Raw genomic sequence first — 144,179 nt, 5'->3', positions numbered from 1 at the left:
ACTACACACAGAATCTTGGAAGAGACTATCATTCAAGAAAGTGGTGAATTGGGGACCTTATTGTCTGGTAGAAAAGTAAAGGAGAACAGAGGAAATGAGAAGAATATGTGTACTATAAGTAAAAGACTCACCAATAAATGCAAAACTTATAGAAATGTAGATGCTTTAAATGCAATACTGTGCCTTGAGCATATCAGCTGGTGTGAAGTACAATTATTTTAAGAGAATAAGAATTAAGATCTCAAGTGACAAAAGAAATCATTAGATATTATATCTCTTTTAGCAGTCCATCCCAGGTTCATCACAGAAATGGGAGTTTATGGTTGTGTAAAAGAACTCTGGCCTCTTAAGATAGAATCTTTGAAGCAATTAATGCACATAAAATCATGTTTTATGCATATAAATGGCTATTAAAAATAGACTGAGTTTTAGTGGGCATAAATGTATACATGTAACCCAGTTTTGCATACACATTCATTTTTTAAAAGTCTTTATTTCTCATGTTCTCCAAATAGTTCAGGGCAGGGTACAATTTCAGATACATAATAATTAAAATCAGCAACACAACAAGGAGCAGATAATGAAACAATCATAGGGAGGGGTGTCATCAATAATAACAAACTGCTGCTAAACTGGAGAGAGAGCAGTGCGGGATATACATCTTTTAAAATGAATAAATTATATATCTATATATAAAGACTGAAGGATGGTACAAAAATGGTCCTGGATCAGAAAAGGTTGTAGATGATGCAACATACGTTGCTTTGCAAAGAAAGTTTTAAACTACATCTTAATGTGGGGCTACATTCAAAGGGATGAAACTAAGATGATTCCTAGGCTAAAAACTTGACAGGAGACCATCAAACAAGAGAATTTGAGGGAAAATATTAAAAGCTAAATGGAAAAGCACAATGATCTCATTTTTATCAATGTTAAGTGATAGTCTATTGTGTTGTAGCCAGAAGTGTATTATTGGAAAGCATAAAGAAGTAAATTGGGTACTTAGAGTCCATGTGAACTTTAATGGGAAGAAAAATGGAGCATCATCTGCAGAAAGTTTGTAATGGACCCTGAGGCTGGACAGAAGATTACAGAGAGGAGTGAGGTATATGTTGAAAAGTGTGGCTGAACATGCCAAACCTTGGGAACACCAGTCTGAATAGAGAACCAGTCTGAGATCTCATTGTTTATGCAGACTTGCTGAAAATGGTGAGTGAGATAGGACCTGTACCAGGTTAAGATGGAACTGGCAATTCCTAGGGATAAAAGGCGATATAATAGAATCACATGATTAATAGTATCAAAGGCAGAAGTAATATCAAGTGATATGAACATGTATTTGATTACCAAATCGAAACCTCTTTGAATGGTGTCAAAACTTGAAAGAAGGAACATTTCAGTATTGAGGACTTTCCTGAATCCAAACTGATATTGATCGAGTATGTCATGAAGGTCAAAGAATTCAGATAGTTGGTGCAAAACATGGGTTCAATGAATTTAGCAAGGAAGGGAAGTGATAAAATGGTACAATATTTTAAGGGTAAAGTAGGATCTGCAGAAAGATTTTTGCACAAACTGGAGAAAGATGTTCAGGAGCAGAGTTGGGGTGGAATTGGAATTATATATATACATGGATAAAGGTGAATTGGTAGATGTAGTGTGCTTGGATTTTCAGAAGGCGTTTGACAAAGTTCCTCATGAGAGGCTTCTAGGAAAAGTAAAAAGTCATGGATTACAAACTGGCTAAAAGACAGGAAACAGAGAGTACGATTAAATGGACAATTTTCTCAGTGGAAGGCAATGGGCAGTGGAGTGCCTCAGGGATCTATATTGGGACCCTTACTTTTCAATATATTTATAAATGATTTGGAAAGAAATATGATGAGTAAGGTAATCAGATTTGCAGATGATACAAAATTGTTCAGAGTAGTTAAATCACAAGCAGACTGTGATAAATTGCAGGAAGACCTTGTGAGACTCGTATTTCTTTCCAGATCATTTATAAATATATTGAAAAGTAAGGGTCCCAATACAGATCCCTGAGGCACTCCACTGCCCACTCCCTTCCACTGAGAAAATTGTCCACCTCAACAGTAACATCGAATAGACTTAGTTTTTGGGTACTTGCCAGGTTCTTATGACCTGGATTGGCCACTGTTGGATACAGGATGCTGGGCTTGATGGACCCTTGGACTGACCCAGTATGGCATGTTCTTATGTTTTTACTTTTTAATCTAAAAAAATGTGAGAAGTTCTACTGCCAGCCTGTGGGTAGATCAATTTCTAAGTGAAACTCATGAGAGAACAAATGCCCATTCTTCCATCAGCAGGAGTCAGTATGTTTTCTTTATCTGGTTTGGTACCTCCTATCTTCTCTATGGGACCCACTTCCTTTTGGAGGTCATCTTGTTTCCTGTCTTGGTATATATGTACATTTTATCTTATGTGTATTTGATTGTAACTCACTTAAGATATTAGATCGGCGAGTCCTAAACATTTAAAATAAATAAAAAAGTACATCTATTAAATTGCTCTCTCTATATAAATATATATATATATATTTTTTGTGTGTATCGTTGCTCTGTTACATAATCACGGCAATTTACACTAAATTAAAATACAAAATCATGGGAGAGAGAGAGAGAGAGGAGAGAGAGGTCTTTCCTGCTTTCTTTGTCAAATCTTGGTCCTATGTTATGTTAGCATGTGTCTATGTGCTTCCAATCTACGAGGCCGATGTAATAAGCAATGGTAATGCTGCCATGGGTTTCGTGCAAACCCTGATGGGTATGCAATAAGGGTTTGTGCACAGGAAAAAATGCACGTATAAACCCACTTACCAACCTGCAGCTTGTGCTGCGCAAGTGAAAGCTACTGGCATGCAAAGGAGATGATTATTATATAAAATATATTAATTATTTGATTTAATCTTTGTTCCCTGTAAAGCTATTTAACACTGCATTAATGTTATATGTAAACCGATAAGATGTTCCCAATGAATGTCGGTCTATAAAAAATGCTAAATAAATAAATTATCTAGTCATGGGCAATGCAGGGAGCTGTGCTAGCCGGGAGATTGGATTAGAGCAGCATTTTTTAAGGTGAGATTTTAGCAAGTGTGTCTGGGCAGCAGTTAAGTGAAAGTGCCAGGGTGGAGACCAGTTTTTGATGCTTTTGAGGTTCAGCCAAGTGATGTATGGAATTGTAGAAAAACAGCAGCTTGTCAATGAAGCCACGTTCACATTCAGAGTGAGACGTACGAACAGAACAGTGCACTCTTGTGAAGATTTGATATCCTTCAAAGTGAGGAAACTCAACCAAACATGACATTTGTACAATGTTCTCTCAACCTAGCTTGATGGACTCTTTACTGGGTAACATCAAGTTAGGTTGAGAGAACATTGTACAAATGTCATGTTTGGTTGAATTTCCTCACTCTGAAGGACATCAAATCTTCACAAGAGTGCACTGTTCTGTTATGTCTCACTCTGAATGTCAAAGTGGCCCCTAGCCTCTACACTACAACCTAAACCTCACCTTGAGTAACTAGGTGGGCCTCCTATAGAGCTTTAAATACCTAACTACTATGAGGGCCTTATAATTCCTCTCTCTCTCTCTCTCTCTCTCACATAAATGTTAAGAAAAATATCTAGGTTTTTTTGCTCTGGTTAGTGATCTAATGTGAATTGTGGAAAATTTTCCACCTCATTTGCTTTTTGTACTGGCAATTGGAGTGGCTCTGCGTCCACAACAGCCTAGTTAGAGCTCCCTCCCCACCTCCAGTAGGGTTGTCCCTGATTGGTCCTGAAAGGGGATTGGTCCTTTCACTGACAATTGTCAATGAAAAGGACCAATCAGGAACAGCCCTGTGGAGGGTGGGGTGGGAGCTCTGACCAGGCTGTTGTGGGCGCAGAGCCACGTCTCCAGCGCACCTGATGCAGAGCGCTAGAAAAACACAAATTTCCCATTGCATATCCCTTTCAGTGCTGCAGCTCATTTGCCTATTACCTCCATTATGCAGGAGAGATGGATATGCGCGCATTCCAAAATGTGTGCCCAGTTTGGATGCCCATTTTTTACGCAATGATATTGCATTAGCCTGAAAGTCTGGAAAGTCATCACTGCCAAGATCACCAGTTTGGATCTCCTGATACATTAAGCAGATTATGTAAACATCATTTCATGTATTCCAAAAGCAAACTTCACTTCATGCACTCTTGTGTTAGGGCACATTACAGTAAGAGAAGAGCTAAAAAAAAGTTTCATTCCAATTAACAGTACAAAAGCAAATGAGGTGGAAACATTTCCACAATTTGTTGCGTGTCCCAGCTGTGCTGGTGCCGCGACCGGGCCTGCTCATCTCGGGTTACCCTCCATGGCTCCCGGTCCATCCTCCCTTGCCACATCTGCCTCCTCCCAGTATCCCCAACATCTCCACCAGCCATGTTCAGCTTCCCCCTTGGTGCAGGCCTTGCAGCGGAGCTCCCACAGGGGCGCCGCATCCTCGGCCTTGTCCCTAGCCACGCGCGTGGACAACACCCCACCCTTTAAAGGGCCCAGGGTGGGACCCTCTGCCTGGATGCCTCCTGATGACGTTACTTAGACTGGTATTTAAGGCGAGGCTCATCCCCAAGTTTTTCGCTTTGGCAAACGGGTCATCACCTTGTATGAAGCTAGTTGCCGTCCTGTGTTCCTTGATCCTGTGCTTGTTCCAGTGTTCCTGCGTTCCTTGTTCCTTTGCTTGTTCCAGTGTTCCTGTGTTCCTTGTTTCAGTGCTTGTTCCAGTGTTCCTGCGTTCTTGTATTCCTGTGCCTTCCAGTGAGCCTGCGATCCTGTATTCCCATGGTCCTTCCTGTGTTCCAGAGTTTGTTCCTGTTTCCTGTTCCACGTTCCACTACCAGGTTGTACCTTCTTGGACCGATACACGGTACTGACCTCGGCTTGCCTCTGACCATGTGGATTTATGCCTGACCATGTGGATTTATGCGTATATATCTGCAGTGAAAATTCTGACTAAAGTCTGCAGGTAAAAGTTATCTGCAGACTTTAGCCTATTCGAGCTATTGATACTTATCTACTTTTATCTGTTTTATATTTGTTTTCAATAAAAGAATATCTAGACAAACATTTTGTGAGTCCAGAAAATCTTTTGCTTCATATAACTGACCATCATGCAGTACATCATCCTTATTGCTGGGTGAAGGTCAATACCCAATACCGGCTGCTGTTTTGGCAGAATCTATGCCTGTCTCAGGAGTTCCAAAATTCATTGTGCTCAAATGTCAATAATGCTTCATCTGTGAAAAGCAAAAGAAAGTGTTATATGGCCACCTCAGTGTCAAACTGCTTTAAAATCCAATACAAATGCTAAGCAGATTTGGAAAAGAATGTCACTGCGGCATACAAAGAAATATGTATTCTCATTGGCTCAAGTCTGTCAAGTAAGGTATCTTATTGATACGACCTAATACAGAGTTCACAATTAAAGTCCATTTTATCAATGATGGAAAGACATACTACCATTCATTCATACTAACTAATGAATATCAGTATCAAAAAGCAAAAACAGAATAGTGTTGCCTCTCAGAGACATATTCCTATAAACTTACTTGCATTATCCAAAGTCTACACAAAAGAAAAAAATAGGTCAAATTCATGTATCATTAATTGACATCCCTAATCAATATAGTTTAAACACAGTTTAATATATAAATATTTTACACACAACTTCATTGCTGATTATCTCTCCATTACAGGCTGTAACACAGGCTCAATCATTCCAAAAAACAATGTATCTCACAGCTGTAGAGCTACTGAAAATTCAGATGGTTTGGATGGTGTTTCTTGTTCTGATATAATGAGTCTGACACAAAGCAATCTTGATATCTGAAATTCATATATATCATTATTCTAAACATAATAAGGTCTACGTTCAGCTGCTGTATGGCTCGGAAAGTTAGCAGGTTAATCTTATCTGGCTAACTTAGCTTATGTTTGGCAGCATCAGTATGGCTGCACCACTGAATATATTCGGCTGTCCTAAAGTTAGCCAGATACGTTTATTCAACTAACTTTAGGGCAGATCTACAGGATGATCAGACATAGCCAGATAAGTTATCTGACTAACTGAATATTGGGGTTAATCAGACAACCTATTGGGCTAACTGACCCCCTCATTTATCAAAATGCGCTAAGGCATTTTTGCATGCGAAAAGTGCCGTTAATAGCACCATATCGTATGGTGTGATGCAAATCTGAAAATGCTGATTTTAGCTACAACATTTTCAGAAGCATTAAGCTCCTGCAGGAAAACATTTACTCTTGCAAAATTATGTGCTTATATTGTTTGCACTTAATGTACACTTACTAATCCTAAATTATTCACAGAAGCATGTATTTTATAAAGAATGCATATTCTCTGCTCATTAAAATACATGTGTGTGTATTTATTAGGAATGTTTTGGTTGTAAGTCAACTACTACTTTGTCACCAGGTGTCTAATAAATAAATAAATGCATTATCAGTGCGCTGACACTTCCACCTGTTCACCCAGACCCGCCAGCACTTCACCCTGATCCCCATCACTTAAATCAGACCTAATTGTGAGATGAAAGGCAAATGCAATTTCACTTCCATGACTTCAATAGCAGGCGTAAAAGCAGACAGACTGGTTTGGAAATATATGCACATAATGGTGAATTTTAAAAGCCGGGCGCGCGCCAAATTCAGGCGATGTGCACGCGTGTAGGACATATGCGTGCCCACCCACTTTTAAAAGCCTCCTACATGCACACATATCTATCTCTCACTCAGAATTATAAATGTACACTTAACAGTGGGATAAAATATGCATTTGCTATGTGTGTATATTCTTGAAACTTTAGGAAATGATGCTGTAATCACAGATAAGTTAGCTGGTAAATACATGTAAATGTTACACCAATTTTCAAAGAGGATTTGAATGCCTAAGTCTGCTTTGAAAATGATCACGGGAGAACTTCATGAACACAATTACATCTGCTATTTCGTGTGTACAGTATTGCAAAGAGAATTTGCATGCATTTTTTAAAATGAAAATGCATGCATGTGTAAGACCCATGCCCACCCAGGCCCCACCCTCTAGAACACTACCCCATGTGCATAAAAATGCATGCATAGAGTATGAATGCACATAACCTTACTTGCCTATGGTCACACTATTTTCTAACGGGCCAATTCTGTGGCTAAAGTACTTGGACTGCCCTAGCCAATTGAAGTGGGAAGAAGGAAAAACAAAAAGTAATTTTGCTTTTCTTTTCATTTTTGGAAGTTTGGCTTTCAAAGAAATTTTGTTTCATCTAATGTTAATTTTGTTTATTTCATTAAAAAAATTAAATAAATAAATACAAGTGGGACTTCCAGAGGCCTGCCATGCCCCCATCCATCCAGGACGCTCCCCAAACCCCACTTACCTGGTCCATAAGGGATCCAATATTGAGGCATAGGCCCAGGCCAAAGCATGGTCTGGATCTGGGTCCCGATGCTGAGACCTTGGCCTGGATCCAAGCCCAATGTAGGGCCCAACCCCGAGCCCTGGTCCCAATACCTGGGCCTGAAAAACCCCGCTAATGACATTTTGTTTTATGCTCTTTCATTTTCTGGTTTTAGTGACAGCAATTTGCAACTAGTTTACATTGAATTTATTTTTCCTATTTGTTTAGTTCTACTTAAATGCCTTTAGTGTTTTCCGTGTGCTAATAGCGCACTGAAAGTTGAAAGTGAAATGCAATCTTCCTCAACACAAAAAATAATGAACCACCTAAAACACAACTTTTGGCATTCACACCCTTATTTATTTATTTGTGGTATTTATAACCCGTCTATACCAAGGCCTCAGGTGGCATACAAAAATATACACATTTAAATAAAAACATGTATTTATTTATTTATTTAAGGGGTTTTTTTTATATACCGAGGCACGTTTGCAGACATCACCTCGGTTCACAATGTAACATAACTTAGCAACAAGCTTTACAGTAATATAACAGTAGCATAACAGCAAAAACAAAAACAGAGAAACTAATGACAACATTTCTCTATATAGTCAGCATGTCTCATATTCACAAGAGTGCCTGGTTGAAAGAAAAGGTTTTGAACAGGCCCTTGAATTGATTTACTATAGTCCGTCAGTCTTAACTCCCGAGGTAAGACTTTCCAAATGATTGGAGAAGCTACCAAGAATGCCTGCTCCTGGGCCTGTCATATAGTTGGAATGTCTAGAAACCCTCTTTGTGCAGATCGTAATGACCTTGTAGGATTATATATTCTAAGCATAGATTTGATCCACGGAAGAGATTCTAGCGAAAACAGTTTGGGCGCCAGCATTGCAACCTTAAATGTGATCCTCTATTGAATTGGAAGGCAGTAGAGGTCAAATAACATCGGCATGCTATGATCTCTAATGCTATGCCAGAAATTAACCAAGTCATAACATTTTGCAACAGTTGTAGTGCTTTCAATGTAGTCATCAGCAAACACACATTGTGGGCCGGATTTTCAAACGGTTACGCGTGCCGAGCCTATTTTAAAAAGGCCCGGCAGTGTGCGTAAAGCCCCGGGATGCATGTGAGTCCCGGGGCTTGAAAAAAGGGACGGGGAGGGGCTGTTGCGTGGGTGGTCCGGGGCAGGGTCAGCAACTCCTGGCACAGTGGCCATTTGCCACTGCGTCAGAGATCGCATGGTGGCATAATAAGCACATATTCCCCACTAAGCCTTTTAAAATTGTCCCCACTGGGAATCCATAAACATGACCTTCCTAACATATCCCTATATGCTATGTCAGATTTCAAAGAAGAAAAGATCTGTTACAATGTGTGGCTCACCCTGAGCTGTCTCACTTACCTCCAATGCCACTTCAATCCCCCAAGGCAGGAATGCTGCACAAGCTTACCGGTGCCGTGCTATGTGGCTTGCACGCTGATGCAGTCTCCAGGCCCTGTCATGCTCCTGCTCCTCCCAGACCTTGCTCTGGGCTCGAGGCTATGTTTAAAGGACCCAGCACAGGAAACCTGAACCCAGTACCTTCCAATGACATCACCTGCTGCTACTAATTAAGGAAGCCTTGGACTATCAGTGCATCCTCAAAAATGGGTCTTCTGTCTTGCATTGTGTGATACATAATATTCCTGGTTTCTGTGTCCCTGTTTCTTCATCCAGACACAGAAACATAGAAATGATGGCAGAAGAAGACCAAACGGCCCATCCAGTCTGCCCAGCAAGCTTTCAAACTTGTTGGGGTTTTTTTCTCATACTTAACTGTTACTCTTGGCCCTTAGTAACCTTTTGGTTCTATTTCCCTTCCACCCATGCCTTAATGCAGAGAGCAGTGCTGCAACTAAGTGAAGTTTCTAGCTTATTTGGTTAGGGGTAGTAACTGCCGCAATAAGCAATCTACACCCATGCTTATTTGTTTACCCAGACTATGTACTTCAGTCTTTGTTGGTTGCTGTCTGAATATAAATCATCTTTTCTTCTTTCCCCCTGCCGTTGAAGCAGAGAGCTACGCTGGATATGCATTGAAAGTGAAGTATCAGGCTTATTTGGTTTGGGGTAGTAACCGCAGTATCAAGCAAGCTACCCCCCGCTTTTTTGTGAATGCAAATCCTTTTTTCCACATTTCCTCTTGCCATTGAAGCATAGAGCAATGTTGGAGTTGCATTAGCCGTGTGTATGTTTATTGAATAAGGGTATTATCTCCAGGTAGTAGCCGTCATTTCTGCAAGCCACCCTCTCTTCATTCACATCCTCTAGACTTTATGGATCCACAGTGTTTATCCCACGCCCCTTTGAAGTCCTTCACAGTTTTGGTCTTCACCATGTGTTTTAGCCTTGCCTCATCTTCCAGCCATGTCTCTTCCAGCCTTGCCATTCCAGCCTGCCTTGTCTACCTATTAGGGATGTGAATCATTTTTGTGATGGATGAAAATATTTTTTAAGATGGCGCCGGCCGTCCATTGCTCCTACCATGTGACAGGGGCCAGCCAAAGGCACCGATAGCCTGTCACATGGTAAGGGCAAAGGGCCATCGGCGCCATTTTGTTTACTGGCAGCCGACGGCCCGAGAGCGGGAGATCACTCCCGGGACCCCCGCTGGACCACCAGGTACTTCAGAAAAGTTTTTGGGGGGTCGGGAGGGTGGGGGATTCTAAATAATTCGATTTAAAGGGTCAGGTGGGTTTTTTTTTTTGGCTCAGGACAGCCAAAAAAACAAGCATTCAGAACCGTGGGAAATGAAGATTTCCCGCGGTTCTACAAACTCGATACCGCAAACGAGTCCAGTATCGATTCACATCTATGCCTTGTCCAGCCTTGCCTCATCCAGCCTTGTCCCTCTAACCTTCTCTCGTTCAGCCTTCCTTGTCAAGCCATGCCTTGTCCTGCCCATCTCATCCAGTGTCTTCTGTGTATCTTCATCCATCCTTAGCCTGACTCTCTGGATCTTGACCTTTTGCTTAGACTTGACCATGATTGCCTGTCACCTGGACCTGACCTCTTCCCTGGATCTGACCATTCTTGTTAGCCCCAAATTTGACCTGCTCTGACTCCATTAGTCAGCTGCTTGCCCTGACCATGATGTGCCTTTGGACTCTAGGTCTCTTTGCCACCCTATGGACCTGCCTAAGACTTGCCGGCCACCAGAACCCAAGGGCTCAACCTGCGGCGCAGGCGGCTGATATAGGTAAAGTTTCATTCTGTCCCACTATAAAGAGTGTGAGCCAACTGTTGGCGTAGATTTGCCTATGAGGCTGCATCAACTGCGCCACAGCACAAAGGCTCACACCCATGCCACCCTTCACAACATAATATCATTTTTCATGTTTGTCTCTCTAATGAATGCAGCAAGTGACTGTCTAAATATTTATTATTTATTGAAATTAAGGGTATATGATTACAGAACATATGGCTTGGAATTATATTTGCTATTTGCATGTTACCCCAAGTATAAGGAAACTTTTGGGTCTTTGTGTGTATAAGAGCATATGGAAGAAAGACTAGCGGGAGCTAACCAGGTCCCATATATTTCATCAGACTCAAGCAGTTAACTGTGCCCAATCCTTTTACGCCCTCTGATATCAGCTGCTACATAAGAACATAAGAAATTGCCATGCTGGGTCAGACCAAGGGTCCATCAAGCCCAGCATTCTGTTTCCAACAGAGGCCAAACCAGGCCACAAGAACCTGGCACGTACCCAAACACTAAGAAGATCCTCTGCTACTGATGCAATTAATAACAGTGGCCTTTAGGGCCAGTAGACTGAAGGGCATACAAGGACTGCCCAAGGACCTCACTAGTACTGCAGACATGCATGAAAAAGCAGCAGGTATGATTTTTGTCACATTTCTGTGCCAATTCAATCCCAGAAACAGACACAGCTCTGATAAATTCCTATTTAATTGGCTTCACTTGACTGTTTTTTTTTCCTGGAAACAATTCACTCCCACTATTCACATAAGGATTCTTGCAGCTGGAACTTTCTTTGGAGGTCTGCCAATTCCCTTGGCTCTTTTAGGCCTTCATCTCTTCCCCAGTAACATATAGGTGGAAGTTAAGATTAAGGAGGAACATTGAAGGGCCTAAACAAATTATTTAGAACTCATGTAGTTTAAGGCACCATAGGTAAATTACTAATATTAATAAGACTGTTAAATATGCTAGATTTTTATCTCTGTTGTACATATTCTTTCTGAAGAAAATCTCCAACTCATTCACAGAGAGGATTATTTTCTTATTAGCATTGGCCTGGAGGGATGAGAGCAATATAGGGTCTGGAATGTGTGTGTGTGTGTGTGTGTGTGAGAGAGAGAGAGAGAGAGTGGGGGAGGGGAGGAAGGCGAGTGGAAGGGGCTGTTGTAGTGGTAGATGGTCAGGGTGAGGTGGGTGGGTTGATTGAAACCTCAACACATTGCTAGTGGGAAAGTCATTATACAGTATTTGCAGTATTGGTGATGCAGGGCAAGTGTTATAATTGCATACTTTTCAATTTTCTTGCTTTATGGTTCCAGATGGTATTGTGGAGGATGCAGAACCTGCTGAAATATCTGCTGTTGAATTTACTGTATCACTGGCTGGGTCTGCACAACAAGGAAAAACAAACATTGGCTACATCTACACTGCTGGAGGAATAGATATTTAGTGACCCAGAAGTGGAGAAGGTGACACCATCAGGCCAACAAGCAGTGGAGCAGAAGGAGCAAACTGAAACAGTGGAGGCCAGAATCATTCCAGTGGAACCCTTCAGCACAGTGCTTAGTATGCTGCCACTTATTTTCAGAAGGCCAGATAGGTAATTGTTAGGGATTTGCAGAGGAAAAAATGTCATTTTGGTTTATTCATTCATTTCATAGGGCACCTCCATTCATTTGCTTCATTCCAAATGGAAAAAAAAATATTCATATCTTCATTTTATTCATTCACTTTTTACCATTAAAGTCAAGGGGGAAGTAATGCTGTCTACTTTGGGCTCCAAAATTGAGGTTTTTCTCATCAATCCTAACGAAACTGGTGGAAGATATCATCAGAAAGTTGAAGGCACAAAGCATCAATGCTATAGCACAGTGGCACCAAAAGTGGCATGAATAGCCTAAGGCAATGTAAAGGGGCAAAGGGGTGCCAACAGTGACAGAAGTTCTCCAAATCACCGTGAGAAGAGCAAAGAAGCAGCAACAGTGAGAAGAACACCCCAAGGCTTCAAAAGAGGGCATCAAAAACAGTGGCTTGAACCCTTGAAGGCAGCACAAGAGGCAATGTGGCACCAAGAGTGGCAGAAACATCCTAAGGCACCATAAAGGGGGAACAAAGCAGAAAAGGTGGCAGGAAAAGTTAAATACAGAGGGACAAAGTAGCACAAAGAGTGGCATCCACATACCAAGACACCACTGAGGTGCAAAGCAGCACACCAAGGTATACAGTCTAGAGTATGACAGCAAAGCACTAGGGGTGTGCATTCATATTGACCGCATATGTAAAACGCTACGCATATTTTTTTTTTTAACTTAAAAAAGTGATGAGACATAAACGATCGGATTTCCCACATATCCCACATATCCTTTTGGCCAGCTTGGGGGGGCCTCCTGACCCCCCCAAGCTGGCCAAAAGTTCCTTTTGGGCCGAACGAGCGTTCCGGCGCGACCCTGCGGGGAATCACGTGACGCCGCGTCACTCGACGTGACGCCGACGTCACGTGCTCCTCGCAAAGGATTGCAGAAATGGCGTCCTCACTCCTCGCTGGATCACCAGGGAGTTGTTGTAAGTCTTGGGGGGGGGGGATTAAGGAGGGTGAGGGGTTTAAATTTTTATTTGCACATATGGACATATACTCAACTCATTGAATTCTGTTTATGTCCATATTGACCACAAATGGGACCCCCTTTGGACATATGGACATATGGACATAAACTTTTGCTCTGCACATCCCTACAAAGCACAGTGACAAGACCCTGAAGGTGCAAAGTCTGTGTAAGGTAGCAATGCTGAGTGGAAGAGAGACTCCTAAGGTGAAGGATACGGTGTACAGCAGCAAAGGAGAGTACCATGGGAGATGTTTGTCTTTCTGTTGAAGCACTTGCCAGTTGTCAGATCAAGCACAATTGAATGATCTGTCATCAGTATCATTTTTGTGACAAACTTTTATTACATCCCCTACTTGAAATTGAACTTACTGCAGGGGGGAATTTTGCGTTATTTGTGAAATTTACTTTCCAACTGAAATTTTTGTCAAAATCAGAACATGACAAAATCTCTCATCATGTGACTTTCCTGGTAATTTATGAGGTGTCCTTTATTAAAAGAAGCTTTGCACAAATTCTGTAGGTGAACAGTCTCTTCTCTGTGCTGATTTTCTGGAGTTGCATTCATTCTCTCTTCCTACTGAAACCTTTACCATATCAGAACATTTCGAAGGTCTCTCCTTGCATCTTTTCTTTTGAGCCCACATTTCCTCCCTCTGACCTATTGTGGGGACAAAATACCACAGAATAACCAAGAAAGAAGAACTAGGCTGGGATCCCATAGATGTACAACAATACAACAAGGCAGAGAACCAGAAACAACTTTTTTTTTTCATTTTTCAAATTTTTGTTTAACTGGGGACAAAACACCCCAGTATAACCAACAAACAAACAAAAAGGGTGGGAGAACAAGCTTGAGATCCAATCAGCAAACAATGGAAGCACCAAAACCCCTATATTGGTACATAATAGATATGGCAGGTAAGCTTATTAATAGCATGAGCCCTAAGTTGATATATCAGGGGCAAGGCAGGTAGGCAGATCAGTAGCAGCAGAACCCCCAAGGTGTTATATCTGGGGTATGACAGGTAGGCATGTGGCAGCAAGACCCCTAAGGTGGAATATCAGGGGCATGGCAGCTAGGCAGAATGGCAGCAAGGCCTGCAAGATTCTTTCAATCATCTTGCCACATGTATGGAAACTCTGTAAACCCAAGCAAAGGCATTTTGATTTTTAAAAAGACCATCTTTTTCATCAGTTATGGCACCAGCCTTAAGCAATGAGGGCTCACAATATCTCCTGTCAATGAGAAGACAAATTCAATTCACCGGGCACATTGTTTGGTGGGCAAGAAAGATACTAATTTGCCTTCTTGGCTCGGTCTGGTTAGACTGTTGCATTCTGTGCCCCATATGCCAGCACATATATGTCCATGCCCTCAAGGGAATCTGTGTGTAAAGGGATACCCAAATTAAATCTATAAATTAAATTATCTGAGTAATGAGGCCGCAGAAAGAGGGAGCCTATTGTTGGAGTTGCTGGTGCTGAGCTGGAATGGGCCCAATTTGGAGGAGCCTGCTAGTGGCAGGCTTCCCACAAGTGATTAATGCAGCATGAGGGACCCAATCATAGAGTTACAGGAGAATGGGGTAGTATAGAGAAGGGACCTGAGGCAGCAGTAAAAGTTGTAGGCTGCTGTAGGGAGGAGAGATCCAACAGGGAACAAAGAATCCAGGAAACAGCTGAGAGCGATGGTAGGCCACGAAGAACGTGAGTGTGGGGCTGGACCAAAATAGCCGATGAGGGAACGCAATAGCCTATTGTTGGAGTTGCTGGTGCTGAGCTGGAATGGGCCCAATTTGGAGGAGCCTGATAGTGGCAGGCTTCCCACAAGTGATTAATACAGCATGAGGGACCCAATCATAGAGTTACAGGAGAATGGGGTAGTATAGAGAAGGGACCTGAGGCAGCAGTAAAAGTTGTAGGGTGCTGTAGGGAGGAGAGATCCAACAGGGAACAAAGAATCCAGGAAACAGCTGAGAGCGATGGTAGGCCACGAAAAACATGAGTGTGGGGCTGGACCAAAATAGCCGATGAGGGAACGCAATAGCAGCTGTGAAGCAAAGGTGCCCAGAGTAGCAGAGAGGGCCGCGATGACAGGAAGGTGCTGGAGAATGGAAGGAGGTCAAAGTGATGTTGGGCCTTCTCACTGCCACCCTGAATGATGCAGTGAGGAATAGAAGGCTGCAATCTAGAAAGCAGCAAAAGTGAGCAATGGGGAAGACACAAGCAGAGTGACCAGAGTAGCAGCCGTACTTTGTAGAGAGGAGGAGCCCTGAAGCAAGTGTGGAAGCCAGCCCCTCTCCCTGCAGACCCAGCCACAGTATGGGAAAGGCAGGAATAGTGAATAGGTCCTAATACACCTGGGGACCAGAAAGGAAGAGGAGGAGAGAGCATCAGAAGGCGAGTGGGAAGAAGCAACTGACCAACAACAGCCAACTGTGATTGTAATCACTGCCAGGGTTTCCTCCTCATGTGATTGACCCATAGCCAACAGTGAGTGGGAGAGAAGGCTGTGTAGGAAAGAAGAGAGGGTTTGAGTAGAGTGAATGCCATATTGGAAGGAGAGCCACATTGCAGTCGTAACATTTACCTGGCCTATCCAGTGATGATTTCTCTAAGCTTGCACCACCACAGTTTTTGTTTAAAAAATGGAGGGAAGGCCCAAGGCCTAGGCAAGCACTGGAAGGCTGTGGCCCAATGATGTCAGCATTGATATCAGCAGACCAGCGGATCCTGAAGAATGGCATCCAAAGCCATAAAAAATAAGGCAAATTAAGCAAAATTAAAATAAAATAAAAGATTTTAAACTAATTCCAGACCCTGGCCACCTGACTGACCCCCAGGGTCTGGAATTAGTTTAAAATTTGATAATTGCCCCAATGTAACTCTGCCTATTTTGGTATTAAAATCCCTCTCAAAACATTTTGAAATGGGAATTTTGGTGGTGGCTACCAGTAAAGGACCTGACAACCCTAACCCAATTGTTCTAAAAATCTCTGGGAAAATACTTTTAAAAGAAAAATGTGATTGCCAATGAAAGACTTCTAGACTCTTTTAAGGTTCAGGGTGGCATAAGGGAAAACTGAGGGACCAGGGAAACATTTTCACTGCTAAGAAAAACGCTTTTTAAATCCACAATCAAGGAAAAAATAATGTTTTCAAAGAAGTTGGTAGCATCTGTGTACCCCTAAAGTTAGTAGACCTCTGACTGTGATAGCAACCAAGGCCATATCTGAGAGTCGCATTGGAATGACTTCACTAGCAACCAGTGAAGGGGCAGGTGTAGCTTTACTAAGCCAAAATTATTAAGCAATGTGAAGAAAAAAAAACAACATAGAAAATTTCCCCAAAACCTGAATAGTTGAACCAAGGCTTCAGGAGGGCTGGCTGTCATTTGTCTAACAAGGTAATGCCATTCCACAATAGAAAATCTGAGATCCATTGGCAACACAGAGCATGGATATGGAAAAACTAGGAAGGGCAGTAACAGTTTAGACTTTGAGAGACAGCTGAGCTGAAGTGTCACGGAGAGGGAGCGCTGCACTAGTACTCTTCTCCAAAAGTGTACAAGTTGCTCAAAACATTGTAAAACCTGGCAGGAACAATAGTAAACACTCTGGAATGAGTGAGGGTGTATATGAGAAGTGTGTAATTATATAAAAAAACACCAAAGGTAAGACTTAGGCTAGTAAAATTTAATTGTACAGACAGTAGACCCATGGTCAAGCATTGTCAGCTTTGATAACTAGAGTGAGTGACTGGAAAAGAAAAAAAATTCTTAATCAAATACTATTTCATTGAGTGAGTCAAAAACACAAAACTCTCTGAGGCTTCCAAGGAGGAGAAAGCACAAAGCTAATGTTAATATTCTGAGTTAAATGTATGTAAATGTGTAAATACTTCCCGCTGGAGAGAAAAAAAAATAGAAAGGGAAACTTTCCTGGAACGGGACTCAGAGAAATGAATTGCTAATTTTGCTTTCCATAAGGGAAAACTAAGTAGAAATTTCAAGTGAAAACAAAGAATCTCAAAACCAAGGGAGAATAATTGTAGTCTGGGAAAATAATGCAACCTTCACTTTCCTCAAAGCAGATTTGGAAAAAAAAAAGGAAACTCAGGAGATAACAATCAAAAAGAAAAGAAAAGAAAGAAATTTGTAAAGAGAGAGAAGAGCAAAATAATAAAAGTGAGATCCATTTGAAAATAAATGCATTTGTCACCCCCTATTTTTCCTGGCCAGCATAGCTAGAGAATATACAATTATCCTTTGCTTTCCTTAGTTAGCATGAAAGTTCAACAAGCACTGAAATCACAATATCCTAGGGAACATGTTTTGTGCAAGGGAATTGGTTTTCTTTATTCATTTGTTTAAAAATAAGTTAGTAGGTACAGATCAGTGAGAGTCAGCTCACCCCAGCTACGTACTCAAAAAATTCCAGACAAGTCCAAAAAGGAAAAAAAGATTAAATGTGTACACATCAGCCAAACATACAGGCCTGTTTATTAAAGACCATGGAAAACACACCGTAAAAGAAAGGACAGTGAAAGAAAAAAAAAAGAAAATAGAAAGAAATAAACCACACTCAGGGAGACAAATTAAGGAGACAAAAAGACTAAGGAAAGAAAAACATATGTGACCAACCTTTTGGTTTGTCACTAAATAGCCTTAGGTCCCAAACCATCAGGACTAGTAACAGCATGGGATTTCCATTTTTTTTCATTATCTCCACTGAGCTGACTATGATTGACTATCCCAGGGGCACAGGCAGAGCTAGTGGTAGAGAGTTTGAATTTTGAGTTAGATTTTGAGGAGTAAGGAGTGTTTTTTTCACTTCCTCCTGTGGAGTTGGGCCCACTAATCCAGCTTGGTGTTTTTCTTGCATTCAGAGGAGATCCCTTCTCAGTATACTCCAGGTCTGAGAGAGTCTGCCTCCTTTTTGGAGAGAGTTAAGGGTTTTGTAGAATTTGGTCCAGTTTTGATAAGTTGTTCTTTTTCTGGGGAACACCTTGTACCTTGGAAAATGAGCAGCACCTCCAAACCTGAGAATAGGGCCTGGAGATCTGTGAGCAACCTCTCTACTCCCTACAGCAGTGGTTCTCAACCTTTTTTCAGTCGTGACACAACTGACAGATGGTTCTCACATGCATGACACACTGCTCATTACAATCTATGGTGGAAATAAAAACAAAAAGGCCCAATATTACTTTTATTGTTAAAAATGACACAAGAGAAAAAGAAGAGTGTCCTCTCTGAACATAAATTATATAAATAGTAAACCTCCCATAGCTGAACAGCACCAACTTCCAATACTCAAACAGTAACCACATTACCTAAGAAAAGGCAACACTGACAATATTACACCAGGCCTTAAATCTTCAATACTTTATTAGGAGAATGGAATAAGCCAGGCTGCTATAGATCCCTACCCAGAAACTACATGCAGCAGAATACCTTACCTCAATCACATTTGCAGACCTTAACCTAACAAAGAATAAAGAGACCATAAAGCATAAATAGAAACATGCAATCAAAAACTGAACTGGATGGAAACCACAAAAAGCCAGAGTCTCTGTATGCAGTGCAACAAAGGAAGAAGAGAAACCACCAGTCCTCATAAAGCAAGAAATATAAAATCATTGAATCAATAGCAGTAAAATCATACTAATATAAAGAACAGATTATTTCAAAACAACTGATGAATAGAATATCCAATAATTAAAAACATATAAAAATTTTCTAGACACCAATAAAATATTTCAAAACAGCAGTCACAAAAACCCAATAATTAAAAATAATAAGGATTAAAAATGTTCTCTTCTCCATACTTGGAAACATTCAATTTCCAAGTGCCCTGAGAATGTTGTGAATTAGGAGGAGGAGGGGTTTAAGATCACGAGGTCTTTAAGATCATGAGATCATGAGAGGTCTTGAATGAGTAGATGTGAATCGGTTATTTATTTACACTTTTGGATAATAGAAGGACTAGGGGGCATTACATGAAGTTAGCAAGTAGCACATTTAAGACTAATCGGAGAAAATTCTTTTTCACTCAATACACAAATTAAGCTCTGGAATTTGTTACCAGAAGATGTGGTTAGTGCAGTTAGTGTAGCTGGGTTTAAAAAAGGTTTGGATAAGTTCTTGGAGGAGAAGTCCATTAACTGCTATTAATCAAGTTTACTTAGGGAATAGCCACTGCTTTTAATCGCATCAGTAGCATGGGATCTTCTTAGTGTTTGGGTACTTGCCGGGTTCTTGTGGCCTGGTTTGGCCTCTGTTGGAAACAGGATGCTGGGCTTGATGGACCCTTGGTTTGACCCAGCATGGCAATTTCTTATGTTCTTATGTTCTTATGTTCTCCTTGACGCTGAGACCCAGCACCAATGCCTCGAGCGATCTCCTCCCCCCACTAATGTCACTCTGACTTGAAGAAAATATTACACATACAAAAAATTAAGTGGATGAAGAAGGCCACAGCTTTATTATTATTAACAACAGATTAATCCACTGAGTGAGCCAAATACACTCCCAGTACCAAACTGATGCCTCCTGGGCTGCCAGCCATGTTTCCTAGCAAGGCAGCCCCTTATGCCCAGCCTCCCACCATGATTTCCAAGATGGGGGGCCCCACCCGGGCTGACAAGGTCACCCTACCGGCTCATTCACTCATCACTGGCATGAGGTAGGACACGCCTCATGCCCCGCCATAAGGCTGTGTCCTTCTTCATGATAAAAGTTTTTCAAGGGCCTCCTGAATGTTGTTATTAAAGAGGTTTTATCCGATATCCGAGAGGTGTACTCGGTCATGTGGTATAGGTTGTCACATGTCTCGTCAGCCCTTTTCTGCTTTATCTGCAAACCTCCGAGCTTAAGTGCCCATAGGCCAACTTGATCTTCCTGCGGCCCCGTTTCTATAGTCTGCTTTCATTCCATTTTGTATGGTGGATAATGTCGGACCACATGAGGCAATGCTAGCTGGCTCAAATCGGTCTTCATACAGCAAATTAACTGTATGCAAGTTGTGGACTCAATATCATTACTGCCCAAATGTATCACAATGACGCTGGGCTTGGCCAACATGTCCTTTTTGAGCTGTGCCAGCGGAATGAGCTTATCCCAAGACATGCCTCTTTCTTCTAACCATATAATGCGCACCTTCCTGATAGCCAACCCCAGGTGAGCTCCGTACGATCAAGTGAGAGCTCCCTTTTCAGCCCAGTGAACAAAGGAATGTCCGATGATCCAGACAGTCCTCTGCCATATTGACGATTCTGTATATGGGGGATTAAAGAAGTAAAAAGAGGATATTATCACTTCATGCATGCTCGGTCCTAATATACGGGCATTGAACCTCCATCAACCGATTCTCTGAATGGCTTCAATGTACATCCCTGCCTGCGCCACACTGGTGGCTGCGCCTATCCTAAAGGAATGGGTTCTGAATTCTTTGGCATTGTGCCCTGTGGGTTTTTCTTTTTATCGGGCCATCGGCGCCATTTTTATTAGTGGCAGCCAAAATGGCGCCGATGGCCCGAGAGTAGGAAATCGGTCCTGGGGCTTCCACTGGACCACCAGGTACTCGAAAAACGTTTTGGGGGGATTCGGGAGGGTGGGGGAAGGTAAGGGTTTAGTTTTAAAGGGTCAGGGTGGGTTTAGGGGTTGTTTTGGTGTGCCAGTTTTCCTGCTCTCCCCCCAAATAACTCCCGTTAGTGGACACTAACCCATTAACGATTTTTCACGATAAATCGTGGGAATTTCTGTTGTATCGCGCACTGTAACGATTTTTGACGATTTAAAAAATATCGGACGATTTTTTTAAATCGTCAAAAAACGATTCACATCCCTAGTAGGCAGTGGCAAGTAGGGATGTGCATTTGTCTAGGACGAATTAAGCAATTTCAACAATTCCCAAAAGAGTTGTTCCTGAAATTTCTGGAAAAACTTGTTTTCAGGTTTAATGCGCACCAACAGGATTAGTGAGCGCTAATGTAAAAATGTTAGTGCGCACTAAACCGAAATTTGGGTCCCCCCGAATTTAAAAGGCCCGAAATACAAATTTTCCTGCGGCGGGCTGAAAACGAATGCCAAACCAAAAGGTTCGGGCTTTGCATATCTCTAGTGGCAAGCTCCCCCCCAGGAGTTGAAGAGTGGACACCAGCACCCCAGCAGAGACACTGTGTAAATAGTTCAGTGGTACAGTTTCATTTGTTAAATATTTGTGGGACAGTGATTGACCTTTTTGAAATAATCAGTAAATATGATTCCAGCCTGTCTGTCCTTGAATAGTTCACTCCCTGGGAAGTGCCGGAAGAAGGAGAAGAATATAAAGAGCAGTCTCAACTAACATATGTTTTTATGGCCCTAGGGGAATCAACCCACCCCCCACCCCCGGCAAAGGGTTACACATACTTATCCAGTAAGACTTTTGCAGAAGGAACACAAACTCTTAGATGTGGCCTAGGGAGATATTAAAGAAAAAAAAGACACAAAGAATCAAGTCTTAAGGTTACTTTAAAGAAACAGAGGTAGAGTGAAACAAAAATTGCAAGAAATTAAAACTTATAATTATCTGACTGTGCTGCTTGACAGAATCTTGAAACTCCAGAGTTCTTTGCTCTGTGTTCTTGGAACACTAAGTTCTGAAAAAGATGAAAGAAAAGTTAAGTGTTAAAAATAGTTTACGCTGCTTAATAAAAATAGCTATTGTTTGACAGAATATCTGCTGTTAGAAATAAATGTGGTTTTACCATTGACACCCATAGTTCCCTTTCCCTTTCTTTAGCCCTGTACTTCTTCCCTTCCACCGGGAGGCTGTTTTGAGTGGGTTTTGGACCCCCATTTCAGACACACCTGATAGGAGAGAGGGCTTCTGGCAGTGACCCCTTTTAGGATAACACCAAGGATCCCCTAAATTTCATTCTCGGCCAAGGACACCATAGCGGTAGAAGGAGACTCCTAAGTGGGCAGCTTACATATGAGACAGCATGTCACAGATATTTCTGCTAGGGTTTCCTTTGCTGTTGTGGGTTGAGGTTCCCTCTTGACAGCAACTATTAGGGATGTGCAGAAGGGACAGATTCGGTATTCGTCGGGTGCCAAATACGTTGCATTCGTTCAATGGCGCCCCCGATCCGATGATACGTTTCATTCGTTTTCCGATTCCCATTAAAGACAATGGGGGAAGTATTTGCAGCCTATTTTTGGCTGCAGAATTGGGATTTTCTTATCAATTTTGATGAAAGTTTTGGGGAGCAATCATCAGAACAAGAAAAGAGCTCCAAGGTACTTAGACTGTGGCAAAGTGGCACCAAAGTGGCATGAATAGCCTAAGGTACTTTAAAGGGGCAAAGGGGTACCAGGAGTGGCAAGAGTGTTTTAATAGAGGTGCAAAGCAGCAGCGAAAGTGTCAAAAACACACCACAGCTTCAAAAGAGAGCACCAATAACAGATGCATGAACCCTCGAAGGCAGCACAACAGGCAAAGCAGCAAGACAAGTAGCATCAACATCCTACAGCACAATGAAGTGGGAACATAGCAAGTAGAAAGACTAGCACCAACACAATGAGGAACCATGATAGTGGCAAGAACACCACAAGGAGTTGAGTGAGTCATCTGGTGTATGGCAGCAAGGCAGAGTGGCAGAGGGTAGATACAGCCTGGCTACACCTGGGGAGAGTTCCCTTTCCTTTGAGCAGGAAAGAGCTCCCCGGAATGAGTTGGCCCCTAGAGTGGAGCACGAGCGTCCAAAGCGTGATGACGTGGCGCATGGTCTCACTGTGTTTGCCACAGTCTAAGTACCTTGGAGCTCTTTTCTCATTCTGAACATGGGTCAACAGGTGCTAAGGGACACCCGGGGAGAGTTCCCTTTCCTTTGAGCAGGAAAGGGCTCCCTGGAATGGGTTGGCCCCTAGAATGTATAATGGTACAAATTGTTAGGATTTAAGCATTTGCAAACAGATCATGACTTCATGAGCAAGCCGGAGGAAGTTCTCTTCTCTGCCCTGAAACTAAAGAAAATTGTTTGTTTTATTTAAGGATCCATGCTCTGAAGGATTAGTAGTTTGATTTGTCAGAGACTGAGGTTTCCCTTTGCAGCGAGGGTTCAGCCATTAGGACCAAAAGAAGCGCTGACGTCATCTACCACCCATATCTACAATATCAACCTATGTTGACTTTGTACCAATCAGTGCCTGTGTAAACTATGGGAACACAGAGGATGAACTTGAGCCCCACTACCACCAGTTTTCGATAGTACTAGAAGAAACATTAATTTTGACACCAAGGAAAGATTTAGGGAACATGGCCCATATTATGAAGGTCATGAAAACTATTGAGCATATGAAATACGCAAGCTCCAAACATCTTAAGTCAGCTTTTTATGTTCGTACATTCCAAATGTGGATGGACAGGCATGGTGTTTGAGGTCGAGCCCTCGTAGGGACATAAGGCCTCGACGAACAGGCACAGCATTCAAGGATAGAGGTCAAACCCTTGTAGTGACATAAGGCCTGGATGGACAGGCAGAACATTCTAGGATAGAGGTCAAGCCCACGAAGAGACATAAGGCCTGGACGGACAGGCAGGCACAGCACTCGAGGACAGAAATCAAGTCCTTGTAGGGACATAAGGCCTGGACAGACAGGCACAGCATTCGAGGATAGAGGTCAAGCCCACGTAGGGACATAAGGCCTGGACGGACAGGCACAGCATTCGAGGACAGAGGTCAAACCCTTGTAGGGACATAAGGCCTGGACGGACAGGCACAGCATTCGAGGTCAAGCCCTCGTAGGCACTTAAGGCCTAGACGAACAGGCAGGCACAGCATTCAAGAACAGAGGTCAAGCCCACATAGGGTCATAAGAACATGCCATACTGGGTCAGACCAAGGGTCCAGCAAGCCCAGCATCCTGTTTCCACAAGTGGCCAATCCAGGCCATAAGAACTTGGCAAGTTCCCAAAAACTAAGTCTATTCCATGCTACCGTTGCTAGTAATAGCGGTGGCAATTATCTAAGTCAACTTAATTAATAGCAGGTAATGGACTTCTCCTCCAAGAACTTATCCAATCCTTTTTTAAACACAGCTATATGAGCTTGATCCAAGATGGCGGAGAGGTAAGACGTGTGTGAGCATCTCTCTCTCCAAATTTTCTTACCGTTGTTTATTGCCGCATTTGGGCCGCAAGAAGAGAGCGAGGGAGCGGCTTGCTCTAGAGTTCCCCTCGACCCATGTGGTCCTAGGACCAATGGATGCTCACATGCGTCGGGGAGTTGAAACTCCAGGCAGGAGCTTGCTGGTTGAATCTCGGAGGGAAGATGTGTCCGAGAGCAGCCCTGAGCAGTCTTTGTTATTCTCGCTGGAGGATAGACGCCCACCCGGGAACTCTGCTGAGAGACACACCGAACAACTGCGAGAGGAACCAGAGGTACAGAGTATCGGTGCCTTGGGGGAACCCTCTCTAGAGCCCACGTTGCCGGAGGGTAGTCTCCCTTTGTTATCACATCCGGGTTCAGGGACTGGAGAAACGCCTGAAGCGGAGCAGCAACAAGCAGTCAGAGGAGAGATGCCAGAGCGACTTCCATGAGATTTGAGAGAAGGAATATCTGCAAACAGTGGGGAAGTTACTGAAAATTTGGCCCAAGTATGTCAGCTGGTAAGACCACAAACTTTCACGTTACAAACGATATGGGAAGCGATAAAAGAAACAAATAATAATATTCAACGACAGATTCTTTCAACTGTAAAAGCAGTGGAAAACTTAGAAACTAGAATGTTGACTGTTGAAAAAGACCTTGTGGAAAATATGAAAAAGACACAATTAATGGAAGTAAAAACAGACAGCTTAAATAATCTTCAAAGTGATTTAATTAAAGAAAATCAGATATTACAACAGAAAGTGGAAAAATTGGATAATCAGATTCAAGCTAGACACTTGAGATGCATTAACTTTCCAAAATTATCATATATGACTGCTAAAGATCTGTGGAGGAAGTATATGATAGAAAATTTAAAGATTACTGAAGAGACTCTCCCAATAATATCTAAGGTCTTTTACATACCATCAAAGAGAATTATTGAGAGTAACCTCGATAATTTTCAGATATTAGCTCCTAGGGAAACAACACCAACTATGAATATTTCAGAGCTGCTTGAACAGTCGGAAGAAAATGCAGTAGTACCATCTACGCTGATAGTGGTCTTCCTGCTTCAATCAGATAGAGAATGGGTTTTTAAAAAGTATTTTTCCCACCGTAATGAAAATTTCTTTGGTATTAAAGTTCAGATATTTCCTGATCTTGCGAGAACGACACAGAAACGGCGTCAACAATTTCTTTTGTTAAAATCACAAGTGTTAGAATTGGGAGGGATGTTTTTGTTAAAGTTTCCATGCAAGTGCTTGGTTAAATTTCAAGGAAATTCTTTTATGTTCTTTCAACCCTCTCAACTAATATCTTTTATTTCTAGTAGAAAGAGCCCTATAGTGTCCTCCTCTCCTGTGACTTGATATGCAAACTTCTAGAGGTGAATTAAAAGGTCTATAAGTAAGAAATAACTTCCCTAATGCTAGATTAATGTTTAAAATTATTTCTTTTCAGGTTGTGAGATTCTTGGATCTAATTTGTGGGCTACAAAATATACTTCACTGATTCTACTAATGGAATATAACATGAATCACTTATTGTTAGATAAACATATTATTGTTTGTATTAAGAAATTTATTTCATTGCCTGATTGCTAAAATATGTGAAGTGTATATATTTCATTTCAAGTGTTCTTGAATTAAACTTGTAAAATTGATAAATAAATAATAAAAAAACAAAAACAAAACAAAAAAACACAGCTATACTAACTACACTAACCACATCTTCTGGCAACAAATTCCAGAGTTTAATTGTGCATTGAGTGAAAAAGAACTTTCTCCGATTAGTTTTAAATGTGCCACATGCTAACTTCATGGAGTGCCCCCTAATCTTTCTATTATCCAAAAGAGTAAAAAACCGATTCACATCTACCCATTCTAGATCTCTCATGATTTTAAACACCTCTATCATATCCCCCCTCAGCCATCTCTTCTCCAAGCTGAAAAGTCCTAACCTCTTTAGTCTTTCCTCATAGGGGAGCTGTTCCATTCCCCTTATCATTTTGGTAGCCATTCTCTATACCTTCTCCATCACAATTTGACAGGCAGGTACAGCATTCAAGGACAGAGGTCAAGCCCTTGTAGGGACATGAGGTCTGGACGGACAGGCACAGCAATCGAGGATAGAGGTCAAGCCCACGTAGGGACATAAGGCCTGGTAGGACAGGCACAGCATTCGAGGACAGAGGTCAAGCCCACGTAAGGACATAAGGCCTAGATGGACAGGCATAGCATTCAAGGACAAAGGTCAAACCCTTGTAGGGACATAAGGCCTGGACGGACAGGCATAGCATTCAAGGACAGAGGCCAAACCCTTGTAGGGACATAAGGCCTGGACGGACAGGCAGACATAGCATTTGAGGAGAGAGGTCAAGCCCTTGAAGGGATATAAGACCTGGACAGACAGGCACAGAATTTGAGGATAGAGGTCAAGCCCATATAGAAAATAAGGCCTGGACAACCTTCAGAAAATGCTTGAAACCCATATTCTCCACTATCTGCAAGGGCTGGTCATCAAGGGCAATCATTTCCCCAATGCTCCTGGTTACAACTTTTGAGGCTGCCTGCCTCCTACTCCAGGATAGCGTTACCGCAATCCATCCCATTTCCTCCATGGTGGGTTGTTTCTTCTGCCACATGTCAGGGGATTGCTGGCCTTCCACCTGACTGCTCAAAGTGGCTGAGGGCGTGGGGTTACTCTGCTCCTTTTCAACCACTTTACACTGTTTGGAAGGGGTCCCATGATTGGTACAGCCATCATCCCCAGATGGCAGTACTGTTGTTGGGTGTTGCCTCTTCATAAGATGTGTCATGCCAAAATTAGATAGATGTCCCATTTGCTTGCCTCTGCTAATAGCCCTGCCACAGTATTTACACCAAGCAAAACATGGGTCCTCCGTCACTTTAAAGTGGCTCCAGATCACAGATGTCTTTTGTGATCCTCCCTTCAGTATAGCCTTTGGGGTGTATGCTGGCACTGGAGCTGAAGTAGTGGGTGCACCCTGAGAAGCAATGCCAGGGGCCTCATTCACTCTCTGTGCCTGCGCTGACTACTCTTCCTCCTCCTCATCATCATCAGTTTTATCTCTCCCCTGCTGCACTGAAGTGGAGGCTAAGACAGGACTATTTATTTATGTATTTATTTATTTATTTAAAAACTTTTCTATACCATCGTTAAGTTAGATAACCATCACAATGGTTTACAGCAAGGCACGCTAATGAAAATGTGAGTGGTATAGATTACAAATGAATCATGTGCAATCATAGTGTGGTAACAATTCATTTCAAAAAAACTATGTGTGTAAATTAGGCTTGTCTGTTGGGATCATATTAGGCAGTTTGAACATAACATTAATGTGCATTTGTAGCTTACAAGTAACTACTTTTAGTTTGCTGCGTCCTTATCAGTCAACTGTTTTTTTCCTTCTCTTTATCTTTATAAAAAGCTTGTTTGAAAAGCCAGGTTTTCAGATTGGTTTTGAATATTTTGAAATTATTCTGCAGCCTTAGTTCGAGTGGCATGGTGTTCCATAGCACGGGGCCTGCCAGTGAAAGTGCTCTCTCCCTAACTTGCATGAGGCGTGCTGTTTTGACAGAGGGGACAGTTAGTAGAGCCTTATTAGCAGATCTTAGGTTTCTTTGCGGGACATGTACACGCAGTGCAGTATTGAGCCATTCAACTTTTTCATTGTGGATTAGTTTGTGTATTATCCATAATGCCTTATATTGAATCCTTTGTTCAATTGAGAGCCAGTGTAAATCAGTGAGCGTTCCTGTAATCCTCCTAAAACTTCATCAGCTATTACTTCTTCCGTTTCTGATGAGAATCCCACACAAGATGATTCTTCATCGGAATCAGAAGCAAACAGTGCCTGCACTACATTGTCAATGCTAAGTCGAGACTGCTGTCCCACTGCTGCTTTTGGGTGTCGCCATTTTGTCTTGCATGAATCTGCCTCCCCTTCCCTCACCTCCAAAACTACAGGGTCAGAAACAGGTGGTGGCGATGTATCATGTTTAGATTTCATTTTTTTCTGGATGGAACTGCCTGCCCCTCAAGAGTTTAGATTGCAACAGGACCCATTTTAACTTTAATGGGGGACTGGCACTAAAGCCTTTTGAAGTGCCTCCTCTGCCAGTCCCAAACACTCGACCACATCTAGCTTTCCCTGACATTATGGATTTAATGTCACTGCCTAGTGCCTACTGGCTGCCCATGGGCACAGTGCCTTGATATGTACTAATGTAATGTGTGTGCACACACTGAGCTTGTAACTGCAAAAGAAGCCCTCTGGGGATTTGGCTGCACAGATGACTGCTGTCCCAATATACTTGAGTCTGCAAAACTACCCAGTGCCCACTGACACTGATGCCCAGTGCACAGAGAGACTAATCGAGTTCAATTTAAAAATGCAGTTAACAAAAAAGCTGGAATTGGCACAGCAGGAAAATCTATGAAATATATTTTTGAATGGAAATTCTAGCAAATTAGCTAGCAGCTTCTCTCCCTGGCACAGAGAGACCATCTCAGATCAACTAAAAAAGTGCTTAAAAAAAAAAAAACCAGGGCTAGCTGGCACTGCAGCCAAATGAAGAACAAATATCTTTTTTCTATCTAATTAACTAGCCTAGCTAGCAATTGAATACAGATTTGAGAACTCAGACAGCTCTGAGTGCAAACACCTTCTGCAGAGACAGACCACCTCCCGGCCTCCCCAGATCACCCCTGCAAAGAAAGTGCATGGCACGCTGCATGCTTAAGTATATATAGTGCTGGGTCATCAGGAAAAGCGTCACCGACCACTGAGTGAGAGCGCGATTGGCTGCATTGCAAAAATTATTTTCGCTGGTACGTTCCATTCTGGTCTCCTTGCCAACCTGTCCAACCCACTCTGACAAGGCTGTGAGGTCACTGATGACTCACAGGAAAGAGCTGGTTTTTGGCTATGGATACACCCAAATGACGTTATCCGATTTCAAATGGCGGCTATGAAAAGTTCATGGCGCCAAACGTATGGAACAAATGATATGTTATATTCATGGGGAATTGCGATACGTTTGTGACCCCACGAATACAACGAATATGGACATATACGTTGCGGATTGCCAATATGTTGCAAATGAATCCACACGCCTAGCAACTATAGCTATGGCTTGTGTCAGAAAGGATGGTTGTTTTGGGGTAATGTAGCTTTGGTTTCTTGAGGGGAAGTGCTAGCTGACAAGGTATTGTTCCTACTTTCACTAATCTCTGGGGTGGCCACTCTTTCCTGTCCTACAACCCCACTGAGCCTCTGCCTCTGATGCTCCTCTTCACACACTCCAGCTATCAGCTATACCGGGGTACAAATTATATCGCAATGACAGAGAGGAGCACCCGGGAGGCAGTGTGGTACTTTATGTCCGGGATGGCATAGAGTCCAACAGGATAAACATCCTGCATGAGACTAAATGCACAATTGAATCTTTATGGGTAGAAATCCCTTGTGTGTTGGGGAAGACTATAGTGATAGGAGTATACTACCGTCCACCTGGTCAAGATGGTGAGACTGATAGTGAAATGCTAAGAGAAATTAGGGAAGCTATCCAAACTGGTAGTGCGGTAATAATAGGAGACTTCAATTACCCCAATATTGACTGGGTAAATGTATCATCGGTACAAGCTAGAGATATAAAGTTCCTGGATGGAATAAATGACATTTTTATGGAGCAATTGGTTCAGGAACTGAGAAGAAAAGGAGCAATTTTAGATCTAATTCTCAGTGGAGCACAGAATTTGGTGAGAGAGGTAACAGTGGTGGGGTCACTTGGCAATAGTGATCATAATATAATCAAATTTGAATTAATGACTGGAGGTGGGTCAGTAAGCAAATCCACGGCTCTCGTGCTAAACTTTCAAAAGGAAAACTTTGATAAAATGAGAAAAATTGTTAGAAAAAAACTGAAAAGAGCAGCTACAAAGGTAAAAAGTGTGCAAGAGGCGTGGTCATTGTTAAAAAATACCATCCTAGAAGCACAGTCCAGATGTATTCCACACATTAAAAAAGGTGGAGGAGTCACGTGATGTGGTGATCGGGGCTGGTCGCAACTAGCTCGGCTCCAGGTGGCAGGCCGCTGAATCTATCCATATCAGCCTTCATCCGCGCAAGTTTTGCATTTTTCAAATACTATAGAGATAGAGCATATGAATATCGACCGCTACATGCATAAATCGCCTGCGACAATGCCAGCTAAAGTGGCCAAAAAAGACAAGGAAAAACCGAAAACAGTCGAGGACAAAATGGCGGCCGGCACGGAAAAGGGAACTCCGGACTTGTCCAACGAAGCTGCTCTGACGGCGTTATCGGCAGCGGTGACGGCAGCAGTAACCGAAGCGTTGTCTATTAAATTGGATAAAATATCGGAACAACTGAATACTTTGCAGGCGGCGTTTTTGGAATTACCTCCACGCATTGACACCCTGGAGCTGCGGATGTCTGCTTCTGAAGATGACGCTTTGGCGAAGGAAGGCAAAATACTTAATTTAGAAAAGCTAATCCAATCTCAGGAAGACAAAATAGATGAATTGGAGAACCGTTCCCGCCGCAACAATTTGCGCTTTGTTGGTATCCCGGAATCGGTTCAAGACAGCGAGCTAGTGGCCTACCTCACCAAATGGCTCCCCGAGGCCCTCAAGGATTCTGACTTGGCCTCCTTACAAATCGAGAGAGCACACCGCCTTGGGGCGCGTTCGGCGGAAAACAGACGGCCCCGAGTAGTAATAGCCAGGATCTTGAATTTTCAGGATAAACAACGAATCTGGCAACTTTCCCGCAAAATCCCGACGCTGCAGATACAAAATGTGCAGGTACGCATTTTTCAAGATTTTTCTGTGCGTATTGCCGCCAAACGCAAGGAGTTCAGCCCCATTTGCTCTCAGCTGGCAGAGAAACAAATACGGTTCGCATTACAATATCCTGCGAAGCTTCGTATCTGGAATGACGGGCAGACGCGGGTATTTGAAACTTTACCCGAAGCTCAAAAATATGTTCAAAACATTCTTCCCAAAGAGCCAGCATGAACTCTATATCAGTCGGCTGACTGTTGAAGTTCCTGATGTTCTAGCGGATGATTGCTAATCTTTTTTCAGCACACGTTTAGCTCTTGTAAGCTACTTTGGTTACATTGGGATTTACTGGTATGGACATGACATATTACCACTTTTTTCTTTTTGGTATGGGTCTGCCACCTGAACACTCACATTATGACTCCTGCTCTCACTATCGAGAGTACTTTAGATGATTGGACACAGGGGGACGGGTTTGGGGTGGGGTGGGGGAGGGGGGTTCGGGGGGAGGGTGGGCACCTTGATGACCAGATAACTCTTTGCTTTTTCTTTTGCTGTGTTATGTTGTGGGGAAGAGCATGTGTTTTAATGTTAACTTCTCTGTTGGCTGCAAATCCATTTTGTGTATTTCAAGTACTCTCCTTTCGCAGGTATTATCTGTTTCCATGGGAAAGGCAATATTCATATTTACCTGATTTTGTTCACCAACTGGGGCAAAACTGTTTTGTTAATTTACCCAGGCTGTCTCTCCGTATAATGATGCCATCATGAGTCCTAAAGTGAAGTATATGACTTGGAATGTAGCGGGTATGGGATCGCCTATTAAGCGAGAAAAGGTTCTGGCGCATTGCCACAAATCTAAGGGTGAGATCCTATTTTTACAGGAAACCCATATGTTAGATCATGAACATCTTAAACTCCAGCATAAAAAAGGTTTCAACCAAATTTATTTTTCTTCAGGCACACATAAACGAAATGGCGTGGCTATCCTCATTCACAAATCTGTCTCCTTTCAGCTGACCTCCCAATGGCACGACGAGGAGGGGCGTGTAGTCATTATCCAGGGTTACCTTTTTGGAAAATTAGTCACATTAGCCTCAATCTATGGCCCTAACAAATATCAACATTCCTTTTTTACTAATTTAGTTACTAAACTATTGGAATTTGGGCCACATTCAATGATGGTAGCCGGAGATTTTAATTGCCTCATGGACTACACGTTGGATAGAAGTTCCACTAGCCCAATATCGGCTATGGGACCGGATAAAGGTTTACCATTTTTATGTTCTGCTTTACAATTAGTGGATAGTTGGAGAGCCCTTCACCCGCTGGAGAGGGACTATACACATTATGCTAGGGCGCACTCCACTAAAACTAGGATTGACTATATCCTGATATCTGAGTCATTTTTTTCTTTGATTGATTGTTCAGATATTGGTCCGCTGGTCATATCTGACCACTGCTCAGTCAGTTGTGTAGTAGGAGCTAACCCCCTGTTGCCTTCTCTTTTTCAATGGCGGATGCCGGAATGGCTAGCAACAGATCCAAGCTTTGCAAAATTTTTGGAGGAGAGATGGATGCATTATGAGGAATTTAATCAGGCCCATAAGGATCAGCCAACGCTATTTTGGGAGGCAGCCAAAGCCGTTTTACGTGGTGACATCCTTAAGTATGTCATCCAATACAAACGAAAACAAAATAAACAGATATTGACCCTGGAAGCCAAATTAGCATATTACAAAAAGCAGTGGAACGCCCATAATACACCTATTTGGCGTGATAGATTCCGACAAGCCCAGAAAATTCTTAATGATATAATTCACCAAAAGGCAACTGGAAATATGTTTGCTTTTAAACATAAGTTGTTTGAACATGGTAACAAACCGGGGCGTCTTTTAGCGCGCCTCACTAAGGCTAAACAGGCATCTAAGTATGTCACTTCTATTAAACGTTCGGATGGCTCTTTGGCTGTTTCTACTCCCGAAATAGGCCAAATATTTCAGGAATTTTATAAACATTTATATACTGCAGATGAACCCAATGTTAGTAATCAGGATGCTTTTTTGGACAAATTGCTACTGCCCCAAATCTCAGCGCAACAACGGGAGAGTTTGAACCGTCCTATCACCTCGGTTGAGATCACACAGGTCATAAAAGACCTTAAATTACATAAATCCCCTGGTCCAGATGGCATCAATTCGTTGTTCTATAAATCCATTATCTCTTATGTTGTACCATCTCTCACTGACTTATTTAATCATATGATATCACACAATACATTGCCTGAAACCATGAAGGTGGCGGCTATTACAGTCTTACCGAAACCTGGTCGGGATCCCATGGATCCTGGTTCATACAGACCGATATCTTTATTGAATCAAGATGTAAAAATTTTTGCGAAAATATTAGCCAATAGACTAAAGTTTATATTACCAGACTTGATTTCTAAGGAACAGACTGGTTTTGTCCATGGCCGTAAGCCTATTTCTAATATTCGACGCTTATTAGTGGCATTGGATAGTTGCCGACACCAAATCCTCTATTGGTCAGCTTCGACGCTGAAAAAGCGTTCGATAGAGTGGCGTGGCAATATTTATTTACTGCATTACAGAGGTTCGGATTCGCTGGCCCCTTTTTAACTGCTATTATGCTATTATATAGTGACCCACGTGCATTTATTTGTGTTAACAACTCCACCTCAGCCATATTTACATTGGGCAGGGGAACCCGTCAGGGATGTCCCCTGTCCCCCCTATTATACATTCTGTCTTTAGAACCTCTTATACGTACGATTAACAAGTCTTCAGATATACCTGGAGTGATTACTGGATCGATAGAACAAAAAATGATGCTTTTCGCCGATGATATGTTGATGCTCATCTCTAATGCCAGGGTGTCCTTACCTATTTTGTTACATTTAATTCATACTTTTGGCTCATTTTCTGGCTTGAAACTAAATCTTACTAAGTCCGAAGCTATGGATCTCAGAGGTACCCTCAAAGGACAATGGTTGGATTTTCCTTTGAAGTGGGCAGACAACACTATAAAATACCTGGGTATTAAAATCCATCATGACCCAAGGACTTGGTATTCTTGCAATATTACACCTCTCATACAATCTTTCCGCTCTAAAGTAGACAGCTGGAGCGCGTTCCCCCTCTCTATTTCTGGAAGAATAGCGTTGGTTCAAATGATATTACTTTCCAAACTATTGTATATTTTACAAATGCTTCCTGTGTTTTTGACTGCCAAGGATGTGAAGTTGTTACAGAGGTTGTTTTCCAAATTTTACTGGGGAGTCAAGAAAGCTCGGATGAGTTATTCGAAACTGATGGTACCGAGGCGTGAGGGAGGAATGGGAGTGGCAAATCTTCGGTTTTACAATATTGCTTGTTTATTGCCAACACTACGGGAGTGGTTGGGGTTTGGCGATAACCAAATTCTCCTCTCCCTTGAACGGGCACTGTCCCACCCTATACATTTGGCATTTTTGGTGCATGCGCCAGGCCACTTAATACCGGCTTCTGTGACCAATAACATATTAACCCAGTCGATGAGAAGCTGTTGGCGTTTCTTGCGGCACCATTTGAAATTACCATGGCGTGCCTCTTTCTGTCTTCCTTTAGCTGGTAACCCGGATTTTCCTGCCGGGATAACTGGTTTGCGAGGACAGCACCCCCACTCCGCTCTTAACTGCTATGCTTTGCACCACTTCATGAATTTGCAAACAGGGGAGATATTTACTTTCAATCATTGCTGTCAACATTTGCAATTTACCACAGCAGATTATTTGTCTTATTTACAAATACGAAGTTATTCTAAGAAAGTTCTAGGCTTCGCACGCAGCCCTCTTACAAATGGGCCATTTCAACGATTTCTTCATCTCTGCGAGAAGAAGATCCTATCTATATCTATATTTTACAACTTCTTACATGATACCAGCTCATATAAACTGCACGTGGCGGTGGCTGATCACTGGACGCTCATTCTTGCCCAGCCTGTATCGCCCTCAAGTATCAAACGCAGCTGGGCATTTAATAAATTGATTGCACGCAGTACCTATATGAGAGAATTGCATTTCCGGATTCTGCATTGTTTGATCATCTGGCCTAGGAAGGCTTTCCTTGCAAAAATCTCAACTTCCCATGCGTGTCAGAAATGTTTGCAGCCGAATGCTACACTTTTTCATTGTTTATGGAGTTGTGAATATATCCAGAAGTTCTGGGAGTCTATTTTTCAATTTTATGTTGCTGATGTCCAGTCTTCTACTAAACAGTGGGCAGTGACATTTTGTATACGGAATCCATGAGTCATTGAGTAGACCCAGAGGACTTTACACTCATTTATTCCATAAAAGTCGACTGATAGCTCTACGTGTAATTCTCCGGCACTGGATTTCTGACACAGTGCCGTCATTGAAAGAATGGTCGGACGCAATGCTAGACCTGTATCTGTTAGAGAAGAAATCTATCCCACTGATATCTAAGAAGAAAAAGATGCTGTTTGCTGAGGTTTGGAAACCCTATTTGCAATCTCTCCCAAAAGGTGCGCAGCAAGCAGTTGCCTCACAGGGTAGTTGATTTTCAGCAAATGCTTTTAAACAAATGCTTTTCCTAATGTATGTCATAACCGAATTGGTACTTTGCTAGCCACAATAGTTAAGGTGCTGGTCAGGGGGGGGGGGGGGGGGACAGGGGTTAGGGGAATGTTGGGGACGGGATGATACTGTACTCTGTGAAAAGGTGTGGGAATCTATGGTTACGCTTAAGTTGTTGTTTAAAAGGAGTACTGTTAAGAAATATTTCATGCTGTTATGCTTCCAAATATTCATGTTCATAATCTATATTCAGCTGTTGTGGATTTATGACTCATACTGAATAAAAAAATATTACAAACAAAAAAAGGTGGAAAGAAGGCAAAATGATTACCGGCATGGTTAAAATGGGAGGTGAAAGAAGCTATTTTAGCCAAAATATCTTCATTCAAAAATTGGAAGAAGGATCCATCAGAAGAAAATAGGATAATGCATAAGCATTGGCAAGTTAAATGTAAGACATTGATAAGACAGGCCAAGAGAGAATTTGAAAAGAAGTTGGCCACAGAGGCAAAAACTCACAGTAAAAACTTTTTAAAATATATCCGAAGCAGAAAGCCTGTGAGGGAGTCAGTTGGACCGTTAGATGATCGAGGGGTTAAAGGGGCACTTAGAGAAGATAAGGCCATTGCGGAAAGATTAAATAATTTCTTTGCTTCGGTGTTTACTGAAGAGGATGTTGGGGAGGTACCCGTAATGGAGAAGGTTTTCATGGGTAATGATTCAGATGGACTGAATCAAATCACGGTGAACCTAGAAGATGTGGTAGGCCTGATTGACAAACTGAAGAGTAGTAAATCACCTGGACTGGATGGTTCTGAAAGAACTAAAAAATGAAATTTCAGACCTAATAGTAAAAATTTGTAACATATCATTAAAATCATCCATTGTACCTGAAGACTGGAGGATAGGAAATGTAACCCCAATATTTAAAAAGGGCTCCAGGGGTGATCCGGGAAACTACAGACCGGTTAGCCTGACTTCAGTGCCAGGAAAAATAGTGGAAAGTGTTCTAAACATCAAAATCACAGAACATATAGAAAGACATGGTTTAATGGAACAAAGTCAGCATGGCTTTACCCAGGGCAAGTCTTGCCTCACAAATCTGCTACACTTTTTTGAAGGAGTTAATAAACATGTGGATAAAGGTGAACCGGTAGATATAGTATACTTGGATTTTCAGAAGGTGTTTGACAAAGTCCCTCATGAGAGGCTTCTAGGAAAAGTAAAAAGTCATGGGATAGGTGGCAATGTCCTTTCTTGGATTGCTAACTGGCTAAAAGACAGGAAACAGAGAGTAGGATTAAATGGACACTTTTCTCAGTGGAAAGGAGTGGACAGTGGAGTGCCTCAGGGATCTTTATTGGGACCCTTACTTTTCAATATATTTATAAATGATCTGGAAAGAAATATGACAAGTGAGATAATCAAATTTGCAGATGACACAAAATTGTTCAGAATAGTTAAATCACAAGCAGATTGTGATAAATTGCAGGAAGAACTTGTGAGACTGGAAAACTGGGCATCCAAATGGCAGATGAAATTTAATGTGGATAAGTGCAAGGTGATGCATATAGGGAAAAATAACCCATGCTATAATTACACAATGTTGGGTTCCATATTAGGTGCTACAACCCAAGAAAGATATCTAGGTGTCATAGTGGATAACACATTGAAATCGTCGGTTCAGTGTGCTGCGGCTGTCAAAAAAGCAAACAGAATGTTGGGAATTATTAGAAAGGGAATGGTGAATAAAACGGAAAATGTCATAATGCCTCTGTATCGCTCCATGGTGAGACCGCATCTTGAATACTGTGTACAATTCTGGTCGCTGCATCTCAAAAAAGCTATAATTGCGATGGAGAAGGTACAGAGAAGGTCTACCAAAATGATAAGGGGAATGGAACAGCTCCCCTATGAGGAAAGACTAAAGAGGTTAGGACTTTTCAGCTTGGAGAAGAGACGGCTGAAGGGGGATATGATAGAGGTGTTTAAAATCATGAGAGGTCTAGAACGGGTAGATGTGAATCGGTTATTTACTCTTTCGGAGAGTAGAAAGACTAGGGGGCACTCCATGAATTTAGCATGGGGCACAATTAAACTAATCGAAGAAAGTTCTTTTTTACTCAACGCACAATTAAACTCTGAAATTTGTTGCCAGAGGATGTGGTTAGTGCAGTTAGTATAGCTGTGTTTAAAAAAGGATTGGATAAGTTCTTGGAGGAGAAGTCCATTACCTGCTATTAAGTTCACTTAGAGAATAGCCACTGCCATTAGCAATGGTAACATGGAATAGACTTAGTTTTTGGGTACTTGCCAGGTTCTTATGGCCTGGATTGGCCACTGTTGGAAACAGGATGCTGGGCTTGATGGACCTTTGGTCTGACTCAGTATGGCATTTTCTTATGTTCTTAGGTTCTTATGCCTACAAGGAGCAAACATATTCACTAAATTGTATCTGCAGGGAGCCTACAATCTCATACATATTTGCCAAATAGATTGTTGGAACTAGTGGTGATTCCCAGAGGCCTGGACATAATCAAGACTGACTCCATCCTTCTAAAACAGTAACTCTTTCTTATAACTTCAAACATGCACAACCATGGACTGTCTTTTCCTCAGACAGTGTATACTCTTTACCTACAGTGTTTTGCTTCGTCTCAGCTCAAGATTTGGACAGTATTGCATACAGAAGCTGTCTTCCTCCCAGAGACCTCAGGCCTGGTCTAGATATCCCCACCTGGATCCCAGCTTTTATTCCCCAGTCTCTGATTATGCTAAATGAGCCCCACCTGCCCCACAGGATCCTGCCCATAAAGCATACTCTCTTTAAGGCATTTAAGGTTGACCAATCATCTAGCCTGATACTGCACAGGTAAATAGGGGAACACTAGGGGCACTGCCTCACATACCCCTCCCCTCAGCTTGGACCCATAAGGCCAAGCATCCCTACTCCCTCCTGGTTCCCATCCAGGAGAGTCTAAGACCTCCCAGTCCCTTCTCTTAGAGTTACCCTCGACCATGTCGTGACCAACACCCTGTATGTCGTTCACGCATTGCACATCCCCAGTCCTTTAATTAAGTCCTTTGCTGGATCCGAGTTCAAATTCCACCCCAATGGAAAGCCACCAGTGCTGGCTCCTCTGTATTTTCACTAGCTGGAGTCTCCACTGTGCCATACTCTGCTCTCTCCATGGTTACTTCCTCCAGGTTCACCACAGCACCTCCTTCTGGGCTCTCAACTGTTTCTATCTCTGTACAATCTGGTCACTTGCCTACGCCAGTTGCTGGCTCTTCCACAGCCTCAATCACTGGGGTCACCACAGCACCATCCTCTGGGCTTGCAATGGCATCTCTCACTTTCCTTTCTGTGCTCTCTCTCTCTCTCTGGGCTTCTCCCAAGAGATATCTCTGGACTCTTGGTAGTGTTTGAGCAACCTACAGGGTCTTTCTTGAGACCTCCTGTAGCTCTGATTCCCAACTTCTTGCTATTGCTTCCTCCTGGGCAGTCTGTGTTGTTCTCCTCAGTGTTATGCTCGCTGCCTGCAGCAGCCCCGCAGTGCGGCCCTCTCACCTTTCCAAGCAACCTCCAGGCTCCAGCTCCCCGTTGATTGTGGCAGTGGGCTGCTGGCTCCAACCTCGGGCTCCTGCCAGTGCCTCCGGCCCTGCTCCACTTCCTCGGACTTCCAGCCAGGATGCCTCCATCCATTAGGCCTCTCCACGGGGTTCACAGAGAAACACCGCCAGAAGCGCTGTGCCCCTCCCTAGGCACGCGCATGCGCATCAGTAAACCTTTTAAAGGGTCCGCGGCAGGAACCTGGCCACAGACCCAGATGCTAAAGTCAGATCCTTCAGCGTATAAAAGCTCAAGCCTTGCACTGAAGCTTTGCCTTTGCAACAGGTCTCCTCGGTTCCCTGTTTGGTTCCGAGTACTCATTGCCTCTGTGCTTCCTCGTTCCGTGTTCCTGAGTGTCTTCCAGTTCCTGTGTCTTCATTTGTCTCGTCTGTACTTTGACTGACCTCCTGGTGTCGACCTCTGCTACTTTCGACCTTGCCTGCCTTCTCCAAGCCTGCTATGTCTGACCTTGCCTGCCTTCTCCAAGCCTGACCATTGCTATGCCTGACCACACCTGCCTTCTCCATGCCTTGACCATTGCTACACCCGACTACGGTTGCCTTCTCCGTGCCTTGACCACTGCTACACCCGACTACGGTTGCCTTCTCCGTGCCTTGACCACTGCTATGCCTGACCATGCCTGCCTTCTCAGTGCCCTGACCATTGCTACGCATGCCTACGCTATAGACTTATTTGTGTCCAGACTCAAATGTCCAGACATTGCTTGCTATTCTTTTCAATTGCTGCCAGCTCTCATCCGAGTTTGACAATGACGCCTCTGTCCTATCCTCTGGACTTGGACTCCTAAGGCTCCGGCCTTTCTCTGCTCAAGCACCTTCAGTCAAGCCTCGTTCCTTGGTGCTTGGGTTCCTGTACTGGGACCAGACCAGGATTTATTTATTTGGTGACTTTTCTATACCGTCATTTAGAGCAATTCCTTCACAACGGTTCACAATAGGCACACAATATAAAACAGTATAAAAGAAATAAAAATAGATTAAGTGCCAAACATCTTACTTAAAATACAATCTTACATAATAAAATCACAATAAATAATATTTTAAGACATTAGGTATTCATTACCCTTATATCTGTAGACTATAAAATAAAATATCTAAAAATATTTAAAAGGATTACCATTTCAAAAATAAACAAATAAAATCAAACCCATTCATACATCTCTTTCTCTGTAGAAAATGCCTATGTAAAAAGCCATGTTTTAAGATCTGTTTTAAACTGTTTATGCCCAGTACACACTCTCAGTTCCTGAGGCATCAAATTCCATAATGTCGGGCCCGCTAATAATATTGCTCTCTCACGTACTTGAAAAAGCCGTGCGGATTTTAACGATAATATAGGTAAAAGTGCTTTATTTGCAGAACGCAAATTTCTTTGTGGAACATGTATTCAGAGTTTTGTATTAAGCCAATCTACATTTTCACTTTTATGAATGGTACAAAGGATTTTATACTTAATTCTCTGTTTGATCGGGAGCCAATGTAAATTGGCCAGTATAGGTGTAATATGATCTGTTCTTTTAGTACCTGTTAAAATTCTAGCCGCAGTGTTCTGTAATATCTGCATGGGTCTTATAACTGAATTTGGTAATCCCAGTAGGAGGGAGTTGCAGTAGTTCATACTGGTAAATATTAGAGCTTGTAAAATTGTTCTAAAGTCTGATTTCAGATTTTTTAATAGCATTAACTTTGTGTAACCCTCTCTCACTTTTGATGATATGTGTTGTTTAAAGTTAAGTTCCCTATCAACTATCACCCCTAAGTTTTGTTACCGTATCTGCTAGCTCAATTATTTGATTATTTTTCATTGTGATCAGAGTTTGTATTATTTTCAATTGTTTCCTCTCAAGATTAATGAATTCGGTTTTATTTATATTTATTATTAATTCCATCTGTGTTAGTAGTTGTTTAATTATATCTAAATATAATGAATGGGTTTGCTACTTCTAGTGTTTTTTCAATGGAGTCATAAATTGGTAACACTAATTGAATATCATCTGCATAAATGAAATATAACACTCCAAGACCCGATAAAAGATGACAAAGTGGTAAAATATAAATATTAAAAAGTGCTGCTGACAATGCAGATCCCTGTGGTACCCTGGTATGTAACTCAATTTTATCTGATAGTTTATCGTTTATCTGAACCTGATAAAATATATTGGCTAAAAATGATTTAAACCAAGTAAGTGTTGTTTTTGTCAATCCAATTTCTGTTAATCTCTGTAATAGAATGGTATGATTCACCATATCAAATGCGGCTGATAAATCAAGTAAAATACTATGCTACCTGCTGGCTGCTGTCTCTGAGTTGTTGCTCTATCTTGAGGCCCGCCTAAATTCTGCCGGCCCCGGCACTCAAAGGCTCAACCCGAGGGGAACATGGGCTGGTATAGGTGAAGCTCTAGTGGCCTTTAGCTTCAGCTAACTCCACCTGCTGATGGTGGGGACCCATAGGCCCTTGCCTGCGGGTTGCGTCAACTCCACCTCAGCACAAGAATCCACCTCCAGTGCAACACTCATGGCTCTCTGTGATCCCACTCTCATGGTTCTTCACAGCCCCCTTCTCTGAGCTTCTCATGGGAGCTATTCCTGGACTCCCAGTAGTGTTTGGGCACCCTGCAGGTTCTTCATCAGGACCCCTGTAGTGCCAATCTCTGGTCTTGCTTCCAGCAGTCTAAGAGTTTCTCTCAGCTCACTTACTAGCCTAGCATTCTCTCTGGCATCTTGCTTCCAGTCCTCCTCCAACTGGGTCATCTTTGCTGAAATTTCTTATAGTTGAGCAACCAACTGCTGCCATTCTGTATTGCCCTCTCCTGGGCCCTCTGCATCACCACATATTGACAAGGCTGTGAGGCCGCACTCCATATAGAAGTTGACAATGACTCAGGTCTGCTGACTCCTTGCCAGGCTTTCTTCTAACCTTTTATCTCACTCCTGGAGAGTCTGGATCATGGCCTCCATCATGCTCTCTGCTTCATTCTGGTGTTTCTGTACCCTGGCTACTCCATTCCATATTTTCTTTCTGGCTGCACACCTAGCACTCTCAGCCAACTTTAGCAGCTTTCCTAGGGCCACACGCTGCTCAGCACAACCCTGCTGCTCTGGTGGTTCTTTCACTTTTCTTGTTAAGACAAAAAAGTAAAAAAAAAAAAGCCTGCTTGATCAGCGATAACTAGCTCATTGTTAAATCCCTTTGTTTCTCCCATCAGGGTTTCTCCCGTTAGCGGTTCAACCCTATAATTTCCTCTTCACAACTCCTAGCACGCCACACGGAGGCTGGGGGTTTTCTGTCCAAAGCTTAGAAAAATCCCACACATGACACCATATGTGGGAACGAGCAGTGATTCCCACAGGCCTGGAGACAAATCAGCCTTCTTAAAATAGTAACTCTTGGCAGAGAAGGAGGAGAGAGGGTCCCTTCTTGAAAAAGAATACCTGCAGAGGTGAGGGCGGCCCGGCCCTGAGGCTATCGAGGCGAGGCTACCTGGCCCCGATGACCCTGCTAACCCCGCCCACCCATGACATCATCGAGGCGGGATGTCAAGGCCCATAAAAACGGCCCAGCAGCATAATTTCCTTGTGGAGAAGGAGGAGAGAGGGTCCCTTCTTGAAAAAGAATACCTGCGGAGGTGAGGGCGGCCTGGCCCTGAGGCTATCGAGGTGAGGCTACCCGGCCCTGATGACGCTGCTAACCCCGCCCACCCATGACGTCATTGAGGCGGGACGTCGAGGCCTGGGACCTCGAGGCCTGGGACGTCGAGGCCTGGGACGTCGAGGCCTTGGGAAAGCGCGCACTAAGCCGCGCTTTCCCAAGGGGCGCGCGGCTTTGTGTCAGATTTGAGTGGATTTTGAATGGTTTTGCTCTATCTTCATAACTGTAAGTAACCCTCTCATTACTCCATCTCCTCCAATAAGGAGTCAAGAATAGATTGTACATTACGTGGGAGTTTGCTAGGTTCTGTGTTGTTTTGCCTGTTTAAACTATGCCTCATTCTGTAAGAAAAAGAAGAGCCAAGGAGAGAATGGAGCCTGCCACTATCCCTGGAACTTCTATAAAAGGACCTATGGACACCCACGTGCAACGTACACTAAGATCGGAAGTGGCGCAGGTGGAGGGGCCCCTTGAAATTATTTCTGAGGTCTCTCCATCGGACCTGTCAATATCTTTATCCCCGATCCAAGGGGAACCACCTGTAAATCCGGCTACATCCAGAGCCCACGGGCTTCGGAGGGAGGGCCCACCTGCGGAAGTCGCAGAGTTAGGGTCTCCACTAGCAGGCCCAAAGCCCCTGGATTTGTCTGAGATGGAAAGTCTGGTGGAAGTCCTTTCAGGACAGACCACCTCACTGAACTTGGTACAAGGAAGACCCCACCAGGATACAACAAAGATGGACAACTCTGTTTATTTGCCTAAAATAAGTGTCCCACAGATAAGTAAACCTGAAGTGGTTACATTGGATGTAATAATGGAAGCTATGGTGAGTCTGCAAAATTCTGTAGTAGCTCAAGTTAATCCTGTTATAGAAAAAGTGAATAAATTACAGGAAAATATGATTAATATGGAGTTGAGAAAGGATAAAGAAATAAAAGATCTAGAGAAAATTAAAGGAGATTTAGACAGTACAAAACTGGTACAAGAAGCAATGATAAAAGAAAACCAAATATTGCAAATGAAATTGGAGAATTTAGAAAATGCTAATAGAAAGAAAAATCTTTGTTTTGTTAATTTTCCAATGTTACCACATATATCACCTAAATAAATGTTTAAGACATATTTACTTGAAGTTCTTAAAGTACCAGAAAATACAATACCACCGCTAGCTAAGATTTATTATATTCCAATGTATAAAAGAGGAGTACAACAGGAAAAGTGGGAGGGAGCACAGGCTATGGATAAGTTAGAAACTAGTCTGGATGTTTCCAAAATTTTGGAAACATCTGACAGTGATATGGTATAGAGTGCTACATTATTAACCACTTTTGTTTTTGAGACTGATCATGACTGGGTATTTCGCTTATTTTTTAAACATAGGTTGGAGCCATTTCTGACTTTACCTATAAGAGTCTACCCAGATTTCTCTAAATTAACACAAAAAAGGAAGAGACAATTTCTTCTACTTAAGGCAAAGGTTCTCCAAATAGGGGCAACTTATTGTCTTGAATATCCATGTAAATGTTGTGTAGGATACAAGGGTAAGTCCTTTGTGTTTTATACTCCTCCTCAATTATTAATTTTTCTGAGTGATAAAACAAAAGTGGGGGACCCTGAGTTGGAGACTCCGTAGGTTCCATATGAGCAGTGAGCCCTACAATATGAAAAGTACGTTGCTATTGTTCATTATCGAGATTAGTTAATTTTCTCTGAACTCTTGTTTAAACTGTCTTCTTATAATTGAGGACTGAATAACAGCATTGTGGATGTAACTGTTTGGTATTAATATTAAGTTTAATTTGAATTTATGATTTCCTCCCAAATGCTTTTCCTAACCAAGATTGATCTTGTAGTATTAAATGTTAAAATTGAATAAATATTAAATAAAAAAAAATAGTAACTCTTTATTATAACTTCACATATGCACAACCATAGACTGAATTCTCCTCAGACAGTGTACATTCTTTACTTACAGTGTGTTGCTTCATCTCAGCTAAAGGTTTGGACAGTATTGCATGCAGGAGCTGTCTTCCTCCTGGAGATCTCAGTCCTGGTCTGGTTATCCTCACCTGGATCCCAGCTCTTATTCCCAAGTCTCTGGTTATGCCCTCTGAGCCCACCTCAGCATACTCTCCTTAAGGCATTTAAGGTGAACCAAACAGCTAGCCTGATCCTGCACAGGTAAATAGGGAAACACTAGGGGCACTGCCTAACAGAGATGAATGGAAAATCATATTCAACACCAGAGTTGGGCACTACAAATACTTAGTAATGCTTCTGTAGTTTTTCAGAACATGATGAACAAAATATTCAGAAACCTTCTGTATTCCCATGTGGTGGTATACCTCAGTGATATTCTTATCTACTTTTCATCTCTGCACCAACACCGCATGCATGTTAAACAGGTATTACAGAGGTAATGTGATCATCACCTCTATGCTAACTTGGAAAAGTGTCCCTTCAAGCATGAAGGAACAGGGCTGGTAGGCCTTTGGACTTTATAGCATTTTCTAGGTTTCGCTAACTACTATTGACAATTCATTGCTGGATACTCGTCTCTTGCAGCTCCACTTTGGCACTTATGGCCCTAATGAAAAAGGGCGTGAACACCTGGAGCTGGGCCACAGAAACTATTGCCATCTTTCAGGCCCTGAAACAAGCTTGCTCTCAAAGACCCTGATTATGGAACCCAGATCCCGATCAACCCTTTGTTTTAGAGGTAGATACTTCTACCCTCGAAGTAGGGGCTATCCTCAGTCAACATAATAAGAAAGGGTCTCTCTTGCTCTGTTCTTTCTTCTCTGGGACGTTCTCTCCAGCAAAGAGGGAATTACACAATTGATTGGGAGCGCCTATTGGTAAACTTGTCACTGTAAGAATGGCAACACCTTCTCGAAGGAGCCAAGCATTGGGTCACGATCTATACTAATCACAAAAACCTGGATTATCTACAACAAGCACAACAGCTCAATCTCAGACAGGCCAGATAGTCACTCTTCTTCAGTCGGTTCAACTTTGAGCTACGCTACCAGCTGGCAGCTAAGAACCAGTACTGATGCCCTCTCATGTTCCTTCAAGACCGAAGATACCCCAGAGAACCCACAACACATCATAGGTCCTGCAAAGGTTATTGTTGCTACTGCCACACTGTTACCTCCTGGGAAGATGGTAGTACCCAAGCAGCTGTACAAAATGTTGAAATGGGCTCATGACTCACACTTAGCAAGAAACCCAAGAATCACCCGCACCCTTGAACTCCTCCATCTTTACTAGTGGTCCCAAGTAGATCTGACATAAAAAGATATGTAGAATCCTGCCCTTCTTGTGAGTAACAGAAAACTGCTTGAGCCCAAATTTGGGGGCTGTTATAGCCATTGCCATCCCCTGAGGAACCCTGGACCGGAATGTTCACTGATTTCATTACAGACCTTCCTCTTTCTCATGGCTCCACCATGATATGGGTCATGATGGCTAGATTCTCCAAGATGGAACATTTCATCCCTCTTCTGGGCTTGCCCTTCACTCCTTAATTGGCCTGTTTTTTCATGCAACATGTTGTATACCTGACCCGCGGAGGTCCGCGGGTCGGTCCCCCAGTGGCAGCGGCATCCTTGAGGCCTGTTCAGGCCTGGCTGGCTTCTCCTCGTGGCGTTCCCTCTGCACGGGAGATGCTGCTGACGTCCATTGCTGGCTCTGCCCCTCTAGGCACGTGCGCACGCTGGGGCATGGAGTTTAAAGGGACCAGTGCGAGAAACTGGAGCTCCGCCCCCAAAGGACATCAGATGCCAGCAGGGATTTAAACCCTGCAGCCTGTCTGATTCTTTACCTTGCAATGAAGTTCTCTCTGCTTCAGAGTTGCTAGTTGCTGTTCTTCTGTTCCTGCGTTCTGACTTCGGATCGTCCCCTGGCTTCTGACTTCGACTTCTGTTCCTGGCTTCTGACTTTGGCTCGTTCCTGGCTTCTGACTTCGGCTTCTGTTCCTGGCTTCTGACTTTGGCTCATCCCCTGGCTTCTGGCTTTGGCTTCTGTTCCGGACTTCTGACTTTAGCTTGCTTCTCGTATCCTGTTCTGCCTCTGTCAGAAGACCCCACCCAAGTCCAAGCGGCTCGGGTCCTCACAGGCTCCTCCTGGGGGGACCTTGGGCTCCAGTAGTGAAGTTCCATTTGGTCTCCTGGCTCCAGCTTCTGATCTCCTCAGGATTCTGGGATTCCTCTTCAGAAACTCCCCACAGGAGACTGTCCATAAGTTCAAGCAGCCCAGATCCTCAAGGGCCCCTCCCGGGGGGATCCTTGGGCTTCCATTGGTGAAGATTCGACTGGTCTCCTGCCCTGTGCCGCCTCCCGACTTTGACCTCCACTGTGGGCCCACCCACTGTGCACCATCACCTGTCCTAGCCAGCTCAAGGGTTCACAAAATCCAACACAACACAACTTTCACCTGCATGGGCTGCCCTTTCACATCCTCTTGGATCACTGCATCCAGTTCATGAGGTCTGCAATAAATTTTGGGATCACACTGGAACTTATAACAGCTTTCACCTCTCAAGGAAATGGAACCAACAGAGAGGGACTAACCAAGTCCTTAAGACTTTCCTCAGACTGTATGTCAATGAAAAACAAGATAACAGGGCTCTTCTCCTTCCCTAAGCTGAGTTCTCTCATAACAACCATGCAAGCTCTTCCACCGGCTCAATGCCAATCCAAGTGATTTACAGCAAATATTCCCAGGTACAACTTCCTCTCCCTTGGGCGGTAACTTGTCCGGCAGCCAATCTCACTTCTCAGGAGATCTGTGATCTCTGGCAAAGGACTAAACAGTTGCTTACCCCAGGCACTAGCCTGTTCCAAGAAGCAGGCACACAAGAAGTGCAGGTCCAAACCACAATTCAATCCAGGCGACATGGTATGGTTAAGTACACAGAATTTGCATCTCTGAATATCTTCCATAAGACTGGCACTTCATGTCTTTGGTCCCTTCCTGTCCTGCAAACAATTGGGTCCTGTGTCTTACCAGTTCAAGCTACCACCTACACTACACATATATAATGGGCTGGATTTTAAAAAGGTTATGCACATAACCACTCTTACGCACACTGGGCCTATTTTATAAATGCCCGGTGATGTGTGAAAAGCCCTGGGATGCATCTAAGTCCCGGGGCTTTACTAAAGGGGTGGTACAGGGGTGGGGCATGGGTGAGGAGGGGCAGTCCGTGGGGGGGGGAGCATGGGCGGGGCCAGAGGCCTCTGACACAGCGCGGGGAAGGCAGCTCATCACGTGCACGCAAGGTGCACAATTGTGCACCCCTTGCACGCGCCGATCCTGGATTTTATAACTTGCGTGTTTCGGTTTGCGCACACACGTGTACACCCCCGTGCAACTTTTTAAAATCTACCCCAATGTCTTTGTCAAAGAAACAGCAGCCAGGGCTGGTCTCTGGGTGAGGCTCTCTTGTCCACAAGTAACCATGAGCCCCTGTGCCATGATGTGGCCATGGTCCAGCCCTGGGGTAGTGTCACTGGTGGGTAAGCATATCCAGGTATGGCTAGGCAATGACAAGGATCCACAGAAAACAGGAACCAAGACTTCAGCAGAACCAAGCTGGAACTGAAGACTGATGTGGAGCCCAGCTGGAGATGCAAAACCAGAATCAAGGATGAAGATCATAGAAGACTGAAAACAGAGGTCCAGGCGAGGACTAGGAACCAGATAAGGCAGAAGACAAGGTCTAGACAATGATGAGGAGCCAGGCAAAGACTGAAGGCAGAGATCTAGACAAGAATGAGGAGCCAGGTCCTGCTACTTCTATTGTGAGAGTTGCCAGCGTTCCTAATTCCTGTCTCCAGCCTTGCTTCATTTCTCCAGCCTTGCCCAGCCTTGCCTCATTTCTACTGCCTTGCCCAGCCCAGCTTATCTCTCCACCTCGTACAGCCGAGCCTCTTGTCTTCAACCTTCCTTTCCTCAATGTAACTTCACTCCTTGTCTGCTTGCCAATCCTTCTGTGTCAGTCCTCCCTTCTCTCTCTCATCTTCCTTCAGACTGACCACTGGTTCTGACCCCTTGCCTGGCCTCTGACTATACTGATTGCTGCCTACCTCTGGCCCTCACCTGGCCCTGGATCTTCGCCTATGCCATACCACAAATGACTGTTGCCTAAGTTCTGCTGACCTACTAGAACCCAAGGGCTCAACTTGTAGGGAAGAGGACTGATATAGCTGAAGCCCTAGACAAGTCTCTTGCCAGTCAGTCTCTGCCAACTGTCAGTAAGAGCCTATAGGATTCACTCCATAGGCTGCACCAACCTTCCCACAGACACAAGGGTTCACAAAGCTTACACTGAGGATGTATAGAGACTTTTCTAGGATCCTCACCTGGACAAGTATTTCTGACATTCCTGATCTATGACACCATAAGAAGGAAAAAGGTGTCCAGGAACTATTGTGGAGACAGGCTGGAAATTTGATAAGCTAACTCACGGATCATGACAATATAGATAGATAGTCTAAAATCAATAATCACAACCAAATAATACAGAAATACAGAAAAATTAGCAGCATATACAACATTAATACATAACATAGACAGATTGCAATCAGTACAAGACCACACAAATTAATTAACATAGACAATCACAAAAATATTTACAACAAACTAACAGTAACTTTGAATTATTTAAAAAGCAAGTACTCTGTACTATCAGCATCCAATGGCACCAGTAGCCCCTGTCAGAAGTTAAGGTCAAAGGGCAGCCGGTACCATTTTGAATGAGGGCAGCTGCCAGCTCAGTAGCAGAAGGTTGCTCCTGTGCCCCCTGCTAGACCACTGGGTTTATGTGGTGAGTTCTGGGACAGGGTTCAGGAGGGTAGGAGGGGTGTCTGCTGGTGGGGGGCTGAGTTTTTTAATAAGCTTGCATTTTTTAACCCCCCCCCCCCCCCAAATTTTTTTTCCTATTTTTTTGTTTTTCCTGAAATACAATGAAATAGGAAATATTGTCTTTATTTCTTATTTCATTGCAAATGACTTCCCACCCCTAATTTCCATGCAATTAAGTAGCACATGCAAACTTTTCTCATGCGTATTCATTGTGAATATCCTGAAAATCAGGTCTTTTTGTGTCTTTTGAGTCCTGGAGTTGGCCACCCCTGCACTAAAGACCAAATATTTATTATGTATTTATTATTTATTTAATTCTTTTATATACCGAAGTATAGCAGGGTGCCTTCACTCCGGTTTACAATGTAACCAACATCATACATAAAACACATTCATAACGAGCATATTGAAACATGTATAGACAACTAGTAACAATTCGGCATATGTCAGAAGTGTGAGGATAGGTATAAGAGAGTAAGACTTACAAATTGGACTTGCAGTGGTAGAGCATGTAAAATTAAGCATTTAAATACATAACTATACTGAAAACACACGCTTGGGTTTGTTAAGGAGACTTATACTAAAGGGAAAAGAAAGTGGGAGGGAAAGGAGGAAAGGGTCCTAGGGGGCCATGGGAGGAGAAGATGTGCATGACATCATTTGAATAGTGGGGTAAAGGAGAAAAGGTATGGGGGTAGGAAGTAATAGAGCATGGTTAGAAAGGGAGGTAAGTAAGTAAAGCATGGTTAGCAGAGGAAGTAAGTCTGATCGGATGGGATTAGATTAACCAACTCATAAACATGTCTTGAAACAAAAATGCCTTTAAAAGTTTCTTAAAAACTAGATACTCAGAGGTCAGATAGAGCTCAAATGGGAGATTATTCCACAATGTAGGAGCTGTGCATCTAAATGATTTTTCTCTAATAGAACTCAAGTGTATATTCTTCAAAGAAGGCTGTACTAAGTGTGCCCCTTGAGAAGACCTTGGAAGATAGGAAGAATAGCACCAACTCAGCCTATACTTTAAATAAACTATTCCCATGTCAGCAGCACTTTAAAAAAATAAATAGAACTTAAAAGTGGGACTGAAATTCATTCAATAGGGAGCCAGTGTAAACATGCCAATACTGGGATCACTCTATCCTAGTTCTTCAGCCACTCACAAAATGGGTTGCAGAATTTTCCATAATTTGAAAATCTTAAATGTGCTTCCTGGGCAAAATGAATAAAGCATTGCAGTTGTCCAATCTATTAATATCAATGTATGAACAATCTTACCAAATCCTTTTTCATCCACAAAAGGCTGTATTTGGTGTATTTGTCTTTCAAAGCAAAACAGACTCAGATCACATCTTTATTCTGGGATGTCATGGACTATCTATATCAATCAGAACTCTGTCCCAAAAAAGATATAGCAGAGTTAGAAAAAGTACAAAGAAGAGTGACTAAAATCACAAAGGTGGTGGAACATTTCCCCTATGAGGAAAGGCTAAAGAAGAGATGACTGAGGGAAGATATGATAGAGGTTTATACATTCATGATAGGAATGGAATGGATAAATGCTAATTGGGTATTTAGTATTTCAAAACAAATAAAAAGACTAGGGGACATGCCATGAAGTTACTAAGTAGCACATTTAAAACAATTCCAAGAAAATATTTTTTTCACTCAATGCATAATTTAGCTTTGGAATTCATTGCCAGAGGATGCAATAAAGACATTTAATGTAGCTGGGTTTAAAAAACATTTGGACAAATCCCTGGAGAAAAAGTCCATAAACAGTTATAAACCAGGTAGATTTGGGAAAAGCCTGTTTATCTTTAGGCATAAGCAGAATGGAATCTATCTACTATTAGGATCCTACCAGTGTGACATGGATTAGCCACTATTGAAAGCAGGATACTGGGCTTGATGGACACGTTGTAGACCCAATATGTTAGTTCTTATGTTCTTATTACGTGCCTGGTCCTTCACAGAGTTAATGGCACCATCTGGCAGCAAAAAGCAACCCATTCATTGGATCCTTGCTTACCTATCCTGAGTATCTTAATTCTGACAATATTCAATGCTAACCTATTTCTAATCATCTGCTATTTAAATGTTTCAGAAAAGAGGACACATTTGATAAATTCTCTGTCCATTTCCCCCAAAAAATATATAACTATCATCTACGAAGAACAGATACTTAATCTCAAATTTCTGAATTGTCTTCCCCAATGAATGAAATAAATATTGAAAGGCATAGAAGAAATCATATATGGAATTAGGCATGGATCTAATAAGTAGGCATGTGCATTCGGATTGACCGCATATGTAAAACGCAACTCAAATTTTTTTTTAAGTTAAAAAAAAATGAGGCGTAAACGAGCAGATTTCCGACATATTGAACATAGATATGTCGGATACGGCGAATCGCCATGCGCGCGCTTTCTCGCCGCCATTACCTGCGACTCGAGCTCGGAGCCCCGGATTGCCTGAAAATGGCGGCGCCCCTGCGGTAACCATGCCAACCTGTCTGACCCTGTCCTGTGAGTCTCAGTGACTCACAGGAAAGGGTGGGACAGGTCGGCATGGATACCGGAACGCAGCGAATCTGCGTTCACCTTTTCAGAGAAGCACTGAATGCAGCGAATCGCGCTGTCATTCCGTGCTTCTCTGAGGATTTCCTGACGAGCCAGCACTATAAAAGCAGCAGCAGCACGAGGACTGACGGACATTGTCAGCGATTCAGTGGGGAGGTGGGATCGGGATCGTGCAGGGTGGGCTTAGGCAGGCTGAGGCAGAGAAGATAGCAGAACCAGATTTGATAGACAAACAGAACAGATTCTTTGTTAGGGAAAAAAAAAAAAAGAACATTGTTATTGAGTGAGTCTGTACATTTTATCCTGGGCAGTGCCAGGCAGGGCTGGCAGTACTCTGCCTCATATTTGCTATTTTTAAACAGACTTAAAAGCATTCTCCTTGAGTGGTTCAGCTGGGTGGGCACTGGGCAGCAGTTCCAGGGCTGGGAGTACTCTGCCTCATATCTACTTTAGTTCTATGTGCACTGCAGTGCACACAGACAGACACATTCCGTGCATTGCCAGGCAGGCAGTGAGGCAGTGGGCATTGTAAACAGAGTGAAGATTGCCCTTCAGCGAGTCTGTTAAATTTGCTATTTTTAAACAGACTTACTTCTGCATTGTCCTTGACTGGTTCAGTGCTGGGTGGGCAGTGCCAGGGCTGGCACTGGCAGTACTCTGCCTCATATATACTAAAGGAAGCTGGTTCTCTGTGCACTCACTGCACACACACAGACAGACACATTCCGTGCATTGCCAGGCAGGCAGTGAGGCAGTGGGCATTGTAAACAGAGTGAAGATTGGCCTTCAGCGAGTCTGTTAATTTGCTATTTTAAACAGACTTAACCGCATTGTCCTTGACTGGTTCAGTGCTGGGTGGGCAGTGCCAGGGCTGGCACTGGCAGTACTCTGCCTCATATCTACTGAAAAGGAAGCTGGTTCTCTGTGCACTCACTGCACACACACAGACAGACACATTCCGTGCATTGCCAGGCAGGCAGTGAGGCAGTGGGCATTGTAAACAGAGTGAAGATTGGCCCTTCAGCGAGTCTGTTCAATCTGCTATTTTAAACAGACTTAACCGCATTGTCCTTGACTGGTTCAGTGCTGGGTGGGCAGTGCCAGGGCTGGCACTGGCAGTACTCTGCCTCATATCTACTGAAAAGGAAGCTGGTTCTCTGTGCACTCACTGCACACACACAGACAGACACATTCCGTGCATTGCCAGGCAGGCAGTGAGGCAGTGGGCATTGTAAACAGAGTGAAGATTGGCCTTCAGCGAGTCTGTTCAATCTGCTATTTTTAAACAGACTTAACCGCATTGTCCTTGACTGGTTCAGTGCTGGGTGGGCAGTGCCAGGGCTGGCACTGGCAGTACTCTGCCTCATATCTACTGAAAAGGAAGCTGGTTCTCTGTGCACTCACTGCACACACACAGACAGACACATTCCGTGCATGCCAGGCAGGCAGTGAGGCAGTGGGCATTGTAAACAGAGTGAAGATTGGCCTTCAGCCAGTCTGTTCAATCTGCTATTTTTAAACAGACTTAACCGCATTGTCCTTGACTGGTTCAGTGCTGGGTGGGCAGTGCCAGGGCTGGCACTGGCAGTACTCTGCCTCATATCTACTGAAAAGGAAGCTGGTTCTCTGTGCACTCACTGCACACACACAGACAGACACATTCCGTGCATTGCCAGGCAGGCAGTGAGGCAGTGGGCATTGTAAACAGAGTGAAGATTGGCCTTCAGCGAGTCTGTTCAATCTGCTATTTTTAAACAGACTTAACCGCATTGTCCTTGACTGGGTCCGTTCATTTTTTATTTTAAACAGACTGAGCATTCTTCTTGAGTGGGTCTGTTAATTTAGTTATTTTAAACTGACGACCGAACATTATTATTGTGGGACAGTGGGCAGTGTTACCACTAGTACTCATTGACATTAAATCCATAATGTCAGGGAAAGGGAGATGCAAGCGACTTAGTGGGAATGGCAGCGGAGGCACCGCAAAAGACACCAGCGCAACACCACCAGTACAGGTAAAAAGGCAACTGTTGCAATCAAACGTCTTTGTAGGGGATGACAGTTCCATGGCAAAAAAAGAAATCAGACCATGAAACTTTGCAATCGCCACCACGTGTTTCTGGCACTGTAGTTTTGGAGGAGAGTGAAGAGGAGGCAGAGTCTAGCCAGACAAAAGTTACACACCCAAGAGCAGCCAGGGGACAGAAGTGTCCTGCAAAACTTCACGGTGACAAGGTAGCGCTGGCACTGTTAGCTTCTGATTCTGAAGAAGAATCTTCTTGGATGGGATTCTCATCAGAAACGGAAGATGTAATACCTGAGCAATCTTCGGTAGAATTGTCAGTTAGTCCTGTTTTAGCCTCCACCTCCAGAAATCTGCGGCAGGGGAGACATTCCACTGATATCGAGGAGGAGGAAGAGCTGTCAGAAGGGAGACAGAGGGTGACTGTTGCCCCCGCTGGCATTGCTTCGCCGGGTGCAGTGGGTGCACCACCCACACCCAGTAGTACCTCAACTCCAGTGCCACCATCCACCCCCAGGGCGGGAAAGAGAGGAGGATCACAAAAGAAATCTGCGATCTGGGCATATTTTAAAGTGACAGAAGACCCGCGTTATGCTCGGTGTAATTACTGTGCCAGGGATATTAGCAGAGGCAAGCAACTGGGACATCTGTCAAATTTTGGCATGGAGTATCATATTAAGAGGCAACACCCAACAAGATTACTGCCATCTGGGGATGGTAGCATTTTCTGTCAGGGGACCCCTTCCCCTTCCAACCAGGGTGCAGTGGTAGGAAAGCAGCAGAGTCAGCCCACGCCCTCATACCCTTCTAGCAGTCAGGCGGCAGGCCAGAAACCCACTGACATGTGGGAGAAGCGACAATGCACCATGGAGGAAATGGGGTGGAGTGCGGTAACGCTATCCCTGGGTAGGAGGCAGGCAGCCGCAAAAGTAGTAACCAGGAGCATTGGGGAAATGATTGCCCTTGATGACCAGCCCCTGCAGTTAGTGGAGAATGTGGGTTTCAAACGTTTCTTGAAGGTCGTACTTCCAAATTACAAAGTCCCCTCCAGAACCACATTTAGTAGAAAGGTCATCCCCAGCCTGTACAAGCACTGTGTCAGTCGCGTGCAAGCACTGCTAGGAAAGGCAGACGGAAGAGTGCATTTCACCTGCGATATCTGGACCGCTATGAATGCTGCACACTCTTACCTCTCTCTGACAGCACACTGGTGGGACATGGCAGAGGCAGGGGCAGCCAGCAGCTCTATTACTGAACAAGCATCAGGGTGGAGGTGGGCTTTACTGAACACCCACCTGACGGACCATTCCCATACCGCTGCCAATATTCTAGCATGCATCAGAAAGATGCTGGCGAGCTGGAAAGTACACCAGCGAGACAGTAAAACGCGGGCAGGCTTTTTTGTCACAGACAACGGTGCAAACATGGTTAAGGCAATAAGCGATGGGCGGTTTAAGAACATCCGATGTTTTGCACACACTCTGCATCTGGTAGTGAAGTCAGGTTTGGGCTTGGAGTCCAAGGACAAGGAGACTGAATACCTGCGTCGGTTAATACACAAGTGCAGGAACTAGCAGCACACTTCCACAGAAGTGTCAGGGCGGGGCAGGTTCTCCGAGAGAAAAGCAGACTGATTTGGATATGGCAGAGAAGCGTCTCATTCAAGACGTTCCCACCCGGTGGAATTCCACCTTTATGATGCTGGAGAGGTTATTGGAGCTGCAGACACCCCTTCATGAACTTTCTGGTACAATAGACATAGGTGTACAGAATCCCCTAGGGCATCACGATTGGTTAGTCATGAGTCAGCTGTTAAAAATCCTGCAGCCCTTCAAGGACATCACGGAGGAGCTGAGTTCCAGAAGTTCCACCTTGGCTGACATCATCCCTATTGTGAAATTCCTGGATGACCATTTGGAAGGCATTAAACGGCAAGAGGGAATGACTGCTGAGGTGCTGCAGTGTGTGGACGTTTTGCAGCAGCAGGTGAAAGACAGATTAAGGCCTTTAACAGAGGACAGCACATACATGCACGCCTCTGTCTGTGATCCCCGTGTGAAAGGTAAACTCGCCCTACAGACCAATTGTCTGTCATTTGTGAAGGAGCTGTTGTTAGCACAGGTCTGTGAACAGGAGCACCATAGGCGGAGACAGATTAGGCTTGAAGCACAGGTGGAAACAGCAGGCACGTCACAGAGTTGTGCTGCTGCTAGCCCTGGCAGGAGAAGGACTTTGTCAGTGACAGATACTATTATTAGTGCGTCCACCTCAACGTCAGAACGCCCAAGGCATGTTGCCATAAAGATACATCAGTTGTGCAACGGGGAGTGAGAAAAGTAACTGGATTGAGTGACTCTCAGCCCTCCCAAGCACAGGAGGAGACAGCAGCAGAGCTGTCAGTGACACGGTATCTCTCAGAGCCGATAGAGAACACGCAGACAGATCCGCTGGCATATTGGGCACACAAGTCCACTGTCTGGCCACACCTAGCCAAAAGTGGCTGAAGGATATCTGTCATGTCCACCAACCAGTGTGCCCAGTGAACGTGTTTTTTCAATGACAGGGGATATCATGAGCCCCTCACCGCTCAAGGCTGTCACCGGTCTTGATTGAAATGCTAGTGTTTTTGAAAGTAAACCTGCCATGCTTGGCTTTCCCGATTTTCCTTGTGAATGGCAAGATGAATAAAAGCTATTGAAAGGAGCCTTGCAGCAGTTCCAATTGCCTCCTATGCTCAAGATAATGTAAGCACTGCAGCACATGTTCTTGACATTGATCGCTGTGCCTGACCAGCATCTACTGTGCAGCCCTTGTGTTCCCACAAGTGTTTTAACTCCGTTGCTGTTCCTGCCTGTACCTCCAGGCATTGTGTTCCTACTGGTGTTTTAACTCCATTGCTGTGCCTGCCTGTCCCTCCCGGCCTTGTGTCCCTAGCCGGGATTGACCTCTGTCCTCCAATGATATGCCTGTTCCTCCAGGCCTTGTGTCCCTAGCTGGGCAGTTCCATTTTGTTATTTTAAAACAGACTGAGCAATCTTCTTGAGCGGGTCTGTTCCATTTTGTTCTTTTAAACAGACTGAGCATTGTCCTTCAGAGTGGGTCTGTTGATATTTGCTATTTTAAACAGACTGAGCATTGTCCTTCAGAGTGGGCCCGTTCATTTTCTTATTTTAAACAGACTCTGAGCATTCTTCTTCAAGGCCGAAGTGGAGAAGGGTTCCATGTGAACAGCCAGTCCACATGGGTCAGCCGGTCCCGAAGAGATAGGCGAAGCGCAGTTCGGAAGGGACGGGCGATGGCCTCCGTCGTCCTCGGCTGATCGAAAGGGAGTCGGGTTCAGATCCCCGAAACCGGAGTGAGGAGATTCGGCGCTGGGCTCTTCCCTCTTCACTCGCCGTTACTGAGGGAATCATGGTTAGTTTCTTTTCCTACGCGGCTTGTGTCCCTAGCTTGGGATTGACCTCTGCTCTCAAATGATGTGCCTGTTCCTCCAGACCTTGTGTTCCCACGCGTATTCTTATTTCTGAGAGATTTTCCGATTCCTTTGTCATCAGCTAAAGTGCATAAGATGCGTTGATGAATAGTTTTGAAGATGACACATATGGCTTTATAGATGATACGGAAGTGGACGGGTAGCCATTGTAACTCTTTCAGAATGGGAGATATGTGGTCTCTCTTTCTTGCGCCTGTTAGTAATCGGGCTGCTGAATTTTGAACCATCTGTAGTGGTTTGGAATAGGATGAGGGCAGACCTAGCAATAGGGAACTGCAGTAGTCTAATTTCACAAAAATGACTGCTTCGATGATCGTTCTGAAGTCTTGAGCATGGAAAAGAGGTCTTATCCTCTTCCGAACCTGGAGTTTATAGAAGCAGTCTTTGGTTGTTTTGTTGATATGTGCCTTGAAGTTTAGCCGGTTCTCTATTATCACTCCTAAGTCTCTAACTTGTGTGGTAGGTAGGTTGGTGGGAAGAGTAGTGTTGGAGATATTGTTTTCAGGAGAGATGAGTAGGATTTCTGTCTTGGATGAGTTTAAGATGAGGTGTAGGTTGTTTACTACTTGTTTGATTTTCTGGTGGCATGTTTCCCAGTACTCAAGAGTTTTACAGTATGTGTCTTTGATAGGGATGATGATTTCAATATCATCTGCGTAAAGGAAGTACTTTAGATTGAGGTCGGTAAGAAGTTGGCAGAGAGGAAGAAGATAGATATTAAATAGGGTCGGAGACAATGAAGAACCTTGAGGGACTCCTATGACAGAGTCAAATCTTGAGGATTCCTTGTTTTGGAGTTTAACTTTGTAACCTCTGTAATTGAGAAACGTTTTGAACCAGGATAGGACGGTGCCGCTGATTCCTATGGACGAAAGCTGGTTAGGAGGATGGTGTGGTTGACCGTGTCGAACGCTGCGGAAAGGTCTAACAAGATCAATAGGAAAGAGTTTCCTTTGTCGAGGCCCATTAAGATATAATATTATATCTTATAGTTGTGGTTTGGATCATATTCTTTAGGTGAAGACGGTTGTCTATAATTACTCCCAGGTCTCTCACATGGTTGTGGGTGAGAAGGTGTTTGTGATGGATCTGAGATGGGAGGTTTTCTTGCTTGTAGGAAATGAAGAGGAGTTTAGTTTTAGAGGCATTGAGGACCAGGTTTAGACTGTTGAGGAGATTAGTGGTGGCTTGTAAGCTGTTGTTCCAAAGTGCGATGGCTTTGTTAATAGATTCTGTTATGGGAATAAGAATCTGAACATCGTCTGCATAGATGTAGTGAATGAGGTTAAGACTACTTAACAGTTGGCAAAGGGGAAGGAGGAAACGGCGGGGGAAACGGCAAAGCTGCTGCCAGGGGGGGCTATAACACGCGCCGCCGGAGCGGCGGGCCACCTGCCCCCCCTGGGCCTTCCCAGCCGACACGGAGCCGGTTGCGGCGCTCCGCCGCGGAGGAAATGCGCCCTGCGGCCGTCCGGGAGGCATTCCCCGCCCCCCCGCGAAAGGGGTGGGGGATCCGCCGAAACCCCGGTCCCACCGAACCTGCCGGGTTGAATCCTCCAGGCGGACTGCACGCACCCCACCCGTTTAACTCTTAACGGTTTCCCGCCCTTTTGAACTCGCTCTTGAAAGTTGTTTTCAACTTTCCCTTACGTACTTATTGATTTTATTGATTTACTTTATTTTTTTTATTCCTGGACGGGGGCCGGGGCCGTCCGGGAGGCGTTCCCCGCCCCCCCCCCGCGAAAGGGGTGGGGGATCCGCCGAAACCCCCGTCCCACCGAACCCGCCGGGTTGAATCCTCCAGGCGGACTGCACGCACCCCACCCGTTTAACTCTTAACGGTTTCCCGCCCTTTTGAACTCGCTCTTGAAAGTTGTTTTTCAACTTTCCCTTACGTACTTATTGATTTTATTGATTTACTTATTTTTTTTATTCCTGGACGGGGCCGGGGCCGTCCGGGAGGCGTTCCCGCCCCCCCGCGAAAGGGGTGGGGATCCGCCGAAAACCCCGGTCCCACCGAACCCGCCGGGTTGAATCCTCCAGGCGGACTGCACGCACCCCACCCGTTTAACTCTTAACGGTTTCCCGCCCTTTTGAACTCGCTCTTGAAAGTTGTTTTCAACTTTCCCTTACGTACTTATTGATTTTATTGATTTACTTTATTTTTTTTATTCCTGGACGGGGCCGGGGCCGTCCGGGAGGCGTTCCCCGCCCCCCCCCGCGAAAGGGGTGGGGGATCCGCCGAAACCCCGGTCCCACCGAACCCGCCGGGTTGAATCCTCCAGGCGGACTGCACGCACCCCACCCGTTTAACTCTTAACGGTTTCCCGCCCTTTTGAACTCGCTCTTGAAAGTTGTTTTTCAACTTTCCCTTACGTACTTATTGATTTTATTTATTTATACCGGCATTGCATCCTCTGTAGGCTTCCCTGGTGGGTCTTGTGCATTTGAATAAACGAAGAGGAATTTGTAGGTCGATTATGGTGTGTTGGTGAAAGATTTTGTATATCAAGGTGATGGATTTGTAAATGACTCTGAACTGAATTGGTAACCAGTGGAGGTCTTTTAGGACTGGGGAAATGTGGTCTCTTTTCCTAGTGTTTGTTAGTAGACGGGCTGCTGCGTTTTGAACCATTTGGAGTGGTTTTGTGTATGAGGAAGGGAGTCCAAGAAATGTAGAGTTGCAGTAGTCTAATTTGGAGAAAATGAGGGCTTGGAGGATCCTGGTTAGTGTCTTTTCCTCCGCGGCTTGTGTCCCTAGCTTGTGATTGAACTCTGTCCTCGAATGATGTGCCTCTTCATCCAGGCCTTGTGTCCCTAGCTGGGATCGACCTCTGTGCTCGACTGCTGCGCCTCTTCATCCCGGCCTTGTGTTCCCACAAGTGTTTTAACTCCGTTGCTGTGCCCGTTACTGCAGGCCTTGTGTTCCTCTGGGCATAGGGAAATACATACAGTAACTGAGTGTAAGCAAGTATGATTTGCATTGAATACAAGAATGTCAGTATATAAAAATGACAAATAAATATAAAAATAAATGAAGTGCTATAAACTTTTTAAAAAAAGAATATAAATCCATAAAAAAAAAATTGTACTATCCGAGTATCAGTGTTCATCCATGTTCCTACTGGTGTTTTAACTCCATTGCTGTGCCTGCCTGTTCATCCAGGCCTTGTGTTCCCACAGGTGCTTTAACTCAGTGGCGGTGCCTGTTCATCCAGGCCTTGTGTTCCTCTGGGGATAGGGAAATACCTACAGTACCTGAGTGTAATCAAGTATGACGTGCTAGAAACGTTTTCGAATAAGAATATAAATACATTAAAAAAACACATAATTACTATCCGAGTATCCGTGTTCATCCAGGCCTTGTGTTCCCACAGGTGTTTTAACTCAGTGGCGGTGCCTGTTCATCCAGGCCTTGTGTTCCCACAGGTGTTTTAACTCAGTGGCTGTGCCTGTTCATCCAGGCCTTGTGTTCCCACAAGTGTTTTAACCTGGTTGCTGTGCCTGTTCATGCAGGCCTTGTATCCCTAGCTGGAATTGACCTCTGTCCTCGAATGATGTACCTGTTCATCCAGGCCTTGTGTTCCCACACGTATTCTTATTTGTGAGAGATCCTAGGCTCCAATTAGTTTGTCATCAGCTGAAGTGCGTAAGTACAGTCTGAATTCACTAGACGCCAACGGAATTCACTAGACGCCAACGATATTCACTGGACGCCAATGTAAACACCGGGTACACACAACTCTAGGGGTGGACCCGTTCCAGGGAGTCCTTCCCTGAACAAGCATGAGGGTGGAGGTGGGCTTTACTGCACACCCACCTGACGGACCATGCCCATACCGCTGCCAATATTCTAGCATGCATCAGAAAGATGCTGGCGAGCTACCAGTGTTTTAACCTAGTTCCTGTGCCTGTTCATGCAGGCCTTGTGTCCCTAGCTGGGATTGACCTCTGTCCTCGAATTGAAGTGCCTGTTCATCCAGGCCTTGTGTTCCTACTGCTGTTTTTAACTCCATTGCTGTGCCTGCCTGTTCATCCAGACCTTGTGTTCCCACACGTATTCTTATTTCTGAGAGATCCTCCAATTTCTTTGTCATCTGCTGAAGTGCGTAAGTACCGTCTGAATTCACTAGACGCCAACGGAATTCACTAGACGCCAACGATATTCACTGGACGCCAATGTAAACACCGGGTACACACAACTCTAGGGGTGGACCCTTTCCAGGGAGTACTTCCCTGCACAAAGGAAAGGGAACTCTCTCCTGGGCCAATTGATAAGAAAACCACAATTCTGCAGCCAAAAATAGGCTGGAAATCCTTCCCCCATTGACTTTAATGGGCGACATATGTACATATACCCAACTCATTGAATTTTTTTTATGTCCATATTGACCGCAAGTGGGACCCCCTTTCGGACATAAGAAATATGAACATAAAATTTTGCTCTGCACATCCCTACTAATAAGCACTCATTCAATATTCAGATAAGAAATAAGATAAATCCCAAACTGAAAAATTCTCCCAGTGAATAAATAATTAATAAACAGAATATATGACTGTCAAAAATAACATTTTCTCTTATATATATATATGTATTTTTTATAAACATAATTTATTACATCAGGCATTTACCTGTAAATGTGAACATTAATGTTTGAGTCATGCATGTTGCGCTGGAGGTGGACCCTTGGCCTGGTGCAGGATTGGTACGGCCCACTGGTCAGAACCAGAGAGCACCTGCCACCAGGAGGTGGAGCACAAGAGGAGACAGAGGCTAGCTGGAGCTTCACCAATAACAGTCCGGGGTTTCCGCAGGTTGAGCCCTTGGGTACCCGGACTGCCTGGACTTAGGTGTGCCTCTGGTGGTCTCCCGGAGAGATAGCGGAGTGGTGTGCCCACCATGAGCAAGGGTGCACGGCTTATGCAGAGTGGATGGACTAGACCCAAACTGGAAGCTCTGGAGACCTCAGGAAGGCAACAGTTCAGGAAGGTTCTCCGGGCAAGACAGGTAGCGCCTGCGGGTCTAGTCAGGTGGAAGCCACAGTTAGTTTCCAAGCAGGTTGGTCTAATAGTCACAGTAGGCCAGAAGAGAGTGTCCGAGTGAAGCACAAGGGTCAGAGCCAGAATATCTGTCCTGGAGAAGTCAGCCAAAGCAGGGGTCAATATCAGAATCAGTCAGGGCATAGTCAAGACAAGTGAGGGTCGGTTCCAGGCAGCAGACAAGAAAATGGTCAGGCAGGCAGTGGTCAGTTCCAGGCAGCAAGCAAGAGAATGGTCAGACAGGCAGTGGTCAGTACCAAGGGTCAGTCCGAAGAGGTACTACCTGAGAAGGATACAGGACACATGGAGCAACTGGGAACAGAAGACACTGGAACAGGAGACACTGGAACACAAAGGCAAACTAGCACACCATTGGTGTTGACTCGATTGCCAAGGCAGGGATCAGGTGTTTGAGCCCTGCCTTATATACAGGGCTCTGGTGATGTCATCCAAATGTGCCTCCCTCGGTTTTCCCGCGCTAGTCCCTTTTAAAGACTGGACGTCGGCCGCACACATGCCTAGGGGCGGGCCGAGACAGCCGAAGACGCGGAGCCCCGTCAGGAGCTCCGCTGCAAGGCCTGCAGGGATGAGGACGCTGAGGAAGGCCATGGCGAGCGACGGGGATGCTGGGGGTTAGTGGCAGCAGCCAGGCTAGCACTTGAGGGCAGCGCGAGGTGAGCAGGCCCGGTCGCAGCATGTACGCGGCTGGGACGCACACAGATTTTGCAGGATATGACTCTGGCTCACATTTCATAAGTACTGTGGCAGAGAGAAGACAATATATTTTCTATCTTTATTCTTCATATATAATTCACATATCAGCATTCCTCAACATTAATTTTATAAACTGTGGGGTTAAAAGATAGTAAAGACAAACCATTTTTTCATTCAGTTGCAAGAGCAGAAATTGGTGGCAATAATTTATTCTGGGACAAAGGGTGGATCTTATCTTGTGCACAGATGATTGGAGCAATGTCTTACCTGTTCAAAGAGAAAATACTATTTTTTTTAGGACACAAAAACCAAAGACCTGTCTGAAACAGATAATCTATTCAAATTTGATGCTGAAGGCAATTTTCTCGATTAGGATGCTTAGAGGCTTGTTCATTCATTTCATGATCAGAATGGCGAATAATATTCAGGAGGCTGAGACAAATATGTTAAACTAGTTGGGAGTCCTGTCAAAAATGACCGGAGGGGAAATGAATTGAAACAGACTTTCTCTGTCTCACTCACACAGTCTCTCTCTCTCACATATATTCTGTCTCCCATACTTACTGTGTCCCGCATAGTATTTATTTTTCTGATACTTAGTGTCACACAGATTTACTTGTTCACATACACACACACTTCTGTGCCTCAGAGACACATACACACTTTTATACATGCTGTCTCTATGTCTCACATACTCACACGGACTATCCCATTCCCTCCAACAGTCACTGATGACTCAATCACACCCACAAATCTCCCTGTGACTCCTACTCATTCTCTCTCACACACATACACTCTTTCTGTCTCCCTCCCAGACATACTATTTGTATTGATTGCATGCTTTTATTTAATACAATATCTTTCTCCTTCTCTTTAATGTGCTGCTTGTCCTTGGTTCATATAACTGGCATTTTGTGCACTCAGCTGGTTTTGGTATTAAGAGCATGCTCTTTTTCCATGTTGTGCACATTTGGTCAGGAGTATAATGTAATATTTTCTTAAGCACATACTATTAGTGCACATTTGGCCCTCAGACCCACTCCCATTGTCCAATTCTGGAATGAAAACAGAAGCAAGCCAGAGCCACTGAATCCAGGAGTCAGATGAGCCAGATAGACACAAGAAATGTGTGTTTTGGAGCATGACTGACAGATTGACAATACTAGCAAATTAGACATAAGATGCTCCCGTATTTGAAAAATTTGCCCTCAAGTGCCCAAATAGCAGCAAATAGCAGTTTATTGGAATACAGCAAGCCAATGCTGTTCCGAATAATGTAATGCATGATCAGCTTCATTAAAATATACATAGATTGTGAAGATGATGCAAAAGCAACAGTGTGTACTCTCAGCTCCTGCTGCAACCCTCTTTTAAAAATCCTTATATTATTTTTGAGAGCCTAAAATGCCTCTAAAGAAAGTGTGAAGAATCCTATTGATGCACTGTGATCAGATCGAGTGTCCAAAGCGGCCCCAGGTAGCCAGAGAATTGTGGCCAAGAAATTGGATATGGAAGACAAGGCCAGATCTGAGTAAGATGTAACGGCAAACATGACCCTGCCTCCAGACACAGTGACCGAGATAAAGGAGGTGGTGCGGTTTAGGGATGTGAATCGTTTTAGGACGATTAAAATTATCGTCCGATAATTTTAATATCGTCTTAAACCGTTATGGAACACAATACAATACAGATTCTAACGATTTATCGTTATAAATCGTTAGAATCGTGAGCCGGCACACTAAAACCCCCTAAAACCCACCCCCGACCCTTTAAATTAAATCCCCCACCCTCCCGAACCCCCCCCCCAAATAACTTAAATAACCTGCGGGTCCAGCGGCGGTCCAGAACGGCAGCGGTCCGGAACGGGCTCCTGCTCTGAATCTTGTCGTCTTCAGCCGGCGCCATTTTCCAAAATGGCGCCGAAAAATGGCGGCGGCCATAGACGAAAAAGATTGGACGGCAGGAGGTCCTTCCGGACCCCCGCTGGACTTTTGGCAAGTCTCGTGGGGGTCAGGAGGCCCCCCACAAGCTGGCCAAAAGTTCCTGGAGGTCCAGCGGGGGTCAGGGAGCGATTTCCCGCCGCGAATCGTTTTCGTACGGAAAATGGCGCCGGCAGGAGATCGACTGCAGGAGGTCGTTCAGCGAGGCGCCGGAACCCTCGCTGAACGACCTCCTGCAGTCGATCTCCTGCCGGCGCCATTTTCCGTACGAAAACGATTCGCGGCGGGAAATCGCTCCCTGACCCCCGCTGGACCTCCAGGAACTTTTGGCCAGCTTGTGGGGGGCCTCCTGACCCCCACGAGACTTGCCAAAAGTCCAGCGGGGGTCCGGAAGGACCTCCTGCCGTCCAATCATTTTCGTCTATGGCCGCCGCCATTTTTCGGCGCCATTTTGGAAAATGGCGCCGGCTGAAGACGACAAGATTCAGAGCAGGAGCCCGTTCCGGACCGCTGCCGTTCCGGACCGCCGCTGGACCCGCAGGTTATTTAAGTTATTTGGGGGGGGGGTTCGGGAGGGTGGGGGATTTAATTTAAAGGGTCGGGGGTGGGTTTTAGGGGGTTTTAATGTGCCGGTTTTTCGATTTTTCGATTTTTAACGATTTTTAACGTTTTTCACGATATTTTACCCCCCCAAACGGCAACAATACGATTCCCTCCCCCTCCCAGCCGAAATCGATCGTTAAGACGATCGAGGACACGATTCACATCCCTAGTGCGGTTGCTTGCTGAAAAGCTGTATTCATGCTTAGCCTCAAAACTTGTGACAACAGTAGAAAAGGTAGCTCAGCTAAATACTACTGCAAATGAGACAGTCACCAAGCTGGATTGCCCAGTGGAGAATGCAAAGTTGTCAGAGGATGCTCGTGCTTTTGCTGAACAGATCATAGAAAAGTTGCATATAATTTCTTGGCTGAGAGACATGATGACCTGGAGACTAACCAAGTCCTTAAGACTTTCCTCAGACTGTATGTCAATGAAAAGCAAGACAACAGGGCTCTGGGCTGCCAGATAAAGTTGAAGGTGCCAATGCTGTGATTTATTTTCTTGGTGGTGCCTACTATGTTCAACATGACTGTGAAACATGGTGACAGACTGACGGAGCTCATCGTACTGTTGGCCCTGCTCCTGCAGAAAAGAAATGCTCTAGAGGCTGATATAATAAAACCTGTGCTGAAACTGGAGTTCATTTTTAGTGAAGATTTTTACTCTCATGGTAGAAATCCATGGTGCAGTGGGATGAAGTAAACTAATACCATCTAAATGAGACCAAAGTTAAAAAAAAAAAAAAAAGGGTGGGGGGAGGATTAAGTGAAAAACTGCACAAACACCATGAATAAAAACAAAATTCTGCACAAGAAAGTGAATAATGTACAAAATTACAGTAAAAACAGTGGTAAAATTAAACAGGCATAAAGCTAGAAAGTGCTGCAGTGTTTCCTATTAGTTCAAAAATGTGGCCAGAAAAGACCTTAGGTGTGATTGGTGGCACACTACTGTCCTTCAGGTTTCCTGGACACGCCCCCCTTTCAAGGAAATAAAAGACAGCTTCTTTCAGGGCTATTTTGTCAGTGCTGAGTGGTATTTAAGTGAGCTCTGGATGAGGCATTGGAGATTTTGCAGGTTTAGGACTGGTGATTTTTGTGCTTCTGTGATTGCTGATTGGTGTTTTTTGTTTTGCTTGTTTTTCCATGCTATATCCCATTCTTTTATTTGTGTTCTTGAGTTAGTCTTTTGAGAGAATCTGTTGATTGACAGTGATTGTTAGTCAGGGATTGTCTTTCTTTGGTATTGTACAATTTGTGTTCTTAGGTTCCTGAAAGAACAAAGTAGGTGTTTGTGACTATGGAGAGAATGGAGACTGACAAAGGGGGTGTAAGTGAGGGAGGGAGTGAACATAGCAAGTGAGTGAGTGGTGACAGAGAGGGTAGGAGTTTAGTATGTTAGTCAGTGGAGCATAGCCATGGAGTGGGAGGAGGAGAAGAGAATGCATAAGCAGAAAGAGAGCAGTAGCAGACATAGAAACATAGAAATGATGGCAGAAAAGGACCAAATAATTCATCCAGTGAGCCCAGCAAGCTTCTTATGGTAGTATCTGCTGCGCCATGCAGGTTACCCATATGTTACTCTTAAGGGCAGAAGCTGCTTCTCTGTGAAGTTATCCCCAAGTTTTATGCTTGATGTGCTTTGCTTAGAGACTTGGCTGTAGAAGCAGTCCTGTGTCTTTTTCCCCTATGCCTGCGCGTCAGTACTCCAGACTATAAAAAAAAGTCAGGATTCATGTTGATTGTCTCCGAATCCAACTTCTCTTTCCAACCTCCCTCCCCCCTCCCCCTCCCTCATCTAAGCAGAAAGTGATGTTGCAGTTGCATCAAAATCATCAAGGCACATTAAGGTTAGTAATCCCATGCCTTCTGTTAAGGGATGGGGAGTGGGGAAGAACAGAAGATAGTGGCTGTGCAGGGAGAGAAACAGGCCAAAGGAACAGTTAAAGGTGAGAAAGAAGGTAGATTAAAGTATCGGAGCAGGTGAGGGGGGATGGAAGCAGGCAGTGGGAGCAGTGCTCAGGAAGGTAAGGATCCTCGCTAGCCATTTAGTAGTTATGAGCAGGCAGGGACCAACAGCCAATAGCAGGAGGAGAAGTGTTGCCTATGCAATATGCACTTCTCTGAGGAACAGAAAGAACTCCTTGTGTGGTGAGTTTACCACTATTACAGTGCAAGCCATGGTTCCAAGATGTCATCACAGAACAAGAGGATGATCTGGGACAGCATCACTGTCAGCAGCCTGAAAGTGGCAACCAGAACCATGGATCAGCTGAAGCACTGCTAGAGAGACACCAGGGCAGCTGTCAAGGCAAAACTGGCACAAATCAAGAAGTCCAAGCATGTTATGGAAGAAGGCCCACCCTGTGACCTAAGGCTGATGCCACTGGAAGAGTTGGCCCAGGCAACCCTTCAGCCAGATTCTATTGTTGGCATCTTAGAGCACCAACACAAATTATGTGTTTAATTGTTCAGAGTAGTTAAATCACAAGCAGATTGTGATAAATTGCAGGAAGACCTTGTGAGACTGGAAAATTGGGCATCCAAATGGCAGATGAAATTTAATGTGGATAAGTGCAAGGTGATGCATATAGGGAAAAATAACCCATGCTATAATTACACAGTGTTGGGTTCCATATTAGGTGCTACAACCCAAGAAAGAGATCTAGGTGTCATAGTGGATAACACATTGAAATCATCGGTTCAGTGTGTTGCGACAGTCAAAAAAGCAAACAGAATGTTGGGAATTATTAGAAAGGGAATGGTGAATAAAACGGAAAATGTCATAATGCCTCTGTATCGCTCCATGGTGAGACCGCACCTTGAATACTGTGTACAATTCTGTTCGCCGCATCTCAAAAAAGATATAATTGCGATGGAGAAGGTACAGAGAAGGGCTACCAAAATGATAAGGGGAATGGAACAGCTCCCCTATGAGGAAATACAAAAGAGGTTAGGACTTTTCAGCTTGGAGAAGAGACGGCTGAGGGGGGATATGATAGAGATGTTTAAAATCATGAGAGGTCTAGAATGGGTAGATGTGAATCGGTTATTTACTCTTTCGGATAGTAGAAAGACTAGGGGGCTCTCCATGAAGTTAGCATGGGGCACATTTAAAAACTAATCGGAGAAAGTTCTTTTTTACTCAACGCACAATTAAACTCTGGAATTTGTTGCCAGAGGATGTGGTTAGTGCAGTTAGTATAGCTGTGTTTAAAAAAGGATTGGATAAGTTCTTGGAGGAAAAGTCCATTACCTGCTATTAAGTTCACTTAGAGAATAGCCACTGCCATTAGCAATGGTAAAACGGAATAGACTTAATTTTTGGGTACTTGCCAGGTTCTTATGGCTTGGATTGGCCACTGTTGGAAACAGGATGCTGGGCTTGATGGATCCTTGGTCTGACCCAGTATGGCATTTTCTTATGTTCTTATGTGCTTGCTTTGGCAGAAGCTGGTGAGGATGGGGTAGAATGTGTCTCTGGTGGGGAGCAAGGCAGTGAGAGGGGGTTAGAGTGAGGACAGTAGGGGTATCAATACTCAGAAATTATATGTTTTTTCTATTTTTTCCTATTCCCCTAGTTTTTACACTTTTTGATTGAGTAAACAACTGATTTGTGTTCACCCGTTCCATTCTGCTCATTATTTTATAGATCTCTTTCATATCTCCCCTCAGCCATGTAACCTCCAAGCTAAAGGGTCCTAACTTCTTTAGCCTTTCCTCATAGGGGAATCATTCCATTCCTTTTAGCATTTTGCTCATCTTTCTCAGTACTTTTTCTAATTCTGCAATATCTTTTTCCAGATACGGTGACCTGAATTGCACATAATACACAAGATGTGGTCACATCATCATCATCATCACTGTTTCTTTATTATATGCTTTTTCAACAGGAAAAATATTGTAAGCATGTTACAGACAAGAACACAGGAACAATTTCCCATCTCAAGTAGGAAAGTATTGTCCAGAGAAGTGATACAACAACAGTCTACTGGGAAGCAGTTTTAAAACACAAACATACTAGATAATCATATTTTAGAGATAACAAGAAGATCGACAGATTACTGTGAAGTAGTCTGAAACTGGGTGTCTTAGGAGGGGTGGTCACAGCAGAGGGAATTGAAAGAGGGGATGTAAGTTTTTGCTTAAGTAACCAGGAAAATGACCAGAGTCAGAGACTTTGAGGATATTGCTGGGAGTGAGGTAGTGTGATGATCCAAGAGGCTCAACAGCGGTTTTGACTGGTGGACATTGGAGTGAAGGTCCAAATGCTTAAATAAATAGCCATGTTTTTTAGCCTTTTCCTGAAGGTGAGGAGGTCAAGTGCAAGTCTTATGTCCAGGTTTCATGGATTCTGGAGGGATGGGGCTGCTCCTGTGAAGGTTCTCTTCTTTGTGCTAGTGAGCTTCATTTTCCGGGGTGCTGGGTCAACCAGCTGAGTGTGAGGCAGAGTGCACAGAAGTTGGGAGGGGGTGTACCGGAAGAGGTGGTATTTCAGATAGGAGGGAGCCAATCCTTTGAGTGCTTTGAAGGCCAGGACTAGGATCTTGAAAATGACGCAGTGTGAAATTGGGACCCGGTGGAGGGTCTTGAGGAGTGGGCTGATCCGTGTGAATTTATTGGTTTTTTGAACAGGCACCATGATGCAGTATTTTGCACAGTGGTTCAGCACTTTGGGGAGACCGATGTACATGGAATTGCAGTAATTCAGGAGAGAGATGACGTAAGCCTTGATGACTGTGTTGAAGGCTGAGTTGCTGAATAGTGAGCGAAGGTGATGAAGCGTATGTACCTGAAAGAAGGCCAGTTATGTCACTGTCTGAATTTGAGCCTCACATGAGAATTTGAGTTTAGGAGAAAGCCTAGGTTGTGGATTTGGTAACTGAAAAGAACAATGGATCCTTCTAGAGTTTCTATTGAGTGAATATGAGAGTAATCTTTTTCCAGATCCAAAATACATTTATCTTTTGGGGTTCAGTTTGAGCTTGTTTAGGTGAAGCCAGGGTGCTATGGATTCATCTGCAATACAGAGGCTTTATGATTTTCTTTGTTTTATTCTCCATTGCTTTCCTAATAATTCCTAACAATCTATTTTCTTTCTTGGCTGTCACTGATTACTGAGCAGAGGATTTTAACATATATTCATTATGCTTCCTTGATCCTTTTCCTGAATGGTGTCTCCTAGTGTAGAACCTTGAATTGTGTAGCTATATTTTAGATGGTTCTTTCTTATCTGCCTAATAATTGCCACGTATGCTCACTATTAAATTGAATTATGAGGTTGAGGTGTACATCAAAATATAACAATCCCAAAAGTCAAGAACCTCGCAATAAATTTACCCAGATGCTTCTCTTAGTAATATTTGACCTTCAAAATAGGCATCCTCGTATGGTTCTCAGACCTTATTACACTGCCTGGTATATAATCATTGGTCAATAGTGGAGGTGATATCTCTTTTTATAGTTTTTATATGTGCTTTTTATCCAAGTACCAAATTCCCAATGTGATTAGAAATTCAATTTGAATTATGAAGGTCAAATATTACTAAGAAAAGCGTCTGGGTAAATTCATTGCTAGGTTCTTGGCTTTTAGGATTGTTATCTTCCTTATCTGCATCACTTTGCGCTTGATCATATTGAATGTCATCTTCCATTTGAGTGCCCATTCTCCCAGTTTTGCATGGTCCTCTTGCAATTTCTCACATTCCAATTATGATTTAGCAACTTGGAAGAATTTTATATCTGCAAATTAGATCACTTCACTCAATGTTCCTGTTTCCAGTTCATTTATGTATCCACAGATATCCCTCTGTGCTTATTTGTGAATCCTGGCTTTATGGAAAAGGAAAGGCCTTAGATATGTACTTGAGTAAATATGTGAAAAAAGGTCCTTCCTTTGAACAGCATAGGACCCAGTATGAGCTACATGAAGGGTTATATATAATTGCTGTAAGACATCTGAAATGATGTTCTGACTGCTCCTTTGCACATATAGATACCTGCTCTTTTTTACTAAAAAAAAAAAAAAATCCTAAGTGTGACCCATTTTGCAGGAGAGGCTGCAGGCTTCATGGTGTGCATCGACATGGATGGTGAATGTGTCCTAAGATCACAGAACTCTGAAGCAATGTATTTTCACGCAATCTCCATCTCCAGAACTGAATTTGCTGGGATGGTGGGGTGCTAAAGATGTTCTTTTAAAGACACAAATGCTGTTATTACAATTTTTATTAACTGCCAGTTTCCCAATTGCTATGTTCTTGAAATCAGCACGCCCTCTTTGAACTATTGGCAGAAACAGCTGTCTTGTGTACAGCAAAGTTAATATACTCGCTTAGGGGAAACAGTCATAAATTTGAAGCCATATGGAGAAGATTAATGTCATATTATGTCAAATAAAATGTGCAATGAAATGGGGAGTAGGGAGTAAATGGTAATGCTATTTATAGAATTTGAAACATTTAGATCCTGCTATTATTGATTCCAAATGCAAATCTGATTTTGTCCACAACTGATCTAATATGTATTTGCTTCCCCTTACTTGCTTTTACCTGATTATATTTATTTATTCTTTCATTTCTATTTCTTACATGCAATACTTGTTCTGATTGTTTTCTGTCTTTGAAATAAAGAATTAAAACAAAAATATATCTTCATAAAGCTTATTATCCCTTTTCAGAAATTTAGGGGGCAATTTTTAAACTACGTAGGTTACTTGTAGGCACATAGAACATTGGACCTGAGGTCTTTAGTGAGTTTTGAATAGACATTTCCAATGGTGTTTGTTTATGAAAGTCTGCATAACTACAGGAAACAGGAGAGCTTTTCTACCTATGAACTTTGCATATGCAACATATGCATGGCATAGAATGCATGGAATTTCAAAATGAAATCCCCATGCATTCTTTACTCTCCCTGCCTCAAACCTTTAGTGATGTGCATTTGTTTAAAATGAAACTGCAAAACATGATGAATAAGGCTAATTTGTTTCATTCAGGGGGCCCCAAAATTAATTGGGGGGGGGGGGGCCGCAAATGAAATTTACCTTATTGGTTGGTTTTGTTTTAAACTAATGATTCAGGCCTAGATCTAAGCCTGAAGCCAGGACCTCTCTTAGGGCATAGGCCGAGGCCAAAAGCAGGGGCTGTGACCTATGCCCGAGTGCGATGTTGATATCTCAGCCTAGGCCCAAAGCCAGGGCCTCACTTAGGACATAGGCCAAGGCCCAAAGCAGAAGTCGCAGACTAGGCCTAAGCACAACACCAGGGTCTTGGTGGATGCATGGGCTGATGCCAGGGCCTCAACCAAACTTCCCAAAAATTAAACTAAAAAAACAAAGAAAATTACCTGAGCCATCGGGTATCCAATAAAGGCCAGGTCCCAATGCTGGGACATAGGCCCGGACCCAGGCTCAATGCCCTGACACAAATGGTGGGTCCTGATGCCAGGGTCTTAGACTAGGCTGGAGCCTGGACCCAGGACTGATGCCTTGACCCGGCCCAAAGGCAAGTCCTGATGCCACGACCCGGCCCAGAGGCCATTCCCGATGCCAAGCCTCAACCTGGACCCAGGCCCAATGCCACAACCTGAACCGTAGGCTGAGTCCCAATGCCAGATCCTTGACCTAGGCCCAGATTCAGGCCCGATGCCCAGGCCTGGGATTTCCTCTTCTGGTGTTTTCTTCTATTTTTGGCCCACAACACAATAATGACATCTGCTAGTCATGCCAAAGTTAATTAACTCCAGCCTAAACACCCCAGTGGACAGCACCATTTTAATGGATAGTAATTGCTGTACAATTGTCATACAATTGTACGGCAGTTTAAAATGGACTCTGGGTTGGGTCATGGTGTCGGACCTGGGTCTGGGCATAGGCCCCGCTATCAGGACCTGGCCTCTGGGCTGGGTTGTGGCATCAGGCTTGGGTCTAGCCATAGCCTAGGCCGAAGCCCTGACATTGAGACCCTCCATCCAGGTCAGGTTGCAGTGTGAAGCCTGTGAATGGGTCAAGGCTCTGGCATCAGGCCTGGGTCTGGGTAGCGGCCTAGGCCGAGGCCTAGGCATCGGGCCTAGTGTTAGGCCGGATTCTCAGCCTAAGCAAGTCTGAGGCTTCGGCCTAGACCGAGATGGTGGATCCCCACTTGACCAGATAATTGGGGCCGGGGCTGATCCTGGCCCCAGCAATTTTCCAGGAGGATGAGAGGGAGGGCTCATTTTTGTTTTTTGGCTATTTCTTTTTAATTGCTTGATTTATTTTTTTTCACACAAATGAAAAGAATCAAGCAATCCACGAATAAAAATTCATGTAAAAAAACTTCCCGAAAAACAAAACTTATTTTTTTTCCCTGAACATCCCTAAAAAGTAAATGTGCATTCATATAGTATACATATTTTTTTTTATTTTCTCTTTATTTCATTTTAACATTTACAACAAAATCTCTCATTTTGTTATTAGAAATATAAAATGCTTATATAAAGGAATTACTCAACATTGACCATATTGAGTATTCTTCATCAAGAGATAAAATAAAATAATGAACTTTATTAGCACTTATCAACATCATAGAGGAAAATAGCTGGGGGGTATACAGAAACATTGAGGAGCAAATCTATAATAGTAATTACATCACAGTTTAAATGGCTGGCTGAAGGTTACTACATTAGAATTTTAATTTTACCCACTATTACTTAAATTAAGGATAGTAGTTGGCTGTCTAGCATTCAGGAAATCCCTCACTTGTGGTGTATCGAAGAAAATATAAGTATTGCCATGTAATCCCACCATATATTTACAGGGGTATTTCACAATGAAACTTGCTCCCAAAGAAATTACATCGGGCTTCAACTGAAGAAATGCCTTACGTCGAAGCTGGATGGACTTGGCAAGATCGGGATATATTCTGACCAGTTTACCACAAAACGGTGTTGTTAAATTCTTATAATAGGAACGCATGATTATATTCACATCTTCCTCTGAATAAAAAGTTACGAGTAGTGTCTCTCTACTTGTGACCTCCATTCTGGATTCTTCCAGGTGTTGAGTCAAATTTGCAACATTCTCCATTAAATTGACTCTAGATGTGTTTTGCCTTTGAGAAAGGTACAATATCTTCTCAATGTGGGCAGCACGTAATGGCTGCACCGATTTAACCCCCCTCCTCCCGTCCCCCCTCCCTCCCTGTGACCCTTACCTACCCATAATAATCCACTATCACACTGCTTAAGTTCGAGAGTTGCTTTTATTGCTGGTCACATAATGGCCGCAGACCAAACATAGCACTGCAAGTTTGCACATTAATACATAAAACATCGTAACGAACCTAATCAATAACATTCCTTAACCTAAGGCTAATATATATATAGGGTTAACTCCTGGTGACCAGTGCCCCACTAGCAAGCGATGAGCCAGCACTGCTGCTGGCGAACGTTGGTACCCCGGCCGTAGAAGCCGTGGTAATGTCGCAGACACCTGGCCGTCGTAGCCACAGTGTTGTCATAGGATGGGGCTTCCCGCGACCTGACCGTGGAAGTCAGGGTCTTAGTAGAACTCCCTCAGTTCCCCCTTTAACGCCCCCAACCTGTTAGGCCGCTGACCCACTCATAGTCTGCCTGTTCATGTGCTCCCAAGCCGCTGGCCCTTTCTAAGGCAAGAGGTATAATCCCAATAGGCCTAGCTAATACACTGGTCACCACGCTGCAATGCCAAGGGCTGCAACAGGTATCTAAGGGTTCCCTAAGGTACAGTAGTAATGGGAGGGCAGGTGGGAACACTGATTCAGCTGGTGCCGGGAAGTGAAAAAGGGGGTGCCGCCACATGGCGTCCCACTTTAAGGCCCGGCCCCGGCCAACCAAATGCCGCACCTCCCTCTGCTGACGTCCCTCCCCACCCCCAACGCCATTGCATCATTTTCTTCTTCCCTCCCTCCCTCTCAACTCTGCAGCCTTCCGCCTGTGCCCATTGTGCCCCACTCCCAAAACAGAGTTGCGGGCTCTCAATGTGGGCAGTGCGTAATGGCTGCACCCATTTAACCCACCCTCCTCCCGTACCCCCCCTCCCTGTGACCCTTACCTGCCCATAATAATCCACTATCACGCTGCTTATTCGAGAATTGCTTTTATTGTTGGTCACAAATTTGCACATTAATACATAAAACATCGTAATAAACCTAATCAGCAACATTCCTTAACCTAAGGTTTATATATATATATATATATATATATATATATATAGGGTTAACTCCTGGTGACCAGCGCCCCACTAGCAAACGATGAGCCAGCACTGCTGCTGGCGAACGTTGGTACCCCGGCCGGAGAAGCCGGGGTAATGCGCAGACACCGGGCCATTGTAGTCACAGTGTCGTCATAGGAAGGGACTTCCCGCAACCTGACCATGGAAGTCAGGGTCTTCAGTCGAATTCCCTCAGTTCCCTCTTTCACGCCCCCACCCTCTAGGCTATTGAAGCATTGAGGGTCAGGATCCTAACCTGTTAGGCTGCTGGCCCGCTCATAGTCTGCCTGCTCACATACTCCCAGGCCGCTGGCCCTTACCAAGGTGAGAGGCATAATCCCAATAGGCCTAGCTAATGCGTTGGTCACAGCACCATGGGCCCTGGTAGTGGGTTTGCTTATCATGGCACCCCCCAACAATTTCCTGGTACCCCACAACAGCTCGGCTGCAGCCATTTTGAAAAGCTACTTCAACAATGTCCTGCAAATCATTGTTAAATATGTCCCAACCAATATCCGACAAATGTGCCCCATCTGGTCTGAACAAACCCGGAGTCTCATCTAGGAATTTTGCACACAACCCCATTATAATGGGCATAAATTTGCACACCCATCTATTGATTTTTTTCCTTGCTCGTTCTATTGCTTGGGGGTGATACAGGACCAGATGATTACCGAATTTGGGAACATGTTAGCTAAACTGAGCAAATCTTTTTGTATTTTTTGTGTGAGCTGCACACTATGAACTGATGTCAGGTCATTTCCTCCCAGATGTATGATTATTGGCGAAGGTGATGTGTTGTGTTTTCCAATGTCGATGACAGCTGGCATCAGCTGGTCCCATCTCATCCCCAGGGTCCATTTCCATACCAGTGAGATCCTGTGAGGTACCATACCAAGGTGCTCTCCCTCGGGCCGCTCAAGGGCCCTCCTACGTGCCCATCGCACATAAGAGTTCCCTGTTATCCATATGAAGCGCATTTGTGTTCTTTGGTCTGTCAACAGATAAATGGAGTTAGAACTATTGCTCAAAATACTACTCCGGCCTTACATACAACCTGAACCTCTTAGATCACCATCAGCCGATGGACATTATCTCCCTTGCCTGCAGTCCTAACTCCGCTGCTATGGTGGCAGCTCCTGTACGGCGTCAGCTCCTACTAACTGCAGGGACAAACGTAACAGCTTACAATATTGGTACCTCGTTACTGGGCTGCCGTCGGCATGCACTAACAGTTGGCCCCCGCAAGGCGGGCGCCGTTCCAGATATTTTCTTGTGCAACGGACTGGGCAAGATTCCTTCCAGTGCCATTCTTGAAGGACTATCGTAGCCCCAATTCCCATTTTGTCCATTTTGGATCAATTCAGAGATTTAAATGTCTGATCGAGTTTTCAAGAAACTCCATCTTCCTTACTGTTGCCAGCCTTTCTCGAGAAAATGCTGTGGTAATATATTTTAAGCTTTTAACCTCCTCTTCTAATCTTTGAAGAACCGTCCCTTGATCTTATAATATTTGTTGGTGGTCATGTGCAACCAAATTAAGCTTAGAGGAAAGGAAACCCCATGCAACTTTTGTGATTGCTCCTGAAGATTGATAGCCAGTCCTGCCATAAGATCCCATAGGGAATCTAATGTAACAACTGGAGGTTTTTTAATCCCAAGTGTGACTTGACTCACCCCGCTGGCTCCAGCCGTGGTATCAGTCCCTTCTGTTGCCTCCAGCAGAGCATCTCTGCTTTCCTCCCTACTCCCTCCGGAGACTTCACGCAGCCAATTTGGGGTCAATGTCTTCACTAGTTCTGGAGCGACTCCTCCGGCTCCATCCGATTGGAATTCACTGGCAGGATTACCTCCAGGTCTTCCAGTAGCTCGGTGTCTCCTGAAGGGGAAGTTGATAACGGTTGCTGCAGGTTTGGAGGGCTTAAGGATATTTCTCCCAGCAAGAGTAGGACTCCTCTGTCTGCTCCATCAGCAGGAGGAAACGCCCTCTGCTCAACAGTAGAAACTGCATATTCCCAAATCAATCTTTGGTCAGTAGGTAGGGTGTGTTCGGATGGGAACACCCTCACCCTTCCTTTTCTTTTTTGAAGCATTTTCACAACAAATTGAGAAGAAAAGAGAGGAGATTCAGAACTCATACTCAGAGCGTTCGGGAGCAGCAACCCTTCAGGCAGCCATCTTGGTTACGCCCCCACATATTTTTATCCATATACATTGGGGAAGCTTTCAAAAATCATTCTTACATGAATAAACACGTTTTTAGACACACAAATACAATACACAAAAGAGTCCTGTACACAGTTCAGTCAGAGTTCAGGCCTATTTAAATACCTTTTGAAAAACTTCATATACCTAGTTCCATAAGATATAACAGGGAAAGAAATAGTAGCATGACACTTATAACTTATTAGACTCCAAAGAAATCTCCTAAATGAGTAAATGCATATCTGGTCTGTTTAATAAGTAGTGATATGCAGAGGCAAACATTTTATTTTTGTTTCTTAAATCATTTTGTAGGTCATCACAATTTGTTTGGTTTGTTTCTAACCAAACACAATTTTTTGCCACATTTATTCATTCATTTTCCATTCAAATCAATGGGGAAGCAATGCTGCCTATTTCTGGCTCCAAAATTGTGGTTTTCTTATTAATCTAATGACATTTGTGGCTAGACATCACCAGAAAAGGGAAGTGCATTTCAAGACACCTAAACTTTGTCAAACTGTCACCAAAAATGACATGAGTAGCTCAAGGGACAAGAAATGGACAAAATAGTACCAGTAGCAGCAGGCGTTTTTCAAGGCTCCATGAGACTAGCAAAGCAGCAGCAGCAAGAGTAACAAGAATACCCCAAGGCTTCAAAGGTCCATGATCAATATCGGGTACTGCCCTACTGCCCTTCTTTGTAGAGTCAGCTGATCTTTCTCCTCTGTGTGAATCTACAGTGCCTGAATATAATCTACTTTGAAGTGCCTGAAAAGCAGGAAATAAATATATAAGATATGATTGCTATGGACCTCACTGCTGCTGCTCCTTTGCAGATCTGTTTCTCCTGTTCCTACCTTCTTCTCCCTGGAATGCAATCTGTGATTAGCACATCCTGCCAGCTGACATCATTAGAAGACCATATTAAAGGCTCAGATGAGGATTCAGGATTCAGGCACTAGTACAGGGTGGCTCTGTAGGGTGCACTGCAGTGCACCCTACAGAGCCACCCATGGCTGGTTGAGGATCTTGCCGAAAGCAAAGCAGACTTCAAGCGAGAAAGTGAAGACTTGGAACCGGAAACATATCGAAGATTCAGGAGAGGCCTGCACCGAAGCACACCCTACACAGCCATCTGTGGCTGTTTGCAGACCATGCTGAAGCGGAGCAGGTTCTGGCTTGAGTCTAGGGTATGGAAGGAAGCAGGAACAATGTACTCCAAAGACTGGGAACAGGATTCAAGATTCAGGATTCAAGCCTTCAGAACTCGGATTCAGGAAAAGATCTCGGCATTAAAAGTAAGGACCTTCTCTAGACTTGCTCTGTAGACTTGAAGACAGGCCTTGTGCCACAAAGCACCTACACAGCCCCCTCTGGCTGGTCACAGACCATGATGGTGACACACCAGGAAATGTGGACAAGCAGGAAACCTGGAAGCAGGACGGAGAGCTGGAGACGGGAGCATCAGGACCAGGACAGGAACATGGAACGCCAGAACATGGAAATTCAGGAACATCAGTAACATCAGAATCAGTAACATCAGAATCAGTAAACACGAATCAACCAACCTCAAACCCTCTCTCACTAATTCCTGCTGAATATTTATCATACTATTACCATTCACAACTGTCATATTTATTCATTTGATTACCTATGTACCGTTTCATAGTCCTTATTTTTCACTTGCTATTCTAATGTATCAATAGGCTGAAATGTAAATATTGTGCTGTTCAATTTCTCCCCTTCCATCCCAAGTTTATTTTCCTTGTTTTTGTAACTTTCCCCTCTCCCTTTTTCTGATTCACTGTATTTAAAGTTCAAGGTTCTTATTGAAAATATTGTTTTTTACTTTACGTTATGCTTTACACTCCTTGTTATTTGTAAACCGGGTTGATGTGATGCCTATCATGAAACTCGGTATAACAAAAACAATAAATAAATAAATAAATAAATAAATCAGAAACATGGAACATCAGAAACATCAGGAACATGGGACAGGCAATGAAGGAGCTCCAATGAGGAACAAGACCAGGAACATCAGATGAAGGAGACCAGGAACATTTAATGAAGAACCATCTAGACAATAGAAGACCACGGAGGACCTTGACCGGAAGGAGACCACAGACAACCGTGAGGCTCGATATGAAAGCCCCGAGTAGTGAAATCTGAGCTCTTTTATTGGGCTGGTGAAGGAGCAGGCTCTTGACATCATCCAATGAGGCTGCAGGACTTTTCCCTCCACAGGCCCCTTTAAAAGAAGAGCATGCCTATGCAAGACCCGGAACAGGCAGCAGAGTTGGCGGCGTTCCTGCCACGAAGTGAAGCTCAGCAGTGGCAGCATCAGAGCTGCGAAGACAGGACTGACGGTGGCAGCGTCCCAGCCATGAGGAGATGGGAACAGCGGCTTTCCCTGCCATGAAGCTGACAGTGGTGGCGTGGCAGCGGCTCCATGCCATTAAGAGGAGTCCTGACAGCAGCTCCTACCGCGAATTGGAGGAGCGGCAGCGATGGTCTGGGGTGGCCTAGGCCGCGAGAAGGCAACCTGAGGCATCGGGCTGGGGCAAGGTGAGAGGATACTTGTGGGAAGGGCTCTGCGAGCAGCTTTGTAACAAAAGTTCTGGGGTTGACTCCATAGGTGCCGTATCTCATGACATGCACACATTTGCTGTATGCACAAAGGATTTGCTCCTTTCTGTGTTCCACGAGTGTTCTGGGATGATTTTCTCAGATGTTATTTTACTGTACAATTTTTTGCTATAACTTTGCTCTCTGTGATGACTTTCACTGATTTTTTTTGCTAACTTTGGCTATGTTATTTCAATTCTTCAAGGTATGGTGGCATTTGTCTATCTCATTACCAGCGTACATTTAAATATCCTCCTTGCCTGTCTACTTTGTCTAAAGCTGCTCTTTCTCATTCTTCCTCCAATGCTAAATGTTCTTCTATTTCTCTATACCTCGTGAATCTTCAGTCAATAAGAAAAGAGCTGATGTCATTTTTCATTTCTTTTTCGGCAAACAGTCTGACATTTTGTGTATAGCTAAGTCCTGGCTTTTAGATTCTGATGGGGTGGTGCTAATACATTTTATTGTATTATTTCCCGACCCCGTACAAATAAATGTGGGGATGGTCTTAGTATTTTTAAACATCTGTTAATCTAGTCCAGACTCCTGTGATTTCTTCTTGAATTACTCTTGTTGTCTACCTCTTCATGGGGGTTATATCTAGCTTATGTCCCTTCAGGTTTTCTTGCAACAGATATCTCTTTGTTTTTTGACGTTTTGGCATATTTTGAGATTGATTTGAGACAATTAATTGATTTAAGTGATTTGAATTTGCACAATTGTTTAGTTCCTGTTCCATTGCCTGTGAAGAATTTTTGGATAACATGTCTGTATTCAGCTGGACACAGCAGATCTACATGTCAATTCATTGCTGTGGTCAAACCCTTGATTTGATTTTTCTGAATGTAGTAAGAAAGTGTGATATCTGACGTTTTACGATTTCCCTTTCTGATCATGTTCTGATTGAATCAAATTTACCTGTTTTGATTATTCATCAATTCTCCTTCTTTTGCCTTGTCCTAGGACTAAAAGAGGTCATATTGATATTAACCTTTTGTGAGCATCCCTTCTTCCAGAATTATCCACAGTTATCTGCACTAATATGATTGATGATATGAATACTTGGCAGGCTGCTTTAATTAATGCTTTAGATTCTATTGCTCCTGTTAGATCTGGATCAGAAGTTCACTTGCATATAGCACCTTGGTTCTCCTCTGATGTTAAATCTGCTAAATATTGACTTTGACATGCCAAGAGACACTGCACAAATCACAACTTTCTGAGCATAAATCCCTATATGATTCTCATTTGATTGAGTAAAGCTTACTTATTGAAAAAGTAAAGAAACCATTCTTCTCCTATATTTAATCCTTTATTAATCATCCTAATGAATTGTTTAGTACAGTGAATTTTTAACTGGTGAGAGTTCTACAGCATGTTATCCCTCACCAGTTAGTTTTGATATTTTTGCAACATTTTTCAAATGAGACTAGCTATTAGCAACAGGTTTGTATCTAATCTTGTTTTGATATACTACCCATGGACTCTGTTCTAGAAAGATTGGATCACTTTTTACTTGTATCCAACAAAGTCACTCTACTGAAAATTGCACTTTATAACAGTTTTATCACATACAACTACATAAATCAAAATAAATGTACTTAAATCTTTATCATACAAATTCAGACCAGCCTAACTAGTTTACATAGTAGACCATACACAATACAACATAAAACAAAGAAGACAGACTGAAAAGCAAAAAGCATTAAAACAATTTACACAGCACATAGATCTTTCTCATAAACACCCATTAAAATCATACAACATACTGTATCTTGCTTTAAGAGAAGGCGGACTGAGCGAGTCTCGGGCCGCCGTAGATAACCTGGGCATGAGCAGCAGGGAGCATAGGCAGGGTGGGGGAAAGGGGGGATTGAGGTAGCCAATGGCAACGGCAGCAATTTCAAATTGCTGCATTGCTATCGGTTGCCCTGTAAGCAAATAGTGAATTTCGGCGCGAGGAAAGGCAGTTGGGTATCATCAGCGAAGCAAGCTGCAGGTGACTGCTTTTGCTCTGCTGGAGATACCTGACTGATTTTTTCGGTTTTTGGGACTTTTTGAACGCGGCGGGACGTGTTTTCCTGAGAATGAGGAGAGCCAAAGCCAAGCTGGCTTCCTCCTCTGCAGGGGAGGCTTTGTCACAGTACAGGACAAGCGCTGCTCATGAGGGACAGGCGTTGGGTTCGATCCGCACCCCGGGTAATGCAGCGGTAAGTGTGCGTCAGCCCGGCGCCTTTCCATCCGTTGCCACCGCCATCGGCCAGCCCCTCCCGCTACCGGCGAAGAGCCTTCCGCGGGCCCCTCCTCCCCCCCCATCCGACTCGGGAGAGAGCGGTCTTGAGCAGGCCAAATTTTTGCCCCCCCCCTCGAAGCCCCCCCTTTACCTTTCCCTCAAGTCCAGAGGCCGTCTTAGGCTCTGTTCCGGTGCCCCGGGACCAGGTGCTTCAGGAGGCCCCGGCCTCCCCCAGCTGCATCCTAGTTTTTTCTGACCTGCTGCTCGAGGCCTGTGTCGCTGCGGCCCCGACGCCGAGCGCTCCTGTGCCCAGCAGGCAGGCGGCACATGGTCAGCGCAGGCCCGCCACCCATGCGGCCTCTTCGAGAGTGCTGTGTGCGTCTGATGTCCGGCGCAGCTGGGGGCAGAGCCGTGATTGCAGGGGCAGCGACATGCCCTTTTTTGGTGGGTTGGAGTGCCCCGGGCCTCCGCTTCCCCAGAGGCCCAGTGTATTGAGCAGCCCTAGGGCAAACCAATCGGCAAGGGCAAGAGGCCAGCCCGCAGGCAGGTTGGGGGGATCTAGAACTCAGGCACCCATTTGTGGGAGCGGGCCCTATCCCCCCTCCCTCTCTGGCCCTCAGGCTCCTACCCCCAGTTCCTTCAGGGACCCGGGTGCCCCCCAGCTGCTTTTATAGCAGACATCCTGGGCCACCTGGTGAGCTCCAGATTTCGTACTTTTCAGATAGTATTGGGAAGGGGAGGTGACGGAAGAGAGGGAATTGGGGGTTGGCAACAAGTACTGGGTGATATCCTGAGCGAGGAGGTTTTTTCAGGTGAAGGGTGGCCGAGGGAAGAGTTCGGAATGGGTGGCAGGGTGAGTATTTCCCCTCAGGCAACTTCTCAGGTCTTCGGTGCGTGCCTTAACGGTTCTGCCAGGGAACGTGAGAGGGAGGAGGATGTAGGGACATTTACAGGTGCGGAGGATGGCGAGGTTCCAGACAAGAGGCGTGGAGAGACTGAGATTTCCAATCTAGGAGTGATGATGTGAGGCATGAGAGGATGGTGTCGAGAGGGCGTGCAGTGGAATGTTGGAGTAGTGGTGCATCAGGAGCACTGGAAAGCAGCACATCGGGAGCGGGAGAAGGTATGCTGGCACAAGGGGAAGTGCGTGCGAGCAGAGGACATGCTAGGAAGAGGAAGAGGTCTAGTGCAAGCAGCAGTTCAAGTTCCTCTTCCTCTTCTTCAAGCCTGAGCAATTGGGGGTCGGGTCTGCGCACGGCGTTGGAAGAGGGCCCTAGACATGACACGGGTCACCCGGCTCTAGCCTTAACCGAATTGTGGGAAGAGGTGCCCAAGCGTTTGGTGAAGCATATAAGGAGATGTAAATTTGTAAACATTTTCAAATTGTTAGAGGGAAGACGAGGTAGTCGGAAAGATAAAAAGAAAGCCAAAAAGAAGAACAAGAGGGATGGGATAGGACCAAAAATTTCCAAGAATATCATTAATTGGGTGTGGGGTTTCTTGCGCCTGGTAAGCGTAGTCAGTCATTTTGATCCCACCCAGTATGGTGCTTTGTTGTCATATGCTGCCAGCGTTTTAGGAGCTTTTAAGGATTACAAAGGTTGGGCTTGGCTCAATTATGATGAAAAGTTCCTTGATAAAATAGCTGTGAACAAATGTATGTCTTGGAGATCGCAAGACATTCATCTGTGGTTAACACAGATGACGAATAAGGGAGGGAGCGCTAGCAGGAGCATGGGAGCAGGTGTGTGTGTGTGGGGGGGGGGGGGGTCAGTGCTAGTACAGTGGGTTCCGTAGTAGGGGGAAACAAGGGAGCTTCCTTTCAAGGTCCCTGAAGTTTTTGCAAGTTTGAGCAAGGTATTAAAAGCACGGGGAGTGGGTCAGATCTCTGCTGGAGGTTTAACAAGCTTACGTGCTTGTTTCCGGAATGCAAATTTAGGCATGACTGTGCTACATGCGGAGGCACGCATCCGGCCACTAAGTGCCCGCAAGGACAGGGTGCAGTCATTATCAAGGGTGCTAAGTTATGAGGTTTTATACCGGAAGGCGGAGTCTCCAATTGTGCTTGAAGCCTTAATAGAGGGTTTGAGGTGTTATCCAGACTCAGCGGTAGTTTCTTTGTTGACCAGGGGGGTTTAGTTCAGGTTTTATTATCCCATACGAAGGCCCAGGGAGTGGAAGGAGGGGGAGGAATTCAAGATCAGTATACAGACTGGCGGATGTAGCATGGGATAAATTACAGGCTGAAATTTAATTAGGGAGAGTGGTAGGGCAGTTTGTTGTTCATCCTTTCGATATAATGCACTTATCGCCATTGGTGGTTATCCCTAAGAAAGTGCCGGGCAAGTTTAGGTTGATTCTCAATTTGTCGTATCCCGAGGGATCGTCGGTCAATGACTTTATCCCCAGGAAAGAGTGTACGGTGAGATATGCCTCTTTTGATGATGCCATCGCTTTGGTGCGCAGAGCAGGGCACAGAGCAGGGCCCGGACATTGAATCTGCGTTCAGGTTATTACCAATTCATCCATCGTGTTTCCTACTGGGTTTTTATTTTGAGGTTGGTTACTTTGTCGATCGCTGTTTGCCCATGGGTTGAGTGCTTTCTAATGCTTTATTCAAGGTTTTTAGCACTTTTATCCACTGGGCTACGATGCAGTACAACGATTGCGAAGATTCTTTACATTACTTAGATGATTACTTGTTCATGGGGCAAGTGAGTCAGGTGTTTGCCAGCGTCAGTTAACTGGTTTCTTGGCAGTGGCTTAATCTTTCGGGGTGCCCATTGCTCATGATAAAACAGAGGGCCAGTTACTAAGCTGACATTCATGGGAATTGAATTGGATTCCGTGGAGACGTTGTCAAGGTTACCTTATGAGAAGGTGGTACAGTTGAGGGACTTGGTTAGGTTAGTCCGTGGATCGGTGAAAGTGACTTTGAAGCAGATAAGAACATAAAACATAAGAAATTGCCATGCTGGGTCAGACCAAGGGTCCATCAAACCCAGCATCCTGTTTCCAACAGAGGCAAAACCAGGCCACAAGAACCTGGCAATTACCCAAACACTAAGAAGATCCCATGCTACTGATGCAATTAATAGCAGTGGCTATTCGCTAATTAAATTTGATTAATAGCCGTTAATGGACTTCTCCTCCAAGAACTTATCCAAACCCTTTTTGAACCCAGCTACACTAACTGCACTAACCATATCCTCTGGCAACAAATTCCAGAGCTTTATTGTGCGTTTAGTGAAAAAGAATTTTCTCCGATTAGTCTTAAATGCGCTACTTGCTAACTTCATGGAATGCCCCCTAGTCCTTCTATTATTCGAAAGTGTAAATAACCGATTCACATCTACAATAAATAACCGATTCACATCTTTAATCTGCTCCCTTAACTTTGCATGTTGAGTAATACGTATGGGGCGGGCGTTCATTCGTAGATTGTCAGCTAGAACAGTGCGAGTAAGGGCAGGGCATCATTTCATTCAGATTACGCAGGTGGTGAGGGCTGAGCTGGGGGTTTGGAAGGGTTTCTTAAATTCCTTTAATGGAATTTGCATGATGCAGGAGGCAGAGATTTCAAATGAGGACTTGGACCTACATTCAGATGTGGCTGGGGCGACCGGTTTCGGAGTATATTTTCAGGGGCAGTGGTGCGCGGAGCGGTGGCCCAAGTAGTGGGTATATGAAGGGCTAATGAGGAACTTCACATTTCTGGAGCTTTTCCCGATTATAGTGGCCTTGACCATTTGGGGCAAGGGGTTGCGCAATAAAAAAATAGTGTGGTGGTGCGATAATTTAGGGGTGGTTCAAGTAGTCAACAAGCAGGCCACGAAGTGCCCTAAGGTGTTGGCTTTGCTGAGGGAGATGGTATTTTTATGCATGAGATGGAGTGTATCCACAAGGGCAAGGGCATGTGCCAGGGAACTTGTACTTGATTGTGGATGCTCTTTCTCATTTCAAGTGGAACATCTTCAGGACAGAGGCTCCTCACGTGAGTTTTCAGGGAGAGAGTTTCCTAGAGCATCTTTGGCAACTCGGCATGATGAAATGTAGAATTGATCCATCAATCACTGGCACCAGCGACGTGGAGATCTTACATGGCGGGAAGAGGAGCGGTGTCTCGTTTTTTGTTATCCTTGGGTTGGAACGGGGGGGGGGGGGGGGGGGGTGTGGAGGGGTGAAGCCGAGGTGGTTCAGTTTATCTTGTGGGCCAAAAGGGCAGGTTACTCATTGGCATCGGTGCGGTGTCAACTGGCGGGTTTCGCGTTTTTTTCAGAAGGGGAAGAAATTAAATGGGATTGAAACAACTGTGCCTAACTTATCTATAGAAGTAGATAATGTTAAGAAAATGGAAGATTTACATACGACAGATAATGTTATTTTACATGCAAATGTGGAAAATTTGGAAAATTTTATGCGTATAAAAAATCTGCATATTGTGAACTTTCCAATTACCAGACTACTCTCACCATTAGAGATATTTTCGAAATATGTAAGAGAAATTTTAGTTTGTGAAGAGATTCCAGCTATTTTGAAAATTTATTATTTCCCATGCCAATTAGGCAATATACCAGGGAGAGAAGTAGATAACTCCCCAGGTGTATCTACCTTCTTGGAGGAATCAATAGATTAAATAACTAAGAGAACAACCTTGTTTGTTTCCTTTGCTCTAGAAAGAGATAAAGAGAATATTATGGAAAAATTATTTAAGAATAAAGATATATTGTTTTGTGGACAGAAGGTTTTTATTTTCCCTGACGTCTCCAAACCAACACAGGTTAGGAGGAGGCTGTTTTTAGCCCTAAAAAATGCAACATTGGAGCTGGGGGCTACCTTCTTTTTAAAGTACCCCAGCAAATGTTGCATTAATTATCAGGGGGAAAAAATTATTTTTTCACAACCTTCACATTTGGAGAATTTTTTGAGAGATAAGATTCAAGCAAAGTTGGAGAACGAAGTATCACCTATGTTAAGCCAAATAGGAGAATATAATTGTCTGTGCAACTACCTCTTGATAAAAAATTATTTGGATTGGGGGATGTTCCATTATATGGCCCCCATATTATAAGGTTTAAATATAGCAGTGATTTAGTTATCGTATGAAAATTCTTCCAGATATCTGTGAATTATTGCTGTTATATTTAATTTACTTGATTTATGCATGAATAATGCAAGATTCTGTTGTAAAGATTTTGAAAATTTAATAAAGAATAAATTATATATAAAAAAAAAAAAAGAAACTGGGGAGTTGGGGAAATCCAACTAGCAGTTTTTTAGTGAGGAAGATATTAGAAGGCTGGAGTAGAGGGTACGTGGTGCGGAAAGATAAGCGGAGGCCTATACGGTATGCAGACTTGTTAAGAATAGCCGATTATTTGACAGTAGTGTGTCTGTCGGGATATGAAGTATTGTTGTTCAGACTAGCATTTTCTTTGGCCTTTTTTGGAGCTTGAAGGATCAGTGAATTGGTTGCCAGATCTAAGGTGTGCAGAGATGGATCTGGTTTGATGGCTCAGGATGTGCGGGTTTATGAGCTTCGAGTCACCATGTGCATTTGGAAATCCAAGACAGACCAAAAAGGGAAAGGGGCTTGGATTTCATTGGTGCGAGCCTGTGATGAGCTTGCGTATCCAGTGAGGACCACTCAAGCTTTTGTATGGGAAACGCCCAAAAGTGGGGGGAGCTTTTTGGTTCACGAGGATGGTTTACCGTTAACCATTTACCAATTTTCTTGTGTGTTGCAATGGGTGGTGGAAAGTTTAGGGTGGGAAGTGGGGAGGTACTCACCACATTAATTTAGGATAGGAGCGGCGACGACAGCTGCAGAGTTGGGGTGGTCGGCACGATTGATTCAGGCGCTCGGACATTGGAAGTCAGAGGTATTTCGGACTTACGTGCAGAAGTAGCATATTGGTGAGAAGGGAGCAAAGGGATTCTGTACTTTTTGGCTAATGCAATTATTTGCCTTGCAGACACGGAAGGAGTGGCGTCTAATCGAGAACGTGCCTAGGTTGTGGGTCATTCTTTTCTCCATCGGGAACAGCGGAGTGCTGTGAAGAGACCTTACGGTGAAAACTTAAATTTAAACACCAGCAAGTGGATTGTGCGTTGGTTCGGCAAAGGGAGCATAAGAACATAAGAAAATGCCATACTGGGTTAGACCAAGGGTCCATCAAGCCCAGCATCCTGTTTCCAACAGTGGCCAATCCAGGCCATAAGAACCTGGCAAGAACCCAAAAACTAAGTCTATTCCATGTTACCATTGCTAATGGCAGTGGCTATTCTCTAAGTGAACTTAATAGCAGGTAATGGACTTCTCCTCCAAGAACTTATCCAATCCTTTTTTATTTTATCTTTATTTATTGATATTTTCATATTACATGTTAAGAAACTTTAAAGTACAATTGCAAAAAATACATTTTTCATAACATACATCAAAAATCATAAGAAACTTAATTTTGATTTACTTTTGCAATTTTTTCAAAAACCATGAGTTGGAAAAGCAATTTATTTATTACTTATCCTATACTGGCAATCACTCTTAGGCTGAAAATAAGTAATCAATCCTATTTGGAGAAATTGAGGCTGATTAATATTTAGAATCTATTAAGAAATATTGGAGAAAGTTTTTTTAAGAATATCATTAAAACTACAAAAGCGTATTACATAGACAGCTGGAATTACTTTATAGTTGTCCGGCTTGTTGCTGAACCCCACTTGATAAAACATTGACAGGGGAGGACTCAGCTATAGGCAAGTCTGTTTCTATAAGAACCTGGCAAGAACCCAAAAACTAAGTCTATTCCATGTTACCATTGCTAATGGCAGTGGCTATTCTCTAAGTGAACTTAATAGCAGGTAATGGACTTCTCCTCCAAGAACCTATCCAATCCTTTGTTAAACACAGCTATACTAACTGCACTAACCACATCCTCTGGCAACAAATTCCAGAGTTTAATTGTGCATTGAGTAAAAAAGAACTTTCTCCAATTAGTTTTAAATGTGCCCATTGCTAACTTCATGGTGTGCCCCCTAGTCTTTCTACTATCCAAAAGAGTAAATAACCGATTCACATCTACCCGTTCTAGACCTCTCATGATTTTAAACACCGCTATCATATCCCCCCTCTGCCGTCTCTTCTCCAAGCTGAAAAGTCCTAACCTCTTTAGTCTTTCCTCATAGGGGAGCTGTTCCATTCCCCTTATCATTTTGGTAGCCCTTCTCTGTACCTTCTCCATTGCAATTATATCTTTTTTGAGATGCAGCGACCAGAATTGAACACAGTATTCAAGGTGAGGTCTCACCATGGAGCGATACAGAGGCATTATGACATTTTCCGTTTTATTCACCATTCCCTTTCTAATAATTCCCAACATTCTGTTTGCTTTTTTGACTGCCGCAGTACACTGAACCGACGATTTCAATGTGTTATCCACTATGACGCCTAGATCTCTTTCTTGGGTTGTAGCACCTAATATGGAACCCAACATTGTGTAATTATAGCATGGGTTATTTTTCCCTATATGCATCAACTTGCACTTATCCACATTAAATTTCATCTGCTATTTGGATGCCCAATTTTCCAGTCTCACAAGGTCTTCCTGCAATTTATCACAATCTGCTTGTGATTTAACTACTCTGAACAATTTTGTGTCATCTGCAAATTTGATTATCTCACTCGTGGTATTTCTTTCCAGATCATTTATAAATATATTGAAAAGTAAGGGTCCCAATACAGATCCCTGAGGTATTCCACTGTCCACTCCCTTCCACTGAGAAAATTGTCCATTTAATCCTTCTCTCTGTTTCCTGTCTTTTAGCCAGTTTGCAATCCACGAAAGGACATCGCCGCCTATCCCATGACTTTTTACTTTTCCTAGAAGCCTCTCCTGAGGAACTTTGTCAAACACCTTCTGAAAATCCAAGTATACTACATCTACCGGTTCACCTTTATCCACATGTTTATTAACTCCTTCAAAAAAGTGAAGCAGATTTGTGAGGCAAGACTTGCCCTGGGTAAAGCCATGTTGACTTTGTTTCATTAAACCATGTCTTTCTTTATGTTCTGTGTTTTGATGTTTAGAATACTTTCCACTATTTTTCCTGGCACTGAAGTCAGGCTAACCGGTCTGTAGTTTCCCGGATCGCCCCTGGAGCCCTTTTTAAATATTGGGGTTACATTTGCTATCCTCCAGTCTTCAAGAACAATGGATGATTTTAATGATAGGTTACAAATTTTTACTAATAGGTCTGAAATTTCAATTTTTAGTACCTTCAGAACTCTGGGGTGTATACCATCCGGTCCAGGTGATTTACTACTCTTCAGTATGTCAATCAGGCCTACCACATCTTCTAGGTTCACCGTGATTTGATTCAGTCCACCGAAGCAAAGAAATCATTTAATCTTTCCGCGATGGCCCTATCTTCTCTAAGTGACCCTTTAACCCCTCGATCATCTAACGTTCCAACTGACTCCCTCACAGGCTTTCTGCTTCGGATATATTTAAAATAACTTTTTACTGTGAGTTTTTGCCTCTACAGCCAACTTCTTTTCAAATTCTCTCTTAGCCTGTCTTATCAATGTCTTACATTTAACTTGCCAACATTTATGCTTTATCCTATTTTCTTCTCTTGGATCCTTCTTCCAATTTTTGAATGAAGATCTTTTGGCTAAAATAGCTTCTTTCACCTCCCCTTTTAACCATGCCGGTAATCGTTTTCCCTTCTTTCCACCTTTCTTAATGTGTGGAATACATCTGGACTGTGCTTCTAGAATGGTATTTTTTAACAATGACCACGCCTCTTGGACATTTTTTACTTTTGTAGCTGCTCCTTTCAGTTTTTTTCTCATTTTATCAAAGTTTCCCTTTTGAAAGTTTAGCACGAGAGCCTTGGATTTGCACACTGTTCCTCTTCCAGTCATTAAATCAAATTTGATCATATTATGATCACTATTGCCAAGCGGCCCCACCACCGTTACCTCTCTCACCAAGTCCTTTGCTCCACTGAGAATTAGATCTAAAATTGATCCCTCTCTCGTTGGTTCTTGAACCAATTGCTCCATAAAGTTATCATTTATTCCTTCCAGGAACATTATCTCTCTAGCGTGTCCCGAAGATACATTTACACAGTCAATATTGGGATTACTGCACTATCAATTTGGTTAGCTTCCCTTATTTCTCTTACCATTTCACTGTCCGTCTCACCATCTTGACCAGGTGGACGGTAGTATACCCTTATCACTATAGTCTTCCACGACACACAAGGGATTTCTACCCATAAAGATTCAATTTTGTATTTAGTCTCATGCAGGATGTTTATCCTGTTGGACTCTATGCCATCCTGGACATAAAGCGCCACACCTCCTCCCGGGTGCTCCTCTCTATCATTGCGATATAATTTGTACCCCAGTATAGCACTGTCCCATTGGTTATCCTCTTTCCACCATGTCTCTGAGATGCCAATTAAGTCTATGTCATCATTCACTGCTATACATTCTAATTCTCCCATCTTACTTCTTAGACTTCTGGCATTAGCATACAAACATTTCAAAGTTTGTTTTTTGTTTGTATTTTCATTCTGCTTTTTAATTGATAGAGATAAGTTAGAATTTTTTTAGCTCAGGTGAGTTTTTAGTTACAGACATGCAATGGGGGGAGTTGCTTGCTTTTCTCCAGGGCAAAATACAAATATGGGGCGTTCCAAAGTTGCTTATCATTCATTTGGGGGGAAATGACATCGGTAAGCTGACCTGCAGGTAACTTGTGGCAGTTATGCGCAAAGATTTGGCAACTCTTATAAATAGCATGCCGGGAATGAAAGTGGGTTGGTCTGATTTTATACTTCAGATTAAACACCGTGATGAGTCTTTATGGTGGAATGGCGTTAAGAAATTGAATCGCCAAATAGGAAAATGGTTAGTTCAACAGGGTGTTTTTTGGGTAAGACACAATTGGTCATGGGAGATATTGGGGGGGCTTATTTCTTGGTGATGGGGTTCATCTTTCAGACATTGGCATGGATTTATTTAATAATGCCCTGGAGGAAGGATTCAAGCAACAAATGTAATAGTAGCTGGCCACAGTGGGGAACAAAGGTAAATGGGTTGCCTTTGTTTGTGGCGGAAAACCAGAGCCATGTTGTAATATATTGTTTTGATTTGTGAAGGACATTGGAGGGGGGAGAAATGCTTGTGTAGTTTGGGGCTGCTACATGGGAAGGCCTAAAGAGCAAGGGGGGGCCGATGCTCAGGCCACACACTTACCCTCGCTGGTGCCGTGGTGGTGTAAGCGATGAGGGGTGCTGAAGTAGGTTTACCATTGGGAAGAGGTGGTAAGCGAAGAGGGTCACGAGGGAGGAGGAGGTGGGGGGGATTAACTTTTGGTGTTATGTATAAGTTGCAGGCTCGGGTTGTGTTTTTTAATAAACTGCAGCCTTATTTTAATGCCATATTGTTGTTCATGTGTTTTTGTTCAGGGAGGGGGGGTACAAGGGGAGTGGACTGCTGGTCTTGAGTCTCTATGTTAGAGAAGGCGGACTGAGCGAGTCTCGGGCCACCGTAGATAACCTGGGCATGAGCAGCAGGGAGCATAGGCAGGGTTGGGGAAGGGGGAGATTGAGGTAGCCAATGGCAATGGCAGCAATTTCAAATTGCTGCTTGCTATTGGTTGCCACGTAAGCAAATAGTGAGTTTCGGCGCGAGGAAAGGCAGTTGGGTATCAGCAGCAAAGCAAGCTGCAGGTGACTGCTTTCCCACTCTCCCTCCCTGTAATTAAGTTGCGAACAGTGTTTATTGATTTGAAATGTGTGCGTTGCCGTTAAAGCGGAAAACCCGAGCCATAAGTTGTAATGTATTGTTTTGATTTGTGAAGGACATTGGAGGGGGGGGGGCAGGGAAATGCTTGTGTAGATTGGGGCTGCTACACGGGAAGGCCTAAAGAGCAAGGAGGGGGCCGATGCTCAGGCCGCAAGCTGACCCTCGCTGGTGCCGTGGTGGGGTAAGTGTAGGGGGGTGCTGAAGTAGGCTTACCATTGAGACGAGGTGGTATGCGAAGAGGGGCATGAGGGAGCAGGAGGTGGGGGGGATTAACTTTTGGTGTTATGTATAAGTTGCAGGCTCGGGTTTTGTTTTTTTAATAAACTGCGGCCTTATTTTAATGCCATATTGTTGTTCATGTGTTTTTGTAGAGGGAGAGAGGCAGGTGGGGTACAAGGGGAGTGGACTGCTGGTCTCGAGTCCCTATGTTACCAAAGGTTATGTTTAAATACACCGTGAAATACTGAATTTTTTGTTCATTTACAGACCTCATAGAAAGGCATACTTAAATGCCAATTGGCTGAGATGTTGCGTATTCCATTAAATATAATCATAGGTCTTATATATGATATTTTTTCATGCTTCTGTGATACAAGTTTTGTGTCATATTAAATAGAATATAAGTCATGCCAAATTCTTGCATTTCTCAAACATGACATGTAATTAGCAAGAAATACTTGGAAAAACTTAGCTCATTGGCTTGAAAATCAGTAGAGAAGATGCCTAGACTCTTAGTCAGAGAGGCTTAGATGGTGTCAGCCTGACACGGACCGTGTTTCGGCAATCAAATGCCTTCTTCAAGGGCCAATTTCCACGACGGACCGCAGGTAAGCTGTATTTAAGGTTATTCACCTTGGGCCTCATTTTCTAAAGTATCGCAGGCCTGCAATACTTTAGGTAATGAGGGGCGGGGGGGCCAAAACGGGGGGCGGTCCTGCGCTAGCTGGCAGCGATCGCACCATCGTGGTGCGATCTCTGCCGGTTTCGCACACAATATTGCCACCATAGAAGGTGTAGCTATTGGGCATTAAATAGGACACGAAAAGGCCCTTAGCTTTTCATCGTCCGCGGCGTCTTCACGGAGCCAGCCCCGGTGATGCCCCGACTCCTCCTCTTCTGGGGCCGACTCCGCCCCCATCTTGGTATCGCATGCGATAAGGGACTTTTCGCGTGCGAAACGTCCCTTATCGCGTGCAATCCATCTGGTAAATTACCCCCCAAGTTAGGTCTTGAGATTACATTTCCTATTTTTTATACGATATTAAGAGTGCTTTTTTCTTTTTGCTTATAGTCCTGCTGCTGATAAACAAGGAATAATATTGGTGTTGAAACCACAGCTATACTAGGTAAAGTTTTTTTTGCAATTCAAAGTATTTTTGCAATTCAATCTGGTGTGATCCTATTCCTTACTTATGGCAATTTTCATCGCTAGTTACTGTTTATTTATATCAGCAATTGCAGTTAATGAATTTGATCCAGATAAGCTTTTTGTCCCTATTTCAGTATATTTTTCAAATTGAGAAAATGCCATCTATATTTATTTTGACATTTTCCTTTTCACAGTGTGGTTCTAGCCATAAGCATATTTCTCATACATAGTTCAAATGAATGAAAAGATTCAACATTTAATATCTTGCAAATTTTGAAAAAACAGTGTGCTCGTGGAAGAGCCAGCGGTTGTGGCTGACAAGGTAACTGAATAGTGTTTTTTGCATATACATTCATACCAGCATACAATTATCATTGAAAGAGTCATATAGGCTAAATAACAACCCCATCTCTTACTACACACTTTTTATTTCATTCATTTTATTTTATTCATTTTTTCAATTTTTTATTCAGTTTTTGGTTTCCCTTAGTTTTTTCTTCTTTTCTTCTTTTTTTCTTTTTATTTGGCATAATTGAACATCATTGATTGTTTCATATATCTATAGAATATAATCCACTTTAAATTGTTCAATACAGATATGGTGTTCCTTATCCCCTCCTCTAATCATTCAATACACTTGTTTGTACCTGCCATTTTGATATATTTACACACATGCATGTGATATTTATATTTTTAATATTTTATATAATTTTTATACATGGTTTATATATACACACATTTATTTTGTAGTATTTATGTATTTTATTTACATGTATGTACATTTTTATGTTTATACTTTATTATTTATGTATTTTATTGATTTTACACATATTTATGTATGTTTGTTTATATACTTGTTTACAATAGCCCCTGAGGCAGCACCTAGAAGAGCGAAACTCGGCCAGAGTCGGGCAAGATTCAATAAAAGTCCTTTTTCACCGATCCTTTCTTCGTGTTTATTGCTTAAACTGATTAATTCATTGTATTCCTGTATAGAGAAGTTGGCACATGAGATAATGCAGGCAAGGAAGGAAGGGTCACGGAGAATGGTAAGGACTACGAGTAAGTAACTTGTATGCCATCTCTGTAGAGCTTTTCATTGTAAAGGGGATAGAATCATGTGGCTTAACTTGATTCCCATGTATTTCAATCACTTTGCATAAAGTTTTAACTTGCATCTGAGTTTAGGGCTAAAATACATACAATGAATGCACATCAGCACACAACACATCAGCTCTTCTTTAACAGTTACTACTCTCAATCAGAGCTGTGAACCAGTTTCACACGCAAAGAGTGATTGACGCTTGATGGTACACTCTTTTGAAAAAAATGGATGTTTTTCCTGCACTTTGTTTTGATGCCCAGTTAAGTTTCAGTTTAGTCTACTCCAAAATGTTGTGACTTCTTTTTACCTATTGCGACACAGTGGGAAAAAGGACTATTCTACTTTTCCCAGGAACAATGACAGTACTTTAAGAGGACACATGGAAATGGATGCTCCAGCAAAGACAGAATAAAAAATAAACAACTCCCACAAACACTTTTGCTATGGAACACAGACATGCTTAGCCTGTCTCAGAAGAAACTGAATTTTATATGAATTGGAGGATAAAAACCAAGCATATACACTAGCGTTGTTGGAAATGCCTGTCAATTATATATTTTACAAATTCGATCTAAACAACAAAACAATCTGAGGTTACTTTTCTCTTAGGTCTAAAATTTGTTTTATTGATCCTGGTGCTGTACAAAGTTATCTCTATATAATAATAATAATAATAGCAATGAAGACATTTTAAAAAGGTTAGTCAAAGATGTTGAAAAAAAAATGTGCACAAAGTATAAACAACAGGAGGGAGCGCAGTGGAAAAAGTTACAAGTAGTTTCCTTCTGATCACTGAGCTGTCAACAGTTGTCTATCTATCTGTGGAACAAAATAATGGCTTCTGCTGAGCAGAATGCTCATGGGATAAAATACAAGCAGAGTGAGAAAATTTTAATAGATTGCAAGATGCACTAGGGTCAGAAAATGCAGTATCTAATGTCTAAATGAAGCAGCTAGACACTCCGCTATCATCAGCCTCCCCACTGCTTCCCTCTAATGAAGAAAAGTGTGAGAAGATGGAAAAGGATTATTTCTATGACCTTTCCAGCCTGATTCTAGGCTGGAAACATGTAAATGGCACCGTTATGACAGCATTTGATATCTAGCAGACAATGAGGCATCCCTCAAAGTTTTCTTGTCAGCAGGTCAATTTATAACACACAGAGGATTATTAATACAGCTTTGTTAGCACCATGGGTTTGACTCACCCAAATTAATTTCTGGCCTCTTGAGACAAGCAGAGTAAAAAGTTAGAGCTTTACAGAACTGCAACTGTTATATTATTCTAGCTATTCATGAGAAGGGCTTCTGATTTTAGATTTTAACTGAATAAATACCCCGATGCATAAAAAAAAAGATAAAATAAGTGGGGGGTTTTTGGATAAACACTGAAAAAACACCATTTCCCCTAGTACTTGCTTACCTTCGCCTTCCATGCATTGGATCTGACCTTCACTCTGTTTTTCTTTATGCCTTTTCTGTGCTGATGATTCCTCAGCTGTAATTCAACTAGAAATGGTATCCAGCAATAGTACTACTTGCACTGCAAAAACATCAATAAACACTGAATTTTATTCATTAATCATGAGATATGTGCATAAAAAAAAAAAGAAAAAACCTACATCATGACTCGAAAAAAAGATACTTGAAGTAAGCTAGATCAAGAGTCACCAGAGACACTCTGTTAACACTCCATCAACACAGGGCCCTAATGTTTCTGCATTCATAACTGCAATTTCGATTCCAATGGAAGGAATTTCAAAACAGGAAATCTATCTGGAATAAATCCACTTCTTAAACTTTAACGGATTACATGGCTAGAAAATATTTAACAATCTTCTCCGATTAAGAACACCAAAAAGGGATAGCTTCTAAAGTGAAATGCTAAGAGAAATTAGGGAAAGCTAACCAAATTGGTAGTGCAGTAATAATGGGAGACTTCAATTACCGCAAAGTACAAATAGTGCAGGAGGATGTGTAATCCTGACAGAACTGATTCAAACAGTCTTATAAAACAAGATGTTTATTATTTTTTCAATATGGCAACTCCACAAAGTTAAACGAGCACCGGCTTAATGGCGTCCCCCGACACGGTCCCGTGTTTCGCCGCGGGCTGCATCGGGGGGGATCGCCACCGCTGGAATTCACACACAAGCTAGAACATAAACAAATTAACAAAGAGTCAGAATGAAAAAAGGGACTTACAACCGACCAAAATAAGTTTCACACAAGCATTACATACCTGACAGAAGCGTTTTGACAGTGACAGGGAGCGCAACGCCCTTCAAACTTGACAGGTATTTAAGGAGGCGCCAGGACTACAGGGAAGGGAACCACGTGAGTGAAAAAAATGAGTTCATTGGTTCCCGTTCCTGTAGTGCACCCAAGCAGTAACTGAGCCTAACCTGCTAGATAAATAAAAACCATTCAATCTCCCGATTTAAACCTTTTGGGGACACGGTATCTAACGTGAAGATCCAGCGTTGTTCAATCCTGCCCAAAATCTCGGCATAATTGCCACCCCGCGAAGGACGTGAAACAACTTCAATAACGCTAAAAAAGAGGTCAGGAAGGGAATGTGACTGTGATATCCAGTGATCAACCAGGGGTTCCTTCTCTCGCTGTAAACGGATATTGGAGCAATGCTCAATAATTCTGGTCTTCACCATCCGGGATGTTTTCCCAACATACATTAAAGAGCAGGGACAAGTGATAATATAAATTACTCCAGAAGTGGTGCAATCAGAATGTGACCGTAGCTGAAACGTTTTACCCGTGGTGGGGTGTGTGAAACAAGTCATACCACTTGTGTGGGAACAAACCGCACACCTGCCACAGGGCTGATGGCCAACATCAGTGACAGGATCACGCGGCACTGGAAGGTCAGAATGAATTAATTGATCTCGTAGATTTTTGCCCCGACGAAAGGTAAACCGAAGGGGATCAGGGAACAATGTATTTAAAGATAAGGCTTCCCAGTGTCGCCGGATCATGCCAGCAATGGGCCGACTCAGAGTGGAGAATGGTAATATAAAATTTGTCGCGGGGCGTTCGGGAGAACCTGAAGGCAAAAATAATAACTCCCGATTTGTGTATAAAGCTCGTTTCATTGCTTTTTTGACTACTGACTTTGGGTACCCTCTTGACAGGAAGCGAGATGACATCTCATGGGCTTTAATCAGGTATTCCCCAGTAGTGGTGCACAATCTGCGAAGCCTAAAGAACTGGCCAGTAGGGATGTTCTTACGCAGTGCACTCGGATGACAACTTTGAAAGGATAACAAGGTATTACGGTCTGTCTCTTTTCGGTAGATAGTGGTGGAAAAATGACCATCATCTACAGAAACAAGTACATCTAGAAAAGGTATCTGAGACCGATGAAAAACAAAGTTAAACTGCAGATTAGGGTCACTAGCATTGAGGTGGTCAATAAACATAAGGAATTGGACCTCAGTGCCGAGCCACAATAGGAAAATATCGTCAATGTAACGAAGCCATAGAGCAACCTTATCAAAACCTTCAGCGGGGTATACATACAAACGCTCGAATTCCGCCACATAAAGGCATGCAAGACTCGGGGCCATGGTGGCTCCCATGGCCGTCCCTTTGATCTGATGATAAAAAATATTATCAAAACGAAAAAAATTCTTGGTGAGGGCTAAAGTGGCTAGGGACATGAGAAATGAGGTGGGGATGCGCTGAGGGGCAGTCCTAGAATCTAAGACACGTTCAATGACCCGTAAAGCAGCCGATTGAGGGATGCTGGTATAAAGAGAAACAATGTCTAGGGTGACAAACAGGAAAGGTTCAGAGGGAACTGATGTTTGATTTAACAGTGTGATGAAATGGGAAGGATTGGGCAGGATTGAACAACGCTGGATCTTCACGTTAGATACCGTGTCCCCAAAAGGTTTAAATCGGGAGATTGAATGGTTTTTATTTATCTAGCAGGTTAGGCTCAGTTACTGCTTGGGTGCACTACAGGAACGGGAACCAATGAACTCATTTTTTTCACTCACGTGGTTCCCTTCCCTGTAGTCCTGGCGCCTCCTTAAATACCTGTCAAGTTTGAAGGGCGTTGCGCTCCCTGTCACTGTCAAAACGCTTCTGTCAGGTATGTAATGCTTGTGTGAAACTTATTTTGGTCGGTTGTAAGTCCCTTTTTTCATTCTGACTCTTTGTTAATTTGTTTATGTTCTAGCTTGTGTGTGAATTCCAGCGGTGGCGATCCCCCCCGATGCAGCCCGCGGCGAAACACGGGACCGTGTCGGGGGACGCCATTAAGCCGGTGCTCGTTTAACTTTGTGGAGTTGCCATATTGAAAAAATAATAAACATCTTGTTTTATAAGACTGTTTGAATCAGTTCTGTCAGGATTACACATCCTCCTGCACTATTTGTACTTTGCGATTTCGTTTGAAGTGCAGTCCTTGCTCATCATTTATTTTGTAGACTTCAATTACCCCAATATAGACTGGGTAAATGTATCATCGGGTCACGCTAGAGAGATAACGTTCCTGGATGGAATAAATGATAGCTTTATGGAGCAATTGGTTCAGGAACCAACGAGAGAGGGAGCAATTTTAGATCTAATTCTCAGTGGAGCACAGGACTTGGTGAGAGAGGTAACGGTGGTGGGGCCACTTGGCAATAGTGATCATAATATGATCAAATTTGATTTAATGACTGGAAAAGGAACAGTGTGCAAATCCAAGGCTCTCGTGCTAAACTTTCAAAAGGGAAACTTTGATAAAATGAGAAAAATTGTTAGAAAAAAACTGAAAGGAGCAGCTACAAAAGTAAAAAATGTCCAAGAGGCGTAGTCATTGTTAAAAAATACCATTCTAGAAGCACAGTCCAGATGTATTCCACACATTAAGAAAGGTGGAAAGAAGGCAAAACGATTACCGGCATGGTTAAAAGGGGAGGTGAAAGAAGCTATTTTAGCCAAAAGATCTTCATTCAAAAATTGGAAGAAGGATCCAACAGAAGAAAATAGGATAAAGCATAAACATTGGCAAGTTAAATGTAAGACATTGATAAGACAGGCTAAGAGAGAATTTGAAAAGAAGTTGGCTGTAGAGGCAAAAACTCACAGTAAAAACGTTTTTAAATATATCCGAAGCAGAAAGCCTGTGAGGGAGTCAGTTGGACCGTTAGATGATCGAGGGGTTAAAGGGGCACTTAGAGAAGATAAGGCCATCGCGGAAAGATTAAATGATTTCTTTGCTTCGGTGTTTACTGAAGAGGATGTTGGGGAGGGTACCCGTAATGGAGAAGGTTTTCATGGGTAATGATTCAGATGGACTGAATCAAATCACGGTGAACCTAGAAGATGTGGTAGGCCTGATTGACAAACTGAAGAGTAGTAAATCACCTGGACCGGATGGTATACACCCCAGAGTTCTGAAGGAACTAAAAAATGAAATTTCAGACCTATTAGTAAAAATTTGTAACTTATCATTAAAATCATCCATTGTACCTGAAGACTGGAGGATAGCAAATGTAACCCCAATATTTAAAAAGGGCTCCAGGGGCGATCCGGGAAACTACAGACCGGTTAGCCTGACTTCAGTGCCAGGAAAAATAGTGGAAAGTGTTCTAAACATCAAAATCACAGAACATATAGAAAGACATGGTTTAATGGAACAAAGTCAGCATGGCTTTACCCAGGGCAAGTCTTGCCTCACAAATCTGCTTCACTTTTTTGAAGGAGTTAATAAACATGTGGATAAAGGTGAACCGGTAGATATAGTATACTTGGATTTTCAGAAGGCGTTTGACAAAGTTCCTCATGAGTGGCTTCTAGGAAAAGTAAAAAGTCATGGGATAGGTGGCGATGTCCTTTCGTGGATTGCAAACTGGCTAAAAGACAGGAAACAGAGAGTAGGATTAAATGGGCAATTTTCTCAGTGGAAGGGAGTGGACAGTGGAGTGCCTCAGGGATCTGTATTGGGACCCTTACTGTTCAATATATCTATAAATGATCTGGAAAGAAATACGACGAGTGAGATAATCAAATTTGCAGATGACACAAAATTGTGCAGAGTAGTTAAATCACAAGCAGATTGTGATAAATTGCAGGAAGACCTTGTGAGACTGGAAAATTGGGCATCCAAATGGCAGATGAAATTTAATGTGGATAAGTGCAAGGTGATGCATATAGGGAAAAATAACCCATGCTATAATTACACGATGTTGGGTTCCATATTAGGTGCTACAACCCAAGAAAGAGATCTAGGTGTCATAGTGGATAACACATTGAAATTGTCGGTTCAGTGTGCTGCGGCAGTCAAAAAAGCAAACAGAATGTTGGGAATTATTAGAAAAGGAATGATGAATAAAACGGAAAATGTCATAATGCCTCTGTATCGCTCCATGGTGAGACTGCACCTTGAATACTGTGTACAATTCTGGTCGCCGCATCTCAAAAAAGATATAATTGCGATGGAGAAGGTACAGAGAAGGGCTACCAAAATGATAAGGGGAATGGAACAACTCCCCTATGAGGAAAGACTAAAGAGGTTAGGACTTTTCAGCTTGGAGAAGAGACGACTGAGGGGGGATATGATAGAGGTGTTTAAAATCATGAGAGGTCTAGAACGGGTAGATGTGAATCGGTTATTTACTCTTTCGGATAGTAGAAGGACTAGGGGACACTCCATGAAGTTAGCATGGGGCACATTTAAAACTAATCGGAGAAAGTTCTTTTTTACTCAACGCACAATTAGACTCTGGAATTTGTTGCCAGAGAATGTGGTTCGTGCAGTTAGTATAGCTGTGTTTAAAAAAGGATTGGATAAGTTCTTGGAGGAGAAGTCCATTACCTGCTATTAAGTTCACTTAGAGAATAGCCACTGCCATTAGCAATGGTTACATGGAATAGACTTAGTTTTTGGGTACTTGCCAGGTTCTTATGGCCTGGATTGGCCACTGTTGGAAACAGGATGCTGGGCTTGATGGACCCTTGGTCTGACCCAGTATGGCATTTTCTTATGTTCTTATGTTCTTGAAGTGGCACACAGCAATACTTTGGCGTGTGTGCACTGTGCATCAACGCACTCACAGATGTGCAGCTATTTTAGAACCTCCTTGCACTATTGCATGCACATTGTAAAATAGCCTGGCCACGCACACAAATACGCCTTATTTTAAATTGACGCATGCCTTGGCACGCAAATCCCAATTCTACCACATAAGTCAGGGTATTTTATAAAGGGTGTGAGTCCCCACAATTTTCAGTTTTACAAGTCCGTCCACCAGTTCGGTTAGTTAAGAACTAGGTCCTCCAAACTCCCTTGGTTTGATAGCCTGCGCTCCCCCCAGTTACCCCAGACCCTTTAAACCCAGCAGAAATGGTTAATTTTTTTTTTATTTTTTAAGTTACACTTCCTCCAGAGCAGAAGTAAAGTTATGCAGCAGTGGACTTGGGTATGTGCCAGGGATCGTAAGTGGCATGTGGGTATGTGCCAGGGATCATATTTATGTGCACATCCTTACCATGCCCCCAAATGTCCACACCCCCGCCCAGACCACACCCAGACCATGCCCCATTTTGAAATCAAGTGAGATGTGCATGTAGCTGGAGATATTCACACACATCTGGGCAGCTTTTAAAATTCAGTTGGCAAGCATAAGTCCGATTTGTGCCTCTATCCCCTTATTTATGCCTGTACCAGGCTTTTAAAATTCAAGTGATTAGATAAGTGCCATTCTTGGAGGTTAATTTCCAATAGCATGCATAGGGCTAAAAGACAGCCTGCAGGTACGTTTTACCTGCAGATTTTATCCCAAATTCTTGAAAATGTTTGGGTGTGTGTGAAACACAGCATGGCATACAACAAAACAACAAAAGCACACCTGCTTAAGTGGAGATTTCACTTTGTGCTGGGAGTTTCACATGAATATGTTTGAAAATCTAAAGTATTTGCATAAATGTTTTTTCCTTCCCAGCACCACCACCCTCAGAATGCCTCCTTATTGTGCATGTAAAAGCACACATAAAATCCTGTTCCATGCATAGGTTTGTATGCATAAAGGTGAATTTTAAAAGCGCAACGTGTGCTAAAACAGGAAGGAGGTATGTGAATATGTTAGGCCGGTGCAAGCCAAGTGGATTTCAAAAGCTGCCCCAGTATGCGCGTATCTCTCGCTTCGTGCACAAATGAAAAGATCCAGTAAAGGGGCGAGGCATGGGCATGGTTCTGGATTTCAACTTCACCATAGCATGTAAATATTTACGCGCACAGGCACGTGCCAAAGTCCCCTACCACGTGACTTTACTTCTTCTATGGAAGGCGTGTAAGTAATAAAATAAAGATATATAGATCGGCGGGGTTTTAAGGGTTGGGGCTAACAGGGGAGAAGGGAGGCTTTTAAACTAGGGTGGTTTGGAAGTCCTATCCCTTATCTGGGAATGACATTGGTGTGCATGTCTATTGAAATTCCCCCACTTACATGTTAGAAGCAGAATTTTCTCACATACAGGCCGATACAGAAAAACGCGCGGGAGAGCGGGCGAGCACCCGCTCTCCCAGCGCGCGCACACAGGCCACTCTCCTGGGCGCGCGATTCAGGAAGGTGGCCTATGCAAATTAGGGCCCGCGGTAAAAAGAGGCGCTAGGGACACTAGCGCGTCCCTAGCGCCTCCTTTTTGACAGGAGCGGCGGCTGTCAGAGAGTTTGACAGCCGACGCTCAATTTTGCCAATGTCGGTTCTCAAACCCGCTGACAGCCATGGGTTAGGAAAATGGACGCCGGCATAATTGAGCATCCGTATTCTGACCTGCGAGCCGCAAGCTGATATTTAATTTTTTTTTTTTAATTTTTACCTTTTTTTTTTTTACTTTTGGGGCCTCCAACTTAATATCGCTATGATATTAAGTCGGAGGGTGTACAGAAAAGCATTTTTTTCTAGGGATGTGAATCGTGTCCTCGATCGTCTTAACGATCGATTTCGGCTGGGAGGGGGAGGGAATCGTATTGTTGCCATTTGGGGGGGTAAAATATCGTGAAAAATCGTTAAAAATCGTTAAAAATCGAAAAATCGAAAAATCGAAAAACCGGCACATTAAAACCCCCTAAAACCCACCCCCGACCCTTTAAATTAAATCCCCCACCCTCCCGAACCCCCCCCCCAAATAACTTAAATAACCTGTGGGTCCAGCGGCGGTCCGGAACGGCAGCGGTCCGGAACGGGCTCCTGCTCCTGAATCTTGTCGTCTTCAGCCGGCGCCATTTTCCAAAATGGCGCCGAAAAATGGCGGCGGCCATAGACGAAAAAGATTGGACGGCAGGAGGTCCTTCCGGACCCCCGCTGGACTTTTGGCAAGTCTCGTGGGGGTCAGGAGGCCCCCCACAAGCTGGCCAAAAGTTCCTGGAGGTCCAGCGGGGGTCAGGGAGCGATTTCCCGCCGCGAATCGTTTTCGTACGGAAAATGGCGCCGGCAGGAGATCGACTGCAGGAGGTCGTTCAGCGAGGCGCCGGAACCCTCGCTGAACGACCTCCTGCAGTCGATCTCCTGCCGGCGCCATTTTCCGTACGAAAACGATTCGCGGCGGGAAATCGCTCCCTGACCCCCGCTGGACCTCCAGGAACTTTTGGCCAGCTTGTGGGGGGCCTCCTGACCCCCACGAGACTTGCCAAAAGTCCAGCGGGGGTCCGGAAGGACCTCCTGCCGTCCAATCTTTTTCGTCTATGGCCGCCGCCATTTTTCGGCGCCATTTTGGAAAATGGCGCCGGCTGAAGACGACAAGGAGCAGGAGCCCGTTCCGGACCGCCGCTGGACCCGCAGGTTATTTAAGTTATTGGGGGGGGGGGTTCGGGAGGGGGGGGATTTAATTTAAAGGGTCGGGGGTGGGTTTTAGGGGGTTTTAGTGTGCCGGCTCACGATTCTAACGATTTATAACGATAAATCGTTAGAATCTGTATTGTATTTTTTTCCATAACGGTTTAAGACGATATTAAAATTATCGGACGATAATTTTAATCGTCCTAAAACGATTCACATCCCTATTTTTTTCTGCTTTTCTGTACACTTCCCCGGTGCCAGCCAAAATTAATGCCAGCCTTTGGCGTTACTGTATTGGCCTGATAAATGTGTGACCCCTTAAAGTTGTACTCATATGTGTGCGCGGTCAAGCTATTTTTATCACGCACATATATACGTGCATATGTTTTAAAATGGCCGCAACCCTGCGCATGTGCACCCACGAACCTGTTTAAAAGTTACTGTCATAATGTTTACAAAAGTCTTAATTTAAAGGGTAAATAGATTTGCATACTTACATGATTAATCTTAATTGCATACCAATGCTCTGATTTCAAGTTGAGCGAAAACCATGATGCTGTTTGTTATTAACAGTAACTGAAATAATTTTAGGGAACATGATTATATGATTCAGTAGGGGATGAATATAGGTAACATTAATTAACTGAATCTAAGTGGTTTGTGTTACAGCACTTTTATTCTTGTAAATTAGCTTAAAATTAATTGGTATAATTGCAAATATAATCATGTGATGCATCCATTGCACTGGAGAATACATATTTATTATTATTTCTTTATGAACATTTGATACTTCACCTTTTTCAAAGTTGGTATTGAAGCAGAGTACAATATATGTAAATTAACAAAGACATTAGAATAGCTTACCATGGAATCAGAATTTGCAATTAACATAGCATTGGAATCTAGCTTAGCAAAACCTGTTGCACGTCCCATCCACGCTCGGTCCATGCCTGGGCCTGCTCACCTCACTAACTCCTCCATGGGTCCCGGGTCGTCTTCCCCTGCAGCAGCGGCAAGCACAGCTAGGCCTCGGCGTCCCACGACGGCGGTCGCCAGGCCTTCTACCTCCAGCCAGGCCTCAAGGCGGGGCTCGGTGTCCTCTGTGGCATTGGTCCCACTCCTAGGATGCCGCCCGGTCCCTTAAAGGGCCAGGGGTGGATCCCAGCTCCGCGGCACGCCCTGATTGAAAACTGTATAAGAGGAAGTCCCTGCCTGCACTTCCTTGCCTTGGCAATCGGGTCGATCACCTAGTGATTTTTAGTTTGCCTCTGCGTTTCCAGTTTGTGTTCCAGTCTCGTTCCAGTCCTGTTTCAGTCCTGTTCCAGCGTCGTTCTGTTCCAGCATCCTTCTGTTCCTGCGGCCTCCTGTTCCTGCGTCTCCCCAGGTAGTACCTCTCGGACTCTCTTCTCGGTAGTGACCTCTACCTGTTCCTGACTATGTTGATCGCCACCTGGATTTGACCTCTGCCTGTTTACTGACCACATCTGCATGCTTCCTGGAACTGACCTCTGCCTGATTACTAGAGATGTGCATCGTGCCAGTGATCATTTCCGCTTTTGGTTTCATAAAATTGTGGGAAATTTTGTATCTCCCGCGGTTCGGTATTTTTTTTTTTCGTGGAGAATTGTTTCCGGGTTAGCGCGCACTAACTCCCATTACTGCACATAGTTCCCGTTAGTGTGCACTAACATAAAACTGTTACAGGCCGATACAGTAAAATTCACAGGAGAGCGGGCCACTCTCCTGTGTGCGCGATTCAGAAAAAAAAATTATTCAAATTAAGGCCCACGGTAAAAAGAGGCACTAGGGACACTAGCGCATCCATAGCGCATCCCTAGCGCCTCTTTTTGGACAGGAGCGGTGGCCGTCAGCAAGTTTGACAGCCGGCACTCGATTTTGCCGGCGTTGGTTCTCAAACCCGCTGACAGCCACGGATTCGAAAACCGGACGCCGGCAAAATCGAGTGTCCGGTTTTCAACCCGCGAGCCGCGGGCCGATTTAAATTTTTTTTAAATTTTTGATTATTTTTAACTTTTTGGACCTCCGACTTAATAACACCATGATATTAAGTCTGAGGGTGCACAGAAAAGCACTTTTTACCTTTGGGTAGGCGCTAATTTCTGAAAGTAAAAACTGCTTTTCTGTGCACCCTCCGACTTAATATCATAGCGATATTAAGTCGGAGGTCCCGAAGAGTAAAAAAAGTAAAAAAAAAAAATTGAATTCGGCCCGTGGCTGTCGGGCTGAAAACCGGATGCTCAATTTTGCCGGTGTCCGGTTTCCGAGCCTGTGGCTGTCAGCGGGCTCGAGAACCGACATCGGAAAAATTGAGTGTCGGCTGTCAAACCCGCTAACAGCCGCCGCTCCTGTCAAAAAGGAGGCGCTAGGGACGCGCTACTGTCCCTAGCGCCTCCTTTTCCCCATTTCTACTGCGCCACCTAATTTGAATACTGCATCGCGCGCACCGGCGAGGGGCCGGTGTGCGTGCCGGGAAAGCGGGCATTTGTCCGCTCTCCCGCGGACTTTACTGAATCGGCCTGAATAACAGGTAGGAATTCTAATTGCTACCACCCACCCAGTGCAGTCTCTTGCTGGTAAAAAGGGGAGTTAAGGTTCATATGCATACTGCTCCAAGCATCCCCCGGGAGAGGAGTCCAGAAGTCACTGCAAGCGATCCAGGGATTGACATCCACAGCCCCAGCTTCCAGAGGCCCCGCACCCTTTGCAGTAGAGGAGGACCGGAAGGCTCATCTGCATACTGCTCCCAGCATCCCCCAGGAGAGAAGTCCAGAAGACACTGCAGGCGAATCTCAAACCCTTCCATTAACTGAGTGAAGATTAATTTATAGGTGGTTAAAGAAGATTGGTAAGCATAGTTTTCAGAAATTTTTGGGCTTATAAAAATTGGGTGAAAGGTGAAATTAAGGGATATATTCTTTAGAGTTTGTGTGTCTGAGGTAATAAGCAAGCCAGAGATAGTTAATTCTAGGGTCTGTCTTTCCCACCCACTTAAGCCTTGATTTTCAGGCATGAGACACTTTCTGATTAAAAATCAATCAGGGTCTTATCTAAATCATACTATTGTACCAGCCCTTATTGAAAGTTTAATCATCCCCTTGTAGGACACTAGCTGATTAATTAGTAAATTCACCTGCACATTTAAAGTACTCTCATTCCAACTCCCTTAGTATCCTAAACTTAACTAGAAACTCAATAAAACTAAGATGAAGGCAGCAGTCCAGCAGCAAGAGGGGGGCTTTCCAGTCTTTTGCATTGAGTGTCACATGTATGATTTTTTTTACCCGCCAGTGAGAGATTATATGTGTGCACTTGGTGCAAAGAGCTCCTGGCTCTCAGAGAACGAGTCCGATCTCTGGAGGCTAGAGTAGCAGACTTGGAGGAGCTGAGGCAGACAGAGAGGTACATTGATGAGACCTTCAGGGACATAGTAGCCAAGTCCTAAATCCAGTCTGGCAGCCCCAGTGCTGCCTTGGATCAGAAAGGTCTCCCAGTAGGAGAACATCACCCTGGTATAGCAGGAAGTGATCCTGTAGCAAGGACCTGCTCTCCAGGTGATGTATTTTCCTCTCACACTGAGGACAAGCCTCCCAGGGCTACTGCCCAGGAGGGAAGGGTTAGGCCGGCCATCATAGTTGGTGATTCGATTATTAGAAATGTAGATAGCAGGGTGGCTGGTGGACATGAGGACTGCCTGGTAACTTGCCTGCCTGGTGCAAAGGTGGCAGACCTCACGTGTCACCTAGATATGATTATAGAAAGTGCTGGAGAGGAGCCGGCTGTCATAGTACATGTGGGCACCAACAACATAGGACAATGTGGGAGAGAGGTTCTGGAAGCCAAATTTAGGATTTTAGATAGGAAGCTGAAATCCAGAACCTCTAGGTTGGCATTCTCTGAAATGCTTCCTGTTCCACGTGCAGGTCCCCAGAGGCAGGCAGAGCTCCAGAGTTTCAATGTGTGGATGAGACAATGGTGCAGGGAAGAGAGATTCAGCTTTATTAGGAACTGGGGAAACTTTTGGGGAAAGGGGAGACTTTTCCGAAAGGATGGGCTCCACCTTAACCAGAGAGGAACCAATCTGCTGGCACTAACTTTTAAAAAGGAGATAGAGCAGCTTTTAAACTAGAACAAGGGGGAAAGCCGACAGTCACTCAGCAGTGCATGGTTTGGAGAAATGTATCCTTGAAGGATACTAATGAAACAGGAGAGTTAGGGCATACCTTAAGAGAGGTTCCATTAAAAGCAAACATAGTCCATGTGACTATATGTAAAAAATCACCAAACCTAATGATTTCCGAATTATCCCTAACAACTGAAAAGCAGGTTGTTAATATATACAAAAAGCACACTTTGAAATGTCTGTATGCCAATGCCAAAAGTCTAAGAAGTAAGATGGGAGAGTTAGAATGTATAGCAGCAAATGATGAGATTGACATAATTGGCATCACAAAGACTTGGTGGAAGGAGGATAACCAATGGGACAGTGCTATATCAGGGTACAAATTATATCGCAATGATAGGGAGGATCAACTTGGTGGGGGTGTGGCACTTTATGTCCGGGAGGGTATAGAGTCCAACAGGATAAAGATCATACAAGAGACTAAATGCTCAGTAGAATCTATATGGGTAGAAATCCCATGTGTGTTGGGTAAGAGTATAATGATAGGAGTATACTACTGTCCACCTGGACAAAATGGTCAGACAGATGATAAAATACTTAGAGAAATCAGGGAAGCTAACCAATTTGGCAGTGCAATAATAATTGGAGATTTCAATTACCCCAATATTGACTGGGTAAATGTAACATCAGGACTTGCTAGAGACATAAAGTTCTTGGATGTAATAAATGACTGCTTCATGGAGCAATTGGTTCAGAAACCAACAAGAGAGGGAGCTATTTTAGATTTAATTCTTAGTGGAACACAGGATTTGGTGAGAGAGGTAACGGTGGTGGGGCTACTTGGCAACAGTGATCATAACATGATCAAATTTAAACTAATAACTGGAAGGGGGACAATATGTAAATCTGCAGCTCTAACACTACACTTTCAAAAGGGAAACTTTGATAAAATGAGGAAAATAGTTAGAAAAAAACTGAAAGGTGCAGATGCAAAGATTAAAAGTGTTCAACAGGCATGGAAATTGTTTAAAAATACAATCTTAGAGGCGCAGTCCATATGTATTAAACACATTAAGAAAGGTGGAAGGAAGGCAAAACGATTACCATCATGGTTAAAAAGTGATGTGAAAGAGGCTATTTTAGCCAAAAAAAACATCCTTCAAAAATTGGAAGAAGGATCCATCTGAAGAAAATAGGATAAAACATAAAAGCATTGTCAAGTTAAGTGTAAAACATTGATAAGACAGGTGAAGAGAGAATTTGAATTGGTTGGCCATAGAGGCAAAAACTCATAATAAAAACTTTTTTAAATATATCCGAAGCAAGAAATCTATGAGGGAGTCGGTTGGACCATTAGATGACTGAGGGGTTAAAGGGGCTCTTAGGGAAGATAAGGCCATTGCAGAAAGACTAAAGGAATTCTTTGCCTCCGTGTTTACTAATGAGGATGTTGGGGAGATACCAGTTCCGGAGATGGTTTTCAGGGGTGATGAGTCAGGCGAACTGAACGAAATCACTGTGACCCTGGAAGATGTAGTAGGCCAGATTGACAAACTAAAGAGTAGAAAATCACCTGGACCGGATGGTATACATCCTAGGGTACTGAAGGAACTCAAGAATGAAATTTCTGATCTATTAGTTAAAATTTGTAACCTATCATTAAAATCATCCATTGTACCTGAAGACTGGAGGGTCGCCAATGTAACTCTAATATTTAAAAAAGGCTCCAGAGGCGATCCGAGTAACTATAGACCAGTGAGCCTGACTTCAGCGCCGGGAAAAATAGTGGAAACTATTCTCAAGATTAAAATCGTAGAGCATATAGAAAGGCATGGTTTAATTGAACAGTCAAAATGGATTTACCCAAGGGAAGTCTTCCCTAACAAATCTGCTTCATTTTTTTGAAGGGGTTAATAAACATGTGGATAAAGGTGAACCAGTAGATGTAATGTATTTGGATTTTCAGAAGGCGTTTGACAAATTCCCTCATGAGAGGCTTCTAAGAAAACTAAAAAGTCATGGGATAGGAGGCGATGTCCTTTCGTGGATTACAAACTGGTTAAAGGATAGGAAACAGAGAGTAGGATTAAATGGTCAATTTTCTCAATGGAAAAGGGTAAGCAGTGGAGTGCCTAATGAATCTGTACTTGGACCGGCAGCTCAATCTACTGCCAAAAATATATAGCAGCTCTGGAGAAAGACTAAAGAGATGCTCCAAAAAGCAGGACAAAGAGCAAAGAAAGGCTATGACGCTCACCAACGCAAGGTTCCTGAATTCCAGCCTGGTGATAAAGTTTGTCTTTCTACTAAACATCTGAGACTTAAGCTTCCATCTGCTCGATTTTCTCCAAGCTTTGTCAGACCCTTTCCTATTCTCTGATGGTTGGGCTCACACACATATAGTCTGAGACTCCCTCCAGCTATGCGGATTCACAATGCATTTCATGTTTTGCTGCTGAAACCGCTTGTTCTTAGCGAGTTTTCCACCAAGACACCTAAACCTACCCCAGAAGATGCAGAAGAAGACATCGAGTATAAGGTTGATGCCATCCTTGATGTAAGGAAGAGAGGCAGAGTTTGGGAATACCTCCTGTCATGGGAGGGATACGGACCAGAAGAAAACTCTTGGGAACCTTTGGCTAATGTCATGGACAAAGAAATGCTTCGTCAATTTCATCGATCACATCCTCAAAAACCAAGACCAGGTAGGGGGGTCTAGTGGGGGCCCTTTGAAGGGGGGTACTGTTGCATCCGTCGGTCTCAGACGGCTTCGACCTCTGTGCCTCACCTTTCTCTCTCCTCAAGCCTTGGGAAGATGGCTGCTGCCGCATCTTCATGCCGCTCTCTTCGGCGTCCCCGGAATGCAACGGCGACGGTGTTTGCCATGATTTTCCTGAGGACCTTCTAGGGTGCGCGCACATGCCACCCACGTCTTTATCCATGTCATGGCGGGAACCTTGGGGGCGTCCCCTCCGAGTGACGTCATCACATCCTGGTATTTAGCCTGCCCTTCATTTGCTAACAAACCGATTAGCAAGGATTTGAACGGATTGGATTGCATCCGGTCTAAGCTGCTCTGCCACTTCCCAGCTGCAGCAGGAAGCTATCTCTGCCTTTCGTGATAATTCTTACTAACCTGGGTACCCGCTCCTCGGGGGCCCTTCTGCTCTAGTTCAGTTACCTATCTTGGTAAACCGGGTACTCGCTCCTCGAGGGCCTGCTCTCCCTAATCTGGTGCCTGCCCCTGAACAACTTCTGCCTGCCAGGACATTCAATACAGTTTTTGCTTCAGTGAGTACTAACCCTTTCAGTCTGTCTCATCCTCAGCTTCAGCACCCTGTATTTCCATCCGGGACCTGTCACTGCTACGCTGCGCTGCCTATTCTACTTGAGTGTGAGACTGGTCTCCTCTGCTGAGGACCCCTGGACTACATCACTGGGCTACCTTCACAGCTGCCCACTCCTCGGGCAGCACCATCGAGCTGTAGAATAAATTCAACTTCTCTGTGTTTGCGTGTATAGAGTCTAGCCTATTACTGAGGTTCCTCACGGGGCTCCTCCCCGTAGGAGTGGCCATCACCACAGTACCCAAGAATCCACTCCAATACCTCATAACCATAACACTGGGAAGGGTTTGGGGCCAAAGAGAATTCATGGGAGCCCTCACAGTATATCCGGGACAAGGACCTCCTTAGGGCCTTCCATAGGGCACACCCAGAGAAGCCTTGCCCGAGGAGGGGGAGGCCTAGAAGAGGGAGGGGTACTGTTGCGAGTCCCATCCGCACTCGGCCCACGCCCGGGCCTGCTCACCTCACTAACTCCTTCATGGGTCCCGGGTCGTCCTCCCTTGCAGCAGCAGCGAGCACAGCTAGGCCTCAGCGTCCAGCGATGGCAGTCGCCGGGCTTCCACCTCCAGCTAGGCCTCACGGCAGGGCTCGGCATCATCCATGGCATTGGCTCCACCCCTAGGCACGCGTGCGCACGGACTTCCCGGTCCCTTAAATGGCCAGGGGCGGATCCCAGCTCCACGGCGCACCCTGATTGAACGCTGTATAAGAGGAAGTCACTGCCTGCATTTCCTTGCCTTGGCAATCGGGTCAATCACCTAGTGATTTCTAGTTTGCCTCTGCGTTTCCAGTTTGTGTTCCAGTCTCATTCCAGACTTGTTCCAGTCCTCTTCCAGTCTTGTTCCAGTCCTGTTCTAGCATCCTTCTGTTCCTGCGTCTCCCCAGGTAGTACATCTTGCACTATCTTCTCGGTACTGACCTCTGTCTGTTACTGACTACATTGATCGCTGCCTGGATTTCACTTCTGCCTGTTTACTGACCACGTCTGCACGCTGTCTGGAACTGACGTCTGCCTGATTACCGACCATGTCTGCAAGCTGCCTGGAACCGACCTCTGTCTGATTGCTGCCTGGAACCTGACCCCTGCTTTGGCTGACTATCCACGGACTGACTACTGGCATTGACCCCTGCTTTGGCTGACCACGTTTCCTTGACTCTGGCCTTGATCCTTGCCATACATTCAGAGACTCTCTTTTGGCCTTCTCTGGCACCCCAGACTTCTAACCTGTACATCGACTGCGTACCCTTGATCATGGTGGACACACCTCTGAACTTTCTCTCACGGAGATCCTGTGAGGCCCACCTAAGACCAGGCGGCCTGGGTAACCAAGGGCTCAACCCGAGGGAACACCAGGTTGCTAGTGGTGAAGCTTCAGCTAGCCTCTGTTTCCTCCTGTGCTCCGCCTCCTGGTGGCAGGCACTCTCTGGGTCCGACCAGGGAGCCTACCAATCCTGCACTAGGCCAAGGGTCCACTTCCCAGCGCAACAGGTTACCAAGGCCATGGACTCTGCGGACATCCCGGCGCAACAAAACCCATTTATGAATAGTTGTAGTAGTGTTTAGGTTTCATAACTCTGTTTCAGCAATATTAATACATAATTTGAACTAATAAAAAAAAAACTTTTCCTTTATCCTTACAAAATATGCATTCTCTGTAGGTCATATGGTTTTCTATATTATTTGGAATGTCTTCAAAAGAGTTGTATTTTTTTGAAAGAGGCTTTCATGTTGAAGGCTTAGTTTAGGAGCAGAAAAAAAGCATAAACAGATGGCACTGGAATGCTAACTAAACTAAATACTATTTTACAAAATAAAAATGTTGTATTACTGTATATCAACTGCTTGAAACTTGAATAGGAGAATATCATGTGTCAAAGGTCATTTCTTACCAAATGTTGATTCATTTCATTTTTAGCTTATTTAAAAATATATATATATATGCTAATAGTTTTGGTGTCACAGCCAGGGAGTAGAGGTCAGCAAAGCAAAACTAAAAGCTTCGGAACAATGGACCTGGTGGGTGTTCCGCTAGCTGAAGAGAAAATAGCGGAGCCTGACATTGGAAGCAGTGTGGCTGGCAGGGAACCCTAGGTCTTAGCAGCTGAAGGCTCAGAAAAGTCATGGTAGACAAAAAAAGTAGCTGGCAGGGATTCCTAGGCCCCACTGGTTGAAAACCAAGAGGAGTTTGGCTGCTGTGCATGTGTGGCCTTTCCACCAGGCCTGGCACGACCGGGTGTACATACCATGCATTTGTATGGGGTGGCACAGCCAGGGGATGGTGGGCCAGCAACAGCAAGAGAGGCCACGGGCTGCTGGCAGAACCTAACCAGCCAGCAGCCAAAGAAGGAGAGAGTACCGGTGACGGAAGGAGAGGCCTCTCTTTTGGATAAGAGCATGTGTGTGCACACCCCGCACACAGCTTCTGCTCACTTTCCCCCAAAGCAGAAAGAATTACTGGGCCATATGGCTGGAAATTAGCAAGAGGCCTGCGGCGCTGAGGTGGAGCTCATCCCACCATGGCCCAAAGACAGCACAGGAGGCCCGTGGGACCATGGTGGAGCTCATTCCACCATGGCCCGATGATAACAAGAGACTATGTGTGTGAGCTTGTATGTAAGTGTGAATGAATTAGAGCCTGTGTATGTCTGACAGCCTGTTTGTGTATGCATGTGTGTGTCTGTGTGAGATCCTATGTGTGTGTGTGTCTGTGTGAGAGCCTTTGTGTGTGTGTGTGTGTGTGTGTGTGTGTGTGACTGTGTAAGAGCTTCTGTGTGTGTCTTTGTGAGAACCTGCATGCCTCTGAATGTGTCTGTGTGAGAGTGCTTGTGTGTTTGTGTATGTTTTGTGCCTGTGAGAGCTTGGGTGTCACATAAGAACATAAGAAGAACATAAGAAAATGCCATACTGGGTCAGACCAAGGGTCCATCAAGCCCAGCATCCTGTTTCCAACAGTGGAGCCATCCTGTTTCCAACAGTGGAGCCACTGTTGGAAACAGGATGCTGGGCTTGATGGATCCTTGGTCTGACCATCCTCGGCTTGGGTCGGCCCTCCCCGAGCGGTCGGCGTCGGCCCTTCAAGGCCAGGGGAGGTGGACACCTAACTAGACTCTCACAAGGACGGTGGACTGAAACTAAGGAGAAAGGAGAAAAGAAAATAACTGACCGGAACGGAACTGGTAAGCACGCCCTGGAAACCTCTACGCCTCACTCGGCTCCCCCAGAGCCGAGACGGCCCTAGGCGTCGCGCTACTCCAAACAAAGCATCCACCAGTTTTGTCAACCGGCAGCTCATTCATACCTCCAGACGTAGCCACCTACCTACACACCATCATTCATTCAACCACTTCGCTTGCATTCTGCATCGCTCATTTCTCCTAGCTGAGCTACACCTAGCAGAATCCTTCAACGGACTCACCCCTCAGCCAGCACTCATCGGACTCAATGGACTCACAGACCGGCACTCAACGGACTCACTCAACGGACTCACATACCAACACTCAATGGACTCACATACCATTTTGGATTTACATACCAGCACTCAATGGACTCACAGACCAACACTCAACGGACCCACTCATCGGACTCACAGACCAACACTCAACGGACTCACTCAACGGACTCACAGACCAACACAACAGACTCACTCAATGGACTCACAGACCAACACTCAACGGACCTCCAATTCTAACCACACTCAATCACATCAGACAGTCAAACAAACGAACTCTCCTCAACTACCCCTAATAACCCTTATACATTAAAAAAAAAAAAAACATTTTTCTAGCTCGCTCATCCAAGCAACAACAACCTTAGCTAAGAACATCACAACACAGGAGTACCAAAAACCAATACCTTCAACTCTCCCTCACAATTACCTTCATTTCCTACATCACCTGTGGAGCCAATATGCTGACCTACCCCATCCCCGTCATTCACCATCACTACTCTCACAACTTGAGACTGCTACAATGTCCCTTAAGCCACACCAAGAGATCTTTCATCCCCATCATGATTACACCTCTCACCCAGCTATTAGGACTCACTTTATTTTCTCTGACACTCTTCAACGCCCAATCCCTCACTAAGAAAACCCAAATCCTCAATGACTACCTACTAGACTCCAAACCAGACATCTGTGCTATCACAGAAACCTGGTTAAAAAGCTCTGACACTCCCCTGATAAACCAACTACCGATACACCTCTATGACTTCTTCTCAATACCAAGACTCAAAAAAAAAGGAGGAGGGCTTCTACTAGCCACCAAGAAAGAATTCCATCTCACACAACAACCAGTCAAGACCCCCACAAAAAAACTGGAATTAGGTCTCTTTAAGTCAAAACATATCCAAATTCTTTTGGTTTACGCTCCACCAGGTATACTCGACACCGAAGCCTCCCTTCTCATAGAAACTATCGCCAAATACATCAACACAGACTCTCCAGCTATGATATTGGGGGATTTCAATCTTCATGTAGATGCCTCACCTCTCTCTACCAATGTTGAATCCTTACTCTCAGAGCCATGGGTTTTGAACAAATCATAAATAAACCAACCCACAAAGCAGGTCACACGCTTGATCTCATATTCATTAATTCTAACCTGTCTTACTATAATTCTCCAGACTGCACCCCTGTACCTTGGTCGGACCACTCCCTGATATCAACTACTCTCTCCACCAAAGTAAATCATATTGAATCTCAACCTCAATCTACCATCCACTTCCGGAAAGCATGCCCCTCCAACACTCTTAGCGAACATCTAACTAAAGATCTACCTAATATGGATATCTCCAACCCCAACGCGGCCCTTCACTCTTGGAGCAACATCACGGAATCAATAGCCAACAAACTCTGTCCTAAAATGTCGAAATCCATCAATTGGTCACAAAAAAAGAAACAACCTTGGTTCTCCCCAGAACTGAAACTGATGAAGCTAGACCTCAGACACAAAGAAGGCTTATGGCGTAATAACCCCAACACCACAACTCTATCTGATTACAAACGTACCCTGCATTTCTACAAGATCTCTATTCTACAGTCAAAAAAAAAATTCTATGCTAGCAGAATCCACGACATACAATACGATGCCAGGGCCCTGTTTTCCTTCGTATCCCAACTCACAAAACCTTCTGCCCCTACTATCCCAGATGAACAGGCTCAATCAAAAGCCAATGAACTAGCACGCTTCTTCCAAGATAAAATCACAAACACACTGGCACTCCTTCCTACCAACCCAATGAACCCAGCTCTAGACTCCAATCCCACCCATCATCCCAGAGCCACCTTCGACTCCTTCGAACCTACAACCACTTTGGAGATAGAATCAACCCTTAAAAAAATGAAACCATCCAGCCATCCGACGGACCACATCCCTACTAAACTTCTGCTCCTCATCCCCAGCACCATCTCCAGAGCACTGACTAACTTCATAAACTGTTCCCTAACTCAAGGAGACTATCCAGATGAGCTAAAATCTGCATCTCTCAAACCCCTCTTGAAGAAACATAACTTGGATACAAAAGAACTCTCCAATTACAGATCTATATCCAACCTTCCGTTTCTAGCAAAGCTCACAGAGAAAATTGTGAACACACAACTCTCTGACTACCTCGAGGAACATAAAATACTATACCCCTCACAGTACGGTTTCCGGAAATCCTCCAGCACAGAAACCCTCCTCATCTCCCTATCAGACCACATCCTCCTGGGTCTTGACAAAGGGCTTTCATACCTACTGGTCCTCCTAGATATCTCAGCGGCTTTCGATACGGTAAACCATTCCATTCTTCTAAACCGCTTATCTGACATTGGAATCGCTGGACTCGCCCTCAGATGGTTCAACTCTTTCCTCAAAAACAGAAGCTACAAGGTTAGAGTCAACAACAGAGAATCACCAACTTATAAAGCAATGCTAGGCATTCCACAAGGCTCTTCTCTATCCCCTACCCTCTTCAATATCTACTTACTGCCCCTCTGCCATCTACTCACAAACCTAAAACTAACACATTACCTCTATGCAGATGATGTGCAGATATTGATCCCCATAAAAGATTCTCTGCCAAAAACGCTCGACTACTGGGAAAATTGCCTGAAGTCCATAAAAAGCCTCCTCTCTAGCCTGAACCTGGTTCTAAACGCATCCAAGACGGAAATCCTTCTTATCTCCCCTGAACACTCGACCAACACCGACATTACAGCTCTGGACCCACAGATCTCTCAAACCAGAGATTTAGGAATTATACTAGACAATCATCTAAATCTAAAGAAATCAATTAATAATATCACCAAGGACTGTTTCTATAAGCTTCAAGTTTTAAAAAGAATCAAACCCCTTTTCCACTTTCAGGACTTCAGAACCATCCTTCAATCCACGTTATTTTCAAAAACAGACTACTGCAATGCCTTACTCCTGGGGCTCCCCATTTCAGCCACAAAACCTATACAAATGCTCCAGAATGCAGCAGCGAGAATCCTAACCAACACCAACCGCCGTGCTCACATTACCCCCATCCTTCGAAACCTGCATTGGCTGCCAATAAAATATAGAATTCTATATAAAGCTCTCACGATAATCCACAAATCTATTCACCAACAGCTCACACTAGACCTTCAGAACCCTCTCAAACACCACTCATCCGAAAGACCCATCAGAGAAGCTTATAAAGGGTCCCTTCAAGTCCCTCCTTCAAAATACACCCGTCTAAAAACCACCAAAGAACGTTCCTTCTCCACAGCAGGCCCGGTCCTCTGGAACAGACTTCTGACCGACCTAAGACTGGAACCTTGCCTTCATACCTTTCGAAGACAACTGAAGACGTGGCTTTTCCTCCAAGCCTTTCCCTAGTCAAAATGCCACTTCGAACTCAGCCTAAGGAATGAGATAATTACCAATCTCATAACCAGTTATTTATTATTTATTTGTTGCTTATTTCCACCCTACCTTTCTTCCTGGCTACTCTAGCCCCCAAGTTCAATGCCCCTGTTTTATGTAACTTTGCTTGATTCAGCCTTCTTGTTCTTGGTTACACTTGTTTTTCCCCCAAGTTCCATGTAAACCGGCCTGATGTGAATTTCTATTCGTGAAGTCTGGTATAGAAATATATATTAAATAAATAAATAAATGTGCAAGCCAACCCATCGTTCTATGAATTTGCCAATCCACTTGTTTAATTTCTTCATCCACTGCTCCTGAAGTGGCAAGTTCATGTACTGGCGATGGGGGATAATCTCTGACCAAATGAGCCTGGTGCAGGGCATTAAGGACAAGATGATTGTGATGTTATTCCTCATATTGTCCAGGAGCAGGCACCCCAGCATGGTTCCCAGATCATTGCTTTCAAGGTGTATAATTAATACCTCTGGAGTAGCAAGTCTTTTCAATTGCTGCCTCAACATCGGGACAAACTGGTTCCAATGCATGCCCCTACGACCCAGCCATCGCACTATCACGTCCATTGGCACAATGCCCAGCTGCCCACTGATGGTATATCTCATTGCACGCTGCTTACCCAGAACACAAATGAGTGTCCAGTGATCCATATCACCCGATGTTGCTGGTGAGGGCCTGTAAGACAGGAGGTGTTAACAGAATTGGTGCAGGGGGGGGGGAAGGGGAGACCACCCCATTCGTATGATTCCTACCTAAATCGCTAAGGTACGCCGAATCCCGGGCATCTGCTTTCCTATCTAATATATGACAAGTATGCCAGGGAACACTATCTGCCACTACGCTGGATGGTGGTGACTGACAAACCAGATGCAGCCACACTGGAGGCTGCGCCAATTCGGAAAGAGTGAATTCCGAACTGTTCAGACCTCAGACCGGTCATGTCCAGGGCATGCTTAAGGATAGCATTAAATTGATATTTGCTCAGGAGAAATGAGTTGTCATGTAAAGAAACTGTAACCCCCCTGGAGAGGCTGAGCGCTCTGAAGCGAGCCATGTTGTCAACAGGACATGTAAGCAGACCCGGTACTTCTGCAAGTGTGACTGATGCCCCCTGGCTGTGCTGATTGATGATCTCCATATCTGGAGAGTCATTTCCATAGGCAATAGAAACATCGCAAGCTCAATGACCAGAGCAGTCATGCCTAGCACTGCCCATGGCAACTAGTTTGCTCATGTGACATGAGGCAAAGAATGCAATGCAAAAGGTGGCTCGGAACAAGACCAGTTCAAGATGGTCCAGATCGATCGAAGGCAAACAGTGCCATAAGGCAATCAGGTAATTGTGCAGAATAGAATGGCGTATGTCAGGGACTTTTGTGGATTGTATTTGGCCTACCCCACATGAACATGCCTAACTGCAAAGTCCCTTACTGGGTTGGGCAAGCCTTGGACTTTTGCAAAAGGTTTAACCCGCCAGATTGGTTTGGACTGTGCATCAAGATGCACCACACTGCTTGGCCTGTGCAATATAATGTTAATAACAAACAAAAAAAAAGGCAGCAGGGCCAGGACCAACGAGCACAGTATGGAATGTGAGTACCAAGAGAAGAGTGTAGCATGGAGGGCGAAGCCCAGCAGAAAAGTGCAGCATGGAGGCTGTGGTCTGGGAGAAGACACAGCAGCTTGGAGTCAGGAGCCCCATGAGAAGACACAGCAGCATGGAGATGGCAGCAGGCTGAGCTACTTACCTCCTCTCTCTCCAAACTGCTGACACATCCTCAAAGAGGCAGTTTCAGGAAGCTGGTACATATAAACAAAAAAAAATAGTGCCCAACACACAAAGTAATATGAGCCATGGCTATTGTTGCACGATGTGGCTAATGCCGTGTGATGCACTGACTCATTGTGCTTTGTGGTATGGTATCACACATTGTGGTAAAGTAACGCAGATTGCAGAAACTACCTATGCGATGAGGAAGTTGGGAAAGTAGCCTAACCTTGCCCATTTTTTTTTTTTTAATCATGGGTGCTATTTCTGCTATATTCATAGCAGTTTGAAAAATCTAGGAGAAGGTTTTTAGATGCATTAATGAAAATGTTGCCCAAAGTGTTTTATAGAGAAGGTGTTAAATGTATTTAAATTAACATGCTCACACTGTCCTACTTCATATTCAACTGAATAGAAAATAGAAATCAAAGAGAACAATTTGCTTGACACTGCAGTTTCACAAGCAAAATTTGTTTGACAATAATTATTAACATCGATGAGGGTGACATTTTTTTTTTAAATTCTGCAGTTGAGATTAGAGGAATGACAGATTGCAAAGAAAACTGTTTAGGCGACAAAAGAAGTATTAGCAACTTCTTGATAATTTTCTACTACCTACGGTGTAGATATCACATATTCCTGTGGTGTTAAAAGCATCTGCAACATTTGCATTGCATCAACTTAACCTGTAGCTCAGCATCTCCACATAGTTTTGCATAAATCAATCATACCATATGATATTCTATTTAAAGATCTTCCAAATTTTTTAGTTCACTAAGGGAATTTCAAACAAGTATTATAGTACAAATTAATAGTTTTAAAAATAATATCAACTTTTAATTTTTTTTTAAATATAACTTTGAGATCAAACATGACACATTTATTTATTTTATTTTATTATTTAGTTATTTAGTATACCGTCGTTCCAAGTGACGATCACAATGGTTTACAAAAGTAACATTCATATTTTAGGTCAATACATACTTTGGTATAACACAAAAGGGGATCATGTGAATCTACAGGGATGTTCTTATACTTCTTAACTGAAGATATGGGACATTGGGTTAATAGAATGGTGATTCTGTTTAGTAATTTATGTAATTTTAGGGGAGTTGTCATGAGATACTTTGTTCTCTCACTACTTAATATTGACTTTGCTCTTGATATTGTTGACTCTGCAATCTAATAAATTTAAATTACATTATAGGCGTTTGGTTTTTTTTCAAAGCTTTTTTTTAATTGAGGATATCAGAAACACAACAACATTAATAAAATTTAAAAGTACACTCCAAAAGTTCTGACATCCCAACAGGTTTTAACCATTTTTATCCACCCCTCCCCCCCTGCGATGCCCATCTTCCTCCTTCTTCCTTGCCCATTATTAGAACGTGTCCCCTCACTATGATGTTCATGAGATGACAGATGTCGGTTCCATTAAGGGAAATAGTTGTTGTATGGCTGGGGGAAGCGAGCAATAGAATTTATACGACGTTACCGTGAACCACTTTTTCTTCTTTACTGTGAAAGAGGGATACATAGATCCATATTCTAACTGAAAGAGTTCAGTCATTCGCATCTTCCACAAGGAGTCATCTGGCGGATCAGAGTCCATCCACTTCAGCAGAATACATTGCTTCACTATGAGACATGTTTTTGCAAAGAAAAGTACATTATCATGGTTCACAGAGAGCTCGCCAACATTATTGTATAACAGACAAAATGCACAAGACCAAGTAATTGGGAAGGTGAACATATCCGACACTAGTAGACACAGTTTCCCAAAATTTTTGAATCTGTGGACAATCCCATAGGGCATGAATTAAAGAAGCAGGAGACTGATTACATTTCCCACATACCTCCGAAGCTATCAGACCCATCCAATGCACCCTTTGTGGGGAACATATTGTCCTATGTAACAATTTAGTTAGCAGTTCCCTCAGATTCACTTTATTTGTGATTTTAGGTACATACCTATAACATTATTTTAGCATCAGATTATCCAGATCATCCCGAAGATCCCCTTGCCATTTAATCGACAATTTATCCAAGATAGAGTACTTACTAACATTTTGACAAAATTTATACAGTAATAAGGATCCTTGCTTCACCTGATACAATCTCAGCAAAAGTTGATATGATGCATTATCTACTGGGAGCTCCCGCTTGCTTAAGATACCCTTCACAAAGGCACTCAGCTGGCCATACCCCCAAAAATGTATACTCTTGGGTCCTAGTTTCAATTGCAACCCACTAAAACTGAGCAACCTCCCCGTGACCGGGTCCAAGAAATCTCCCAAGAGTCCAGCATTCGAGGTAAGGGAGAAGCCTTGGGAAAACAGCTCTCTAAAGTCTAGTTTCAGATTCCCCATGAGCGAGTACTGCAGTGAAACATAAATGGCTAGATAAAGAAGAGTCTGTATTTCAACCCACGTACGTCTCATAGTGTACACAAGTTGAGCTGAAATACCAAGATGCGTCAACTCTCATCGATCGAGATGCAGAACTAGTTTAGGATCAGCGGGTTGCAAATAGCCTTAATTAATGCATAATCTGTATATTCAGAGGTACCTTGTAACCAGTCCCCTAAGAAGTGAAGATTCACCGCTTATACATATTTTCTAAAATCTGGTAAGTTAAATCCCCCCATCTCTTTTGGAGCCACCAGAGTTGCAAAGGCTGTCCGCGCTTTCTTCCCCTTCTATACAAAAAACATAATACTACGTTGCAATCATTTTAAATCTTTACCCAGCAAACCCATAGGAAGCATATTTATCAGGTAGAGCAGTTTTGGTGCTATCACCATTTTAACAACAGCCATCCTGCCAAGTAGTGATATAGGAAAGTTGTGCCATGCCGTTAATTGGGCTTGATTCTTGTCCAGAAGGGGATATACATTAATGGGGTACCACTGACATGTATCCTGATGTAACTTCACCCCAAGGTATTTTATGGTACCCCCAGCCCACTTACCCGGGAAATCAGCCCAAGTCTGTTTTAAGCCACCCCTAATATCCAAGGCCTCCGTCTTATCTAGGTTTAATTTAAATCCAGACACTGGTAGGTGGAGAATATCTGTAAAGCAACAGGAAAAGATTGTCTGGCCTTGGAAAGTAGCAGCAATAGATCATCTGTGAATAGGAGAGCCTTGTAGATATAAGCCCCTACCAGAATACCCGCTATCCTCTGATGTATCCTCAAAGCACTAGTCAAGGGTTCCACTGACAAAATAAAAAGTAGTGGGGACAGAGGGCACCCCTGCCTTGTCCCTCTACATAGGGGAAATTCTTCAGACAGAGTGCCATTAACCAGGATATGGGCCGTGGGGTTGGTATACAACAAGGTGATATAATCATAGATTTTTTCCCTGTAGGTCAAATTTAAGTAGGACATGCCATAGAACATGGTTACATAGATCAATAATATACTCTAAATGAGAAGTGGGATGAGGTTACCATTTATATGACTGTCAGGATAATCATATATGTGTATATTGTTTTCATTTAATATTTAATTATGAGTAAAAAATAAAATAATTCTACTTTTATATATAGGTGACTTTCCCTATTCTCACACATAGTTTCAAATGGCCCTCACAAGGCATCCTGGATTTCTTGACTCAATGTTTTGTAGAAAAGTAAGTCAAACCCATCTGGCCCTGGCTCTTTCAATGCTGGCAGGGTCTTAATGGCCTCAGTGACCTCCTCTAGCTCTATCGCCTGATTTAGTTTAAGGTGCTGATCATCTGTTACCATGGGGCATTGCACCTGTTCTAAGAATTTTTTTACCAGGTCCGAATCAGCGTCTTCTGCAGAGTACAATTCCCGATAGTACTGTGAGAATACACAGGCTATGTCCTTAATGTTAGTTGTAATCCCCCCCCTTGGAGTCTTTCTTAGCCGCTATAAATTTATGGGGTTCCTGGCTTTTAAGAAGCTGGGCCAGCATCTGTCCTGATTTATTTGCATGATGGAAAAGCTAGTATTTATACTGTTGTAAGGACCAAACTGCCCTATCATGCAGTAAATTATTAATCGCCACTTGCGTGGCTTGAAATTGGATTAGAAGGAGGTCATTTTCAGTGCCAGAGAGCTGTTTTTGAAGGTCTCAAAGTGTGTACTGGAGATCCACAAGATGTTTATTCAGTTTTTTTCCATTTATGGCTTACATACTTTATGACCTCCCCCTCAGTACTGCCTTAGCAGTTTCCCAAAACAGGACTGGTTGATTTGCATGACACCCATTGTGCCTCACAAATTCAGCCCATTTTTCCTTTAAATATACTGGAAATTCTGGGTCAGAATGCAGGTGTACAGGCATTCACCATTATTTACCACCCACAGAATGGTATTTTCACAGTATTGAGTTGAAAGAGATCTCAGTGTTTGGTCAGCATTGGAGTCCCGCACGCACGCACGCACAGCTTTCCCAATGCAGAACGCACCATACCAAAACTTGACCAAGTCTGGCTTCTGACTGTGATCCCTGGATATGAAGTTTTTGCTCCATCTGCAAGCTAAGAATGTTTTCAGCACATGAGTAAATATAGAGACTATGTAAGTTTTTCAAACTGGCTGTTTTATAGTGCAGAGTTGGGACTTGATATTTGCTTTCAAATTCAAATGATAGAAGATAAATATTAGCACAAATCTACACTGCAATAATGGAGCTATGTTTTAAACATGTTGGTTGCACCAGATGAGTCATGTTGTGATTTGTACACTGTGATAAAGGACTGTTCCTCACTTAAGCAAGATTTGTCCCTTCTGTGCTTTCCCCCCCACACATTTTTGATGATCACTTTTTTGAGGAGATTATTTTTACCCTTTTTTTTTTTTTTTTTTTTTAATCCTTGGCTTTGCATTTGAACATACATAGTACACACCATGCCTTATTAACCTCCTGTTTAAAGCACAAGGTATGTGCACAGCCTCAATGGCCAGTATGGAATTGTCTGTCAGAACGTGGCTGCAGCATCTGGGAAACAACTAGAGATCCGCCTCGTTCCCATATTTTTCCCCCTTTACCACCCACCCACCCACCCTCCCTCTCCCTCCCTCCCCCTCCTCAACCCGGTCCCCATTCTCCCTACTCAAAACAGCAAAACTATATATATTCGCTGCGGAGACCCATCATCTGGCCTATGGGACTCAGCCAGTCCGGTGGGGAGGGGATGGAATCCAAAACATTTGCCAATGCCAGCCAAATGCCAACCCTCCCCAGAGAAAGTTATTATAATAAGTAGAAAAGAAATGGTAATGGTATCAACCTGCTGACTAGGTTCTTAAGGGCACTAAGGGTCTCCATCCAAATTCCCCTCAACCCGGGCAATGTAACGAATTAATGGTGACCAAAGTCTATAAAACTTGGATAGGGTGTTACGGCGCAGTGCTGCAAATTTCTCCATATACCATATATGTCGCAATTTATGACACAACTGAGTCAAACCCGGTGGGTCGGTAGCCTCCCAGTGCGTAGCAATCAATAGTCTGGCGGCCGTCGTAAGGAATACAAATAATTTGTGCGGCTCATCATCTAAAACTGGACAGGGAACCCCTAATAGCCAATACTCCACCTGCAATGGAATCCTGACCCCCAGAACTGCCACGGCCATTTGTTGGCATAGTACTCAAAATTGTTGTATCCAGGGACACTGCCACCAAAAAGTACCAAGCTGAAAGCATTGCCGCCAACATAACGGAGACCTGCCTGGTCACCAGTGTGCCACCCGTGGTGGAGGATAGTGCCACCGATACAAAAGCTTATAATGATTTTCCATCATAGACGTGGACATAGAATATCATCCAAGCATCTGAAAGCACTCCTCCCATTTATCCTCACTCCACTGGGTACCTGTTTCCCAGGCAGCCATGTGGGCAGCTCTCCCCTTTGCACTACGAATAAGCAATTGATAAATTTTCAAAATGCCTTTTGTACGTAGCCTGCCAGGATACAATAACTTTCAAAAATTGAGCAGGGCTGTTGTAGGTCCTGCCTAGGGCCCTTTGTGGACAAAAAGTGGCAAATTTGTGCAGAGGCTAAAAAATCCTCTTTCAGTAGAGCATACGAGGATTGTAAAGCAGGGAATGGAACCATCCCCTGTTTCCATAATTGGCCAAGATTAGTCAGGCCTCAGGCCGCCCATTTTCAAAAGTCTAAATTACTCTGTCCCATAGAGAATTCCTGAAGATGTTGTATGTGCGATAACACGGTGAATATTGCTTTACACCTAATAATTTAGATTTCTACCATTTCCAGATGACCAGGGTCATTTGAAGACTCGGGGGCATTGAGGTCAATTGCCGCATGTTATAACACATGTGCCAGAATATGGCCTCTAAAGGAGATACCCCTAGCAGAGATTGCTCTATCAAGACCCACTGCTTTAGTGAGTTAAGGTCGTGGCTATCTAAAATATACTTTAATTGAGAGGCGACATATTAGTTCATCAAAGAGGGCAGTCCCTCCCAAGTCTCCCGCTTTTCGTGGTTGATAAAGTATCTGTCGTGCCACCTGGGGCAGGCGCTTACGCCATACAAAAGCAAAAAGCTTGCGCTGAAGTGGTTGCATTACCCCCTCCTGGAGTAAGCAGGGGAGCACTTGAAAAAGATAGCTAATTTTAGGCAACAAGTTCATTTTAATTGAGGCCATCCGACCAAACCAGGACAATTGCAGCCTCTCACAATTATCCAGTTCCCCCAAAAGACATTTAATCAAAGGACTATAGTTCTGTTGCACAAGGCATTCATGGTCTAACCATAAATTTATCCCCAGATATTGGATAGGGCCTCGTGTCCATCTATATATACCCTATCAAAGACTTTTTCCGCGTCTAAAGTCATAAATACTGCTGGGCACCTTTTTGCTTTTGCTATATAGATTAAATCCATTAATGTCCATTATGTTATCCGCCATTGCCCAGCCGGGGATGAAGCCAGCAATACCTTGTCCACCTTGTCAGCACCTTGTCCACCTTGTCAGCACCTTGTCCATGCTGACAAGGTGCCCTATCCTTTACCTTAAACGAAACACCAATATTTTGGTGAGGATTTTGAGATCGATGTTGATGAGGGAGATAGGCCTATAAGAGGCACAGTTATCACTATCCTTCCCTGGCTTTGGTATTAAAGTGATCCCAGCTACGTTACCATAAGGGAGAAGCTGGCCTCCGTCATGTATTCTATTAAACATGGCCGCTAATGGGGTCCTCAGGATGATACAATATTTTTTGTAGAACAAGGGTGTAAACCCATCTAAGCACGGGAACTTCCCAGCCTTTAAGTCCTTAATCGCCCAATCTACTTCCAAGGGGGAAATTGGTTTACCGAGCGTTGCCTGTTCCAAATCAGATAGGCAGGGCAATGGTATATTCACAAAATATGAATCTATGTCCTCCTCAGTGGGCTCCGCTTCTGGCATATATAACTCCTCATAATATGCCTTAAAATGATTTTGAATTGCTTCCTGATTCAGAAGTAGTTCACCGGAGGCATTCTTTTTTTTTTTTTTTTTATAGTTGACAATTTTTTATTAGAGTTTTATAACAAAACAAACCAAGATACTTACAGTGGAAGTACAAGTCAATATCCATGAACAATCAAAATAATGAATACAAATGTCGTGACTTGAACACAATTCACAAATGTTCTTGCGTAAGAAAAGGAGAAGAAAACAGTAAAATAAAGAGAGAACCATAAAAGATATAAGTAGAACATAGTCAAAAGAGGTAGATAAGAAGCTAAAAAAAATAGAAAGAAAGAAGAAAGATATAGAAACAGACGAGAGTAAGAAGAAGGATGCGTCTTATTGATATTAGCATGCCAGAGGGTAATACACATATACAGTAGTTGGTAAACATTACATTGAATTAATATAGACGTCTAATGGTTTCCATACTTGAGACCAAGTTCCTAAGCGGCCACATTTGACAGCCATAGCCTTCTCATACTGGGTATATAAACAGACAGTGTTCCACCACAAAGGTTCAGATAATAAGTCACTTCTCTTCCAGTTAGACACAATATTGTGCTGAGCGATAGTCAAAAGAAAATCTACTAATTTACGATGTGGTAAGGATAGAAAAAGTGACAGATGTGCTCCTTTAAGAATGGTTACTGAATATGATAAGGGGAGAGTAAAGTTCATAATGTTGGAAATTTTATCCCATACACGTCCCCAAAAAGTAAAGACAAAGGGGCAGTCGTATAACATATGTGTTAACGAGGCATTCAGGGCCGAGCACGACCAACAAGCATGAGTCTCCAATAGACCAGCTCTATGTAATTTCCATGGAGTCCAGATAGCTTTATGAAGAATAAAAAAGGAAGTTTGCGTCAAGCTGGAAGAGAGTGAAACACGGGAAGAAACATTCCAAATATATGTCCACATAGAGGATGAGATTGGAATACCTATATCCGACTTCCAAGTGGGATGCATCATGTTTAATCTATGTCGTGCTTTAAGCTTCTTAATCATTTTATATAAACGGGACGCTAAGTGACCTTTATCCCCCTGTGCCTGATAAAAAACCCATAAGTAAGGAGATTGGTCATATGGAACTGTACATGTACTATGAGATTGTATAGTCTCTTTTAATTGTTGCCAAGCATAGTATTGAGTATCAGGTAACCCATAGCTGTCTATCAACTGAGAGAGTGGAATCATCTTACCATTTTGAAAAATGGAAGAGACCAGCCAGATATTACACCGAGACCATATGGGCCAAAACGGCGTAGTGTTCCCAATCTGGAGTGACGGGTTATGCCATAAGGGTGCCATCGCAGAGGATCGCCAATCTAAAAAAAAGAATCAGGTCTCCTGGAATCTAATTCAGAAAAAGCTCTATGCAAGGATCTTAAAATAGGACTAGCATTCATGCGGGTGGAGGGAGAGAGACCAGGAAAACAGAACAAAGGAAAGGGAGCTAAAACATTCTGTTCAATGCAAAGCCATCGGGGAGGAACTGTATCCGAATGCTCAAAATCAAAATAATAATACCCTTGCTGCAATATAAAGGCTAAATGATATGAATAAAAATCTGGGAAGTTCACACCACCCCCACTCCGAACATTCTTTAATTTAGAAAGGGCAATACGCGGGGTTTTATTGCGCCATAAGAAGCGGGCCAATATTCTATCTACCTTTTTATAAAACTCATTGGAAAAAAAAATAGGTATCATGTTCAATATATACGTGATTTTAGGCGCCAATACCATCTTAATAGTATCTAGTCTTCCCCTCCACGTAAGATGAAGGGGAGACCAGTGCAGAGTAATATCGGTTAACATACGTATGATTGTAGATTCACTATGAGTAATAGTGTCTAAGGGGTCCATAAAAAAATATACGCCCAAATACTTTAATTTGGAGGATTTGGTCTGGACAGGGAGATTGGTAAGATCCAGTACTGAAGCGGAATGATTAAGTGGTAATAGTTCGGTTTTATTCCAATTGATTTTATAGCCAGACAAAGAGGAATATGCGGATATGAGTTCGAATAAAGGTGGTAGTGACTTCTCAGGTTCTTGTAAAAATAAGAGAACATCATCAGCGTAAGCTGAAAGTTTGTACACATCAGAGCCCACTGAAACCCCATGAATTGCAGTGGACTGCCTAATAGCTGATAGCAGAGGTTCCAAAGCCAGGTTAAATAATAGTGGGGAAAGCGGGCAGCCTTGACGCGTGCCCCTATATAAAGAGAAAGAAGGAGAGATTTGTTGGTTAATATAGAGGAATGCCGTAGGAGAAGTATATAAATATTGGATCCAGGCAATAAACATAGGACCAAGCCCATACCATTGTAGTGTGTTCAAAAGAAAAGGCCACTCAACGCGATCAAACGCTTTTTCAGCATCTAGTGAAACGGCCACTGCTGGAATAGATGATAGAAAAACCGATTGTTGGATATGAAGAAAGAGTCTGGTATTGTTGGAGATAAGATGATTCTTAACAAATCCAGATTGATCTGGATCTATCAAGAATCCCAGTACTCGAGACAATCAAGTGGCTAAGATTTTTGTAAAAATTTTGTAATCAGTATTCAGTAGAGAAATGGGTCGATAATTAGCTGTATTGGTTTCATCACGACCTGGCTTTGGAATTACTACCATACATGCCTGAGTGAAGGAGACAGAAGAAGAGCCAGGAAGGAGAAATGAAGAAAAGTAATGATGAAGATGGGGAATCAAAGTATTCTGGAAGGAACGATAAAAGTCAGATGTAAATCCATCAGGACCAGGTGCCTTTTTCTGAGCAAGGGAATTGATCGCCATTCCAATTTCCGAGGTGGTAATAGGGAGATCAAGGGTGGTCATTTGTTCTTTAGATAGAGTCGGATGTTGAATGGTAGAAAAAAATGCTTGAACCATCTCTGGCGTTGCTGAAACCTCTGATCGGTATAAAGCAGCGTAAAATTCTCGAAACGCTTGCAAAATATCAGTATCAGTGGTCAGAGGTATATGAGAAGAAGACTGTATCTTGGTGATCCTTTTCTTTTCTACCCTTTTTTTCAAGTAGGAGGCCAGCAAATGACCACATTTGTTGTTACCGGCATAATATTGCGCCTTAGAATGCGATATGTGGAGCTGTGCTCGAGAACTGAGAAGTTGATTATACTGGTAACGTACTTTAATTAAAGCTGTTAATGTCGCAGACGTAGAGTTTTGGATGTGTTCCGCTTCCAAAGAAGTGGCTTGTCTTTGAAGAGAGTTCAGAGTTTCTTTTTGCAGTTTAGCTCTATGAATAGAATACCCAATGATCTCCCCTCGAATCGTGGCTTTAAAAGCATCCCATAATGTAATTGCCGCTACCTCACCTGTAGAATTAGTTTGAAAATATTCCAAGATTCTTTTGTCTATTAGGGTCATAAATTCAGGCTCCTCTAATAGGTCCGGGTTAAATCGCCATTGTCGCTGAACACTGGTAGGGTGTGCAAGGGTGCAGGTGATAGATACAGCTGCATGGTCAGAGACCAAAATAGGGTTAATCTCTGCTTTAAGAATTCGTGGCAACAAGGATTTAGCAATTAGAAAAAAATCAATGCGCGAATAAGAAGAGTGTGGCGCAGAAAAAAAAGTAAAATCTCTCCCAGTCGGATTGAGCATTCGCCAAGGATCTGTAAGACCATATGTCACTAAAAGATGCTGTAAAGTCCGAGTGGATTTAGAAATAGTGAATCTAGCTTCGGTTCTCTTATCAAGGACTGGGTCCATTGGTTGATTGAAATCTCCCCCCACTATACATGGGGAGGAATCCAACTGAAGTAAAAGAGCAAAATTGGTTTGGAAAAAGCTTGGATCATCCAAGTTGGGCGCATATAAATTAAGAATATTGAAGGACTCATTGTGTATAGTAATATGCACCATATTCCATCTCCCTTCTGGATCCGCTAGATGATGAGAAACTGTCGCTAGTAGGTTTTTATGAAGAAGAATAGCTGTTCCCCTTTTCTTCTTGGCAGCAGGACTAAAAAAAACTTGTCCCACCCATTGCTGCCAAAGTTTGAGTGATTCAGATGCATTTAAGTGCGTCTCCTGCAGTAGTACTATGTCCGCTTTCAACGTTTGTAAATAAGTGAGGATCTTCCTCCGCTTAATAGGATGAGAGAAACCATTGACGTTTAATGATACCAGATTAAAAGAGTTGATAACAGAAGCCATTATAGAATATTGATATGCACTGCGGTAACACCGTATTGTATGTCCCTCCGGTACAGAAAACATACCATCTTCTTAAGAGGATCGAAAGGAAAAGCTAAGGAGAGAAACAGTTCAAAAAAAGAGAAAGAACAAAAAAACAGAAAGCAAAGCATTTGTGATACAAAAATAAAGTGGATCGTGTCTGAAGGGTAGTGTTATATTCACACCACCACAGTGATAGTCCAAAATGAGCCTCTAGGCAGACCAAGATTTAGCCCACTTCCCCCGCTCTGAGATGAAGATTCCACAGTGTATTAGGACGAAATATAAAGGTAGAAAACAATCCTTGTCGTCTATCGATCAATTGTACTTAAAAAAAGAAACAGAAAATCAGGACAATTAGTTCCGCTACGATAAAAAAGGAATGAATGAAAAAAAAAACCAACTTAAGTATCTCCTGCCTTAGGAGGGCAGGCCATCGGGTAAAGAGACCATGAAGGAGGTCCCCATCTTTGAAAAAGAACATTGATCCCCCAGTAAGCTTTCTTAGAAGCTAGATCATACAAAGAACTTAGTCAAGGATCAAGTCACCATACATGCCGCAGAGTCAAGAGAGGCCAAAAAGGCTTCCAATTCCCGGGGATCATGAAAAATGGTGGTTTGATTGTTATGCGTCACCTGCATCTGGGCAGGATAGAGCAAGCCGAATCGGGCCCCCAACGCCTGCAGTCTGGGCCGCATAGCTAACAAGGTCTTCCGTTTAGCTGCCGTGGACTTCGCCAAATCCGGGACGAACAATGTCGTCTGTCCTTGGTAAAGAACCGGTGTCTTAGTGCGGGCTGCGGCAAAAATCTGAAGCACTTGGGGATATCGCAAGACCTTGAAAATAATGGGTCTAGGATATTTCGAGAGTTTGATAGGGCGCGAGGGAATCCTGTGCGCCCTTTCCAATTCAAAAGGTTGTTCAAATTCAAGGTGTAGACTGGTAGGAATTAATTTTCCCAAAAAGGTAAGCAAATCATTACCTTCTACTCCTTCTGGGACTCCCAAGATTCTGATATTATTCCTCCGATTCCGGTTGGAAAGATCTTCCACAGCGTTTTTTAACTGTGCCACCTCCGTAGAAACTGAGGTAAATGACGCAGTCGTAAGAAGGAGTGAGGAAACCTGCGATTCGGTGTCATCCAAACGGGACTGAAAGCCATCCATACGTGCAGATAAAGATTGCAAATCGGTGCGAATCGCCGAGGTAGTCTCTATATTCAGCTGTATCAAGTCCTTAAGTTGTTTTAACTCTGTTAAAACCAAATCAGCGGACGCCATATTGCTGGCTTGCTTGGCCTTGTCCGGCGTTGGAGGGTCTTGTTTCTGACGCTTCGAACCCGCTGCTACCACAAAAGCAGCCTCGATCTTCCCGGATTTCGAGGTAGCCATCTGTTAGATAAATGTGATTTTCTGTGCCAGAAGACAAAAAAAACTCGATTCGTCCAATTTTTGAGCAAAAACAGAGCGAGGGCTCACAGAGCCTTAGAAGTAGGCAGCCATCTTCTGCGCCGCTCAAGAGCGCCCCCCCACTGGAGGCATTCTTAATATTATGAACTAAGGCCCATCCACATCAGGCCTGCAGCCACCTGGCCAGTAATTTACTATTTTTGTCCCCAAATTCATAATACCTTTGTTGTAGCAGATCTAATGCATAAGCTATATTTTCCACATCCATTGCTGCGATCGCCTCCCTCTTTTGGGTCAACCATCTTATGGGGATACCTCCTGGATTGCATTTATGTTGCTCTTCTAAATCCCTAAGTTCCCGCACTAGGAGCTCACGGTGGGCCTGTTGCTGTTTCTTATAGTAAGAGGCAAGACCAATACAATGACCCTGTATGACCACCTTCATGCCTTCCCATATCCCTACTGGGGATTCCCCTGCCACATCATTAAGCGAAAAATATTCCTCCAGGGCCTCAGCAATACGTTCACAATAAACTGGGTCTTTTAAAAGAGAATCATTTAATCTACAAAAGTTGCGACTGGCATCATTGAGCTATAGTGTGGCCGACCAGCTAAGTGGGGCATGGTCTGACCATGTAATGGGTTCGATATCTACTGCAAGGGTGCCACTGACTAGATCTTTGGTAACTAGGATATAATCAATTCTACTGTAGGTATTGTGGGAGTGTGAATAAAAGGTATAGTTTCTACTGTATGGATATTTGAGCCGCCAAATATCCACCAACTGAAATGTATTAATGAAAAGTCCGTCTTGCCTGCCCTGTCCCCCTGGAAACCCAAGCCGGCGTATCCATTACTGGTGCAAAAGGCACATTAAAGTCTCCGGCTACTATTATATTAGCGCTGGGATATGTGGCTAAGCGTTGAGAGACTTCTTTCAGGGTTTCAGCTTGCATAGATGGTTGACAATAGATGCTCACCAACACCATTGCCTTGTTAGAAAGTGTGACCCACAAAATAAGAAAATGCCCCTGTGGGTCACAATATTTATCCTGTACTTGAACCAGCAAATTAGAAGCAAAAAGAATTCCCACCCCACTATACCACCGATGTGCGATTGCTGGCGCATAAAATTGCAAAGGGTAGCGGTGGGAAGCAAGTAAACACTCATCTCTGCGGCATAGGTGGGTTTCTTGAATAAAAGCTACATGGGCAGAGAGCCGATTAAGTTCCCTAAAAAACTTCTGATGCTTAAGTGAAGAATTTAAACCCTTGACATTAAGAGAAATGCATTTGAAGTCAACCTAAACTTTTTTTTTAATCCAATCTATAAATTTGACCCTATGATTTTATAACAGCTAATTTTTTCTTTCATTTTTCCAAATCAGTTTTAGTTTCTGTGTGAAGTAGAAGTCTAAATACTGTATTAGTCTTTTAAAGTGCTGTGCATCTACTGTTCAGCATGACTCAGATGCAACTTTTCTGTGATAAACCTTTTTTGATTGCAGCATTCTTATAGCCAAGCATGATAAAATTATACAGTACTTATCCCAAGAGGTGCACTCTTTCCTCTTCACAAGGCAACATTCTTTTCTGTTTAGTGATATTACTTAGGAAGCAATAACTAGAGATGCACTTTGAATCTTCCCCATGATTAGATTTTTATCACAAACCCTCGGGGATATAGCTGATTTAGAATGACTCTACAGTATAAGTATTTAAACTATTGATGACTCTGTACTGTCAACTTTTTTTCCTGATCCAAATGAAAAATGTGGCTTACAATGAACAAATCTACTCCTCTAGTTATACTTTTCATCCGTTATAATGACTACAAATATTTAGTGATGTCAATTTTACTATGAATACCTCAGAATGTTTCTGTAACACTATCCTGCTAAATCCCCCAACCTTCCAAAACCCACCCCGATTCAAAGTGCCCTTTTACAGTGGTAAATATAGACAGAGTGTCAACCCAACTCTATACAGTGGTTCTTTTTCTCTCTTTTCTCTCTCGCTGATATATTAATCAGCATGCAAAGCAAAAAAATAGTGTAGGTGTGATAAATTACCAATGCAGGAGCAGTGAAATTAGCCTAATCACACCCCTTTTTATTATGGCCACTATTTCTGCTACATTTATAGCATTTTAATAAATCTAGGCTTAAGTCTGGACAAGCCAAAGAGCTGTCCTAAAGTTAGCTGGATAAAGTTAGTTGGTTATTTATTTAGCCGGCTATATTTAATAGCGCTCCTACACTATTGAATATAGTAACATCCAAATTTAGCTGGATAAAGTTTTCTGGCTAACTTTGCTATGCCGCTGAATATTCACGGTCAAGGTGCTACTTAGCCAGATAAGATAAATCTGGCAAAGTTAGATCTGTTCTATGGTTGATCTAATTTATATGATTAACTTAACCAGATAAGGATGAATATTGCTACTTATCTGGTTAAGTGAACCCTTTATATAGTGCCGCCCGGATCCTCCCACTGCCCATCCACAAATTGGCCGGCTAAAAGCTGTATAAGTCCTACTTATCCAGCTATGGAGTACTGAATGTACTTGAATATTGACCTCCAGAAGTAGTAACAGCCAATAAAACAGAGAATGAAAGAAAAGATGCAAGAATAAGAAGAAAGACAAGTCATTTCAGAAGGAGTTTCAAGATGGCCACCTAAAAAGATGTGGCATCCAGAGCTCTGATTCTTCTCCTTGTTTCCTACTATTAATTTACCTTTCTATGATGGGAATGTAACCCCCTAGCCAGGTACATAAAATGATGGAATGAGACTTCCAGTGTTAATAATGGCCATCCCTTCCAAAGCTCCCTGGATCTTACTTCCTCCAAAGAAGTTAAATCTATCCTAAAAAAAGCTTAGACCAACCTCCCATCCCACCGACACCATCCCTACCAAAGCAATCCTATCTGTTCCGACCTCCATTGCTAGAGCCATATCTGACATCATTAATTGCTCCCTCGCCACAGGCATAGTCCTTGATACACTCAAGCAAGCTGTGGTTAAACCCCTCCTTAAGAAACCCTCATTAGACCCAAAAGACCCTGCCAATTTCTGCCCCATCTCAAACCTCCCATTTATAGCCAAGATAATGGAAAAGGTTGTCAACTCACAATTGACAGACTACCTTGAAAACCACAAGATCCTCCACACCGCACAATTTGGCTTCCGTAAACATTTTAACACGGAATTCCTCCTACTCACCCTTTCCGACCACATCCTCAGAGGCATGGACCAAGGGAACAGCTACATTCTTGCCCTCCTCGACATCTCAGTGGCATTTGACACCATATGCCATGACCACTTCCTCACCCGTTTAAAATACATCGGCATTTCAAGCATAGCCCTCCTATGGTTCTCATCTAACAGAGAATTTTCTGTTAAAATAGGTAATGCCATATCCGCCCCCTATCCTCTCCTACATGGAGTCCCTCAGGGTTCCTCCCTCTCCTCCACCCTTTTCAATATCTACCTCACCCCGCTCTGCCAACTCCTCTCAGATCTCAAACTAAAATTCTGCCTATATGCTGATGATGTTCAAATCATCATACCAATCCACACCTCTATCTCTGACGCCTTAGCGCATTGGGATACCTGCCTTAAATCTATCAACTCTCTTCTCGCCAACCTCCACCTTGCCCTTAACACAAAAAAACCTGAACAACTATTCATTTCTCACAAAACTACCTCTAAACCATCCTTTGCTATTGACCCAGCCTGCAAGCTCATTTCTGCACAACCAGTTGTAAGAGACCTTGGAGTCATCCTTGACCAACAATTAAACCTGAAGAAATATGTCAGCTCCATTCTTAAAGGTTTCTTTAAACTTAATGTGCTAAAAAAGCTTAAGACCTTACTACACTCCCACGACTTCCGGACCGTAATCCAAACCACCCTATCATCTAAACTGGATTATTGCAACTCACTCTTCTTAGGACTCCCTTACTCCACCATAAGACCTCTCCAAATGCTCCAAAATGCTATGGCAAGAATCATAACAAATGTCCACAGAACAGACCACATAACTCCCATCCTCAAAGACGTACATTGGCTCCCCATCCCTTCCCGTATTCTTTACAAAACGCTCACCATCATCCACAAAGCCATTTACTCTCACCACTCCAACTGGCTAGACCATCCCTTCACCTCCGCATATCCGAATCATCCTACTAGAACAATCACCAAAGGAACCCTTCACGTGCCCTCTCTGAAAACAGCACATCTATCTGCCACAAGGAAACGTGCCCTCACAATCGCAGGCCCCTCATGTTGGAACTCCCTGCCTTCCACACTCCGCCTCGAACCATGTCACTTCAAATTTAGAAAGAAACTTAAAACATGGTTGTTTAAGCAGGCATTTCCCAACTAGCAATATTTTCCCCCTGCTATAACCCCTTTAGCTCCTTTGCTATAACCCGCCTTCACCCCATGTGATAATCCATCATCTCTTTTATCACATATCCTGCTATTCTCATGCATTCATGTACATTAGGGGTGTGCATTCGGATTGACCGCATTAGTAAAACGCAACTCATATTTTTTTTTTACTTAAAAAATTGATTCGACATAAACGATCGGATTTCCCACATATCGAACATAGATATGTTCGATATGTGGGAAATCGCGATTGTTGAGCCAAAATAAAAATATAAACCCCCTCACCCTCCTTAATCCCCCCCCCCGACTTACCACAACTCCCTGGTGATGGAGCGAGGAGTGAGGACGCCATTTCTGCAATCCTTGGTGAGAAGCATGTGACGTCGGCGGCACGTCGAGTGACGCCGGCGTCACGTGATTCCCGGCTTGTTCGCGCCGGACGGCTCGTTCGGCCCAAAAAGAACTTTTGGCCAGCTTGGGGGGGTCAGGAGGCCCCCCCAAGCTGGCCAAAAGTTCTTTTGGGCCGAACGAGCCGTCCGGCGCGAACTTGCCGGGAATCACGTGACGTCGCGTCTGAGTGACGCGGCGCCACGTGATTCCCGGCTCGTTCGCGCCGGACGGCTCGTTCGGCCCAAAAAGAACTTTTGGCCAGCTTGGGGGGGTCAGGAGGCCCCCCCAAGCTGGCCAAAAGTTATTTTTGGGCCGAACGAGCCGTCCGACGCGAACGAGCTGGGAATCACGTGACGCCGCATCACTCGACGTGCCACCGACGTCACATGCTTCTCGCCAAGGATTGCAGAAATGACGTCCTCACTCCTCGCTCGATCACCAGGGAGTTGTGGTAAGTCTGGGGGGGGGATTAAGGAGGGTGAGGGGGTTTAAAATTTTTTTTTGCACATATGTACATATACCCAACTCATTGGATTTTTTTTATGTCCATATTGGCCGCAAGTGGGACCCCCTTTCAGACATAAAAAATATGAACATAAAATTTTGCTCTGCACATCCCTAATGTACATATTGTATATAATAACAAGCAATAATGTTTATAATAACAAGCAATTATGATTTTATCCAGCATGCTATGTACTGACAGTTACTTATGTTAAGAACCTCTTCACTGTTGCTCTGTCTTTGTACACTGTTCTCTGTGTGAGCCCTCCCTTACCATTCTCAGACCTTGTTATATGTATTTCTAATCATTTTGTTATAATGTAAATCAATGTGATGTACACACTAACACCGGAATAAAAAGGTTTTAAATAAAATAAATAAATTTCCCTGTCTATATTCTCTCAATAAAGAAACAGCTGTTCAATTTCATTTTTTAATTTATTTTATAAAGAACAACACTCTTGGCTTATAGGGAGCAAGAATGATTTTACTATTCTATTCATAAAAGCAGGTGACCTTAAGTATTTATCACAAAGGCTTGACTATACCAATATTAAATCAGTCTCTTAGTGGTATTGTTCAGACTTAGAAATAAACAGATTTTCTTCAATAGGTCCTGGACCTGTATAGCAAACATCAATTTATGTCAGCTTTTGAGAATACTGTGTCTTTCATCAGTGAGCTAGTTTACTTTCTGCTTCTCACACTCTTACAGTCATTTCCTTTCTCATGCTGATTTAAAACTTGTTGCCTCAGCTTGTCTTCATTAAGCTATCTGAGACTCCCTGCTCCTTACTTGTACACTACATTTTATACTTCAAGTTAAGCTGTAAAAATCTTTCCCTTCACATTAATTCAGTCCATATGAAATTCAATGATATTCCTTTAATTAAATGTTACTTTAATTGAGAGCATATGACTGCTTTTGTTACAAATTAAGTAACTGCAGGGGGCGCTCGCGCGCGGTGAGCATAATGCTGTTCTGATCTGCTGACTCTGCAAGAACCCTTCTATTATTGTTCTCCTGTGATACCTTCTGAGGGGATTTCCAGTTTTGTGTTTTTTTGCCTGTGCTACTTCAGCTCCATGTCCTTCACTAAATCGGGGAAAATTGAAGCTGCTTTTGCAGCAGGAGCCAGGGAAAACGCTCTAAACAGGACCATCCGTTGCCCAATAAGGCTGCGCCTACTAAAGCCTTGGTGTTGGCGATGCTTGTGCTCACAGAACTATGCCAGCTGAAAGAAATGCTACAAAACAATGTGGAGAAGACGGTGGCGATTCACTTGGATATAGCTATGATGAAGCAGCAACAGGCTTTTTATACAGCGCGCTTGAACAATGTTGAAGCACAAACCACATCACTTCTTCTTAGGGATGTAAATCGTTTTTTGACGATTTAAAATATCGTCCGATATTTTTTAAATCATCAAAAATCATTAAAGAGTGCGATACAATAGAAATTCCCCCGATTTATCATGAAAAATTGTTAATCAGGTTTGTGTCCACTAACGGGAGTTATTTGGGGGGGGGAGGGAAAACCGGCACACCAAAACAACCCCTGCCCTCCCAAACCCCCCAAAACGTTTTAAAATCAACTGGTGGTCCAGTGGAAGCCCCGGGACCGATTGCCCACTCTTGGGCCGTCGGCTGCCACTAATAAAAATGGTGCCGATGGCCCTTTGCCCTTACCATGTTGGAGCCGGCCATCCAGTGCTCCTACCATGTGACAGGGGCCGGCCAATGGCACGGATACCCTGTCACATGGTAAGGGCAAAGGGCCATCGATGCCATTCTTATTAGCGCAGCCGACGGCCCGAGAGCAGGAGATCGCTTCCCACGCCCCCACTGGACCACCAGGTAATTTTAAAACATTTGGGGGGGGGAGGGTCGGGAGGGTGGGGGAGGCTAAGGGGTCAGTTTTAAAGGGTCGGGTGGGTTTTTTGTTTATCGGATCGGGTGCAGCTGATAAACAAAAAACCAATCGGGCCGGATGATAAAAATTATAAGATTTAAACCGGAACCGAACCGATTCTGGTTCCGATTCATATCTCTACTTCTTCTAACCACAATTCCCCTCCCCTGTCTTACTTCTCAAATAGACAAACTTCAGTGGTATCTTGAAGAACTTGCTAATAGGAACAGACACAATAATATCAGGATACTGGGTGTACCAGAAGGGCTGGAAGGCATGGACTTGTGTAAGTTTTTACTTTTCATCATTCCAACATGTCTCCAGATCTCTTTTGAATTCCCCTTCGAGATTGAATGTGCACACCGTACTCCATCTAGGCCTCTACAAAACACACATTTTCCCAGACCCATTATTTTCAAAGCACTAAGATACCTTCACGTGTTGGCTATTCTTAATGCTGCACATACCCATGCTCCTATTGTCTACCAGGGTCACAAGTTGTGGTTTGTTCCTGATGTGGCTCAATCTACAGCTGCCCAGTGCAAACCATTCTTAGCATTTCACCCATGCTTACAGGGTCTTGGCGTCCACTTTGGTCTCCTGTATCCCACATGGATACGGGTAACTTGTCACAACCGGAGGACCTGGATAAATTTCTGCACTCCCTGGAAGAAGACCAAGAGATGATAACCTGAACTCATATTTGATTAACAGTGAGAGCTATTAAATTCCTTGGAGGACTGTTATGGTCTCATAACCCTCTCTTTTGATTATCAGTTACATTGGTTTTAATGGGAAACTTCTTTACTTATTCATTGAAGTTGGATCTTAGAGCTTTTGGCACTGCCATGAGGCCCGTTGGTTTTTTCTCTGCTGCCAAATTAATGGCCTTTTTTCTGGCTGGCTGCTTTAGCCACCTTCATTACTTA

The sequence above is a fragment of the Rhinatrema bivittatum genome, chromosome 1 (genome assembly GCF_901001135.1).
Source record: "Rhinatrema bivittatum chromosome 1, aRhiBiv1.1, whole genome shotgun sequence".
NCBI lineage: Eukaryota > Metazoa > Chordata > Amphibia > Gymnophiona > Rhinatrematidae > Rhinatrema > Rhinatrema bivittatum.
The sequence above is the reverse complement of the archived record's forward strand: the minus strand, read 5'-3'. Positions refer to the sequence as shown.